At 41.7% G+C, this 144,179-nt stretch overlaps 3 protein-coding genes across 4 annotated transcripts; 1 reads left to right on the top strand and 2 right to left on the bottom strand.

The window, feature by feature from the left end:
- Positions 1-30,240: 30,240 nt before the first annotated feature.
- On the bottom strand, positions 30,241-34,221 carry polr2h (RNA polymerase II, I and III subunit H; the record flags this gene model as incomplete). 2 transcript variants are annotated; one of them, XM_080722618.1, is made up of 5 exons in its annotated part: positions 30,241-30,485; positions 31,608-31,691; positions 32,257-32,350; positions 32,854-32,937; positions 34,149-34,221. In XM_080722618.1, 5 exons carry the CDS (start codon positions 34,219-34,221, stop codon positions 30,368-30,370), a joined length of 453 nt encoding a protein of 150 aa, XP_080578744.1. In that variant the 3' UTR covers positions 30,241-30,367. The 2 variants fall into 2 exon arrangements, with proteins under 2 accessions (XP_080578744.1, XP_080578745.1); XM_080722619.1 differs by lacking the exon at positions 31,608-31,691.
- Positions 34,222-37,514: 3,293 nt separating this feature from the next.
- Positions 37,515-42,174, bottom strand: ccdc152 (coiled-coil domain containing 152; the record flags this gene model as incomplete). The annotated part of the gene is made up of 8 exons (XM_080729352.1): positions 37,515-37,643; positions 38,543-38,641; positions 39,391-39,518; positions 40,276-40,411; positions 40,664-40,728; positions 40,885-40,953; positions 41,660-41,765; positions 42,109-42,174. 8 exons carry the CDS (start codon positions 42,172-42,174, stop codon positions 37,515-37,517), a joined length of 798 nt encoding a protein of 265 aa, XP_080585478.1.
- Positions 42,175-43,834: 1,660 nt separating this feature from the next.
- On the top strand, positions 43,835-124,656 carry armc9 (armadillo repeat containing 9; the record flags this gene model as incomplete). Its single annotated transcript, XM_080729344.1, has 26 exons — positions 43,835-43,948; positions 44,267-44,442; positions 44,584-44,709; positions 46,135-46,305; positions 47,679-47,834; positions 48,821-48,913; positions 50,441-50,465; positions 50,592-50,749; positions 52,118-52,216; positions 54,372-54,407; positions 58,791-58,825; positions 59,208-59,316; positions 59,977-60,069; positions 61,835-61,925; positions 65,111-65,234; positions 73,319-73,458; positions 75,694-75,770; positions 77,580-77,654; positions 78,233-78,323; positions 79,139-79,194; positions 82,788-82,886; positions 87,928-88,037; positions 97,935-98,110; positions 100,007-100,094; positions 109,542-109,729; positions 124,541-124,656. The coding sequence occupies exons 2-26, from the start codon at positions 44,365-44,367 to the stop codon at positions 124,654-124,656; spliced, it is 2,610 nt and encodes an 869-aa protein (XP_080585470.1). The 5' UTR covers positions 43,835-43,948; positions 44,267-44,364.
- Between the last annotated feature and the right edge of the window lie 19,523 nt (positions 124,657-144,179).

Genomic DNA, 144,179 nt, shown 5'->3' with positions numbered 1-144,179 from the left:
TGACTTCCCTGCTTCTGTTTTGACAAGCCGCACCGCGCCAAAACTTTACGGCTTATGTTACAGCTGGCTTGTTCTACCGGTTCATTCCTTTATAGAGAGATAGAGAGAGAGAGAGAGAGAGAGAGAGAGAGAGGGGGGGGATGCAAACTTGTGTCCACCCTGGCAAATTAAAAAATGTCTTTCTCCCCGTGTAAAATAAAATAAAAATAACAGCTTTTTAAAAACTTTTCTTGTTAAGCCCCCTCCCCCCAACACACAAAAAGATGTCTCAGAACTCATCTCGGCCGGGTCACGAGGCTGTCGCTTTCTGACATCTACAACCCCACCCGACTCCACCTCCCACTTATCTAAAAATGATTCGGTAGTAAAATGTCATGGCTGTCGTTACCATTAAGGCCAGCGTGTTTGAGAGATGAGACACCCGACTCATCCTCTCTCTGCCTCGCGTACATGTTCCCTCTATTTTCTCCCACGCTTTGCCCTTCTCCTCCTGACTCCGTCTCGCTTCCGTAGCCCCTCATCTCTCTCTCTCTCTCCCCCCCTACCATCAATCCCCCAAACCAGCCTGCTTTAAGGGCCCATGAACAGACACTTGTCATCTAGATTTGGAGCAGATTGTCAGCTCAGGGCCTCCCTTTCCCTCACTCTATCTCTCTCTCCCTCTGTCCCCTCCCCTGTGATCTGTCTTCCCAGTTTGGCCGTGGTCCCTGTCTGTCCCTCCCTCCCTCCATCCTCCGGGTCAAACGTGACCTTATCAAAGAGCCACACTTCTCCTGGACCCCTTCCTCCTCCTGTCCACTCCAACACCGTCACTCAACTCACTTCTGTTCTGGGAGGAGCTGCCACTTCCCGGTTAATTGAGAATCACCTTCCTTTGATAATTGGATGACATTTAAGTTTAAGTTTATTAGGTAATGACGGCTCAAGTGGTTAAATATTGGAAAACACAAATTTACTTGAATCCAAAATACACTGATGATTGTGCTGTCAAACAATGAAACTATATGGAATCTATTAACAGACTGTGGGGGTCTCTCTCTCAACTAAGGCGTCCTTGGACTAAAAATGTTGAAGACCCCTGCCATATGACATATCCAATCTACAAGCTCTCAACGCGCTGCATTGAGCTTGTAGATCAGCTACTTTGAAAACATCTTGTGGGGAACGATCGATTATTTTTGTTAAAATCCATTCTTGATTTTCTTTTTTTGATACAGTTGATTTAATCGAGTGGTTTGATCAACTGCTGCTGTTCTTTTGTACTTTTGTCTACCGTATGTTAGCGGAATCCTCCGCAGCGAACACTGTGCTCTTGGAACCGACGCTTACTTCCAATCGGCCTCAAACTGTGTCTTTTCTCCTGTCTGATGTTTTAGATTGAGCCGCTTGAGTTGTTCCATTTCTATTTGTCTCGGTTCAGTGCCCACAAACTGTTCAAAGGCAGCTGGGGACAGATACCACACAAAAATAATTAGGATGGGATTGGATGGCGGTACCTTTAGTATTGGGGGAGGAGGGGGGTTCGATAAAGGAAAAAAGAAAACTCAGAGACAAAGCTACAAGGCTTCGATGGAAGCCAGCGACATGAAGACACGAAGCGACGCCTGAAGTTTGTAGCTGCTACAAAGCTACGATCCAATTTGAGCTGGCTTCAACTGCAGCTAAGCTACAAATTGTGTTCTTTAATCTTTTCCTCTCACCTTGTCTCTTGACAGATACGTTCAATTTGTATCTTTTGTAGCTGCCAGTGTGAAGGCAGCGCAGCATAAGAGTTTCTTCATTGGTCAGGTTGTGAAGGTGAAACCTCACTATAAAATAAATAATAATACAATACAACTAACCACTTGAACCGGGGGAACATTGCCCGAAAACAAGTTTGCAACGCCTTGTTGAGTTCGTAGATTCGTAGCTATTTTTGACAAAGTGGTTTCAATTGAATAATAGAGGGCATAGCAGTGGCGGACGTTTTCTGGTTCCACAATTCGAAACCCCATGGGCTACATTTTTATCCTAGAAAGTCCAGGCTCCTGCTGATTCATGACCATAAAACATTGTGATTCTGTGATTCTTTCATTATTATTAGAAAACACAAAACAAAGGTTAGGCTATTTATTAAGGCTATATTATTACTGTATAATATAATTAAATATATAAAAGAAAAAAGAATCTCACAGAATCAAATGTTTTATGGACATGATTGACGAGGAGCCGGGATGGCTTGATTCCAGGCTTAAGATAATTCATACAAATATTTTTGGAAACGTCTATGGGAAAAATGAATGGGTTTTCTAATTGTGGCACCACAAAATGGTATGGCACACGGTTATTCATTCATTCAAGATGTATTTATTCTCGAAATTACAACTGAGTCGTTAAACTCATTTACAGTGTCGTCGAGTAGTACATTACAGAAGCAATTCAACAACATCACTGTTGAAAACACACAAAACAGAAACAAAAAATGCCCTATAGGAGCTGTCTTCAAGTGCCTTTGTTTTGTGTTATTACATGGGGGGAGGACACGAAAGCTCCTGTGTGGACAGGAGTCACACAGAAGATGGGTGACGAACCAAACGCGCGGCCTTTTCTTAGTCACTCCCTCGGCGCTGGCTGTCATGCCCCATTAATCATTCAGCCACATTTTGACTCAGCGCCCCGCAGCATTGCTCTGCAGTGGCTTCTCCTTTGTCCTCGTAAACATCTCGGCGTTACCTTTTATGACGAGTAACCATTATGATTCAGCACTGTCGTGTCGTGTACTAATTACACACCCTCTCATGAGAAATGGGCGACGGTTCCCTTACGGGCAAACGAAAGCGAGAAAAAAAAAACACTTCCTTTTTAAAACCCTTGCCACATCATAGCGAAACGCCACATGGCTATCAATCTGGCTGCATGCATACGTACAGTAAGAGGTTTGTAGGCTGGGCCCCTTGCTGTGTCAAAAACCACTCTGCGTTGTTGGCCCTCAGTGCATTCTGCCTGTGGTGGAAGAAGTAGGCTACTTAAGTTCTTACTGTAAGTAACTACCACAATAACAAAATTATTGGCATACAGTACTTACTTTGAAATTAGCTAATGCGTTTGCACGCTTAAGTATAAAATAGTATCTTAACTGGTTGATATGTTTGTATTGTTGTATTCATAATGAAAATCTAATTGTAGTGGAATAAGTGATCGAGTAGGGCTAATTTACAAAAGAAAAGAGGTTCAAATATGGAGGTTTCTGCCCATCAACAACGTAATTATGCTTAGTTACCAGAGCCCAAGGATTTGAAATATTCAAAGACATTTTCACGTTTTTTCAAAAATAGCAGATCTAATCTACACGAGTGCCGCGCTGCGAGCTTGTATATCTGCTATTTTTCAGTAGTTGAAGCACAAAATGTGAGTGGATTTAGTGATGCGCGGATAGGCTTCTGAAGTCATCCGAATCCATCCGCGCAAATTCATTATCCGCCCATTATCCAACCGCATTAATTATATCATCCAATTTATAAATCCGCACCATCCTCATCCGCAACTTCAAAAGTATTATTATTATTATTATTACCCTTATTATTAGGCTAATATTATTTTCTGGTAGGCTATTCCCTGTTAGTTTTCTTAGTTGTGTGATCACAGAAATGCATTGATCTAGCCTACGGAATGTCTCCGTTCGTCTTTTTTTCTTTCTTTTTTTTTGTTTTTTTGGAGTCGGTGCTGCGCGTCGATGCAGACAGACATGCAGGCAGACAGTCAGACAGACACACGAGAGAAAGAGAGAGCGAGGGAGAGAGCGAAAGAGAGAGGAACAAACACAACTTAGTGGGAACTGGGAAGTTTAGCTTACCTACTGTACAGTACTTTACAATATGGACTATGGAGCTGAGAGAGATTCACTTTTTGCAGCGCGACCAGAGGTAATGAGTGCGACGATGCATGCCGTGATGCCGTTTAAGTGGACACAGCTGTTTAGTTTTATCGTGGACTGCACATTGCCTCATGAAAAATGATGGTTACTTTACAAATTATACAAAATAACACACACTAACACAGACACAAGCATACCTAGATTTCGCTTTTTATTGATAGATATATTAGGCCATAATTTATTTCCTGCATTATTTCATCCGCGGATATCCGAAATGAATTAATAATTATATTTGATTGATCCAAATCCGACTGCACCGCGGATCACCGCGGTCCACCGCGGCTAAAACCGCTATCCGCGCATCTCTAGAGTGGATCCTTGCACCCAGGGCACAGAATTTGGTGCGACACCCTTGTTTCCAGCAGTGCATTCTGCATGCACAGAATGTCTAGGGCCAACCTGCAGACGTTGCTTCGCTATACTGTAGCTCACATGCCGAACAAAAGCCAGGCAGGGTCAGACACCCAAGTGCTGCGTTCACTAAAACCTCACTGTGAGTCAGGAGTTTCAAGATGACTTCCAAACTGCCACTGGGAAGCGAAAACAAAATGTGTTTCCTCCTCCACTCCTCACCAGAGGACAAGACACACGTTTCAGTTTTTGTCTGTGGTAAAGATGACCAGATGCAAACGCAAACGGTCGCAGAAGCTAGAGAAAAGAAAAAACATCAGAACGTGTTTTTTCTTACAGTTTGCTGTGTTGCTAACTTGCTACACCGCAGTAACACTGGTGTAGACCAGTGGTTCTCAACCTTTTCAGGCTGCGACCCCCAAAATAATCATATTTTAACTGGGGACCCCCCATCCTGACAAGCACTAGGAGATGATGAATGACACATGGTTCTATTGTGAAAATAATGCTCCCAACGACTCGCATTGCGAGGCGTTGGGAGCATGTAGATTGGCTATTTTCTCAATTTTCTGAATTCACAATTTTCTTAATATTTGACAATTTGGACAATGTTTACTTGTCCAAGAGGTCATAGAGCTATTAAAAAGTCCTTAAATTGTCACTTTAGAAATGTGCAGATACCCTCTATACACTTAAACTTTATGTTGATTTGTTTACTGTTGACTGAGAAAACAACGTTGCACATTAAGTTAATCATCTGGGGGTCCCGAGTCCCTACCCACAGGTTGAGAACCACTAGTGTAGACAAATGAAACTCTTTTAATAATGAAAGTAATAAATCATTGACGGTGTTATTCAAAATTCACAGACATCGATATATATTTATATTCAGGTTTTGAACCCTGAAGTTACTCTAAGGAGGAGCTTTTTTCATTTCCCCTCTCAGGTACCAGTACGTGCATAAGAGGCCCGAAAAGACATTTACGCCCCTTTTTTTCTAAAAACACCTCCGCTCTTGGTCTGACTCAACTCAACCGATACCTGCAGGTGTTATGAAAAGCACTCCCCTCCCTGCAACAAAGGCTGATAACATTAAAGATTATAAAATATAAACCCACCATTATTACACCCTTTTCAAATGGAGATGGATATGATCTCATCATCGGTCAAAATGGACGTCTTGTCTGGTCAGAAACGGGGAGTGGTTCGGGAGGTAAGAAAATGCTCATCACTTTTTTAGTGCCTCTTTACGCTCAGATGGAGTAAAAAAGAAAAAAAGAAAAGATATGAGGACAAGAGCTAATGTGTGTGTGCGTGTGTGTGTGTGTGTGTGTGTGTGTGTGTGTGTGTGTGTGTGTGTGTGTGTGAAAGAGCGAAAGAGAGAAGCTTTTTCGCCTACGGAGAGATGCCTTCCCCCCCACCCCCCATGCCCTCCTCCCCTTCCCTCCCCTCCTCATCTCTAAGCAGACTGTCAGCCCGGCTCACCATCAGGTCCTTGCTCGCCCCGGTGAACATTCAACGCTGTCGGTGAGTTCTAGCTAAATTGAAAAAACCATCGACCGTTGATTGTACCCTGTGGCCAGCCCCTGTCACTCAAACGTCCTCGGAAAACAAACAACACTTCTACCGGACACGTGCACGCGCACACACACACACACACACACACACACACGGCGGAGACAAACTGATCTCCCTCCCACCCCGCCCAGAGCCGACCATGTGAAAAACAGCGCGTCCGTCCGTCCGTCCGTCCACAACATCTCTTTGCCCTTCCATCCTCTCCTCTGTCACGCCATCCTTCTGTCCCCGACTCCCCGCCCCACACACAGGAAAATAAAAGGTGCAGACTGGCAGCCCAAACTGGTTCTTCTTCGGAGTGATGCCACAGAACCCTTCATTCTAGATGCTTCTATAAAGAACGCCACCTCACCACTTAAGCCCATGGATATGCTGCGTCCAACAATGTCTCCCAGGGGTCTACTCCGAATCTCTTTGTCGAAGGTTATTTTCCTGCTAATTTTCGCCACTTATGTCTTAAGGCATGGCTTAAGCCTTAAGACATAAGTGGATGAAGGTGCCTCAAAGAACCAAAAAAAACATATGGTTCTCTAGAACCAGGAGTAACGTGAAGAACCATTCAGTAGGTGATGGCTCTTCATGGAACCATATAGCCTTTTCAAAGAACAATTTAACAACCGTTATTCTTCTGTGTGTGTGACCTGTGAGTATCCTTCAGTTTCCGGTGAACAAACAACCGCCTTCAAATGATGATAAAAATCTACGTCCTGCCTCCATAAAACAACAACAGCTAAAGGTCACAATCAACATTCATTGCTGTCGGTGGGTTTAGCTGTGTGGAGAGCTCACTGAACAATGAATGCCAACTGTGTCCCAGATTTCCACAGCCGACCGTCACAAGGAATAGCGTCCCGATATGCTGATGATGGTGTTATTTATTTCTCTGCCTTCCCCCCCTCCCCCACCTTTCCCAGAGAGACTTGTGCAGGGGATTTGAATTGACGGCCGGGTCAGAATGAGTCTCCATCACACTTGCTGGAGGGGCCTGATGTGACTATATAGGGGAAGAGGGGCTAATAAAGTGGGTTGGAGGAGACACTTTGTAATGGTACAAAACACAGTCTCATTGTATATCAGGGGCTATATAGACTGTCATAATTATTACATGATTGTGATTCTTTGAGATAATCACAATTCTTTTTTTCATAATTGTCAGTTTGAATTAATTTGTTGACATTGTTCAGAAAGAGCAGAAATGGCAAATCTGGAAGCTTGCATGGTATGAGATTGGCTATTTTTTTTTAAGCGTAATTTCATTGTATCATTTATTTTGATTATTGGTACTGTCATTGTCACCTATCTTTGTATATATTATAGTAAGTTATTTGTCATATCTGCCCAGTGCAATGTTTGTTTACAATCCCTGAAATACATTTATTTTTTATTGGTATGTTCCAATGTTCAATGCCAAAAACACAATTACATTGTTAAAAGCAATCATCTCTATAACAATTCATCATCTACAAAATGTCTTGATTGTGACAGCGAATGCTAGCCTGCTAAATTCATGTTTCATTTTCATTCAGCAGACAGGTCAGCTGACTGAAAATGAAATGTGAATTCCCGACCAGGAGGGTTTACCAGCTAGTATTGACTTCGAGATTTTGATCTTTCAAAATATAGAGCTGTTCTTAACTATTTTGTCAACAAGGGAATTGCATTATTATCTTGCTACAAACCATGTCCAGAGATTTCTTTTTTGTGATCAAGTCCATCAAGTAAAGATGCCACTGTTTATCAAATTGTAGATAATTATCTCACTTTGAAACAGAGCTCCTCATAATATTTTGAATGTATGCTCTCTCTCTCTCTTTTTGAATGGCCAGCTCTCCTGAACCAGGTAAGGACCATGAATTATGTCATCATAATAAAACATGATAATGCTGCAAGATGTCTCTGGTGTACTGTAACTTGATCTTTAAAATAAACTCAGTCAATCAAAGAAAAGCTGTGGTGTGATGGGTCTCTGTGTCACTTTCATCAAGAGGAGATTTGAGTGGGATGCAGTGTGCAGCAATAAGAGGTCAGAGTCTGCTCAGTTTAATCACGTTTGAAATATAAAATTAAAACAGCCGTGTAAAAGATTTCTGGAAAGCTGCAACATTTCTGTTCTCATCGAATGTCGTCTCTGTCAGGTGGAAACCTTGTATGTCCAAAACTGTTACTTTTACAGCAAAGGTAGAAGATCTACAAGCTCAAACGAGCTGGCAGATCTCCTACTTTTGATGCTTTTGTGCGACACTGTTGTATGATCAAGCAGGGCACTGGGCACTCATTTAAAGGGGAAGACCACCCATTTTCAACATTGAACTATGTCATTAATATACCTTAGAGGAGTTGTGTGGAAATTAAAAAAAAAAGTTCCCCCTCTTCTGTGTTGCCTAGAACTGGAGGATTGATTTGGGGGTTTGTATTGTAAAGTCAATCAATCCTCCAGTTCTAGGCAACACAGAAGAGGGGGGGACTTTTTTTTAATTTCCACACAACTCCTCTAAGGTATATTAATGACATAGTTCAATATTGAAAATGGGTGGTCTTCCCCTTTAAGAAATAATTCACAAAAAGTTAGAAAATAGAGATAAGAGGTTTCTGCCGACAGCAACGATACACTTTCTTTTTTTTATGAATCATTCTTTGTGAATTATGACTCACTTGCAGGCTTTCTTGGGAGTCATTTATTTTATGCCCATTTTCCTTTGAAGCGGTGAAAATAATGAATGTTGTTTCTTCTCAGAAACATGTTCCATTTGTCACCAAGTCAAGCACAGACTAATAAGGCCCTTTGTTACTGCCATCCCACTTTGATGCACTTTCTAAGGCAGTGGTTCTCAAAGTGGGGTCCGAGGACCCCTGGTGGTCATTAAAGGGGGTTTCAAGGGGTCCCTAAAAAAATGTGTTAATTCATTTAGCGTCAAAATCTGTTTAATCACTTAAACCCTATTTTTATACTTAACTATCAATAGCCAATCAACAATCTCAGAACATGTTGCATTGTGAGATTGTAGATCATCTTTTTAAAGGATTTAGAACTATCTTGGAAAATTGTGTAACATTTCAATCAATTTGAAGAAATGATAACACCACAAATCTTCTGGAAATTCCTGGCACACAGATGGGGATCCGTGGCCAAATATACATATCAATTTGGGGGTCCTTTGATGTGAAAATGTTTGAGAACCACTGATCTACAGTATGACTTTCTCATACAGACTACACATTCTCTCCAGAACTTTTGAAGCTTCTTATTAAACATTAAAATTGCAAAGTGTTATAAATAAATGATTTATATTAGAATGAAAGGCTCATGATAAGAGCCTTTAATGCTGGAGTCATAAAATGCACAACCCAGTTCTATGTTTGTTGTTGTTTTTTGTCTAGCAGACAAATTAAATATTAAAGAGTTGTGTGGTGAATTGTGTCTGCCAGTGAGTCAACAACTTATCACCTAAACAAGTCATTAGAATGTCTCCTGGCTTGGTAGTCAACACAAGTCCATATAATTCAGAATACATCTAGCAAAGCCACCAAGAGGTCACAACCAGGGCTGGTGAGCTTATAGATCGTCTATTTTCATTAGACTTTTTTTTTTTTTTTATCTAATGAAATTATCAAAGTATTTCCTGGGGTCCCTCAGATGATTAGCTTAATGTGCAACATTGTTTTCTCACTAAACAAACTAACATATAGTATAACAGTACTATACAGGGTATCTGCAATTTAAGGACTTAATCCTAATTGGCCAAAATATACCTAAAATAGAGGCAAATTTACTAACGAAAATAGATGACCTAAATAAGCTCAATGCCTCTGCATTGGGAGCTCATACATCAGCTACTTTCACAATATTTACAGTATCTTTGGAACAGAGTCAAACTAAAATATAATGTCTACAATTCCAAGTGCTTTTCAGAGTGGGGGTCCCCAGTTCAAACAGGACAATTCTGGGGGGTCGCAGCTTGAAAACATTGGGAACCCTTGATCTAATGAAGCCCAGACCTTCACTAATACTGTACTCAGATAGGCTTACTTTCTCTCTGAAGAGAAGACAGCTGCCTAAATCCATTGAATTAACAGCTCAGCTATGACAAAGAGTATACTGCATGAGAATACTGTACATCGACGGGGTTGAAGATTATGAACTCATAAAAATAATACTGTTTAATTGAGGACACCATATGCCCTAGAAGATGAATAATCTCCTTGATTAATACATTTATACTAATCGCAGGCTGTTTCATAGATGGTAAACTGATGCAATCTCAATGTAATAATTTGAATACATTTCTTATGAAGGCAATGAGTGTGTTAGTGTTTTACTACCCATTACAACTCACTAGTATAAAATGCTAAAAGGCAAAATAGACAGATCATGTGTTTTGGTTGAAAAGGATGAGAGGTTTACTCTGTCCACTAGAGGGCGGTAGAAGCCAGGAAATAAAAACTTGGCGATGCCAGTTCAGTTATCATCTGTATTTTATCAAAAGGCTATAAAATAGAAAACAAACATAGTACTGATTAAGAAATGCAAAGAGAAACATGGTTAACAGTGAGCATATAAGAAATCAACATTACAAAAATAATGAACCTAGAATTATTTAACTAGACATTGTTTTAACCTGCATGTTTACCAAGTGTTTGGCAATTAATGCTACAAACAATACAAGATATAAGAATGATTTTTCTACCCATCCACCATGACAGTATTACTAATAAAATCAGACAGAGATACATAACAAGCTATGATATTATATACAGACAAAAACAGCAGACATAATTCACTTAAGAACTTTGAGCAAAATGGGTCATTAACAATCTCCAATTATAGTCATATTAAAAAAAGACATGAATGCAGTCTTCTGCACAAAGAAAAATACAACAGAATGATTGTGGTGGTGGTGGAGTGTAGTTATGCAACTCAATTTCAATGTTTGCTTGTTTTTAATTGGGCTTTAGAGTGCACATTTCAAGTGATTGGCTTGTCTTTACTAAATCATGTTAATCCAAAATGTCATTACACTGTATTTGACATGCTTATGAAATACAACAAATCCATTATTATTATTTGTGGTCATCTGAGAATTTGTAGATTAAACTGCACCAACACTGTGTGATGGCAATGACCCAATGTTAAGTAGACCAATACATTTCAGACTCAAGACAAAAAAAACACCAACAATCAAAAAAATTGATAACAGATTATCTCACTATACAGTACACAACTATCAATGTGTCAATATTATCTACAACTATGTTAATGCTACAACAATACATCACCTTCTGCTACAGCACCTGACGTTCCTATTTTGTCAGAGGCAATGTTTAACAATTGTAAAAAATAATTTCATAAATCTTCACAATTATATAAAAATAAAACTTCTGAGCTTATAGATAGGTTTTCACTATAACAGACTTACAATGACGGACTAAATCAAAATGTGTTGGCAGGTACATAGGTGGGAAATTCACATCCTGGTTGTAATGCTAAAATCCTAAACATTTGATTACTACTGCGCCATCCTTTTTAGGTCATTATTTTTTTAACATGATTCTTCCACTGGTGGATGTTCTTTCAGGAGGGAGTTTTGTCATATTTATTTGTTGTTGACTTTGGATAAGAACGGTTATCCTTGACTGGAACATATGTATTTGGATTTAATTTAAAGGTAGGGTAAGCTATTTACAGGGTTCCCACACATCTTTACCAATTAATTTCCAAAACTTTTCCAGAATATTTAACCCGATTTCCAGGACTATATAACAATAATTCAGCTCAATAACGAGTCGCTTACTCCTATGTGCAATGCCCAAAGACAGGTAGTGTATGCCAGTGGTTCTCAACCTTTTCAGGCCGTGACCCCCGAAATAATCATATTGGGACCCCGGCACCCTGACGAGCACTAAGAGTAGAGGAATTTTGTATAACGCGGTTTTATTGTGAAAATAGCAGATCTACATGCTCACAACACGAGGCATTGTGAACATGTAGATCTGCCATTTTCAAAATCTCTGCCTCTAATATTTGACAATTTGGCCAATGTTGAATTTGTCATTTCAGAGGTATTAACAAAATCAATAACCAAAGACAATGCATAGCTATTTTTTCCAAGACCTTCCTTGATCAATTCCAAAACTTTTCCAGTACTGGATTTTTTTTTTCTAATTTCAAAATATTTCCAGGAATTTCATGACCGTGGGAACCCTGTATTTAGAATAGGTTTTAAATAGCTCTATATTCTGATAGTAATCATTGTAATAGTGTTTATTCAGTTACAGGAGTCTCCTTGACTCTCCAGCCTTTATTAATGAACAGAAAATGAATTTTCAGGTCAGGATACCGTTTTTATCCAATCAGGAGAGAGACCTCAAAGATTGGAGAGTATAAAGGAGGACAAAGATTAAAATTGGAAGTGATGACACAAATAAATAAGACAAAATTGGAACTGGAACCAAAAGAAAATGAACAAAAATTAAACTGATGAATGGGTACTCTCTTGATTGGCTGGTAACCTACCAGAAAATGTATTTTCTGTTTAATTAAAGAGTTGGAAAGATAGGGAGACACCTGTTACTGAACAAACACTCTAAAGCTAATGATTACTGTCAGAATATAAAGCTTTAACATTTTAACAAAAACCTTTTTTCCCCACTAAAACATCACTTACCCTACCTAAAACAAAGTAAACTTCTGTGGCACATTGTTCTTCTTACAGTCACACTGAAGTTAATAATAAAACTAATAAAGGGATAACAAACAGCTTAATTTCATATAGACATTTCATAAAGACAAAGGAGCTCTCTGTTCACGAAAGAAAAAGAAAACAATTGTTGTCATATATATATTTTTTGTGTTCATTCTGGTCTTTAAGCTTTACATTTCATGTGACGTGGAAGCCCTGTAATCCTAATCAGGTTCTTTGAACGAGGATGAATAAAAAACATAGATGTTTGATCTGGCCAGTCAGCACATGGTTTTGTAAAAGGATTATACGATGACTGCTTCCACTGATTTCTGTAATTATAAAAATAAAAAAAGATAGCTGCATCTTAACCCGTGGTTCCAAGTTAATTCTTGGACATTACTGCCACGTTTCTCTCTAGCAGAGATTACCAGTGTAAACTGTTCCAGGTGTAAACTAGTCCTTAGTCAAGAGGCTAGAATAAAAACAGCAGTACACTGTTGGTCCAGTGTGTCACTAATGTCCTCTCAAAGTCCATTTTAACCTCTTTCAACCTGGTATGCTGCATGCATGCATGCATGCATGCAGCATACAAGGCATGCATGCATGTACTCCGGTTTCAGGTATCTGTGGATGATGCCGTTGTTGTGGAGATACTCCACCGCACAAACCATCTGGTAAAAATAGAGTTTAGCTATTGGCTCCTCCAACAATTTATTTAACCTCACTCTGTCAAATAGCTCTCCACCCTCCATCAGTTGCAGTACTATGTAATAAGACTCCTCGGATTGATAAAAGTCCTCCGTTTTGATAAGACAAGGATGATCTATTTTTTGGAGAATGCGTATCTCTCTCTCTGCATGCTAAAACAGCAGGTGTTGCGATGCATTGTGAGCTTTTACTGTAGATAAGCCATTTTTGCTATTCGTCAACTGAATATATACTAGAGCTTAACAGCCCATACAGAATTTCTCACCATCTGTACACTTCAGTGATCAAGCTTAATTAGGGCTGCACAATTAGTCAAACATAATCGAAAATCATGATGTTATGTAATTCTAAAATGTGGCAATTAATTCAAACACCTTACCGGAGGCTGTTGTCCTCATCTCATCCTGACCAGTACACAGTGATTAATAAACAGAACATTGTATAAAACATAAAAAGATGAAATATGGAGTTTCTGCCTGACAGCAACGAAGCACACCGAGTAACAAAGACTTAAGGAAATGTTAGAAACATCTTTCTACCACTAAAATCATGATCAGCAACTGTGATTATATTAATAGTCATGATTACAATATGCAAATGATCTGGATTGACATTTTAGCCATAATCTTAATGCCCTGGTAAAATACTAATAACACTTTCACATATCAATGAAGTACCTGCTGTTCTTCCAAGTGATGAACGATCGTTCTCTATGGTGCCAGTCTGTTCTCCAACATTTGTCTAAAAGCATTTTCAAACATAAATTGTACTTTAACCAATTTGCAAGTCGGCGTGTCTGAACTTGCTCCAAGCAAACAGTTAAAAGTTCCCCGAGCACAAAATAAATTTAGCTTTTTAAACAAAAGCTGGAGAACAGAGAGAATGTTCTACAGGGCTGTTTCTCTACAGCCGTAACAAACAAACTGGGACCAGAACTAAATGCTGAGGAAACAGAAGCAAACATCACAAAAGTCTAAAGAATATAAAAAGTGGTATTTTCCTTTCCTCCCAAAGATGGGTTGTTCTGCGCTGTAGTTCCCGCTGGCCTCCAGCGGGGGTCGCTACTGTCTGATGTCGGCAGGCCGGAGCTGCCTCTCCCCCTCGGCCAGGAAGATCTGCATGGCTCTGTAGAGCAGGTGGACGCCCAGCTGCCGCCGCTGCCTGGCCGGCCAGGTGGACACCACGCCATAGAAGTCCCCTCGCTTCTGGTTGGTCAGCATCTTCAACCCTGTGGGGCCAAGCAACCCATCAAGACCTGAGGCCAAAACTATGACGAAAAATGTTTGTCGAATGCATTTTTCACTGACGAAAACTAAATAAAAACGAAATAAAAACTAAGCTGTGATGACTAAAACTAAGACTTACTATATATTGTCAATTTCGTCAACAAAATAAAAACTAGACTAAAACGTTAGGGAGGGACTAGTGGAGAAGAGAGTCATTTTATGTTTGGTTGGTCTCAGGTGTTGCGTGCTGAAAATAGCAGATCTACAAGCTCACAACGCGTCGCGCTTGTAGATCGGCTATTTTCAGCACACAACTAAGTGTAAAATCAGACATTACAATGTCATCAAGGCCTGCCAAAATACATGACAGTTGACTAAATCAACTGTAGATTTAGTCACCGAAAAATCTTTTCAGGTGACTAAATTATGACTAAAACTAAATGACATTTTATTCAAAAGACTATGACTAAAACTAAATCAAAATTTGCTGTAAAAAAAAACACTGCCTGAGGCCCATTCTAGAAATGTCTTCTAAATCCGGTTTTCTGAAAAAACCTGTTTCTTTATCGGTGGTGCTCAAACGTTTTAATGTCAAGGACCCGTACAATTATTATGGATTTGACCACGGACCCTCATCTCAAAATATGTTGTTCCGGGGACCCAGAGATCAGAAAGAGTTGAGTTACAAATGTTAAAAAGAGAATCTTAATGGGTTAACGCAGGAGGTCCAGGCTTTTAGATCAGTGGTTCTAAAACCCTTCTTGTTCATTTCAAGGACCCCCCTCAGTTTGATATGGTATTGCTGTGCGGGCAGAACCTCTTATCTCCATGTTTTAACTTTTTGTTTTTTCGTAAATTAATGGCCTACTTGATCATATCAGTGTTTGATAGACTCATCTTACTGTGAATTTTCAGACATTTAATAACCACTTAAACCGTCAATACTTAGTAAACTTGACCTTTGACTCTGTACTTGGTCTGCTCTTTTCCCCCCTCTACATCAATCCCCTTTGTTGAAAATAGCTGAGCTTGTAGAATGCTATTTTTGGCTAAAGTTCAACTATTTTCGGTGCGTATCATGCATTTAAAGAAGACAAGGCTTATGGAAGTATGGAATCTAAAAAGACATGACATCAGTTGTGGTGATTGAGGGATCCACGAGTGTTTGGGTAAATAAAATGGTTGGCAGAGCACTCACCCAGAGCGTCGACCATGCAGGCCTCTCGTGTGTATGCTTCCACTGGGATGACGTTCTGGAAGCAGTGCAGTGAGACGACTCCCTGTCCGCCGCTCCACACCTGCAGGATGTGCTGCACCTTGGAGCACAGTTTCTGGTCCATGGACAACAAGAGAGGTTTGTGTAAGAAACACTGTTAAACCCAATATACTTTGTAAAAGAGTCCCTCTAGTCCAGGGGTTGTCAAACCTTTTTAGGCTGTGACCCCCAAAATAAACATGTGAACTGGGGACCCCCACCCTGACAAGCACTTGGAATTGTAGGTATTACATTTAATGTGACTAGTCGGGGGCGTTAGGGAGATTACATGGTCATTTCGTGCTAGTTAGTCTAAAAGCGTAAGATTTTGCACAGATGTAGCCCAGGGCATGCTCTAATGATTTAGCAAGTCGGCGACATTCGGGGTCGCCACAGCGGCCAAATCAAGTTGGGCTCCCATCGACTTTCTATACAGGAGGAAAATACCCAGAAAAACACTTTTTTTCTGGGTATTTAAGTAGGATGTGAGGTGTCTAACTAGGGGTTTGTCATGATGCCGAATCCATTGCAAGCATTTGTTTTGCACAAAAAACATTCCTTGGGCTATAAATGAGTGAGATTCTTTTTTTTACATTAAGCTAATCATCTGGGGACCCCGCAAAATAATTTGGGGACCCCACTTGGGGTCCCGACCCCAAGTTTGAGAACCACTGCTCTAGTCCACATGCCAAATCTCTTTGCCAAAAATAGCCGATCTACAAGCTCACAACACATCGCTACGTTGTAGAGCTTTCATATGGGCTATTTTAGTCAATTCTTTAGATAATCAGAATTCACTAAAAATGTATTGATCAAATAATTTTGGCTGAAAAATGAAAACACATATCTGTATCTTTCATACCATATACTGTATATGTCAAAAGCAGCAGATCCACAAGTTCAAAACAATTCGAGCTTGTAGATCTGCTAATTTTGATACAGTTGTATGACACTGTGCGATCAAGTAGGGCGTTAATTTACGGGAAAAGAAAAAAAGAACACAAAAAGTTAACACGTGGAGATAAGAGGTGTCCGCCCCGACAGCAGGGACACCAGAGACGAATACTCCTCAGCTACATAGATTTCTTTGGAAGGCTTGCTTCATAGAGAACACACCTTGGATGTCTTGTCTCCTTTGTGGTATTCCAAGGCCTCGTACAGGTGGCTGTAGGGCCGAGAACGCTTGCCCTTCCCCACGTAGAAAATGGCCCCGATAAAAGTCTGGTAGCACTCCTGGGGTGTCATGTTCCGACTCCGGAACGGCAGGTTGTTAGTCACTCTGAAAGGGAAATATTTAACAACATGAACCCTAGCTATGTTTTCTGTTTAAAATAGTACATTTGAAGGTTTTTTATTTTGTACAGATATTGTAAATGGTATGAAAAAGAACAGATCCGAGCACTCTGCCCATGATGAAGACCAGCTTGGTCGAAACAGGTTGGCTTTTATTTTTTGTAATATACAGTATGATTAAAGTACATTGATTTCATGCCCTCCATTCTGTTCATTTTTTAGCGCTCAGATCTTATAGCAGATCTACAAGCTCGCAGCGCGGCACTCGGTGCCGCGCTGGGAGCTTGTATATCTGCTATTTTTGAGCAGTGGTCACGCCGCTCCTATACGTGGCCGTGTGTGTAGAGGTACGTGTATGTGGGTGCGTCCGTATGTAGCCTCAAGCCTGTGGTGTAGTACCTTTTCTGACCACACATGTTAAGGGAGGGGCGCTGTTTTCAGGCCAGGCCAGACCAGGCACACACACACACACACACGCACGCACGCACGCACACACACACACACACACACACACACACAGGGGGGAAGGGGGGAGGGGTTGGTGGGTAAACCACCGCTCAGTTCACACGGGTGTGATTTTTCAATATCTAAAGCATAAAATAATGATACACAATAATGTGTACCCGTTCTTTAATAGAGGTGCGGCCGCCGTACATACACAGGAATAAAGAACTGACCTGGGGTCAAGCAGCAGGTAGTTGAAGCTGGACTTTATGATGCCTTCCCTCCACTTCCTGTTGGGGTTGGGTTGGTCAAATTCCTGGCCCAGTGCCAGCTCATCAGCCTGGCAGTCAGGGAGCACGAACGTCCTCATCGCCCGGCACAGTTCTGCACTGTGATCCCCGACTATCCAGAGAAAACATAATGAGAGAACATCACTTGTGGCGTCAGTGGATAATATATTACTTGCTGTGTGGTTTCCACTCTTGGAATAATGGGGATTTTTTTGTTTGTTGATGAAACGCCATTTCAAAACTTGGCAGTGAATACAATTCATATTCCATAGATTATGATCTTCATCACCGAATACAGTAACAAAGTGGTTCTCAAAGTGGATTCCAGGGACTCTCTAGGTTCCTTCATGGGGGTCTAAATTGACCCATACAAGTCTGTAACTTTGACAGTATACAACAAACAGGGTTCCGTTTGTACGCTGTCAAAGTATAGGGGAGACCTTCAAATTCCAAAGTTTGAGAACCACTGCAGTAACAATCGACCACCATTGCTTAGCAACATGTGCATTACCTGTCTGTAGGGCTGTCACAATTATTACATATCGTCTAATCGCAATTATTTGACATAATCGCAAATATTTTGTCATAATCGTCATAATCGTGAATGTTGAAAAATGTTCATACATTTACAAACATTTTCAGAAATAGTGGAAATAGCAGATCTACAAGCTCACAACGCGTCGCATCGCGACACGTTGTGAGCTTGTAGATCGTCTATTTCCACTATCAATGTTATTTTTTTAAGTAGAAAGTTGTCTAATATGTCAGTCCTTTCTTTGTATATTTAGGTTATGTGTCATATCTGCCATGTGCAACTTCAAAGCCTAAAGGCCAAACAGAAATGTAATTATCAACGACAAATACACAATTAAATCGTTAATCGTAATTATTTGAGTGACAATTAATCGTCATGTAAAATGTCATAATCGTGACAGCCTATACCTGTCTGTGACTTGTCCAGCTGCTTCTCTGTCCTGGGCGACTGGGAGCAGGACTCCAGCAGCAGTCGGCCCAGCCTCCGGGTGTATGTGGGGCGCGTGCGGCTGGTGATGGGGCCCGGGCTCTCCCCCAGGTCCAGGAGCCTGCGTCTCAGCTCCTTGTCCGTCAGCCCTCTGGCCGCCACCGGCAACTCCTCTTCCTCGACCACCTTCAGCACTTCCTCCGGCCGCTGCACCGCCGCCACCTTCTGAGGTTGCCGGTTCTCCTTCCCTTTGCACCTCGCCACCACCTCGGCCTGCGTGGAGCGCCAGTCACAGTTATTACATTGCCTAATCGCAACTATTTTCCAAAAATAGCAGATCTGCAAGCTTACAACACGTCACTCGTTGTAAAATTGCAGATCAGCTTTTTTTTATTGTATAAAATTATACATTTGTCAGTAATTTCTTTTGCATTTAAGCCATTTGTCAAAACACAATTAAATCCTTTAAATCGATCAATTATTTGTGTGATAATTAAATCATCCATGTTGTTTTAATGGTGACAGCCAGACCTACCTGCATGGAGCGCCAGTCGTAGAGCACAGTGTCGTCACTGCTGGAGCATACGGAGGTGTTGGAGGAGGAGGGGATGTGGGTCTCGATGAGCTCCAGGCCTCGCTCACAGTCCGTGTAGAGGTACTCCACGGGCTCGTCCAGGTCCAGGAGGTGCGGTCGCCCTCCGGGGGTGTAAGACAGACTGGACAGGTTGTGCCGTGACCGGCGGCCGGTCGACAGCCGGCTCATGCTGTAGCGGGGCGTGCATCCTGTGCCGGGGGTGTAGGGTGGGTCGCTGTCCCCCCCGGACCTCCCCGGCGGGGAGAAGCAGCTGGAGCCGGACGATGAAGATGACGATGAATAGGATGACACAGACGCGGACTGAGAGCTGCCGGATGCCGATGCGGACTGAGAGCTGCCGCAGTCCTCGGTCATCCAGCCGTTTGTCCTTTGCAGGCTGCCGCCGGCTCGGTCCGATCCCGGTGAGCATTTTGCATCGTGGCTCGTAGATGCCTCGTCCGTGCTCGTCAGGTCATCGGTGAGAAAATCCCCGCCATTCACCTCAGCCCGCATAGCCAGGATAAGCTCTCTGTGGCGTTTTTCAGAGTCGTCTGTTGAGGAGCTCTCATCCTCATTCCGCATAGCTAGAATAAGCTCTTGGTGGTGTCTTTCATAGTCATCTGTTGAGGAGTTATTCTCTAGTACGACCGTGTCGGACAAAGTCAAAGTCTGTGTTTCATCGACCTTCTGGCTCCTGGAGATGATAAGAGTGTCACCTTGGCTATCGCCAACACTTGACCCTGCTCGCAGGGTGCTGCACTGCGTCTCCTCGTCGATGGGCAAACAGTCCCCATTCCCAGACAACTGCGGTGTGAAACGCCCGCCGGCGGGCGAGTTGTAAAAGACGTCGTCGCTGCTGCTCTGAGACCTGGGGGTGCGGCGGCTGGATCGTACCGGTGTGGGTAGAGTCTCCTCAAACAGACTCGTCGAGGATAAGAGACTCTCTGACGTTCTGCTGCTCCTCTGCGAGCAGCGGCTCTGTCTCGAGCGCGACCTTCCCGTTATGAAAGGACTAGGGGTGAATGTCATATCAAAGTCGTCCTCCAGCGCTGCAGGCACACTGGCCGAGGGAGTAGTACACGTGTCTTGACTTGCGGCGTGTACAGACGACACCTCTTGAGGGCAGCTTTGAGCAACGTCAGTTGACGCTGTTCGGTCAGATAAAACTAGGTTATTTATCATGTCTGATACCACCTCTTCTATTTTGGTTCTCATGTCGTCACGAGTAATGGTTCCTCCCTCAGTGTGTGGAAAGATGTTGGTCTCATCATCGTCAGATTCGATACCATCTCTCTCGTCCTCCTCAGTGCCTGCCGGTGGTGGTCTGGGGTTTTGGGGTCCCTCCAGGGCGCTGGTGTAATGGTCGCTTTCACAGCTGCTGTAGTGACTGCTACCACTGCTGCCAGAGCCGCTGTAGAGACTGATGACCGTCTTCTCCAAGTCCTCTTCCGAGTTCTCGCTGTTCTCATTGCAGAAGACGTAGACGTGATCCGGGGACGTGACGTCGATCCCCTGGCGCTGGGGTAAGACGGTGACCATGCGCTCAGAATCCAGGAAGCCAGAGTACTCGGACAGGTCAAAGGTGAAGTCGTGGGTGGGACCGTAGTCGGCCTCGGCCGGCTGTCGTTTTGGAGATTCAGGACTAGTAAAAACGGGGAAAAACTCATCTACGCCCCTGAAGCTCACGCTCTTGCGTGCCGCTGATGGACGGGAGAACCTCACATCAGTCATATCAGTCTCTGCTTTTTCCTCGGACGGTAATGCACTGATATCGTGAAACAGGGCGTCTTTCTGGCGCACTGACAGGGCGCTCTCTGCGTTTAACGCTGCAGACATACGAGTGCTGGACAGGATGGAGCGGGCATCATGATGCACCCGACCAGACTCTCTGCTCCACGGCGCTCCGTTAAAAGCAGACTGGTCAAACATGGAGGAACGTCTCGTGCTGCTCAGAGCGGCATCTCCAAAGTCACTTATGATGGATAAGCGGGAGCTCATACTGCAGTCAGACTCGGGATAGCTGCTAGTGTCCGTGCCAGAGTAAAGGGCTGTAGAGAACAAAGGGAACATTTGTTTTCAAGGTATTTTAATAAATTACATTTAATTTTGCTTTCTTGTGTCAAATATGACCCGTCTGTGACTATTCCATGATATGCGTCACAGTTTCAACGATCAACGTCTGATAATATACAGTTCCTTCAAATGCCACATGTATTAGTGAAATAGCTGCTGATTAGAATGTATTGTATTAGCTAGATAAATCTCATGTATTTTACTTATTGGAGGAATTATTATTATGATCATTATTATCATTTCTTTATTAATTTGCACCTATGAAGTCAAAGGTTATTCAAAGTAGAGGACTGCAACCGGATTGGGTTGGAGCTGGTTGTGGGGGGCCAGCATCATCATCATAGGATGACTGGGATGAGAGATCAATCATGATATTTAATAAATTGTGTTATTATTGGCCATAACCAAACATGTAAAAGCATCCATTTTCCTCCAGCAAACCGAAGGCATCCAAATCTGATCACCATAACGATTAGTCTCATTTCTGATAGTTAACTATGACATAAACAAGGCTCAGTTATTTATTTTGAATCTCACATTATAGGCTGGTTATAGTCAGCCAGACTTCCAGCAAGTCAAGTCCACATCTGGCGAGGAGAGATTAGGTGAGCACTGAGCAGCACAGGCTTGAGCACAGAATGGTCATAAGCACCTATTTATTGCTATGGATTTCAATTAGAAATTAGACATTGGATGGATACCATATAATGCATGTCTGTACAGTATATGTTTGGACTGAATTTGATTTCCCAACCCAACCTCTTTTAAACCCAGTTCTTTGGGTTTGTGGGATGGGAGAAGACACATCAATATTTTCAACCTGGCATTCCTATTTTTGACAAGTCATTATAGGTGTCAATGTTTAATATATTTCTAATCTTCTTTTAAGGGTTTTCAAGAATATACAGCATATAATATTATATACTGTATATTTTATGATACATAAGCATAAAATAGGGGCTTCTGTGGTGCAGCAGCAGAAGTGCTGAGGGACAACTAAAAAAATAAATACATACATTTGTGCACAGGTTTCTAACTGAAGGACTTACAGTATTGAAACTGAGGCATTTCCTCTTCCTCTGCGTCCGTTGAATTGGCCTGGTACTCACGAAGGAGCTGGGCACACTTCCTGTTGTCTGGTTTAAATTTCTGCCAGCTTTCTGCCAGCTGTCTGGGTGTATTTCCATCCTGCGTGGATATAATTTACAATTTAGGCATTTTCGTATGCAGAGCGACTTACAATAAGCACGGTGAACACATGGGATCATGGGACGATATTTCATAACACGATTATTGTGACAAAATAAATCGCGATTTACGATATTATCGCGATAATCAAAAATCCATTATCCTGGGCGGAACATTTGCCAAAAAATTGCTCACAACGCGTCGCAACGCATTTGATAGAGATTGAAAAAAAGACTTTATCAAGTACGTATTATGGTGGGTTTAAGTGGTACCGGATATGCAGCTCGGCAAATAAAAGGTGAATTGATCCCAGTGCATGACGGAGGACAATATCACGATAAATTAAATCTCCACGATACGATTATTGTAAGTGTTTTTAATCACGATAAAAGGTTATTTCGCTTATCGTCCCATCCCTAGTGAACACATGCATCAAAGGCAAGGAGACAGTGTAGTGGTAGGTTGAGGTTCACAGGTAAACAAGGGAACCAAGCATCAAAGATATAAACATAATGACATACGTTAACAGGGCAGAGTATCTGCAGGTATCAGCACTTTAAATGTAAAACCTTTTCCACAGAGAGGAAATATAAAGAACGGTCATAGCAATGCCAACGCAAGGTTGCCAACTTTAAGAGATGGGAGGGGGTTGTCATAGCTATTGTGTATGTAAACATAGGTTAAGCAGTTCATTCGTATGAGTCAGTGATGGTGGTTTTATTCTATATTAAGGCTTTTTTGCTTATATAAAAACCCTAAATACATTAATACCATCATTTACAGTTATCAAATATTATGTGAGTCACAATGTAATGATTTTAGACTGCATCTGTAAAATAAAATAAAATATTATAATGTGTCGTCGCTGTACCTGCTTCTGATCTCGTCTCTCTATTCTCACTGCATTTTTCCTGTCGCTCTTCTCAAAATGTAACATCTGCATCTCCATCAGTTGACTCCTGTTCTGCTTCTCAATCCATTCATCTTTCCCCTCTTATTTCTGCAGATCTTCAATAAGCTGCATCTTCTCTTTCATTTGTTTCTCCCTGTCATCTCCTAATCTCTGCCGTCTTTAACTATGATTACTGGCGATACTGTTACAATCTGACAAAAGCTATTTCTAGAGTTAATTAGAGCAATAGAGAATTAACAAAGATCTTATTTTCAAGTGGTATATTCAAGTAAGCTGTAACCTGCTGTTTTTGTTCTTCTGGCTACTTGATTAATGAGTAACAATTAAAAACAAAAGTCCCAGTAAGTTTCTTATATCATCAACTGTCACAGTTTGTGTCTACTATAATGTATGTATGATTGTGAAGGTCAATGTAACTCCTTTAGTAGTGCCAGTAGGCATATAAACATGGGTTTGAGCTTAAGACCAGTAATACCAAATGTAACCACTTGGTGTCACACTTGACACAGGAATATAATGAATGAGAGTGAGCGCAGAACCACAATTAGGACACAGTGAAAAAGCCACATGACATGTTTCTTATTTCTCACAAGAAACAAACATATATTTTCTTTTTATAAAGTTTGAAATACAAATAATAAATGAAAGAAGTATTTTTTCAGGTAGTGTTTACATGTTGCCTCATTATTTAGTCGCTGCCATGTCTCCTATTTTCAAAAACACATGAACTTTGATGTCCTTGTTACTGGAATCGGATCAACACTAAATTGTACATGGCTCATATACACACTACTCCATTTATAAACAAACAATATTGCGTTGGGGGGGCTAGCGGTCCAGACTCCAGGCACATACCACATACTAGGCTCTGATGCCTGACAGCATGTTGCAGGTTTGAATCCTGATCTCAACGACCTTTGCCATGTGTCACTCCCCATCTCTCTCCCCATTTTCTGTCAGTCTACTGCCTATCTAAAAGGGTCTAAAAGGCTCAATTCGCACCGGTGCGAAGTGAGCGGTGCAAAGTCTGCAAAAGATACAGTGCATGGAGGAATGCTACCGACCATGATGGCACAACATAAACACTCCGGCAAGGATGCATGTATTTCTGAAATAATGAGGTGGGTAAAGTGGTATGACCCCTCCGTTATGGTTTACCTTGAAAACAAACCAAACTGACCCTTCGCTAAGTCCCACTCACTCCACTCTGCCAGGCCAAGATCTGGCAACCTCTGCTTGTTGTAAGACAGCTTTTTCCCCATATAAATAATCTATCATTTCAGGAGCAAGAGCCTCAAAATCTCTCCTAAATCTAGTCAACAAGGCCTTCAGTAGGCTATGCACTGGAAAAAGTTGCATGACATTATTTCAATAACTAAAAACACAGGGAAATGTTAGAGGGAGAAAGAGTATCCAACTCAATCAACTTTAACGTCATTATCATTTATCACCGGTCCGGACAGTTTTCATGTACCGCACGGTAAGACTACATACAGCAGCAGTTAATAAAAAGGCAGACAAATGAATTTATATTACGGTCAGGTTACTAAATGTGCAGAATCCAAAACAAGCCAGCCCAGCAGCCGTCAACACAGATCACTGCAGATTTTTACATTTGTTTGTTTTTAATGATTTGTACCTTTGTTACGATTACGGCGTTTACTATTATTGCCATCACCTCTCTTTTGGAAGACAATTCATAAGAAACGGACACCTGAAACCCCACAAAATCAGTACCTGATCTTTAGCATTAGGGTTCCCTCCATTCATCAGCAGCAGTTTGAGGTTTTGGTAGCAGCCATAAAGTGCAGCAACATGGAGGGGAGTTAGACCGTCTTCAGATCTGAGAAAGAGCATCAATATTTCATACTGTACATCAGTCATACAGAAAGGCATATTTGAATATTACTTTGCCAACATGAATCCATTGTGAATTCTATACAGTGAGGAGGATGTGATAAACCTTCCCAATGCAATTCTGTGTGTTGACAGTGTGAAAATCACCGCACAAGTGCGTGACGCCAACAGCCACACACACATGATCTCATCTGGTACCACCCAAGTTTAGAAGAAACATTTGAAAGTTTTCGTTCTAATGCTCTGCCACCAAAATGTGGCATTTCCCAACACCATCCATTAAAGGATGTGTTACATTGGTTTCTTTCAAACCTGGCCTGAACGTAAAGCTGTACATTTCCCATCTCTTTTCTACATATAATGTTTGTATTCGTTGTTTATTGTGTTAATTTTGTATGCTAGGTTTCTGAATTGAATACATAGGAAGTTAGGAACACAATGGAAACAAGTCCACAGGACTTGTTTGTATGTTATCCTTTTAGCCTTAATGTCTTACTGTACCACGTGATGTTTACATTTCTGTATTCAACCAACAATCTATGATAAATACCAACAACAGTCCCCTTTAAAATGACACACGTCATTAAACAGAAGCTGTAACTTTACCTGACATTGGGGTCTGTTCCATGTTGCAGCATTAACTTTAGAGAGCGTGTGATCTTCTCTGTCTCTTTGCCTACAGCCAGGTGGATGGCAGCCACCCCGGTACTGTCAACAACATCTGCTCTGGCACCCTGAGAGAGAAGTGTCTGGACAGCTCTGTCAAAGAAATAGAAATCAGTTCATATTTAGGTTCACTTCACATCATTATTAAATATTATCATTGTTTTATATGTTTGCTATGCATTATCACAATTGAAAAACAGGGATGACATTTTGTCAGATTAATGTGATGGTAGATCTGGGGTGTATATGGTATTATAAAATAATTGTTTTCTCTGAACACTGCGGATTCATTCAACAGAAAAGCCACTATCCTGATTCTATTAACAAACTCATCAATATTACACCTCTACGGACAGCTTTGTCTTTTTCTTTCTTTTTTTTAAACACAATGCAGCCATGATTAATTTCTTTCAAAGTGTTTGTGTTTTGGGTGAGTGTTGGGTGATTTATAACTGTCCCCTCCCCCAAATAAACTTGGCTGTACAGAAGTAGCCTGGCACAGCTAAACAATACACCCATGTTGAAACAACGTGGGGATTTAACTACAAGAGTATATAGTCTGGCTACGCCAGGCTAGCACAGAAGGCTGCTCATAATAATAACATGGCAGCGCCGGATTTGTTAATCCAAACAATTAGATTAAACAAAGCCTTGACAGAGACAAAGAGGACAACCCTACCCAAACTGTCCTTAGATGAGCAATAGGAGTGTAAATCCCTAACTTCCTTTAAAACCGCTCTGAAAAGCCACTTACAGGAACTGGTAACAGTTTGATCTGTCTGTCACTCACTGTTATGAGTTTTTGAGCGGTGGTCACACCGTCTCCATAGCGTGGCCGTGTGTGTATCCGTCTATGTATGTGGGTGGGTGGGTGGGTCCGTATGTAGCCTAAGTAGCCCTGGTGACCAGAGAGGTGCTGTTGAGTCTAGTCTGCCCTGAGCATCAACTGCAATACCAGTGGTGGCCTGAGTGACATGGATGGATGGATGGCTCTCTCTCTCACACGCAAGCAAGCACCCCCCCCCCCCATATTATTATTATTATTATTATTATTTTAAATATTTTTTTTAAAATATTTATTTAATCTTTTTCATTATAATTATAATTATTATTATATATTTGTTTTGCTGTTGCGCAGCCTCCACGACCACCGCTCAGTTCACACGGGTGTGATTTTTAAAAAAAGCTCTTCCTCTGAAAAGGCTTTCCTGAGCATATCCTTTTAGTTGACCTAGTACCAGGCAACTGTACTGTCATGAAACGATACCTTTGCCTATGCAAACTTCTAATAAATACTTAAATCAGTCAATATTGGTGAGTTTATTAGTATGTCTATTATTATGTCACTTAATAGGTTTCTTATGTAAAACATTTTGTGTCAGGGAGGCCCCCATTTGTATTGTTAAAGTCTCAAGTGTTAAGAAAAACATGTTATATTAATTTAACTAATTTAGCTGTGGAACCCCAGGAACTTAACATTACATAATGGTGCATAGAACGTCAGATTGTAGCATAACTTGTGAGACGAGTGTTGATGAACAAACCCAATATGAATCATATCCAAGACAACACATAATAGCTCCTTTCAGAAGAAAACACAAAAACTAAAAATCTAAAGTCCTTGAAATTAAATTAAATCATTTCTATAAAATGAAATACTTGTTTCTAATTGGGTCCTGTCAGTGCAACCAAGCAGCACCAGTAGTCTACTAACTAGCCTTGAATCAAGGCTATCAATAGATTGATTTTTTGTATTTATTTTTTACATTAAAAAAAAAATTAAATAGTACTTCACCTGGTGTCTCCATCGTTTACTGCTTTACACAGCCGTGACTCCAGAGAATCCAGTCTGGTCCTGCTTCGAGGCATTCTCTTTCTCTCCCTCAAGTCATTTTAACAGTATTTATTTTATTTATGTGGAGTAGTCTCTGATAGCAGCAGCAGCCACAGCGTCGGGTCAGCTAGCGATTATGCTGCTAACTTGCTAACAATGTGGTGTTGCGTTGACAAGTGTATTTTGTAGCAATGTATCGCGACGTCAATCACGTTTGTTTGTTTGTTTTCTTCCTTCCTTCCGCATAATTATTCTTATTCTAGTTGGCTGGCGTATGTTTTAACTCCATTTGCAAAAGTTTTGTTTATAAGCTGGTTTAACATACACAATAATAATCTATTAATAATGCAGTCTTTGTTTACTACGCGAACTTAAACTTCCCTCCTCGCCTATGGGCCCCGCCCTTTTTTTGATACGGAACCGGATGTTGCCATACACCACCTTCTTTCTTTCCATGGGCGTTGCATTACCGCCATCTACTGGAGGGAGATATCTTACACTCGAAGTGAAAACTATACAATCTGTGAAGTCACTTTTTGGGACTTGCTTCTTAAAGTAGTTCACCCGCAAAATGCCTTTTATTCTATCGATTACTCACCCCATTTTTTGTTTTTGTCGACTCGCAGCCAATCATTTGAGGAGACTCTTTGTAGGCCGATTAATTCAATGGGGTTACATTTATTATAATCAAATTATTGGCTTAGGAATGCGACAAAAACATTTTTTTAAATTGAATTCAAGTCTCCATGGCCTACACGACACATGCACTCACCATACCTCTACTCCTGGAGAATATGATGAAGGATGACATATACTGTAACTTTATCCCCCCCACATCTCTGTAGACAAGTGCCTATGGATGGTTTCTGTTCAAACCGAATCCTCAAATGTGCATTTGAGGATATAAAATTGTTAAAACAATGTATAGAGAAAAATAGTGGGTATAGACGATTGTGTTCAAATATTTGTAGTATATACTTTTGTGCAACTAAGTAGGGCACACATTTACGAACAAACATCGAAAATTGAAATATGAATGAAAGGTTTCTGACCGACAGCAACAATATACTGTGCAATGTGTGCATACAAACAGATATGACATACCAGTAAGACACGCTTTATGGGCGGGAAGCGACCTCGCCCTTAACCTCCATATATGGGCATAAAAGGGACAAGGACAGAATTAATGTGCAAGTGTGACCTGCATCGCGACAACCACACTGGTTATCATGAGACTATTCTCGTGAGGCCAGACTGTTGCCTCCGTGATTTGGGCAAATGCTCCCGGCATACAGTCTGGCAAACGGAAATAGAAACGATGAGTGCGAGATAAAGCGGATGTGACGCAACCGCTCCCTTGGTGCAGTAGCAATAACATGTCCTACTGGAAGCGTTATGTCTCCTTTCAATATTTCTGGGGGCGTTATTTCATCTTTCTCTGGTGTTATTGGTGTACTTCCATGATGTTTTCAAACGTTTTCTTAAACTATACACCCATAACAAGAATAGGCCGCTCGAATGACTTTGTCTGAGCTATTGTGTTTCTGTTGTTTCCAATGGGACTACAGTTCAGTGCAGCACTGGCTACTTCCGATACTCGCCATTCGGGAGCTGCCGTTCCAGACTCTATATAGCATTCGGAGATTGTGGAATAGTTGTCTGGCTACGCGAGACTATCATGAGACTGACACAATATGTCTGTAAATGGACATACCCAGATATGGGCTTAATGTTGATCAGGGACATCAGGGATCTCCATTTATGGGCATAAAAGGTACAAGGAAGGAAAGAATTAATTTGCAAGTGTGGTTGCCGTGACGCGAGTCACACTTGCAAATTAATTCTGTCTTGGCCATATATGGAGCGTAACATGAGGCGTGACTGACGCACAAGCTGCAGGTTTTATAAGGAAACAGATCGTAACAACCAAACCAAACTCAATTATATATACATATATAAAAAAACATTTATTTACATGTTCTATGACAAACACATAGAGCTAAATGTTCCGTAATGTCACAGTCTTTAGCAAGTAGCACCATGTCATTAGAAGAACCCTTTTAAATGAATGAAACAAAACATTTCTATATCAAACACTACAGCCTCCAAACATATTTCTTATGAACATCCTTGGAAGATGGTGCTGCTCATGTGTCACTTTTGTCATCTTTTCCGTCACTTTTCAGTTCAGTGTGACAGCATGTGTTAAAGAGACAGGAACCATGATGAGGGCGAGGCACAGCTGAGAAATCACCGTTTCTCAAGGTCAGGTCCGGGGATCATCAGGCGGCCCAAACGGACCCTTACAGGTCTTTAACTCTGAGAGTGTACAAATGGAACCAAATGGACCCATAAGGGTCCATTTGGTTCCATTTGTACACTCCCAGAGTTACATTAACACTGCAGATTATACAGTGTAGATTGGGGCGTGCCCGACATAACCCATTGTACAATCCCAGGGATGCAGACCCGTAAAGGGTCCATTTGGACACCTGGTGGGCCTCCCCAGACCTGACGATGAGAACCAGTGAGAACCATGGTCGTACAGTATGTCGCTGAGACTTCAGAAGGCCAGTTTCTTCATCAGGAGATAAACCCTGGAGTCCACTTCAAAGCCGTGGAGATTGTTGGCGTCTCCCTGTAGCCTCATGAGGAGACCTCCGTAGGACACGTACGCAGCGCTGAAACAAGGATGCAGACGGTCAACCCAGACGCATGACATTAAAGACCATATCCCAGGAGTCTGGCATGTTTAGCCCGAGCGCCGTTCATTCAGTTATGTTCTGTAATCTTTTGTTTTTTGGCTTTAGAGAAATATAAAAAGACAGTTAACAGTGGCCATTAACAGCCAACAGACAGTGAGTCACGGGTTGGATTCCTGAGACAGATGGCCTTTCCTGCAGGTTCACTCCCCGTCTCTCTCTCCCCTTTTCCGGTCAATCTTTACTGTACTATCCAATAAAGGCAGAAAAGCCTAGCCTGGCGGGCAATCCCTCATATACTGCGTTCACTCATTCCTCCTTCCCACAGTATGAGGTCTGGACTTCGGCAGATAGGCACCGAGTATGAGAAGTTGGTCCCGATCATTTTCTGATCGGGGCCAATCAGTGACTGTGTTTCAACTGCTGTCCGCACAACAAGTGAAAAGCTTCCCCTGATTGGTCCATGTGTAGATGGTGAAGTAGCTGCTTGCTGCAGCATTTTCAAAACAACATGGCTGCCCTCGATGCAACAAGCGTAACAGTTAACATTGAAACAATAAAACAAGCAATAAGTGAAGTTATTTCAGAGTTGGAATCAATTACAACAATTAAAAAGGAACAGGCGTATGCGCTAGCGGAGTTCATCGGCCGAAAAGACGTGTTTGTTTGCCGTTCTTCCGATTGGCTGAGAGATGTTTTGCTACGCTGATTGGTTAGAGGAGTCTGTCTGTCAAGGCAATTACTCCCGCCCACTTTTCAAGCTGCCTATAGCCCAAAGTCCAGACTTAAATTGTGGGAAGGAACGAGTGAGTAAATGCACAGTATGAGGCTGGCTGGCCAGGCTAAGATAAGCCCTCCTTCCTCAAAAAGGTATTTTAACGTTATCTCTATAGTGACCCATTAACACATTTCCCACTGCCACTTTATCTAATTCAATTTCTGATATTAAACAATGAAAAGACCGATTGACGTTTTCGAGTCAATGGCGGCTAAATGTTAAACACAAAAATTACTGTAATATTATCCTACTCCCTTTAATACACATAGAATCCAATAAATCAGATCAGAATTTTACATAAAAAGCTAGGTTGTATAACTTACAGGCGTGTGGCAGCCTCTGTTGAAGTCTCGTCACCTTCGATCTTGTAGACCTTCCCGTACATCACATAGTCAAACTGGTCCGCCCTGAGAGAGCACAGAGAGATGAGCTATCACACATCCAAGTCATCAACATGGATTTAGATTACACATCTGACTTATGTACAGCTATGTTGAACTTTTTTAGAATCTGGGTTCGTATAACACTGTCTGATAGTTGAGATGTTGATTCCTCGAAGGCCAGCAGGCCAAAACGTCAAATCCAGGACAAACAAAAAATGCACATGGAGCCAGAGAGTGTGACTTTTTCCTCCTCTCTACAAGTTAAAATATTGTCAATCATCTGTGATCTGTCGGACTCGCTTCAGCAGCAGCACTACAGCAAGCTGAAGCCCTTCCAGTGATTCTCATATGCTGGAGCAATCTGGAGACGTCTAGAGTAAAAAGTAAGTAATCTTTCTTTACATGTTAGTTCTTAAATCTCACAATGATAGATAAAACACTGACTGTGTGCAACCACTGTGGAAACCGTGTGGATTATGCAGAGACATTACTTCCAATATCATGACCAATTTATGAAGACGTCACTCCAAGGAGGAAGGAGGGAAAAAAGAAGCAATAAACAACAAACAAACAATACTGTATTATATACCTTGACGGCCGGTCATCCTGAGGGTTATACTCTCCATCATCGGGCGTTCCATCCTCATATAATGTACTGGCGATAACCAAACGGAATTTATCACCTGGATAAGAGAGACACATGAATGTATGTTGGATTCATAAGACACCGTAATGGATGATCATGACATAGCTTTGTTTTGTCAAGCAACTTTGGGTCCTATGAAAAGTGCTATATAAGTCTGATGTATTAAAGTCACTATTTGATTAAAACTTTTAAAGTCGTACTTTTGTTCTGGTGGTCTTTCCTTTTTTTTTTTCTTTTTTAAAGGTATAGAAACTCAAGTTGTCATCTCAAATGTTTTTGAGAGACAATTTACAACCTAACAGCGTGCCACGATGCAAAGCACTGTGAGCTTGTATATCTGCTAAATTCATTGTATGGGGAAGTAGTATTAGTATAGGGCTAAAGTGGGCTCTTGGTAGCAATTTGAACTTTTGCTCATTAATCTTCGATAGATCATTTTCTTTTTATTTATATCAATCGGTTTTCATGACACTCCTACCTGTTAGTAATGTTGTTTTTTTCTCATCCATAACAAAATAAAGATGAAACATTGCTGCTTACCAAGATCCACAGGATAGATCTGAATGTTCACATCCAGGATGAGATCCATTTTGAAGGATTCACTTTCACAGTGCAGACGTGACACTAGCACAAAGAAAGAATCAAGACATGATATCATTAAACTGTTTTGGAAATAACGGAAGTCAGAATTAGAACTTTGTCACAGTGTAAAACAGTGGGTGAAATTCATTGTCAACAGAATAACAGAAGTCAGAATTTGAACTTTGTCACAAAGCAGTGGGTGAAATTCATTGTCAACAACAGACTATACCCCGAAGTAGGACGTAATTTACACATCATACCTGGGTCTTGTTTTTTCCCTCATTGAGAATTGTCATACATTTTGTTTTAAACAAAAAGACAAAGACAATATCGCTGAGACAGATGCTGAGATGATTTTTTTTAATCTACAATTACTGTTATTGTCTCCATAGAGAAAAACATACGCGACCCAGGGGATGAAGGAATGACGTCAGGACTTCGGTACCAGGGGTCATCAATATGTCTGTACACGGACATATGTGTCCGTGTCCGTGGCAAAGACTTGGTCTTAGCAAATGTTCGATTTTCTTTTTTATACACCATTATTTATAATGTTCTTATTTTGATCATAATACCCAATTGCTGAATGTCAAGTCTCCTGGTTTTCTTCATAATATGAATGACACTTATTTAGTGGTTCTAGTTATGGTCATTCGGGGGCTAGCTCTTTGTGTGTATCTGGTAATAATATTGTCCACTCATTTTGTACTACCGTATGTCTGTGGTGAAAATTTGATTTTGACAAAATTACCACCAAAAGCCAGCATGGTGATGACCCCAATCAAGGGGGAACACCTGCTGTAGTTGCTGGATTACACATTTACACAAACTATAATAATCTCTTCGTCTGATGGTAAATCTTTTCTCTGAATAATGTTGGCTTGGTTACGGATATTTGCCCATCCTTACCTCACCTTTTCCACTGTTAATATTTTTATTTTGTATCCTTTTTTTCTCTTCTTAACTGCTTCTTTATTTTTTTGTTACTGATGACATCCTATGCATAGTACTGTATTATATCTGTCTGTCTTTCAATGTTATATGAGATACATAAAGGGATCCTGTGTAAATAAGCCATAAAGCTTACTAGGATCTCCTTTTAGTTGACCTTGTACCGGTGAACTGTCATGAAACTGTACTTTTTCCTATACAACCTTCTAATAAAATCTTCAATCAATCTTCAATGGTGCCAGCCAGGTGTTGATGTTTCCTTCCCCTGATTCATGTTATTTTCAAGTCAGATTATAACTCACCTCTGTCAAACTTTTTGCCATCTGGATCAATGTCTTTCACGTCAAAAATATCTTCAAACAATATTCCAGCCATTTGTGTCCAGTGTTATGATCCTTCAGGGGAACACAGGAAAACAAGTGATTAATTTGGATAAGAGGAGAACTGGGCACTTCTATTATTAAGTGGCCACAGAAGACCTGGGCACGTTTATGAAGTGCACACCCACTGCAGAACTGGGCACTGGGTATATTAACATGTATGCCTGTTTTTAGTGTTCATGAAATCATGATCGAGTGATTATTAGAAATGGTTTGGGGTTAAACAGGTACATGTTGGAACCTAGCCGCAAATTGCAACACTAGATTTTTTTTATAATCGGATGAATCTAGGGTTGCAATACCTCCCATAGGGATCCAATGCATGAAAACAGTTTTTTGCTATCTGATTGTATTAAACGACTTCAAACTCACCAATATTGTGGCTCTATGGAAAGCTTGGCATTTACTCTTGCTATCTGCAAAGTGTTTGTTTCTGAAAAATCCACCGTAGAATTGTTATGATTTATTTTCTGTCAAGAAATCCGAGCAGACATGGTTTATTTTCTAAGTATTGAACTTCGGAAGCGCTCGGTCTTCTATTACGCAGCGTCCCGCTGCCTCCTGCATTATGTGACATTCAGAACCAGCTGGTACACAGGACTGCTGATTGACTTCCCACAAGCGCTTCCAAACTCCAGCACTTAGAAAAAATAATCACCTGAAGCCAATTTCTTGATAGAAAGTAGCTCCTAACATTTCTACGGTGGATATTTCAGAAACAAACACTTTGCAGATAGCAAGAGTAAATTCCAAGCTTTCCATAGAGCCACAATATTGGTGAGTTTGAAGTCGTTTAATACAATCAGATAGCAAAAAACTGTTTTCATGCATTGGATCCCTATGGGAGGTATTGCAACCCTAGATTCATCCGATTATAAAAAAATCTAGTGTTGCAATTTGCGGCTAGTTGGAACCAGTGAGTTCCCCACAAAAACATAGTGCCCAGTTCTCCCAAAAACACCCCAGGACCAGTTCTCTCAAAATGTCCAGTTCTGGTCAGAAAAGGGACCCACATTCTACTCTCCAAATGGAAATATCGACTGGCTAGAATAGTAAACACACGACAAGTAGCCCTCGGCAGAGTCAAAAGTTAAATTACTGTTAAACATCGGCATTAACTATAAATAGTCTACACACATTTAGAGAATGTAGAACAATTGTTATTTTGATCAACGTCTGCCTGTTATCTCTCCTATGGCACTACATCAATACAGCATGGAATTGTGGAAAGGGTCATATTATCCAGCAATCAACCCTGACAAAATATTCTAAGTTTTGGGTCTGAGAGGCTAAATCACCAAATAGTGGTCCGTGACTCAAAGGCTGAATAAATAATGGACCTTGATATGAAAAGGGTTGAAAACCACTGATCTGTTGCAAACTTTACTGTTAGCATTAGCATCATCTTGTAAGGGTTCTTTTCAACACAACTTACCTCAGATCAAATGAAGTCGACACCTTTTATGCTCACTAGGACTGTTCACTGCTGCTCTCTGTCAAAGATCAACTCTGCCTGCTGACAATCTATATGAGCCACGTTTTCATACATTCATTCATAATATGAATCATTCATTCATGTCAAATCACACACTGTACCGCGCGAATGGACAATGTGGTCAAAAATATTTTATGGAACTGCACAATTTCTTCCTGTTCCGGTTGAAGGCAAGGTTTTCTTTGGGAAACCAGTTCAGTCAGTGCACTACCGCCACCAACTGGGCTGGAATGTCGACCAAGAGATTATCCAGAGTCCAGACTAGCACTGGTTCCCAAACAGTGGGTTTGTAGGTAGCGGACACATTTGTATGGGTCCCTTAATTTTTTGTTTCCTACATTTTGTTTTTAGTTTTCAAAAAACATTCCTAAAAAACATTTAATGATTTAATGATTTTTTCAGTAATTTCATTATAAATAAAAGAAAGAAATTCCATAAATTAGAAAACAAATGTTTAAGAAGTAGTGAAAATAGCCAATCTACAAGCTCACAACGCGGTGCGAAGCGACTTCAAAAGTTTTCAAATGTATAAACATCTTTTGGAAATAGCTAATCTACAAGCTCACAATGCGTCACAGATCATTGTGAGCTTGTAGATCGACAATTTTCAAATGGCCGAAATATATAGGGCTGAAGTGGTAAATGTATGTTTTGTAATAATAATAACGCTGTAGTGGAGTAGAAATAAACATAGGCCCTATTGAAAATTGGAAATACTCCACTCCAGTAAAGTAAAAAATACCTCAAAACTGTACTTAAGTACAGTACCTGAGTGAATGTACTTAGTTACTTTCCACCACTGCTTACAGATGGCTAGACTCCGTCTGTAATTGTTAATTTATATCCTTGAGCTGAAGGATATTGCAAGTGGGCTCCCAAATAATTGGTAGAACACATTCATATTAAAAAAGTAACAAATCTTGATGAAATATGAAGGTAAAGTATACTGATCAAAGTTGGAACACAATCAATTGATTGGTCAATAAAATGACATGCTCTGAAAATGCACAGGGCCCTCCCATGTGACCCCTTAACACGTCAGCCGAATGGCTGCTGTGTTAAGTAGGTCGTCAAACAAACGCCTGCTCAAGGTTCCCAAAACGAAGCTAAAAACTAAAGGGGATCGAGCGTTTACAGTAGTAGCTCCTACTCTCTGGAATGGCTTAGCACTGTCATTAAAAAATGCAGAGTCAGTAGATGCTTTTAAAAAGACTGTTAAAAACCCACTTATTTAGGAATCACTTTGGTGTGCAATATTGTTTATTAACATGTACTTACTGTTTATTCATATGTATTGTTTTATTTTTCTGTGATGTTTTTGTTATATTTCATTGTGTCTACTGTACAGCACCTTGTAACTTTTGTTTTGAAAGGCGCTTTACAAATAAATTACCTTACCTTAAGTGGTGTGTTAAGCGGACAGGTGGGTGAGCCCTGATTCAGAAATGGCTGAGAATCACGGTTGTACCCAGCCTTAGACACTTTTCTAGTAATATTTTTTTATTCAATGAATTGTTTGTTTCTGTAATGAAATACAAACTGACATTGTAACTGTCTCTGGAAAGAGGCTTAACAGGGTTAAAGGTTCAGCGAAACAATTAGGCTTGTTTCATATTATGACAAACAGACAACAACAAAATCAACATATTCACAAACGAAAAATGTGTGGACTGGACACAGCATTTTGTTTTCTTTCACAATCTATTCTGTACGACATGGGCGTTCAATTAAGTAGTAAATTAATTGGCCCTAAGACTGACATGGCTACTATGACACAGTAACTAAATGTAAAGCTAAGTCTTCATCCTCTTCAGGCGGTTGTCAGTGAACGCACTGGCACGCTGGTGAGCCTCCAGCTCCTTGATTCTCTGACGCAGAGCCTCAATCTCCCTGTTCTTCTCCTCTTGTAAGGACTGCAGCTTCTGAGGACAGTAAGGACACATAGGCAGTTAACACAACACACACACACACACACACACACACACACACACACACACACACACACACACACACACAGGAGATAAAGACAGGGGCAACATTGGCTCGGGAGGTAGAGCAGCCGCTTCGGAACAATTCGATCCCGGGCTCCCCCAGAGTTGGTGTCAAGTTGTCCTTGAGCAAGACACTGAACCCCTGATTGCTCCCGATGAGCACGTTGGTGCCTTGCATGTTTTCCTCTACCATCGGTGTATGAATGTGTGTGTGAATGTAATAGACAATGTAAAGCGCCTAGGATAATGGCGCTATTTAAATGCACATTTACCAATTATAAAAACTAAATACGTCATACTTTTCACATAAAACTGTGAGCAGCAAGTGATTGTGGGGGATTAATATCTCAATCGTGAATTTTGAAGCTGCGTAGTTAAAAATGTCGTAAAACACAAAAAAGTGTGTCGAATTGTGAGGATTATCTCGTTGAACAAAACATTTTAATATCAAACGCCCCCGTTTGCAAATGGAGCTTCTTTTCGTAATTTATCTAAAACTAAAATGTGGGGTGCTCTGGAAATCCATGGCAGGAAAAACTTCTATAGCTGGGCATCTTCGCAACGTTTTGGTCAAGGACCTTATTCAGGCATCCCAAAGACATGAAGTGGGATCTTGAGTCTTGACCAAAACATTGCGATGAAATGTTATTTTCTTTATTGGGCAAGTGAAGACAGATGGTTGATGCGAAGCCTGCGGAGCTAGTTCAGGCAGGCAACTCAAAGGAGCGCCAATTCCTGATCAGCTGGTCAGGAATAATTGCGAGATGATTATGTAATAATTGTGGCAGGTCTGCAAGTGGAAGTGATGTGGTAACTGGTAAACTGCTCACCCTCTTGAACATGTTCTGTGGAAACACACTGGTGGAGCACTGTTGTTTCTCCTGACACCGTTGTGCTGTATTCTGCATCTTACTGAGCTTGGTCCCAAACTGCCAAAACAGAGGGGTTAACAACTTAAGCCCTATTTAAAATGTTTGTTTGTCCTTTAAAAAAAAGGAAAAGAAAAGAAAAACGTTATAGCCTATAACAACATGCCCAAAACAGCTACGCCAGGTTTAAAGTGATTAATTAAAGGTAATGAATGTACTCTCTTGACAATCAAAAGACAGGCCTATGTATGCTGTAAGAGACAGACAGATGGTCAAACAGTATCTGTCTCTCTCCCACCACCAGTTTACCAATGCACCAGATTTTATCACAGATTTCACCCTCCATTGAATTCATATACAGTAGATGTGACTTGATCCTGAGGTGTGAGATGCTCTCAGCAGAAATATGTGGCCTTGGCATGTATTCTTTATTATGAATAGCGTTCAAAGACATAATTCTTGATTTGAAAAATATTACAGAGTCACTTTGTAATTAAGACAACACTTCACAGCCTGTGAGCACTGAAAGATGTCACGCCAAGGATAGACGCCTGGGGGACCCCACCCAACGAGGAGGTATAGGGTTTAAGATTTAAAGTGGTTAAATGTTGAACTTTGCATTGCTCATTTGCTTGTTTGCTGCAATGTCTCAGGCTGCTTCTGCCTTCCTAGGAATTACTGTCCTCATAATTAACTATATTAATATGATGAATATAAATGACTTGTGACGTGAATCTCTTCGCATAATAAAATAATATTAATACAATTAATAATAATATTAGTAGTAGTACATGTTTTGTTCTCTTTACCTCCAGCTGTAGTTTAAGAAGTTCACTCTGACGCTCCTTCTCCTGAGTTCGTAACTTGTTGTTCAGCTCCTCCATGTCAGCCACTTTAATGTCCAACACCTTCTTTAGCTCTGCATCCTTAACCGCCACTGCAAGGAAAGAACAGCAGCAGCATAACTTCAGGATGAAATGGCATTTCGATTTCCAGAGTATCTAATGACTGTATTGTGACGCATTTCACAATACACAGGATAGGACACTTCTGTACAGTATGTGACAGATTTCAGTGTATCCCAACATGAAGTATTTATAGATAGAATAGAAATTCAAACTTTATTTAAACCTTTTCTTAACTGACTGTGAGTCAGTCAATGGACTAAACATGACCAACCTTTTCCCATCGTTCATACTTTTGTCCAATCTGTACAGTAGAGCATGTTAAAAAAATATAACTTATACAATTGTGGTGATTGTATTTTGTCTCCCTACTCTTCTATCGAGACATTTAGATTGTGTCAAAGGTCATGTCTCACCTATAGACACATGATCGGATACAAAGTTTGACCTAATGCCAGGTCGAGCTCCCAAACCAAACCGACTGGCAGACCGCGAGGGGGAGCTCGCCCTCTCTCCCTAATGATCAACATTCAATGTATCCCCTGAGCAAGCAGGCAGGCTCTGTTAGCTCAATGGTAGAAATGTCAGCACTTGCGCAGAAAACTGGGTTCAAATCTGGGGTATAAGAGGAAAGTTACAAAGTGCAGCTTTAAGTATACCAGTTAATTTTGTAGCGTAATAGGCCTACAGTATATGCTCTATACATCTGAATTTGCCTGATTGACTTGATATACAGTTCAGTAGCTGTGGATCATCAATCTGATGCATTTCCTACGACTGAGGCCTTACACTGATGGAGGAAATCCCTACGGCTTTCTTCAATCTGAGCCTTGCACTGCTGTCTGAGAGCCTCCAGCTCCCCCTTGTGTCTCTCTTCCTCTGCTCTCATCTCAGCAACCAGCATCTGCATCTTAGCCTCTTGCAACTTGCGACATAGGAGACCACAGAACAAAGTCATATAGCATCCACATTGAATCTAATGTCAATAAAGTTACAGTTTTGGTATTGTAATCAATTTGAAGGTATCAATGGTTTCTCATGACATGGGTAATCAATCAATCAATCAATCAATCAATCAATCAAGTTTGAACTGTCAGCAGGTCCGTGGCAACAGGAAGGTTGAGAACCCTGTTATACGTACAGTAGATGAAAGCCAAACATTCATTTAAATCCTGACCTCTGTTGTCTGCTTATTCTGTTCTTTTATGTCAGCCATAGTGTCCTTCAGCTTCTCATTCTCGTCTGCAATATAAACACAATTTCAAATGTTAAGAGTTCATTCAGAATAAAGTATCCACAAGATGGAATTGAAGACAATGCAGATCCTGGAATTTTCCCTGGAGTTTTTTTTTGTTTTTTTTAAAGATATTTTATGTACAATATAGATGACACACATACCTCTGAGTTTACACTGCTGCGTGACAGTGTTCTGGAGTCCTGTCACCAGACCTAGCATATCCTGATTGTCTGCAACACAGCCAACAACGTAATTGAAATATGAAGTGACAGGGCCTGGACGGCTGGCGTAGCCGTCTGGGCACCTAAGCTGCTAATGCTCGACTCACGATCCCAATGACTTTTGCTGCGTGTCTCTCCCCATTTCTCTATAAAAGATTTAAAGGTAGGGCAAGTGATTTTCTTTTAAAATAAGTGTTGACTAGCTCTATTTTCTGATAGTACTCATTGCTATATAGAGTGTTTGTTCATAAACAGGAGTCTCTGTGTCTCTACATCTTTTTAAACAGAACATGGCAATGAATGATTACTATCAGAATTGATAGTGCTTTGCTTCAACCTTCTAAAAAACACTTTTTGTTTTAACCAAAGAAATATCACTTATACCCTACCTTTAACTAGACTTGGTTAATAAATTACCTATGAATCCCATATCGTTTATTAGTTATAGATGAAGAAGCTTGTGATTTATAAGCCAAAGCCCTACTGTATTGGTTTCAACTTCCAATCACCCATCATTAATGTGACACAGTGTATAGTAATGTAACACAGTCAGTCAAACGTGACCACAAGAGGGCGTCCAAGACCCAGATATTATCTGTTTAAATCATCCTCTCAACAACTTGAATAGAAGAATACATACAGATTATAACTCATCCTCAATTTAAGCAGGATACATAATACATAATAGGCTATGTAATGTCATGAGTAAATTCACCCTGAGTTAAACTGTTCTCTTTAGAGAGGGAGAGTCTCAGAGCTCTGTCTGTGTCATCCAGCTTCATGTCCAGAAGGATGTTGCAGCCATTCACTTCTATTATTTTCTATTTGAAAACAACAAGAGAAGGAAAACAGAAGAATTTAATGAAATTATCAAATTGTGCCTTGAACATTTTATCATTTCAATATTGATTGAAGACTTTATTGGAGTTTGCATAGGAAAAGGTAGAGTTCACTGGTACAAGGTCAACTAAAAGGATTCCTCAATAAAAGCTTTTTGTCTTGTTTCACTTACTTATTTTTTTTTTTTTTTTTTTTTTTTTTTAAACTAATATAACAATACTCATACTCATATATGAATCGTGTGTAAAAAAAATAAGATTCGACGACATTAAAATTGTTTGTATTTGTGTGAATTAATTAGCACAGTAGGCCTACTTGACTCACCTTTTCTAACTTCACGAACTGATCGGTGAGCTTGTCCACATCAACCCACGAGGAGTTTAACGTCATGCTTGGTTTCAGTTGGTCTGACAGATGAACAATGACTGTCAATAAAGGAGATTGATAATATTATTGATGAGCTGCTACACCTACAAGTGTGTGGTTTCAAATTCAGCAGGGCGTACGTGCTACTCCGTGGCGGTACGGCAGGCCTCGTAGTACGACGGTGTCAAAACTAACAAAAGTTATATAATTGTTCTTGTCTTATTTTGGTTACTTTTAGCTTATTGTTGTTATTCATTTAAAATGATGAGTATCGTCTTGTTTTGACTGCAGTTCCTCCTCCATATCAGTAGATGGCGGCAATGTGCCCGGAAGTTGAGATGGCGGAGCGGATGGATTCGGAGACGGAGGACTCAGTCCGCGAATTTCAAAGCGATGAAGATAAAAGGGGATACGAGAACAAAAGAAAGAGGACATCTGATACTCCGGCTATATCAGAAAGTGAAAGGATTGTGGTTGGAATGAGAGCGTTGACCAAAAAGAATGGAATATTTAGTGATGCACATGCGGTTGGAAGGTACATAACAGGAAAAGTAGGGAAAATCAGGAACATAAGAGTAACAAGGAGTGGAACGGTAATCGTAGAATGTTTGTCAAAGCAGCAGAGGAACAAGATGGTGAAGATTGACGAGTATGAGGATGGGAGTGAGATTGTTTGGTTTAAACTGAACGGAAAGCCAAGGAGGAAAGGAGTGATCAGTGGCGTGCCACTGTCGATTGACATGGACACAATTATGGACAATGTAGGCGAAGCATACGAGGCCAGGCGTATGAAACGATTCCGAGAAGGGAAGAAGGAGTCAAGCAAATCGGTGTGTATAACTTTCGAAGAGGACCTGCCAGACAGAGTGTACATTGAGTATGTGTGCTACAGAGTAAGGCCGTATGAGGAAGCCCCACTCAGGTGCTTCTGTTGCCAGGATTTCGGGCATGTGGCTGCGGTCTGCAGAGGAGAACGTAAATGTGGGAGATGTGGGAACAAAGACTGTTGGAAGAGGCAGTGTGAAGAAAACCAAGTACCGGCTAGATGCAGTAACTGTGCAGGAAATCATCATGCAGGAGCAGCACAATGTCCTAAACGACATATGGAAGAGAAGGTGAAAAAGATCAGAAAAGAAGAGAAAGTGTCATATGCGGAAGCGCTGAAGAAACTGGAGGAGGGGAAGGATAATGTGACAGGAGAAAGCAGCAAACCAGAAGGAAAAGTGAACGACAACAACACTGATCAGAATATCTGCCTCGACAAAAAGAGATTCCTGGCTTTCATCGCCATGGTGATAAACTGTGCTGTTGAAATACAAAGCAAAACGGAGAGAATCAAAATGATTCTGGATGCAGCTACAAGATTCCTGGGTATCGTGGATATAAGTGGTGACGACCTGAATGACACCTTGAGAGGCGGGTTTGCCCCAACTCAGACCGAAGTGTCTGAGTAGAACAGGAAAAAAAAGAAAGAAAGGGACATATTGGGTGGGACACTGTATATATTGTGCACAGAGACTAACATAAAACAGTGAAGTAGTAAATATAACTTCATACAGTAGGTGGCGGAATACACCCTAGTGGTTGTAATAGCCATAAAAACCAAAGAAGAAGAAGAAGAAGTGCCCGGAAGTTACTAAGAGACCGGTTGCTAGGTGTTTTGTTGTGGCGTCCTGTTGCTAGCCATGTACCAGTTTATGAACAGCACCATGGATCTTATGCTTACACATTACTTATCATTACCAACACACGCTCATATGAACTAACATCCACCAGCAAAGTGATGTTAGCGTAAAAGGTGAGACAATTGTACGTTCTTAACATTTTATTGTCTATTATAGCAGCAGCAGACACTAGCCTATCTATGTAGCTATCTACTTAACATCTGTTTGCCACCTACGTACGTAGTTTAATGCTAGTTGACATGTACTTACCAATTACACTTAATTAAAACGTTTATCACTAACGCCAGCAAATGGTTAATAGTACACAAACTCAACCAAACGTCGTCAAGCAAGCCTACAGGCTAGTCATAAAATAACCTGCTTGTTGTCATTCAACTATTATTCAGAATAAATGAACAACAAACTTAAATTCTCATGCATTTCTTCTGCAGGTTTTGAGGAGTGGTCATCAATCAGTCTGTTATTATGGAAGCTGTTTTATGACTGGCCTACAGTAACTGCACTACCTGTAGGTGTTGTTGGTGTTCACATGAGTTCCAGGGAGGGAGGCGAGAAGATGGGGGACATCTTGGCCAATGAAGCTGACCTTCTTACTATGATCAAGGAGGTATGAGACATGAACACTGCTGTTTTAGAAGCATTGCAGTGCGTAAAAATAGACTAATGTATGGAACACTGAGCAGTGGTTGCAAAACATTCAGTTTTATGCTCTGTATTTTAATTTATTTTTCTTTCTTTTTTTCACCAGTACCTAAAGTATGAGAAATTTGACGACACAGTCTACAGCTTTGACAAGGAGTGCAAAAACAAAGGCAAGCTTGTGTCCAAGCCTCAAGGAGACACACTTAAAGACTCAAAGAATATTATCGTTCAGGTAAAACATATGTCCTCCTAATATTGTCCTATCTAGTAGTCTACACACATTCCTGGTTAAGTTGTGATTGTGGGGTGGGTAAAGCACACTAATGAAAGCCATCTGGGCAGAAAAATATGACCAGTCTATTCTCTGCTAGAATTGTCGAACTTGTAACTTATTCTGGATATGAGCTGCTAAATGCATAAATTGTAATTGAGTGATGTTAAGAATGCTTGCCCCAAAATACGTTCGTCCCGTGTCAAATCCGGTGACCTCGGAACGATATCCACTAGGTATTCTTACAGTTAATTTAACCTCAGAAAAACAATGCCTATAAACCTGGCCTGAACAGCTAGGGTTTGCGGTCGGGGCACCTATAGGCTGACAGCGTGTCAAGGTTTCGACTCCCAACGACCTTTGCTGCGTTTCACTCCCCTTCTCTCTCTCTCTCAGTCTACTCTCATCTATCAATTAAAGCAAAAAATAATAATTTTACAAGGGATGGACATCGGTATCGGCCAATATAAAAAATCGGCAGGTATTATATCAAACCGGCCGAATCGGTGATCGGCAGGTCACTGACATAAAACCGGTTTTATGCCAATTGTGTCTATGGCACTGCACAGCATGATGCTCAGGTCCTGTGACTAAAGTAAACATTAGCAAGTAGCAGCCAGTCTACTTAGTGGCAGCCTACAGAATACAGATGGTGCTGATTACTGCAATGTAAGGATATATTCCATAATCCTGTGTCAATGTCGTCTCCAAAAAGAAGGAGAAAAAAAAACAGACGGTCATATTAGACTGGATATTGTCTGTGTTTTTGGATATTGTACTATTGTGATTGATTTGGCATAAGTGTTCTTCTAGCTTATTGGTACTCAAATTGAAGTACAGTATTTTCTGGAGCACCTGACTATAAGGCGCACTGTCAATGAATGGTCTATTTTCAAACTGTTTTCATATAAGGCGCACCTGACTATAAGGCGCACATAATATACGCTACCGTTGCGTTATGCATCAAACAGATGGAGCTGTGCTAAAGGGAATGTCAATGTCAATGAATGATCCATATATAAGGCGCACTGGACTATAAGGCGCACTGTAGTTTTTTGAGAAAATTAAAGGCTTTTAAGTGCGCCTTATAGTCCGGAAAATACGGTATGTCTTTTGGCCTACTTGGCCTGAAAAAAGGGTATTTGAGCAACCCTATTTTCTAGTTCTTAGCTAAAGAAATCGGTATCGGAAAAATCGATTTTGGCAGGTCAGACCTTCATAAAACCGGAGGATCGGTATCGGCCAAGAATTTTGCAATCGGTCCATCTCTTTACCATCATGTAGATCAGCCAGACAGCCACAGATAGATCTGGTGTAGATGGCAACTATTGATAAAATGGACATTATTATAGAATCCTAAACTTGAACGTAACGGTCCCACTGCAGAGAGACCTCCTCAGCTCCTTTGATGACGGGGACCACAAGGTGTTCTTTGAGCTGTGGACGGAGAACGTCCCTGCTGACCTCAGGGACATGGACACCCAGGCTCAGAGGCTGGAGTTCTACCTTCAGATCCACTTCACCATCTACCCCCTGAGGAGCCACCTGGGCAGGCCTGTATGTACTGTACACTGTATATCGTCACTGTCCGGCAGAAACCTCGTGAAACTCCAAGTTTCGCGTTTTTAAGTTTTTTTGTAAAGTAAAGCCCTACTTAATCAGACAATCGCGTCGCACAAAATAGTGAAGCACACAACGCCTCGCACGCGAGGCGTTACATACAAGGTTTCCACTCGACAACAACAATATAGTACACTAGGCCTGTCACAATTTATGATGTAATCGCCTAATGGCAACTATTTGAGATGATCGTTTCCATGTGGAAAAATGTTCATATGTTTTCAACCATTTTCAAAAATGTCCACTTTCAGAATCAGAATCATCTTTATTGTCACATCACAGATTTACAGGCGTGAAATAGTGGGTGAAATTTGTTGTTGTGCAACCAGAACGCACAAGTACTTTCTGGTTGAATGAAGGTTATACTATATATCTTTTTCCACAACTCAACACTATGCCATCAAGACTATATTATAAGCATCTCACGAATGCATTAGAATCAGGATGATCAGAATAGGATGTATTATTACTATATACAATAATTCAATGTAATAGTTCATACTTCTAAGTGTTTAAATACTGCATGTCCGGTGTAGTCTCATAACAATCTCCTAACACATACCGCATCCTTTCAAAATAATATTTCATAGCACAGTTTTACATACTGTAACACATTCGGCATGCATACTTTTAGTAAACCAAATCATGCATATGCATTGCTTCAGTATCAAAATGGTAGTATGACATCAGTCAAACAAAGCACTTCAAATGACCCTTGGCCAATAGATGTCCTCGTTGCTCTATGGTAGCATTCATCCATTTATCAACAATACAGTGAGTACACCATTGAGCAGATTGATTTGATGATGTGCTAGGTAAAGGGGAGGTGAGCAAGTTGGTTATTTGTGAAAACAAACATTAAATAATACACATATAATTAAGAGGAACAGAACTCAAATGATTTGCCTTGAAATTGAACTCTTTGCATGAAGGTTTGGAACAGAGCCCAAATGAATAGTCCCTGAAAGTAGTTTCGGACAATAGAAATTATATTTGGTTAATCTGAATCTGGTCTAGACTAGGCACTATGGTTCATCTATATGCCTTGTTTGTTTGCACACTTTTGATTCAATCAACTTAACAGAAACGATATGTTCTCAGGCAAAGATGAAAATATCTCCAAAATGATCATCACTTTTTGACTCAGAGCATCGATGTAAGAAATTATTCTGATTCTGATTATTCTGAGTGATATCATCACTTCTTGTCCTGACACTTCCGTCTTACATCATTACTCTAGAATCACAGGATTGTTCTAGGTCGGGGCTTATAACATCAGACATCACCTGTCTCCTCTACCTCCCTCCCAGGACCAGGCTGCGTTCGAGGAGAGGATCCCTCGCTTCAAGCAGTACCTGGAGACGCGAGGGGCAGCACTGAGTCAAACCACCGAGTTCCTGCCTTACTACGCCCTGCCGTTTGTTCCAAACCCAACCATCCACCCCTCCTTCAGGGAGCTCTTCCAGGTGCCTGGCACAGTTCCTCTCTGAGCACATTCCTTCTGAGTAGCTTGATACGCCCCAGAGTGTGTTGTTGCCGATGATCAGTGCAGTTGGTTTCCCTCGGGGACGTCGTGCCCCTATAGACTAGATTTTTGGCAGCAGTTATACTGCTTGTGGTAAGAATAGAAGTAGTAGTACCACTCACAGGAGCAGCAGCGGGCATTGTTGTTTTACAGCGGAAGCACCAGTACCAATTTGTACCAGTCACAATGGAAGCAGTAGTGGCAATAAAAGTTAGTTTGTAGTAGTATCCTAAAGGCTAAAATGTAATTTCGACATCAAATTCCAGGTCATGTGTAGACCTGGCATCCTATAGTGTGCATAGTTTCAACGTACAGATAGATTGTTTTATATTCTTCTGTTTAGACTGATGATAGGTTCTTGGTTTACCTAGGATCCTACTGTAGATTGCTATTTCTATACATTTAATGTATTACCTTGTGTTTTCTTTACCTACTGTAAATCACTCTGGATTAAGAGCGTCTGCTAAATTGTAATTGTAAATTGTAGTTTATTTCTGAACTCACAAAATCGTTTACTACTAAATCGATAGTGACTAAATTGACCAATGGTTAATTGAATAAAGTATACTGGTGCTTCCATGGAAATTTAACAGTACAGAAGTACTGTGACACATTTGGGCTAAAAGGATAACACAAAAAAGCCCTGGTTTCCATTGTGGTCTTACATATTCAATTAATCAACAGTGCATAAAGTATTATCACTTTAATACATGCCACAAACAAGCAAATACATAGAACATTGTGTAACTACGGCACAGCTCTCACAAGCAGAACAGAATATTGTTCTTTTACACAGCAACGCAGATCTTAAAATGTCAACAGTTACAGATGGACAGTCAGTATTCCATGGCACCTCCCTCCCCCACCTCGAATGTAAACAGCTGTATTTATTCAGGAGCCCTTTGCTAATAAGTCATGTTTGTTTAGGATGCCTGGATACCACAATTAAAGGGGCGGCTGGAGCCGTTTATCTCGGCGACACTGAGGGCGTCCAACACTCCGAGGCTGCTTAGTTTATATGTATCCTTTTGTCTGGTCACTGGTGTGTGGCCAAAAGGTTGTCATGTTTGGAAAGTGAGTGACGACAGCACAGCAGTGCCAAAAGAAATGTGAGAGACGAGGAAGGACTTGTGTGACTGGAAGGTGGGTTGTTCTGGGAAAGAGTAAATCTTCTCTGTCGGGTGGAAACCTCATTACGTCCAAAACTGGCACTTTTCTTTCAAATTCAAAAGCAGATCTACAAGCTCAAAACGTGTCGCTTTGTGCCGCATTTCGAGCTTGTAGATCTGTTACTTTTGAGGCTTTTGTGTGACTTTGTACTGTAGTATGATCATGTAGGGTGTTCATTTACGAAATTTTATGGAGATAAGAGGTTTCTACACGACAGCAAAGTAATGAGTAACACAGATCATTTCTGTGGAGGTGCACTTGAGCAAGGCACTCGACCCCGAAGCTCAACAGCGGAACGCTACGTTGTTACTGCTGGGCAGCTCCCGGCTGCAGCTGCGTGCGTGCGTGTAAAGCAGGGAGCTTAAAGAGAAGAGCGAGTGTGTTCAGTCAACCATTCTAATGGAACATGAAGATGCAGCAGTGCAATAAGGAGGTCTAGACATTTTGGAGTAATGTTTGTTCAAGGTTTCCTTTATTCACCAGGGTGTAATATCAGTAGAAAGTACCTCTGTCAAACACTGAGCTGCAAACAAAGCGCAGAGATCAACTTTTCACATTAGCGCTGTATTGTGCCCCATGGCGACGTGTTTGTGTGTGACTGACTGTGATCCTGCCAAATGGCCAGCGGTCAAAACTCACTCTGAGACTCTGACACTTCACAGAGTCGCCTCACCAAACAACAGCCTTCACATTAAGTACAAGTTTTTGAGGCCCCCGTAGGCAGAGAAAGACATTTTAAATAATAAATCATCCAGTGAAGAGAAGTCACTTCAAGTACAGACTGGCTGCCAATATCGCCTTCTCCTGGCTGACAAGCAGATCTGAACTGGCAAAAAAAATGGATCCAAACCTTCTTCCAGGCAGCTAAGGAGGTCGTTAGCATGCACACAGGTCACCCGAGGCTGGACGTTTCATAATCCATAACCGCCCTCTCAGATTGCTTTTCATTGTATTTTTTGTTTACTAAATTGCTACGTTCGAATGCTGCAGCATCCGATCTCGCCATGACTCACCATGACTCACTCAAACTCACGTTGCGTTTTAAGGTCAATTGAGGAAAAGATAGGCATTACCTGGAGACAATTGTTACAGTGGATCAGCTTCCTCAAGCTGGAAAATTCTATCCCGCTCTGGCAGATTAACATTACAGTAATGTTATAATCTACCAAAGAAATTGTTAGTTAGTGGTTATAACTGCTGAATCATTCAAGGTGTCCTGTGCCAAAGATCAGTTGGCAGAATGCTGAAACCGAATCTGTTCACTTATTGGAAATCGTTTTGGATGAGTACACCATATGTCTACAATATCAACAATTTAATTTGAGCCATTGTCTGTTAATTGTTTGGTGTATATTTCCTTAAACACACTTTGTATAGAAGGATGGTGGGAGGACTACCAAAGGTACTGTATCCGTCATGAAGAGTGAATATGTAGGCCCTATGGATGCAATCTTTGATTTGGATGAAATACAGTGAAAAGATACTGGACAGAATTATGTGTTAGTGTATAATGTGTCTCCACACACAGAGGCCATGCAGCAGTTGCAGCTGCAGCTCATTGAGTCTGACCGGCGGGCCGCCAGCTACCTGCGGCGCTTCAACACCATCAAGGCCGACTACCACAACCTGATAGGAGTGGCAGCCGAGCTGGTGGATTCACTGGAGGCCACTGTCAGCGGAAAAACGGTGAGACACACACCACCTAATATGCACTGCACACAAGGGCAAGCTCATGTGCACGTTGTCACAGTCAGTTGCCACTTGCCATATGCAATGCCAGTTGTTCTTTTGCTGTTCTTCCCAGTGTACGATATATGTGACATCACTTCCACTATCCGCTTCTTAAGCCGTGGCATAATTTTGTAGTCAGAGTCAGACCCCCGCCACTTCCGGTGGGGCCAAGCAGTTGTATTGTTAATATGCGCAGTACTGTGTACCTCGCTATTTCAACGGATCCAAGACAAAAATAACGACTAAAGTATAATTCGACCACTTTCCTGTCAACAAGAAAGAGAAGAGGAAACGCTGCAATTTTTCCAGTGGTGGAAAAAAGCGTGGAAAACGCTAGCCCTTTCTGGTTCTCCAGCGCATTGGTGTGTAAAGTAACTAAGTACATTTACTCAAGTACTGTACTTAAGTACACTTTTGAGGTATTTGTACTTTACTTGAGTGTTTCCAATTTCCAATACTTTTAGCCTACTTGTACTCCACTACATCTCGGATCCAAATATTGTACTTTTACTCCACTGCATTTACCTAAGTAAAACAATTGAGTACTTTTTCCACCACTGTGAGAGCAGGGCAGGAGACACAGACAGACAGCCTCTGTCTTCCATGCTGAGAATAACACAGCGTTTTTTAAACTATTCATTTCATCAATATACTGTATATATCCTCCTTCAAATCACTACTTACCCCAACATCGTCCATAAGAAGTTGTTTTTGTTATCATTATATATTGAAACTTTAACGCTACGGCGCTGTTCTCATTTAGCTCTGGTCCGTAGTGTTAGAATGAGTTCTCCTTGAGGCTATGTCACCGATGAGCCCTTGCGAGGCAGGAAAGGCTGCGCACACTCGTCTGTAGTGTGTTGTTGCGCAGAGTAAAGGCAGGTAGGTATGTTACTGTTATTGATTAAATATATCGTTGCCATGAGAGATGTTTACATTATTGTCTGCTAAATAAACCAGCTGTGTTGACGTTATATCCATGGTCTGTCAGTTACCTGGACTATAACTGTTGGACCAGATAGACCTGGTCTTCTACTCCTGTTCCAAACACATTCACACGCAGTTACACTCTCACACAACTCGGAAGGGAACACAGACAGAGACGCATGCATAATAGCTAAAAGATAACATAAAGAATAAACACAAATAAAAAGCACCTGTTACATATCCTTCACAGAAATGACAATGAACCTCAGTCTCCACTTCCAAATTCATTCTTTATTAACACAGACATAAACATAGTTGCCCGCCGGCCTGCCTAGTGCCTCCGCACGCACACACGGCACACTGTGAACACTCAAGAGGCCTGGTGTGTTTTTGCAGATCTCCCTGGAGTACCTGCAGAGTGTGTGCGTTCGCCTGTTCAGCGGCCAGATGAGGCAGAGTGCGTCACAGAGTGTCGACTTCACCAGGCCTGGCACCGTGAGTGAGAACCCACTGCGCTCTCTCTCTGTCTGTCTCTCTTTGCCTCTCTATCTCTCTCTCTCTCCCCCTCTCTCTCTCCTTCTCTGTCCTCTCTCTCACCCTCCATCTCTCCCTCATTTTCACACCTCACAGAGAGGACAACAACACACTTAATTCCCACAGGCGTTCAGGTCAAGGTGTTGCTACAAAACAACCGTGTGAAATGAAGTACAACTGCATATCCTCAACACTCAGTATTATTAATAGCGGGGAGCAATTGCTTCAGGTTGGGTTGAAGCACAGTCAATCGTTTTTGCACGAAAAACCACAGAAATATGCAGATTAGATCTTTGGGTGAATATTAAAGTGAAGTGGGAAATGGAGTTATTAATACATTTTAAAAGGGACTCAAGTAGCTGTATTTACTATAAACCTGCTAAATACCATAGGCTCACTAATACAGAACTTGTAGTCATGCGATTAGATAACAGCGTCTTTTGTACAGACTAATGGCAGTGTATACACAACAGTATGAGGATGATATATGTACAGTGTCAGCCAGCCTACCTTGTATGTAGATATACTGTAGCAGCAGCGTATAATGAGAAATATGCCATTGGTCAGCACCTACTGTACGTCAGCTGGCAATTGTCCTGTATGTCCATAAAGTACTTGGTACATTTCTACATCCCTTGTTTCTTTTTGTAGTGACCTTTGTACTTCACATACATCATACAATCATCCAAGGGTAATTTGTTTCTGTGAGAACATTGACTAAAAACTGACAAGCTTAGCATAAACTGTTCAAATTAACAAAATAACATAATTTAAATGCCTCTCCTTTAGCTTTGAGTTGAGATAATCAGATTAGTGCCAGACAGTCCTTAGCATTCTGCATCCTGTTTTAAGTAACAAAGTGCAACAGTTTCAATAGAAAGTATTGTCATTTGAGATGTTCTTAGAGTTCACTTGTGAGTCCACAAAAACTGTGCTTTTAAGCCCAAAGGCGTTTTACAAACATACTAGCAGCACCAGGTCAGGAAACTCTTTCATTCACTGTCTGAGGTTTTCCACAGTTATGAAACAGTTACGTGCCACTGTCTGGTGGAATAGAGCAGTGGTTCTCAACCTTTTCAAGCCGTGACCCCCCATAATAATCATTTTTAATCCGCCGGGGACCCCCACACCTTGACGAGCACTTGGAATTGTAGGAGTTGAGGCATTACATTTAGTTTGACTCTGTTCCACAGATAAATATTGTGAAAATGGCAGCTGTACAAGCTCAAAACACCTCTTTCTTAGATTATTTGACAATTTGGCCAATGTTTGACCAGTTGACCAGTATAGTTTGTTGATTACCTTTGATGCAGTAATCGTCTTTTTTCTTTTTCTTTTTTTTTTTAAGTCTTAAAAGTCCTTAAATTGTCACTTCACTGTCATCCAAATCATGTGTGGACCCCCCTGGGGGTCCCGACCCACAGGTTGAGAACCACTGGAATACAGTAGGGCTGATTATGGTGTTCTGCCACAAAACTGATAATTTTCAATCACCAGTTGAACAGTGGGGGATATGAATGATGATGTGCTTCTGCATTTTTCTCACTGTCACACAATAGCAATATTCCAGAATCACCATCACGCAATAGCAATTCTCCAGAATCACCGTCACACAATACCAATCCTTCAGAATCAGAAAAACTTAAAGCTGCACTCTGTAACTTTCAGGTCCTACTGGGGGAGTTGAACTCTGAGTCCGCCTCATGCAAGAAAGTGCCGCAATGTTTACCACTGAGCTAATGGAGCATGCCTGCTTGCTCAGGGGAGAAAATGAATTCTGCCCCTTGGGCAGTAACATTCCAAACTGTATTGGTCCTCCTACCCAGACCACAGGATCTAAACGCCTCAATAGAAGAGCAGGGAGAACATTACCATCATTAAAAAAGAAAAAAGTTACATTGTGCAGCTTTAATACCATATCAATCTTTACCATCTATAATGGTGGAGAACCTTTGACATTCAAATCTGCTGTAATTGCATCTGTGTCACTATATATACTCTGTTTCATGTCATTATAACTCAAAAACTCCTTTCTTTGTGTGTGCGTTTCTGCTTTTGTGTGTGTATCCTTGCGTGTGTGGTGTGTGTGTGTTTGTGTGATGCTCTACCCATAAAGGGATATTACTCTATGAGTCCCTATGATGACGGCTATGTAAGTTTTATAGAATTTCATCTTTACATACTAACCCCACCCCAATTGTCTTGCCTCATTTTCCCGCCGCTCTCTTTATCTCTCTCTCTCTCCACATCTCTTGGTTCTTTACCACTCCTATATCTTTCTTCATCTGCCTTTGTGCTGCTTGCCCTACATTTCGCTCCATTTCCCTAGAGTTGGAGACTTTAGATTGCCCTAGTTTAATGCAATGTATGCCCTTGTTCCTGGTAAGAATGGGCCCTATTATCCAAGCCGCTTCTTCCAACAAAGACAAGGGCTTCCCTCTGTGAACGTCGCTGACATTAAACGTGCCCTAGTCCCTGAGCGCTGTCGTCATTGTCTCCCCTCCGCCCGTCCATTCAGTTCTAATGCTTACAGTACCTGGTCATTTCAGTTCCACTAAAGAGCAGGGGGGTCAACGTCCGTCCAACACTTGCATCCCAAACATATCGTTGCTGTCGGGGAAGAAACCGCTTTATCTTCATATTTGAACATTTTTTTATTGTCATAAATTAGCGGCCCTATTTGATCATACTGCAGCCTCACACAGAAATATCAAACGTGGTTCGATTGAGACTTTGGATGACCCCATGACCTTTACTGTAACATCACCCTTTGGCCAAAATGAGCATTTTGCGCACAGCACAAGATACTGTATCTCACAATAGAATGGGCCGACAATTAACAATTTGTGTGACTCCCATTACCTTTCGTCTAGTGCCAGTGTGAGTTTGCACACAAGATAAAGTAGGCATGTTGCAGGATGAACCCCACTGATTTCAGGTGGCACCATGACCTTTCATTTTATTTCACTTGAATCATTCGGTTGATATGCAATACTGCCACTGAGAATCATTTGTTATTGTTAACTTATTTATTTAATGGTGAGAGCACAGGGCTCTTATGGATGACCATGGCGATCTGTTCAATGAATCTGGTTGGGTGTAATAAGCAGCACAGCCTCCAAGGGCTGCTAGTGGGGAATTTAAAAAGTCCTTAAAAATTCCTGTAGAGTAGGTGTTAAGCGACATGCGCGTGACGTGACGTCATTAAATGAGCATCCACCCAAACACTGAATCACCAATACAACACTGCTGGACATCCAACGGATGGCGGTTCCTTAGCATGACTGTCTCCACTGTCGGTGTGAATGTTTCTGAGTGGGTGAATCTGATCGCTTTGGATAAAGGCGCTTCAGAAATAACAGACCGTGTGGGTGTGTCAGTCAGCTGACAATGTGCAATTTGGTTAATAATGAATCGTTGATGCAAGCGTGCATTATATAACCCAGATGGTTCTCAATGGAAGGGGTCATTACTTAAGGCTGAATGCATAAGGAGTGCCGTGGAGGACTCAGCATGCATTAACCTGAATGATATACGACTAATCATTTGCAGTTGAATACTTCCAAGTTCCAATAATGTCATATTTGCTCGGAGACCGTTGCTTTACACTTGAGTCAGATAGATACACTATATGCTGAATTCACAAGACGCTATTTGAGAGCCTACAGTAACAGAGTAGACCTGCCTAAAGCCTAGTTGTTTTACTGTGTAAGATACTGTAAGCTATATGCTTCATGGCTCATAGTTCTGGGCATTTATACTCAATAGGTCGGGCTCATTGACAAGCGTGACAGGCATTCCCCAATTACGCCATGGATGAGCCAAAAATAATCTGGCTCTCAGGGGTTGTCTTACACCATGTAAACGAGGCTTAATATTTCTCTTGGCCAAGTGACATACGCCTTTGGCTGTGCAGTCTTTCAACCCAGCCGGCCATGAGCGATGGCTGCTCACCTACGTAGAAGAGTCAGGTTCAGCTAAGTCTCTCGATGACAGACGAGACTTCTACTCTGCAGAAGTGAAAAGAGGACCGAACTTTTCTTTGACGATGACTAGCCAGATTGGGTTCAGCTTGATGTTTCTTCCCGTTAAAGTAGCGTTTGGGGGGTTTCTGTAGAGCAGTGAGGACCCTCTGTCTGATATGCATTATGCTATTATGCCTGCTCTTCATGTAAAGTGTCTTGAGACAGTGTGTTATGTATGATTTAGCACTATATAAATCAAATTCATTGGTTCATCGATTGATTGACGTTTGGTTTCCCATGTGGGTTTGAATCAAGGTAGTTGCGTAATAACTAACCTTGACAAAGGTCTACAACAGAGGTCTTCAAGGTTTTTCAGGCCAAGGACCACTTAGCTGAGAGAAAGATGAAGCAGAGACCCCTCCCCCTACATACTGTACAGTATGCAATTGTGTTGCAGATGAAACCTTTTCATAGATAAATTCATAATCATGTTGGAATCATGTTAATGTGTATTTTCAGACATTTAACCACTTAAACCATCAATACTTAGTAAACTTGACCTTTCACACTGTACTTGCCTCTGCACCAAACCTAGACGAAAAATAGCAGATCTACTATATACAGTAGTTCTGCTATTATTTTTGGCTAATCTCCTCAGAATAGGGATGCTACGGCTCAAGTGGTAATAAAAAATAAAATCACACCTAGTATGAAGTAAGCAGTGCTTTTTATGAGTTTCATTTCATTAAGTGTCTCACGAAGCTTGGTCAATGTGATCCGCACAGCAGACATTGGACAAAGCCAGATGTTTGAGCTTAGCTCCCTCCAGGCGCACCCCTCAAAAGTTCCTATCACAAAGATCTGGCGGCCCCCCTGTAGTAACTCTGAGGGCCCACCTAGGGGTCCCGGACCCCCCCGTTGAAGAAGACCCCCTGGTCTAGAAAGAGCAGATGAGCAAACGCAAGTCAACAGGAAGCCCTAAACTCTAACCCACATGTCTTGAATCTTTAACATTAGATATCTCTCTCTCCCCTCTGCTCCACAACCTTAAAAATCCACGGCTACACTTCTCAGAATTCAGGATCAGGTTTGTACTGGCATAAAGACTGATTGTTCCCCGTATCGCAACACAACACCATAATTGAGGTGCAATTATAACCCCCCCGCCCCACCACCACCACCACCACCTCCTCCAGAAAACAAGCATGTGTCTCACACATTTGTTTTTCCATTTATCACTATCTCCCTGTGTTTACTTGGCTAGAGGGAGAAACCAAAACTTTCACAGCTTAATCCTGCCTGATCCCATTGAAACGACAATAACACCAACAATGGGTGACTACTTACTCATGCATATTGTATTGTACTAGTTAAACATCAGTACAATTATATGGAAAAGTTATTGAGTTCCCTTCCCATTGTATGTATGGCTGAATGAATAACTTGTACATGAGTACAGTGGGGAGTGAGAGGACAGAGAGCGGGGAATGGCAAACAGGTCTAGAGCTGGGCTTGAACTCAAGCCGTTGCACTTATGTGGTCCGCGCATCCACTGGTTGAGTAACTAGAGTTCTCTGGCGAAATATAATGCCAGTTTGAGTCCTTACAGCTATAGGAGAAGGGGAAGACCTGAAAACGGGTTTCTTTCAGCTGTTGTCCTCACTCCTCAACACACCTGTGTTGACCCTGTCACACCTAAGGTCACAGTGTAGTGTACCTGCATGGCCCGGGTCCTCTCGCTGGTCAGATGTCACAGTGAAACATGCTTTAGGGAAGCAGGGTCTGAGGTATCTGGCTTCAGCCCCGGGATCACCCAATCCCTCCAACGCTACGCCAGGGTCCTTCTCCATCACCTGTTCCTTCCTCAGGGAAAAGGTCATAAAACCTTTCTGTCTACAGGTTACATTTCAGGGCCAAAAGAAGTCCCCTTTCTTTCAGGCGTAAGAAACACTTACTTTGGAAATCCCCTATGCTATAGAGCCCATAGGGAGAAGTGCCATGATCCCTCAAAATGGAATGAGATGCCAACTCACTAAACCCCCACCTTCCCTCGTCTCTTTCTCTCATACGATTGGTCGTTGGTGTCCCTGTCACTCATTTTGCATGGGCAATATTGCCATATAACGTAGATTACAATTGGGTATTCAGCGAGCATGTTCCAGTAGCTCACGCATGATGCACTCACTCACGGCCAAACCCCTAAGAAAACCTTCCAGTACAGAAACTAACATCATTCTATACTAAGTATGGTAAGTATTTATCCTTGATACATACAAGACAGTCACATCAATATGACCGATGATGACCATCTTGATCCAAGGCTAGTAAGTAAGTGGCAGTAAGCGATGCATGACGGAATGTGGTTGTAGGATTTAGGATGCATGGAACGATGCCTGTTTATCTAGTGACATATTTTATTGTAAATATAGAAGGTGGTCACAATGAAGTCTGAGAGTTAGAAATATTGTGTTATAAAAGAAGTGTTTTCAACCTCATGTGTGTCTCTTTATCTCTCTGTTTTATTTCTGCTGTATCTCTCTCTCTCTCTCTCTATCTATGTCACTTACTAGGCCTCCTCAATGCTACGAGCAGCCTTCGCACCACAGTAAGTCTTCTACTTAAGCTGGCATACTTAGAGTTCCATCGACTTAAACACAGAATACCCAGCCTATATATTTGCCCAGTGGGGGCGAGGGGGTGACAAAAGGATTGAGAGGGTGATAAGCCATATCGGCCCTCGGGCAATTCACAGAATGGCTGCATAGTGCATAACAATCAAGCACCTGCTGTGTTCTCAGCCAACTCCCTCCCCACGCCAGTGGGGGAATCCTGTTGTGTTCAACGGGGGGCAGTTCCTCATTGACAGTAATGCTAATCTGCAATATATATTAATGTACAGTGTTGATCAAATGCTATTTTCTCATTGTCTCTTTGTGAATAAATAAGGCTATGACTATCTGATGAACTACATTATTATATTATGACAGAACCAAAGAGGTGCCCCTGCTGCCCTCTCTGGACTATGACAAGCTGAGGAAGGACCTTCTAGGAGGCACCGACAGACTAAGGGCCTTGCTGCTTCAGGCCTTGCGCTGGGTGAGATATCCCCCTATGAGATATTTGCTTGTCCACAGATGCCAAGTATGTTATTTAGATATGTTGTTTAGACAGATGCTTGGTTTGGTATTTACTTGCTAACCCAGTTACTTACTTAAACGCTTAATTCTTTTCTTGGCACTTACCCTACAGTCTGTATAGTATACACCCCTTGTTGTTGGTTGACTAGGGTCCTTGACATTCAATCTGATCTTGCACTTTGCAGTTGTGCAGTCTCACTGCATAAGAGCATCTGATCTGATAACTGCTTAAATTGTAATTAGACGTAGAATTAGACATAGAATGTAATTCAGCTACAGTCTGCTTTAGAATACATTTCTGTTCAGATTTTAAGGCAGAGATTCTCCAGAAGAGCTGGTATCACCTCAGCCATACCTACAGTATATTGTGTGTACAATATGCCAAGTGCTGATTCTTTGATACAAATGTAACTACTGAGTACTGACACATTTTACGTTCTAAAAAACGCTCCACCTCCAACCTTTGCTCTTTGACACACAGACAGACAACGGTTTTGTCTCATTGGGAATGTTTGATCCAAACTGACTTCTTGTACATGCACTGAAGTGAAAGTGTTAATGCCGTATAAAGCACAGTTTTTAGGCCTCCTTGAATGTTGTTGTTGTTGTTTTTTTTTAGAGGTTAACCCGCTCCCACCATGGTGAACAGAGAGACACGGTGCTACAGGCGTACATCAGTAATGACCTGCTGGACCGCTACAACACCAGACAGGTGTGCTGCTCATCGCTTCATCTCACTAGATGTGTGAATGAGTAAATGTAATAGGGGTGGGCGATACGGTGATAATTATCGTTGAGACGATACAATGTCTCCACGATATGCCTTTTCAGAGGTATCGTATATATCGTGATACAATTGATGGAGCCTTGTAAAAAATCCTGTTTAATCGTTAATACAGAGATTCATTCCAGAATTCAATTTAAACCTGCATTTTGGTCTAAATCAGTAGTTCTAAAACTTTAAAATGTCAAGGTCTCCACTTAACTCTGACAGTATACAAATGAAACCAAATGGACCGTTAAGGGTCCATTTGGTTTCATTTGTATACTGTCGGAGTTACATACTTGTAAAGTTCAATTTAGACCTCCCAAAAGGAACCCAGAGAGTCTTGTTTTTGTCAAGTAACTTGAAAAATAACCATAAAAACCAACGTGAAAAAGAATCGTGATAAAATCGTCTATCGTAATACAGCTTGGAAAAATATTGTGATATTGTTTTTTTCCATATCGCCCACCCCTAAATGTATAGTACATTGTACAAGTGCGCTGTGGTCTACAGTAGTTAGAAATGTGATATACATATGCTATACATATGCAAAGTTTGTACTTTGGAGGAGGCATTAAAACAATTATGTTGCATGTGTACAGTGGTCTCCCTCCTCAATTGTTTTTGCAGTAGAGAATAGAAGAACATCCATCTGAGGTCAACTCTCAAAGCACCGCCCCCATAATAGAACCGTTTCTTCTGAAATGACCTCAACCTATGTTTTGAGTGGCAATAGCACAGTTCTTTAGTTCTTGAGTAACTGCCCTCGTTAATATTTGAATGGTCCCAATGCAAAACATTCCTCATATCATGTTCCCAACCTTTCAACCTGCTCAAGAAGTTCGTCAGAGGGCTGAACTGAAGGACTGACTTTCCTTTTATCTGACTCTTGTCCTTTATTGTGTTTTGTTTTAGTTTAGTTTGAGGTTTCTTTTCCCCCGCTTTGTGCAGCCGTGAGCCACGCCAACAACTCCCATTCATCTAACCTATAGCCCCAGGCTATATGTTTAAGAGCTTTGCCTTGTGTGTGTAAATCTTCCTCACCTCAACCTTTTGTCTGCGAAGATGCGATCCCATGAGGCTGTGAGGCCTCATGGGACGCTGAAGTCAACCTTAGAGTTTACACTGCTTTATGCTGCCTGACAATAGCAGCGGGGCGTACATTATCATATCATCAAACCCCAAACATAAACTGGCTGTTTGTTGGGCAGGACTTGACCTCGCCTATGTCATGTGGCTCGTGCCTTTGTGGTGTGTTGGTTTGTGGCTCCTAAGTGGTTAAAGATGGAAATTTCCCGAGGAAATAGTTGACCGCCACAAGTTGAGTGTCCTTGTGAGTGGTCAGATCAATTATTGACACGCTTAGTTGAAAATCCCCCTGATAACATTTCCTGTTGGGACAAGCGATACCATTTTGTCAACTTCACGATGGAGCTCTTCAAAGCATGCTCTACAGCTGGAAAACCAATTTTAGATAAATATGCATGTTCTTCATCTGTGCAATTTTAGCTTGTCAAATGCATTCCATTCCTCCTCATTTCCTGGTATGATGAGCAGAATACAGTACATATCATTGTGTCACAATCAACAAACAAAACAGCTTTAAAAAGCATGCTTTACAACTGGAAAACCAATTCTAGCCAAACACGCTTGTTCTTAAATCGAAGCATCCTCCATGCACTCATGCCTAAATGTTGTGTCCCCATTGCAGAAAACTGTGATTCATCTGATGAGGTCCAGAGATGAGGTTGTCCGTCAGTACGTGGCTCGCCTCATCCATGCGTTTGCCTCCCTTGCAGAGGGTAAGTGCTCCAGTATACACCATTAGGTTGGTTAAGTATTCAGTATATTGTTGCTGTTGGGCAGAAACCTCCTATCTCCATATTTTAACTTTTCTGTTTTCTTTCGTAAATTAACGCCCTACTTGATCATGCTACAGCGTCACACAAAATGAACAAAAATAGCGATTTTTAGAAGTTTGAAACGTAAAGCGATGCGTTTTGAGCTTGTAGATCTGTTACTTTAGCTGTTTTTTTTATTTGAATCCTGACAATTAACGGTCTAATATGAGCTTTCCACCCGACAGAGGCAATATGTAGTAGTTGCATGGGCCTATTCTAATATAATTGGTTCCAACAGCAGATGTTTCTCTTTCAGTGTAGGAGCCATATAAACCCTTTATCTCTTTAAGTGAAAGATATTGAATGAATATTGATTTAATATAGTGGTCAGAGAGACTTGCAAATATATTCCATAGCAGTGTGCCATTAGCTACAACATGGCTACGAAGGGTATTTACTTCTTAAATTTGTTTTGCAATAGCTTTCATCTCCCAGACACAATACCTAACCCGTCATGCAGAAAGTGGTTGTGGTTAAACTTCACTTATCCAATTATCTTTTCATCAGAGGAGGGGAAAGAGAGACAATTTGCAACCCTTCCTGACTCCCAACCTCATCCATGAGAAGAACGATTTGTTAATTCGGAAACAATATTCTATTCCTGTTTAACACTATAAATAATTGAATTATTATGTCAAACGAGTACTGAGACGGGTAATTATGGCTTTGGTCAGAATGTATTGAGAGGAGAGCCCCTTAAGATGCAGCATCTCATTTTAGAGGGGCACACACACACACACACACACACACACACACACACACACACACACACACACACACACACACACACACACACACACAATACAGTTCGCTTGCTCACCCTCTCCCATCCTCAGTGGTGTGATATGGATTTTAGAAGTGTGGGTCCTCTAAATTCATGATGTCATGCGTGCACGCTGTTTTTATTGTTAATTAGTGTGCATATGAGGCGCGCGTGCGTGCAGCAAAATAAGTGTGGGCTCGCCGAGCCCACGGCATCTCACCCCTGCCCATCCTCACCCCCAGCCCTCAACAAATGTTCAACAAAAACATGGACAATACAATACAATGACCTGAATCAAAGTCAGATAGTACAAACCATTGAACTGGTTGTTTTGAGATGTGAATAAGGAAGTCCTGAAGTGGCCAAGAGAAGTAACAGATCTGAGAGAAAGAGGAAGATTGTTCCAGTCAAATGGAGCTTTGTAATGGAATAAACTCTAGGCAAATCTTTAGGGCTGACTGTCCACACTGATGTTTATTAAGCAAAAGTTTTGAAAACAGCCAATCTACATGGTCACGCCTCTGCGTTGTGAGCATGTAGATCATCTATTTTCACAATATTTATCTGTGGAAAGTAACGACGACTGGAAACGAATGTAATGCCCCAACTCCTACAGTTCCAAGTGATTGTCAGGGTCGGGCATCCCCACCCAGTTCAAATATGATTATTTGGGGGTCAGCCTGAAAAGGTTTAGAACCTAGTATAGCAATGCCATATTAAGGCTCAGTCCTCTTCCCCAGGGCTTGAATCCCACCCTAGACTCTTGGCTGCATGTCCTTCCCCATGTCTGTCTCTCTCTCTCTCTCTCTCTCTCTCTCTCTCTCTCTCTCTCTCTCTCTCTCTCTCTCTCTCTCTCTCTCTCTCTCTCTCTCTCTCTCTCCACTGTCACTATTGAATAAAGACTTGAAAATTCCCCTCCAAAAAAATAAATTCAGTTTATTGTTTTCTGACAAACACATTATAGAGGAAAAAGTTACCCCCGAGTCACCATGTAAACTGATTGCTAAGCTAATCTCATCAAACCTATTTGGCAAAGCTACTCTAGCCAACAATCTATAGCTTGGGGGGGATAGAGGTTGTTATTAGTTTCAAGCCCACAAAGCTGAATTTACTGTCATGCGGTGGCAAATTGATGAGCTATTCCTCTACATATGACACCAGGCCTGGAGCATGGCAGGGCAAGTCCATTTATCCCATGAAGCGAGCTTATTAGTTGTCTCAGGGTTTCTCAAAGTGGCTGCTGTGGCACCCTAGGGTGCCGTGACGCAAGTCCTGTGGAGCCGCAGACCACTTTGATAATAATATTATCAAAGTGTTCTGGAATGTATCAATACCACTTCAGTTTAACCACCCTCTTTGTAAGACGTACCACCAAACCTCCGTGTCTGAAATAGCCAATCCACGACCACAAGCTCACACCTGGTGAATGTTATTTTCAGTCTGTTGTATGGAAACCACTGAATTCTTTCAAGGTTTGCTCGTGACACACACTTTATCTTAAGGGGAAGTATTTACATATTTGCGTAGTGTAATATGGCATAAACGTAAAGTCGTATATAGCAGTGGTTCTCAACCTGTGGGTCAGGTATTTGGGGGGGGGGGGGGGTTAAAATATGATTATTTTGGGGGTCGCAGCCTGAAAAGGTTGAGAACCACTGGTATATTGCACTGCACGGCACGGCACGGCACAGCACTGGACTGGACTGCACTGCACTGCACTGCACTGCACTGCGGTAACCAAGTGTTGTATCTCAGCTTTGTGTGGTCTTCTTCTGTCCCCAAATGCTTGTTACATTACCTGCCCAGAGTGAGGGATGCTCACAGGTACTCAACCAGGGGAAGTTCATAGGATTTTGTTCCCACCCCAGTTTCGGGACGCTGAAGGGGGATTTTTATTTATTTATTACGCAGCCACTACTCAGTGGAATGCCCTCCCTTCAGCCCTGAAATCCCTATATTCCCTAGCAAGATTTAAGAATGACCTCAAATCATGGCTAACATGACTAATCATGGCTAATCATGGTTAACACTAACAGGTCATAGTTAGATCCCCATCCCGGATAGCCACTCTGCATTGGATTCTTCTCTTGGGGTACCTCTTGTCCTATATGTATTGCTCACAACTTTATATATATTAGGATTTATTTTGAAACTTTGTTTCATCATGGTTGTTTGTAGGGTTTGTTGCGTGTTCTATGTTTCAAGGCACCAATGGAATGCAATGGAAACAACTTGGGCTTTTTTGTGTATAATCCACGCTGACGTTTTCCTAAATAGTGCCTTTGTTTAAACTGCCAATAAAGTAATGTGTTGCTGTTTCCAGGTCGTGTGTATCTCTCCCAGATCCCCTTTCTGCTGAAACTCCTGACAGAGACCCTGAGGAGGGAGGAGAAAGACTCGGTAGGCCGAGAGAACATCCTAGTAGCCATGCAGAAACTCAGCCTCAGGTATTACTTGATGTACCAATCTTGAAAACATTTAAAACAATACAATGGCTATTATATTTCCTTCTATTGTTTTTGTAATGATGTTCACAATGATCTTTGGACGGTATTGTATCCTTAAATTCCAATTTTGAACATTCTGTGCCACAGGCACAGAAGGGGCCAGCTATATAGGGCTACTTGTGTGCACGTGCAGAATTTTGAACCTTCTGTACCATACACAGGTGTGGCACAGAAGGGGCCAGCTATATAGGGCTACTTGTGTGCACGTGCACACACAAGTAGACCAACACACAGTGCCGCCGCTACCATGACGCACAGCACACACTGTGCGTCGGGCACCACACTGTCAAAGGGCACCAAAGAAATTGCAAAAAAAGAAGAGCCAAGCCGATCCTCATCATAATAACTAATATGTATTTGCTCCACCTAAACAATAATCACGGGCCACGGCATGCATGCGATGATATGAGCGTGCATGATGCGATGCCTGATCATCCCTGGCCCCATATATCCTGCTCAATGGTTTCATCCATTTGAGCAGCCTGAGACTCACTCACTCACACTCACTCACACACTGACTAGCTCACTATATTTAGATGCTCGTTTCATCCGTGTGCTTTTTTGTTTGGTTTTGTTTGCTAGTTTGTTTTATCTTTGCTAATAATAAGTTGGAGTTATATTAATTATTGTATATCAAACATTCAGATGTTTTGATAAAAGAAAGTTCTTTCATAACGTCATAATGTCCAAAACTGTTACCTTTCGGGATTCAAAAAAAGCAGCAGAAGCAGATCTGCAAGCTCAAAGCGCGTTTCGAGCTTGCGGATCTGCTACTTTTGATACTTTTGTATGTTTACAGTTTACAGTTTACAGTTTAGGCATTTAGCAGACGCGTTTAATCCAAAGCGATTTACAATAAGCAAATAAACATCACAATAATAAACAAGATTAAGTGTCAGTACATCAACAGCAATATAACAAATGTAAATGAATATCTATCTAGAAAAAAAAAAACGATATAATCCGTAAAAAAAAGGTTTCTAAAAACCTAAAAACAAATGCTAACTAGCTTCATGTATGGTCATTGATTTTTCCAGTAGTGCTAAGGGTTTAGGTGGAGTCTGAAAAGGTGAGTCTTCAGTCCTCAGCGAAAGCTAGCGAGTGAGTCCGTTGTTCTAAGTGCGACAGGGAGTTTATTCCACAACTTGGGGGCCAGGAGGGCAAACTGTCTCGGACAAGTGGATTTTTGCCCTGGGGTTTTTAGCGAGGGTTCTGTCAACATCCCTGTGTTGGTTGATGGGTGTGCATGGGTGGGGGTGCAGGGGTTGATCAGGTTTTGGAGGTATGGAGGAGCCATACCTTTGGCTGCTTTGAAGGTCAGCATCAGAGTTTTGTATTCCGTGCGGGACGCAACCGGATGCTGTAGTAGTGTGAAGTAGGGCGTTAATTTGCAAAAAAAAACACAAAAAGTTCAAATATGGAGATCAGAAGTTTCTGCCTGACAGCAACGATAAACATTTTGCAGCCCCCTTTAGTAACTCCGAGGACCCCCTAGGGCAATGGTTCTCAACCTGTGGGTCGGGACCCTCAGAGGGGTCCCCAAATTATTTTGGGGGGTCCCCAGATGTTTAGCTAAATGTTAACATTGTTTTCCTACGCACCAGTAAACAGACCAACATACAGTATAAATGTATCTGCATATTTCTTAAGTGACAATTTCAGCAAGAGCCGTTGGCCGCCGCGTCCACGTCCATGGACGCGGCCGTGGACGCGTCCATGGACGCGGCCGCGAAAAAAACGTCCGTGGACGCGAGGCCGCGTCCACGGACGCAAACGGCCGGCCGTCCCGGCCGTGGACGCGGCCGTGGACGCAGACGGCCGGGGACGCGGCCGTGGACGCGGCCGTGGACGAGGCCGCGGCCGTGGACGCAAACGGCCGGCCGTGGACGCAAACGGCCGGCCGTGGACGGGTCCATGGACGAGGCCGCGAAAAAAAGGCAGCGAAAAAGAAAAAAAAAGGTGGCTATTGTATGTATTTTTTGATGGAGATTTCAAATATGACCTTCTTTTTTGCATAGGACAACTCTAACCTGCATCAATTGGTATTTTATAATTGCCAATTGTACCCCATCCATCTAAAAAACAAATTGGATGTCTATTGTATGTATTTTTTGATGGAGAATTCAAATATTAATTTCTTTTTGGGATAGGACAACTCTAACCTGCATCAATTGGTATTTTATAATTGCCAATTGTACCCTATCCATCTCAAAAACAAATTGGATGTCTATTGTATGTATTTTTTGATGGGGAATTCAAATGTTACCTTCTTTTTTAGATATGACAACTCTAACCTAAATCAATTGGTGCATCAACCTACTTACTATCTATCTATCTATCTGTCTATCTATCTATCTATCTATCTATCTATCTATCTATCTATCTATCTATCTATCTATCTATCTATCTATACTTCACCTTTAGTCCAGAAGAGAGTTCAGCCTCAGGAACTTGCACACATGGAACTGTGTCATGACTGTGTCATGGAGCTAAAACAGAGCTATGTTAAATACTCACAATGACTCTGATGGACCAATCAGGGTGGTGGTGGGGGGAGGGATCAACAATAGACAGAAACTGGATAATGCTTTGTTAACTGTCCCACCTAAGTCCCTGCTAGTCTGAACAAACATCACCTTCCCTCTCATAACACTACTACTACTACATTTATATAAAGCTGCTCTTGCATTTGAATTCAAGTCTGACACAAGTTAAGGTTAACTTAGGTAGTATTTCATTTCGCTGGCTTTTAGGGTCTGTGTGAGTGTGTAGGCTCACAAATTATTATAATTGTCATTAAGTGACTCTGAGATCTATCCATCCATCCATCCATCCATCCATCCATCTATTTATTTATACTTACTGTTTACATTTTCTATAAATATTTATTTCTATATAAAACTCAGTTGTGTGGAGTTATTGTGTGCCCTTTCTTGTTGCTAAAGAGTCCATTTGTTCACTAGACATTAAGTCAAGGTTACTATTTTGAGTTGAAGCTAAGTGTTTTATTGCTTTGTGGTTTAACATGATTTAAAAGGCAAATTCATTGTTATGGTTACTTTAGAAGACTGCTTTTGCATTCATGAGTTAAGAGAGCCAAGCTAATTCAAAGAGTTAGGTTAAAGGAACACAAAACATGACCTAACTCACAGCTGCCATTGGACAGACAGTTACAACATACTCTTATCTTTCACAGAACAGACAATTATCATTTATTTTATCTACTTGAGACTATGTAGCTGCTCTAGGGGAAATAGAGCATTATATCAGCCTATTCAATTGATAATGACCAATGGGTGCCAGTTTCTAAGTAGTTAAAGCATATTAACATAACAATATATGTGGCCTAGACATGGATATTGCCCAATCAACTCGTAATCTACAGAAATGTCCACCACATCACACAGTATAAAACCTAGTAGGCTTAGTGGATTACCTATGTTAAATCATGTCAGGTTAGTTTGGTTCAAGATTCAAGTATAATAATTTATGAGCCAAAAATGTGCACAAATGTACAATCACATCTAGGCTAGAATGATAACATAAAGTCCTGACTACTCCTTGTTATTGTGGTCCTAAATACTACAATGATTAGTTTGGATGCATTGCTTCTATCATGTCCAATTAAAAATAAATACATTACATATACAGAAATCTGCCTTCTCCTGTATTGTATTAGTGACATTCATTATAAATAGTAAAATAACAGGACAGAGCAAAAAAGGCCTCTGCAAAAAAGGCCTCTGCAACTAACCTAACCTAACACACACTATGTGTTAATGTTGATCAATATAATAATGTAAAAATACAAAGTTAAGTAGACCTAAGTAAGAAATAGTAAATACATTGTAATAATACATTGAAGGGGAAATGTAGGAAAACAAATGCAACTCAGCATTGAATTTATGGCAAACATTTTGCTACTCAACCCTTTCCAAATAATATACAATTAAGAAGTGGGATGTTCCACTTAGTAAGAGAAAGAATTAATGACATATATTTTTTTTAAAAGCTAGAAGACTCACCTATTATAGTAACCATGTGAATTGCTAATAATGTTATGGGCCAGATGTGTAAAGATCTATCACATTGTATTGTTCTTTTCAGACTCAACAATAATAATGATGATGTTACTTAAATGCTGATCAATGTGTGAATCTGGCTCTTATCAGGTGTGTGTTTTCTCTCCCTGTCCTGTGCTGTCCTCAGTTAAACCAAGACAGTACTGTTGTGACCAATGTGGAAAAAGCCTTCAGCTCAATTTATTATCTCAAAGTAGACCAGAGAATTCATACCGGAGTGAAGCCATTCAGCTGTGAACAATGTGGGAAGTATTTTGCTCGTCTGGACAATTAAAAGATCATAAGCGTTCACATACTGGAGAGAAACCTTATTGTTGTGACCAGTGTGGGAAAAGATTTGTTCAAAAGGGGATTTTAAAAGAACACCAGAGAATTCACACTAGAGAGAAGCCCTATTGCTGTGACCAGTGTGGGAAAAGCTTTACTCGATTGTCTTATCTCAAAATACATGAACGAATTCACACAGGAGAGAAACCGTACAGCTGTGTCCAATGTGGGGAAAAGTTCAGTTTAACGGCTGCTCTGAAAGTACACCAGAGATTTCACACCGAAGAAAAGCCTTACTGCTGTGAACACTGTGGCAAACGTTTCACTGTAAAATCTAGCCTCGTACAACACAAGAAGATTCACACTTGAGAGAGACCTTACTGCTGTCACCAATGTGGGAAAAGGTTCACTCTGAAGACGGCTCTGAAAAGACACCTGAAAATCCACACTGGTGAGAAGCCATATACTGCTGTGTCCAGTGTGAGAAAAGGTTCAGTGATATTCATCATCTCAAAGCACACCAGAAAAATCACACTGGAAAGAAACCTTATTGCTGTGACCAGTGTGGAAAGAGCTTTCCTAGACTGGAACATATCAAAATACACCAACAAATTCACACCGGAGAGAAACCTTATATCTGTAACCAATGTGGGGAAAACTCTGTCAGGTACATGTCTACCGTTAGAGGCCACTGGCATGAGTGCCTTTTTAGCTCTGTTGGGGCTTGGTGAATGTACTCTGTTGTTGTTTTTTTAATTATTATCTTTGTAATGTATGGTCTTCTTACCCTGTGGGCCTTGAGCCTGTAATAAAGTATTGCTGTGCAGTGTGAGTGTCTGATTGCATGTGATCAGATAAAGACACAACAGAGGCCTTTTTTGCTCTGTCCTGTTATTTTACTATTTATAATGAATGTCACTAATACAATACAGGAGAAGGCAGATTTCTGTATGTATGTAATGTATTTATTTTTAATTGGACATGATAGAAGCAATGCATCCAAACTAATCATTGTAGTATTTAGGACCACAATAACAAGGAGTAGTCAGGACTTTATGTTATCATTCTAGCCTAGATGTGATTGTACATTTGTGCTGTTTACATTTTTGTCTCATAAATTATTATACTTGAATCTTGAACCAAACTAACCTGACATGATTTAACATAGGTAATCCACTAAGCCTACTAGGTTTTATACTGTGTGATGTGGTGGACATTTCTGTAGATTACGAGTTGATTGGGCAATGTCCATGTCTAGGCCACATATATTGTTATGTTAATATGCTTTAACTACTTAGAAACTGGCACCCATTGGTCATTATCAATTGAATAGGCTGATATAATGCTCTATTTCCGCTAGAGCAGCTACATAGTCTCAAATAGATCAAATAAATGATAATTTTCTGTTCTGTGAAAGATAAGAGTATGTTGTAACTGTCTGTCCAATGGCAGCTGTGAGTTAGGTCATGTTTTGTGTTCCTTTAACCTAACTCTTTGAATTAGCTTGGCTCTCTTAACTCATGAATGCAAAAGCAGTCTTCTAAAGTAACCATAACAATGAATTTGCCTTTTAAATCATGTTAAACCACAAAGCAATAAAACACTTAGCTTCAACTCAAAATAGTAACCTTGACTTAATGTCTAGTGAACAAATGGACTCTTTAGCAACAAGAAAAGGCACACAATAAAGTTTTATATAGAAATAAATATTTATAGAAAATGTAAACAGTAAGTATAAATAAATGGATGGATGGATGGATGGATGGATGGATGGATGGATGGATAGATCTCAGAGTCACTTAATGACAATTATAATAATTTGTGAGCCTACACACTCACACAGACCCTAAAAGCCAGCAAAATGAAATACTACCTAAGTTAACCTTAACTTGTGTCAGACTTGAATTCAAATGCAAGAGCAGCTTTATATAAATGTAGTAGTAGTAGTGTTATGAGAGGGAAGGTGATGTTTGTTCAGACTAGCAGGGACTTAGGTGGGACAGTTAACAAAGCATTATCCAGTTTCTGTCTATTGTTGATCCCTCCCCCCACCACCACCCTGATTGGTCCATCAGAGTCATTGTGAGTATTTAACATGGCTCTGTTTTAGCTCCATGACACAGTCATGACACAGTTCCATGTGTGCAAGTTCCTGAGGCTGAACTCTCTTCTGGACTAAAGGTGAAGTATAAATAAATAGATGGATAGATAGATGGATAGATGGATAGATAGATAGATAGATAGATAGATAGATAGATAGATAGATAGATAGATAGATAGTAAGTAGGTTGATGCACCAATTGATGCATGTCAGAGTTGTCATATCTAAAAAAGAAGGTAACATTTGAATTCCCCATCAAAAAATACATACAATAGACATCCAATTTGTTTTTGAGATGGATAGGGTACAATTGGCAATTATAAAATACCAATTGATGCAGGTTAGAGTTGTCCTATCCCAAAAAGAAGGTAATATTTGAATTCTCCATCAAAAAATACATACAATAGACATCCAATTTGTTTTTTAGATGGATAGGGTACAATTGGCAATTATAAAATACCAATTGATGCAGGTTAGAGTTGTCCTATGCAAAAAAGAAGGTCATATTTGAATTCTCCATCAAAAAATACATACAATAGACACCTTTTTTTTTCTTTTTCGCTGCCTTTTTTTCGCGACCTCGTCCATGGACCCGTCCACGGCCGGCCGTTTGCGTCCACGGCCGCGGCCTCGTCCACGGCCGCGTCCACGGCCGCGTCCCCGGCCGTCTGCGTCCACGGCCGCGTCCACGGTCGCGTCCACGGCCGGGACGGCCGGCCGTTTGCGTCCGTGGACGCGGCCTCGCGTCCACGGACGTTTTTTTCGCGGCCGCGTCCATGGACGCGTCCACGGTCGCGTCCATGGACGTGGACGCGGCGGCCAGCGGCTGTCTCTCGACAATTTAAGGACTTTAAAGACCTTTTTAGTACTTCTGGTCAAACATTGGTCAAACTGTCAAATATTAGAGGCAGAAATTGTGAAAATAGCAGATCTACATGCTCACAACGCCTCGAATAGATCGAGTCAAACTAAATGTAATGCCAACTCCTACAATTCCAAGTGCTCCTGCAGGGTGGGGGGTCCTCAGTTAAAATATGATTATTTTGGGGGTCACGGCCTGAAAAGGTTGAGAACCACTGCCCTAGGGGACCCGGATCCCTTGTTGAAGACCCCTGGTGCAGGAATTGGAGGTGATGACATTTTCAATCAAAACAGAGGCGATAGAATCGCACGTCTGTGCCGCATGCCGCACAGACGTGGAGGGGTGAAGTCGAAAAGACACAGGGTCCCTAGGTAATACTATTCCCGTGCGAATAGGGCTCTCCAGTCTTTTGGGCGACCGTAATTTGTTTTTTCTCAGGTGAGGTGGAGAGCTGCTTTGTTTTGAACCACAATGGCTTGTTATCGTAATTCCCCCATGTTTATTGTGGCCGCACGTCGCACAATGGAACTTTAATTTCGCTTCTTGGCAGAGGGACACAATTTACACAGTGCCGTATGTATCAGATGTCTTTGTATATTCATGATAAATCTATGGGTAAACAGAACAAAGCCCGCCTCAGGCTTAGAACAACAAGGGCGACGTGTTGCCTCACCTATTTATCCCCTCGCTAATTACTGTCACGTTTTGCTAGGCGGAGCCAACAGACGGCCATGATTGCGGACGATATGATTGGCTGGCTCGTGGACGAGCTCCAGGACTCGGACTGCCTGAATGACTACACTCTGGTGTACTCGGTGGCTCTCCTCATGAACCTGTGCCTCAGAACACAAGGTACACCTTCTGCCTCAACACCAGCTGAACACAGGACACACACAGTCAGTAACCACAAGTAAATAAGGCCATGGGTACGTTGAAAATTATTCATTCGTTATCGTTGCCGGAGGTTGTAAGCCGGCCTTTGTTGAACAAAATATAAAAAATTTAAGATGATGGCCGGGTTTCCCAAAGCGATTTTAGCCCATCGTAAGCCCAACGTAGCTCACGCATGGTCGTAGAGACCAAGTCCCGATCGCCATGTTCCTGTTTTCATATGGTTTCGGGCAGAGCGACTTATTTAGCCCCCTACAACTACACCATCATTCAGATTTCACAAGCAAAGTGCTTAATAAAGTCTGACACCTGTCTAAATACGGTGCGGCTTTCTATAATTACCCGTATCCTCCGTTTTCTTTAATAAGAAGCCTTTTTATCCGATCACGGCCTGTTTATCTCAATGGGGTTGGTGCGCATGGGGAATGCCAGGAAATACATGGGGAAAACAGAACGCGATCGGATAAAAAGGCTTCTTATTAAAGAACACAGAGGATGTCTCTTGTCAGGTGGAAAACTCATGATTTTGAATTTTAATCCTGAAAAGTATTCAAATTAAAAAATATCAAAAGTAGCAGATCTACAAGCTCTGCTCGTTTTGAGCTTGCAGATCTGCTACTTATTTTTGTGTAACGTATGATCAAGTGGGGCGTTAATTTCCCGAAAAAAACACAAAAATCGTTCTGGTTTCATATCATTCTGCCTGACTGCAATGATATGAAACTTTGAATCCTTTTTGCTCTTGTGTTAAAGAACTAACCAACAATAAATGGAAAATCAATGCAAATCAAATTATCCTTTTTAAACGCAGTGCTCTGTGTTTGCCCTGTCAAATGCACGTCACGTAAGAGGTTCGTGACCTCATGGTCGTAACTGTCATATAGATCAAAACGATAACGCATCGTTCTGGGGAGGAAATCCGTTAAAAGGCTATGATGTCAACTTACTGTTATCCTCTGCAAGGCTTCTGTCCAGCATTATTTTTGATGGATAATTGCATTAAAGGCACAGCGTGGGCCCATTATGATTTAGCCCTGAAGAACAAAACCGCCAATCAAATTGGCTCTGTCTGCTGCGGTCTGTCTGAAAATGGTGTCTTAAGAATGCCCTGTTCTTCCCTCATGCAGGGGCGTTACAGGGGGGGGGGGGGGGGGGGGGGTGGGACTGAGTTACAAGGGCCCAAGGTGTAGGGGCCTTAACCCATTTAGGCCTAACCTATAGAATAGGGCTAAATCAGAAATTAGCCTACAAAACAAATATGTTGCTACATACTGTACATGTACTGTAAGCCCCTCCCAAACAGCAAAATGTGTTCCCGGCCTGATATATACTTTAGCTATTGAGAAATATCAGATATACAAACTCACAGCGCGGCACTCATGTGCTGCCCTCATGCGTCATATATACATGTATCGTCTCTGTCAGGTGGAAACCTCATTATGTCCAAAACGTTTACTTTTCAGGATTCAAATTCAAAAACGGCAAAAGTAGCAGATCGACGAGATCAAAACGCGCTTCGAGCTTGTGGATCTGCTACATTTGATGCTGTAGTGTGATGCTGTATTGTGATCAAGTAGAGCATTGATTTATGAAAACACACAAAAAAGTTAGAATGTGGAGATAAGAGGTTTCTGTCCAATAGCAACGATATCTAGAGTTTATCTGACTTAAATTCACACTGTGAACACCCTCTGTCTCTCTGTCTGTCTCTCTCTCTCTCTCTCTCTCTCTGTCTCTCTCTGTATTTGTCTGCGTCTTGTGTATTTGCCCCAGGCTTCTTTTATATATAATTTCTCAATCTAATACTGGAGGTCCTTTGATGTAATAAAAAACGCAGTAAATCAAATCTAAACTGAGTAAGAGTTAAGTTCCAAGAAAAACGAAAGAAAAATATCGTGACGGTTTCAGTGCGGGAGGGAAAAAAACAACAGCAACCTCAAAGGCCTCATTCTCGTTTTCCAAGAAGACGAAATTATGCAAAACGAGCAGGAATGCAGACAGAGACTTAATAACATTTAATGCATCGTAGAGGAATTTAATGTAAAGCTGTGTGTGTGTGTGTGTGTGTGTGTGTGTGTGTGTGTGTGTGTGTGTGTGTGTGTGTGTGTGTGTGTGTGTGTGTGTGTGTGTGTGTGTGTGTGTGTGTGTGTGTGTGTTTGTGTGCGTGTGTGTGCGTACACGTGCGTGTGTGTACAGGAAAGAGGAAGTGTGCAGAGAATGCTAAACACGTGTTGAAAGTCCTAACGGACCTCTTGGGGCATGAGAATCATGAGGTACAGTATGCACACACACACACACACACACACACACACACACACACATGCTTGTATTACTTACTTATACTTGCGAGGACATGAACGTTTTACCGCAAAGTTACGAATGTTCTAAATCCGCAATTTGGGGGTTTAGCATTGCGCAAGGGGCCTTCCTGTGCAAAGGTTTCTTTTTTTTGGGACACCTGCCTTATCCCTAAAACACCTGTGCTACCCGTTACATTATGTATAGGTGTGGTTTGGGCGTTACCCCAATCAAACCAATCACGTGAATGTTATATAGAGAATGTTGTATTATTGTAACCCATTCATTATTTCATCCAGCATGACGCCCGCCGGTATCATCTTATACAAACACAATTGACACAAGGAATTGACAACTCTCACTTCTGCTGATTATAAGAAAATTACAACAAATTTGGCATAGCGGGTGGTTTTAGATTGGGTGGTTTTAGATTCCGTGCTTTCGCAAACGTGCGTGGCCAAAATAGCAATTTTAGGCGAAGCGCCACAGTCACGGCCACGGCCATACCTCTAGGCACAAATAACGGACTCGGCATAATGTATTGTGGCCCCAAGATACTGTTTAGAGACAGTGCCAGCTGCCTTGCCTGGTTTCATTCATGGGTAGAGGGTAACTGGCAAAAATAAGGCCCATAACCCCTAAACCCAACCTCTAAATGTAGAATCCCAACTCTAACCCCCAACCTGAATCTTTTCCTAATTGTAAACCTAACTAAAAAGGTTTAACCAAAAGGTTTAACCATAAAAATAGTCTTTTCTAAAGAGAGGCACAGTTAAATTGTCCTCAGAATTTCTACTGTATTTCTCAAATTCTGCTGTACTTGTGGGGACACTTGGCCCTGACAAGTATAGTAATACAGTACAACGCACGCACACATGCTCACATGCACTCACTCACATGCACAACAACAGCAACAACACGTAGCGTACAGTCTTTGGCATCGTTGTCTTGCTCAAGGACACTCAAGGTCAACTCAACATGTGGCAGTTAAAACATGGAGACTCACCAAAAGAGAGGAGAATAAAAAAGTCAGGCTGTGTTTTCATAGTTGAAAACATTTATACAAAAACAACAAACAGAAGCTGTGAATCTTTGGTACAGCTGTTACAGTCTGTTTATCGTTGCAATGGTTGCATCATGCAGTTTAGTGTCATGATATATAACAGTTATTAAGCTGTTACCTTGTGTAAACACGAGTATGTCTGAGGTTTCAATGGTCACCTGACAGCCAAATAAATGTTTTCTGTTGATATGTATTTCCCATGGGTAGATGGATGGGTAGGGGAAGTGAAAACAAGGTCTAGGAAAACAAGCCCAAAAGAAGTGACTATAGGCCACATGAGCACAAACACTAACTTGCATGGCTAGCAAGTAGCAGGACGCTTATTCCATAGTGTCTATAGCTGATATTGTACTGTAAACTACAGGGAGGATTAGCCTCATATTTCTTGTGCTATCTGGCAGCAAGTTAAGGACCAAGATTCTTGAATATTGATCAAACCGGTCAACAAAATCGTTGTCATTTTGTTTCCCCTTTAATAATCGCAGATCAATCATCCCTCCAGGACAGATAGCACACACACACAGCAGGGTCGAATGCATAATCTCCTGAAACTAAATAGTTACATTTACTGACTCTGTAAATGTCATGCTCTCTTTGCTTAGCTGCGTTTGATGAGATGACAAAAAGTGTGTGTGTGTGTGTGTGTGTGTGTGTGTGTGTGTGTGTGTGTGTGTGTGTGTGTGTGTGTGCGTGTGCGTGTGCGTGTGTGTGCGTACTACAGATCCGTCCGTATGTGAATGGAGCCCTATACAGCATCCTGTCTGTTCCCTCAGTGCGAGAGGAAGCCAGGGAGATGGTGAGTTGTGATTAAAGCACTTTCAACCTGGACCCTCTATTTTGGCTGTCATTATAGGAGAAAAACAAAAGCAAAAAGGTCTTCAAATGATTTTCTTTAACAGCGGAACTACAAGGACACTTTGTGAGCTTGTGGATCTGCTATTTTTACTATTTCTGAAAATATTGCATTGATATTCAGAACATTTTAAAATAACTGATTAACTCCATAAGTCCAAATATATGTTGCATTTGCACCCCTAGTTGGCATATTGATGGTGAGGTTTGTGTATTCACAGTCTTCCATAATTATGCAAATAGCAGGTGTTCATAATCAAACAATATGTCCAAAACTGTTACTTCTCAGGATTGAAATTCAAAAACAGCAAAAAGTAACAGATCTTCACGTTTGCATATCTGCTACTTTTGATGCTTTTGTGTGACGCTGTAGTATGATCAAGTAGGGGTGTTAATTAACGAAAAAACACAAAATGTTTAAATGCAGGAGTAAAAGGGTTTCTGCCTGACTGCAACGGTATGTGCGAAGTAAGTCTAAATGAATGTAACTCACTGGTATGTGTTTGTGTCACACTCATGCAGAGTGTGGAGGAGATATTGTGCTGCTACAGAAAAGAAGAGAACCCAGTTCTCAACAGGCAGATAGAGTTTATCATCAAGCAACTCAACTCAGGTCAGTATCCAATCCATCCATCGTTATCAGCTTTTATCCTCAGGAAGGAGCTTTAGGTTCCCACAAATGCAAAGAGGAATGCATTTGATTTGTTCTGCAATCCATTTTCATTGGGAATTGGCAATGACTAAATTGGGGATACATTTTATTTTTCTTTAAGAAATAAGAAAAAAAAGACATGTAGACCAGTTGTGTATTAACACATCTGGTGCCAACCCCGAGTTTCCCGAGTTTGAAAAGGTACTACCGCTGTGCCAACCCCAAGTTTCCCGAGTTTGGGCCTTTTTTTTTTTTTTTCTTTTTTTTTCATTTTTTTTTTTTTTTCAAAAATATTTTTTGGACCTCCAGAAATGTATTAGGCATGATCGCGATCGCGAAATTGCATGTTTAACCCCCATACCAACCCATTCTTTCAAACATGGCAGCCATGTTTGTTTACATCTGAAGAAAGTCCGCTTTCCAAGCGGACTTTTTTGTTTGAAAGCTGTGAACAGTGTGCACACACGTGGTGCATCATCTAGGCATGGGCGTGCACTTTTTACACAATTGCGCAATTACATGGAAGTCTATTGGTAACCATGGCAACGAGTGACATTGAAGAGAAAAAATCATAGCAACATAATAGATTTCTGCAAATTAAGATGTATACAAAAAAAATGGAAGGGAATATGGTTGCCGTATATTTTGGGCAGAAAATGTTTTTATATGGTGTGTGTATATGAATCATGTGTATGTGTTTACTTGTACCTTGTATCTAATGTTTCTGTCAGTCCGTGCATTTGATTGTGTACTTTGTTGTGTTTCTGTGTACAAAGCAGCTGAAGAAGAGGGGCCCGAGTCCGACGATGAGGAGGAAGAGGAGGATGATGATGTAAGGCCATGTTTTACCAACATGTTATTTACCCATCTACACAGTACACACACCATCACAATGGCCCTGTTTTAGTTGTCTACTCTACAACATATGAGTACGGTTTTCTACAGAAGATCTGCATATGACTTGGCTATTGATTGATTGATTGATTGATTGATTGATTGATTAATTAATACATTTAGTCCCCATTAGTTGTTGTTGGAGTATTTGTGCATTAGCGCATGTGTTAGCCCACTATTACAGTAAAGTATAAAATAGGGCTTATGTTTAAAACCCAGTGGCGTAATTCCCTAAGGGTGCGTGCATTATGTGAAAACTAAAAATATGTTTTTAATTGCGACTCTGAAAAACCGTGTCGCTTGAGTGTCCTTCCTTCCTTCCTTCCGTAACCTCTGTGATGTCAGTGTGATGTCAGCGAGTTGTGACATCACTTCCTGTACGGGGCGGCTACACGAAATGTGGATAACACTATATATGGAGATAGTCCAGTCCATCATGTCATATGGGACTACCGTCATAGACAGTAGCCAAAAGAGAAGGATACACAAGACTAAGAAAGACAAAAAAAGGAGGAGGAGGATAAAGATACCAAAAGGAGAGAGAAGAAAGGGTGGATGAGGTACAATGTGTCTCAGAAAAGAAAAGGAGGTGGCAACGGGGGCGGCTAGATAAAGTTATTAGGCCTGGATCCGACTTTAAGTCGACGTACAGGATTCCAGAAGTGTAGCGCTTATTCGCTCTTGTATCAAACTGGTACTCGAAACGTTCTTAGAATTTAATATATATTTTCTAAAGTAAATATGGGGGCGGCTGTGAAAAAAAGAGAAGAATAAAAAAGAAAAAAAGGAGGAGGAGGATAAAGATACCAAAAGGAGAGAGAAGAAAGGGTGGATGAGGTACAATGTGCGGTATCCTCCTTGTCAAGCTCGACGTTGGTCATTTGGACCTATACATGGAGAAATGGAGCGAACCTGTTTGGCCTAAACATGGAGATGTGGTACAGAATGACTCATATATGGGGGCCTTTCTGTGTGGAGTTTGCATGTTCTCCCCGTGTCTCCTAGGGTTGATACCCTCACAAAAACATGAACAAACTCCCCCCAGAATGATAACAACTAGAATCGTCAGAGAAACGCTGTGGTTGGCCAGATAGTCAAGAATTGGCGCATGTCACCCTGAGGTCGCATTCCACCCTCAGGTGTCTTACTAGTAATAATAGCCTCATATACATATCGTTGCTGTCGAGCGGAAACCTCTTATCTCCATTCTCTAACCTTTTTTTAATGCCCTACTTGATCATACTACAGCATCACACAAAAACATAAAAAGTATGCCAATCCGCAATCTCGAAACACGTCGCTTTGCACACTGTTTCGAGCTTGCAGATCTGCTGCTTTTTAATTTGAATCCTGAAAAGTACGTTTTAGACATATGAGGTTTCCACCCGACAGAGACGATTGTCTCTCAAAAGATATGAAATGGTATTATGCAATTTGTGACATTTCATTCTTAAACTATAGGTCAACCCTTTTCAATTAGTTGCTTAAAGGAGCGGTGACTTCAACACATTTCCTTTTCAAATCTTTGTGTAGAAGTAGATGTGTCCTATAACTTTTTTCCCCCCTTTTGTTTCCCTCTCCTTGCAACTGCACTCGGCATAGAAAACATTTTCCCAAATGACTAGATTTATTTGTGGGCGTCCCCGGCTATTAGTAGTGGAAGGGGACTGGAGAGATACTCCCATATGGCCCCTGGGTGCGATGGCATATCAAGTTGCTTTATTGTCATTTTTATTGTGTAATTATTAGCATTGGGACGGTGTTACGAGGATGTCTTATGGGAATGTATGTGTTATGTTAACCATGTCATCCATTTTCTCATTGAAGTTGCCTATTATGACTGATGCAAGTATGTAGGTGTGGTATTTGCAAGCTTTCCCATGTCATTGTCACGGCTGCTTCTTCCAAAGATTAAGCCAAGAGCACAATTTGGGTAGGGTACAAATTAATTTTAAAACTATATTGAATAAATATGAATACAACTTTAAACAGGGGCCCCTTTTATTCATACATAACCCACAGGAATAAAAGTCAATCTGGAGCACAGGGGTAAAAGGGGTCAAAGTCGAGGTCTAAGAGTAAGTGGTTAAATCACGACCCGTCGGCTGCATAAGGGTTCTAGTAGTACACACATCCACAGACACACAAACACATACCCACTCACATCTGGGTGACCCCCTGCACGATCCCCCCTCTAACACGCTACCGTGTGCCTTATCTAACTAACCCACTTTCCCAGTGAATTCAATCTGCCAGGCTTATCGCTGACGCACACATACACACACTCACTCACACACACACACGCACACACTCACACACACACACACACACACACACAGGTGGCAGGTGGAGACACCCAATATCTGTGTCACGTTCAGATTGCCATCTACATGTTTGGGAAATGTGTCAAAAGTGGGGTGGGTTTTTATTGTTTGTTTGTGTTTCCACTTACCCACCTCCCCTCCCCCCTCGTTCTTCCACTTGTCACCTCATACATTATTTATGGATCTACGTATATGGATGGTTATATCGGTCAGTCGGTCACTAAATAAATAAGCCAATAAATGGCTAATGTCACTAAAAGGTCACTCAGTCCAACCGTCCGTCCAGTACTTTTTTTCTTTTTACTTTCTTTTTTTAACAAACAATTACAACTACTGGCTGGTCTTAAGCACTTAAAACCAATTAACTTCAATTGAATCGAGGTCCCACATGGGGTCTATACTTGGTCCCCTGACTCCCCTCCTATTTTCCCTCTACACCACATCTCTTTGCCTGAAAATAGGAGCTTAGATCGTCTATTTTCGCCAAGAACAGGGACATGTGCCAGGTTAATGCTTTTATAACAAGGTTGCCAGCACTTAACAGCAAGAGTCATCCAGAATATTACATACGTTTGTTGCTAACCAAAACCTAGTGTACATACCAGTGAGAACTTCAGTGCGTGCCAAGGGGGAGTTTCAATTTGACTAACTTATAAATAGATATGTTTTTAGGCTTGTGTCTCTCAAACATCTGAAACTGTGCTAATTTATTCCCAAGCCTCACACTGACTACACCCAGAAAGCACATGGTGTACAATGTATAATACAGTTTTAATTGCCAAAGGATGTGGTAGTTGGTCTTTTGTATAATATACTCTTCTCATAATTATATGCTCCTACAATACTCAGGTACACAATGGACTGCTAGGCTTGGTTTATACCTAGTTTGCCCGCGGGTGTCGTGCACCAAAAATAGCCGATCTGCAAGCTCACAACGCGGAGCAGCGCAAGGTGTTTGTAGATCTGTTATTTGCACTGCATGACGACACCTGCCTGTCACTTCCCGGGGGTCTGTACTTGTTCTCCTCCCTTGTTTCCTCCTCTACATCACTCTTAAGGACCACAATGGAAACAAGCTTTTTGTGTTATCCTTTTAGCATAGCATTTGCCTGTACTACCTGTACTGTTAATAAGCATGTTAATGAGGTTTGTGTTTTCTCTCTTATCAAGTTTTTTTCTTTGTGGCTGTTGTCCTTTTTAATGACAGGAAGATTTGATGGAGTCGGATTTGGATAAAGAAGAGGAACTGCAACCGCAGCCCGGAGAGCTGTGTGGGGAGAGCCTGCTCACCACAGAGTACCTGGGAGTAAGTGTAGTTTCCATGTACACGTTCTTTATTTGGGGATATTATACTGTTAACTTTAGGCTGATGATAGGTTCTTGGTTTACCTATTACTATGCATTTGATGTACTGTAGTTGCCTTGTGTTTACTCTGCTTACTGTAAATGGCTCTGGATTAAGAGCGTCTGCTAAATGCCTAAACGTTGTAAATTGAGGCAGGATAGAATTGATTTTCACATCAATTGCATACCGGCAGAGAAAGACGAGCGCATGCTAGGCCTCAAGGAAGGCAAGCCTACTTACTGTAGCCCGACAGATTACACTTTACATCATATATAATTGCCACGTCTCGTCTGTGGAAAATCTCTATGTGATTCTGAACACAGACGCAGTACGTACTTCCCTTCACACTATTGTAAACTGATCAAAGAACATCGTAAACTGTCACTTCCCTACATGGGCCAGTGGCCTACATACCTCCTACTGTCAGCCTACTGTCACACTGTCTCTCTCACACACACACACACACACACACACACATACACACCAGTGATTTATGACTTATAGCACAACACCCCCATTGTCAGCTCAGCTGCAATTTCTACCTTTGTGCGTGTGTGCGTGTGGGATTTGATGTCAGTGTGTCCCTGTTCTTTAAACTGACCGGTTTAAGAGACATACTATATCCATCAGAGGTGTGAACCAGACAGATATCAGTGTGTTTGTTCCCCTTTATCACTTTGAACTGCTCTGACTGATGTACCGACAAGAGCAGTTGTGTTAAACTGGGACACTTTGTTATGGATTCTGCGTAGCGCTGCAACTATCCATTATCTTCTTAATGAATGTATCTATCCATGAATGTTTTTTTTAGGATCAACTAAATTGATTAGTCTGAATAACTAACTTAAAGTGGCACTATGTAACTTTCTTTTATGAATAAATTTATATTTTGTCCAATCTGTATGGTAGAATATTTAATACAGTGTAACTTATTGTTACTATCAGTTACTATCAAAACGCTGTCTGTCACGCCACGTCACGTCGCGTCACACTTTTCCCCTACTCATATCTTCGCCACCGTTGCCCCATCCATGCCAAACTTTGCACACACACTCCTTGCCTGCCAAACCACACCCTCCACCCCTCGTGTCTCACATACCCCTCTTCTAGCGCCACCATGAGGCCGATTCTTGCAAAACACATTTTTGGACACTGCTCCTACAGATTTTTCCCTAAAATCACGCAAATCGTTACACAGTATCTCTACAGTCATGTCAGCAACATCATGTATCGGTCCCATCTAGCATGATTTTATAGTAACCTGACCAATCATGGACATTGGCCCACTTATAGTCTGGTCAAAGTGTCTTGTGAAGCCACCAATCCTCAAGCTTCTTTTATTTTGGTAAGGCAATTCTACTTTTGATGTGCGTTCGAAGTCATTGCTGCCACTTATGTGTTCGGCGGCACAAACGTCCCACAAGGTTTGACCAATCCTCAAGATTTTTGGACATGGCCGTTTATGCCCATTGGATTGGCTACGGGCATAGATCCCTATATATGGCCTGGGACGTGAACTGGGTGACGTCATCACCCAATTTATGACGTCACTCTGTGTCTGTGGGTTTTCCCATTGGATGACATCATCATGTGTTTTCTCAAGGTTTTTCCCATTGGATGACGTCAGTGCAGACACGCAGATGTAGATTTCCCTAGATATCCATATACATATATGGACTTAATATTAAAGGTGTTACACCATGCCTCCCCCCAAAAAAAAAAATAATAATAAAAAATATACGGTATAGAACAGTGAAGTCATGATGTGACTCGCTCATCCCCCGGTTCCACGGAAGTAATTCTCTATGGAGAATAACATTGGGTCATCTTAAATCATCTCATATAAGCATTGTGATCCAAAAATAAACAAACAGTCTTTGCGATATTGTCGGCAAGGTGGCTCTGTATAGTTTAGCTAGTCAGTCAATCATAAGTGATAAAGCCTGTTTCTAGCGAAAATGAAACTAATTCGGCGACAGTAACATTTGCGTTTTTTCACCATCAGTTGATTCTTCATATCCATATGAGTCAAACCGCTGACATAATTTGTTTATAATTGGAACACAGTTCTTATATGACGCCATATTTTTTCATATGGCGTCATATAAGAACTGTGTTCCAATTATAAACAAATTATGTCAAATTACTTCGCAATAATACAATACAATAATACAAACACTACAGGTCCTACACCTGAATTAGGCTACAGTATTATACCTACTGTAACATGAAACATGATTGTAGGCTAATCCTAAAGGAAATATGATCTATAATAAGCCTCTTCATATTTCTCATTGTTCCATATAGAATGTTATTGGTAAGGGTAAGCAGGGCTAGCAGAATCACTGATGATAAGATAAGATGTTTATGGTCACTGTACAATAGCAGGGTTATCACGATACACGGTGTTTTCGGTGCGAGCACAACGCCGAGTACGATACCTGCACACAGTGCACAGCACTGCATGCACAACGATAGAAGACGCTGCCCCGTCGGCAGTAGAGATGAGAGAGATTCGGTTCTCTTGAACGGCTCTTTTAAATGAACGATGCAATCCGGTTCGCAGTCGCGAGACACAGAGTACTGACTGAGTAGTGAGTCAGTGTCGCGAACAGATTCAACATCAACAGATCATCCACTTGGGGAGGCACAGCTCATGCACGATCCAGCTAGTAGCAGTGTGAACATGGAAGCGTTGCGTCAACAGACAAACACAGCGCACAAACGGCATGGATTACACAAACACACTTGAACAATTCAGAAGCACCTAATTAGAAAATATAACTAGTACACTTGTGAATGTTAATCTGACATTAGTAGATTGTTTACTTCTTGGACATGCATTTGTGGCAGGTTATTTAATATGGGATTTTGACAGCTTGCTTCTTCTGGTTTGGACCTGAAGGGCGGGGAGGCAAATGCAAGTAGAGTGCCGTCGCTGACATCAGCGACGGCAGCAATTCAGGACAGCCTGTTCTGAGAACCCGTGGAAAGCTTTAAACCTCTGCCTTCCCAAAAACAGAGAAAGACACAATGGTCAGAAATGGGACTTTGTGAGGATAGAAGGTGCTATTGGGACCCCAAAAAAAGGTTTTAAAATAGGAAAAGTGAAAATTCATGGTGTATCACCTTTAACATTTTCGGGGAAGGTAGGATGGAAATCAGAGTAAAGCAGGCTCTTGGGCCAGTTAAGGGCCTGGGATTGATGATCAGAAATCTCCATATATGGGCATAAAAGGGATTTTGTTTCTGGGAATGCCCATTGCCCATATATGGACTTTTTATTACATTTTATCCTTTATTAATAATATGTAATAATACATACAATATATTTTATGCCCATATATAAAGATACCTATCTGAACCAGCCACACAGATATGGACCATGCCTTTGCCATTTGGCCAGTGTTATATATCAATCTTCATATGGGCATAAAAGGGATACACATATATGGACTTTTACATAGGTGATGTCACCTGTGATATCACCTGTGATGTCACAGTGACAAGGGAACCAACCCATAGACTGTAAAAATGTGTACTGACTGACTGACTGACTGACTGACTGACACAGAGACCAGCTGCGACATTTCTCATAGTCGCACAGCAGAGCCAGTGTTTTGCGCGCTGGGACTCCCTTTTTTGCAGGTCTTTCAGTCCGCGCGTATCAAAAAAGCACCTCAGTTAAGGCCGCCGAAGCTTGTGGCTGTGCGGAGCTGCCGAAATGACTAACCGGATGAAGAATGACTATTCTGGCCGTGTGTATAAAACAACGTCTAGGTCAGTTAAGACCGCATTCTGGCTCCCTAGTTTACAGCTTCTAATGGTGCTAGACACTGAACCCCTAGTTGCTCCCGGTGAGCAGTTTGGTGCCTTGCATGGTTTCTTCCGCCATCGGTGTATGAATGTGTGTGTGAATGGGTGAATGTAATGCACAATGTAAAGCGCCTTGGATAAAGGCGCTATACAAATGCACCATTTACCATTTATGTCCCTCCTTTCCAAGGATGTTCACGATCATAACACCAGAGGCAGCTCCACTAATCATCATCAGCGTAGATTTAACACTAAACAAGGCGCTAACTCGTTCTCCTGCTATACCATCAACATGTGGAACGCCCTTCCACAAGCCCTAAAGGAGAGCAAATCCCTAGCCTCCTTCAAAATTGGTATGAAAAGTCACCTTCAGACAGCAACTACCCGTGACTTGTAAATAGACTAAGCCCCCATGCTCCCCCCCCCTTTTTCTTTGTATTCTGCCTTTTGTATTTGATGTTATGCTTTTGAAACTGATATTATCCTAGATAAAGTACTATGTTCTATCCGTCTGTCTTTCAATGTTATATGAGATACTTAAAGTGTGGTTCCTGTGGAAATAAGCCTCGGCTTTCTAGGATCTCCTTTTAGTTGACCTTGTACCAGTGATTTGTACTGTCATGAAACTGTACTTTTTTCTATTGCAAACTTCTAATAAATTCTTCAATCAATCAATCAATCTGGACCGTTTCCGTAGGAACTGCGTCACCATAAGGAAGTTTTAAATCCATCGACTAAAACTAAGACAAAAGACAACCTTTTTTCACTGGCGAAAACTAAATAAAAACTGAGCTATGATGACTAAAACTAAGACTTAATATATTCTAAATTTCGTCAACAAATAAAAACTAGACTAACATGTTAGGGATGGACTAGTGAAGAAGAGATATAGTGAAATTAAAGACACGTCACTTTAAGTTTGATTGTGCTCAGGTGTTCTGAAAATAGCAGATCTACAGAGCTTGTAGATCGGCTATTAAAATCAGGCATTACGGCGCCATCAAGGCCGGCCAAAATACATTTTTGTAGACAAAATTAACTGTAGACTGAATCTTACGATATTTAATCGACTAATACTAGACTAAAACTAAAACATTATAAGATGACTATATAAAATATGACTAAATCAAATCTTGCTGTCAAATTGAACGCTGGTGTGTACTGTGTGTACTGTGTGTACGCGTAGATCATGACCAACATGGCGAGGAGGAAGCCCGCACCTGGGCCTCAGCAGAGTGTAGACGAGCCTCTTCAACGGCCTGTCACCCCGAGTGCTCACCGCAACACCCACGCCACGTGAGTACAGGACACACACACACACACACACACACACACACACACACACACACACACACACACACACACACACACACACACAGTTACTGTACAGTCCGCAGGGAGAACACGTGCTGCCCACCATTTCATAACGACCTCTCATAACCATGTCATTCATGACTATAGGCTTACCTTGCTCCTCACCTTTCATGGTTCTGCATCAGGTAGGAGGATTGTACGTAGGGCTGTCACAATTATGACATTTTACACGAAGATTCAAAGTCACTCAAATAATTGCAATTAACGATTTAATAATTGCGATTACGTCACGTTATTGTGATTAGAAGATTATGTAATAATTGTGACAGGCCTAATTGTACGGTATATGCCAGTGGTTTAGTTGGAGACCCAAAAAAAGATATTCTACCACTTTTTGTCGTCACATGTTCAGATACTGGATTCTGATTGGCTTAAAACAGTGGTAAATCAGTCAACAACCTTGAGTTGGCTCATGAACCCCGCCCACTGAAACAATTAATGATTGTGATTAAATAACCTTGCAAGTTACAACTGTGTTTTCTTTCATTTATATGGTAGAAGTGGTAGAAAAGCAATTTACAATTCGAGGGTCGTGGGTTGTTGGCTGATTTACCATTGGTAAATAAGCCAATTGGTAAATGGCTTACTTTGATAATTATCCCTGGGTACCCAAACTAGTGAAAATGGCAGATCTACAAGCTCCAAAACGCGTTGTTCCTGTGAGCTTGTAGATCGCCTATTTTAACTTCTTCTTAACACATTCCCCGCCATTTAACAATACCTTCGTACTCTATGGTGCCTCTGGTCTCCATAGACTTCCATGTAATTCATAGTGCACGGATCATGCACACCCATGCCTAGATAATGCACCACGTGTGTCCACATTGCTCACAGCTTTCAAACAAAAAAATCCGAATGGAAATCCGTTCAGGCATTCATGAGATACAAGCCATTATGTTTTCCTAAAATGTAAACAAAGATGGCTGCCATGTTTGATAGATGGGGTTGCTATGGGGGTTAAACATGCAATTTCGCGATTTCTATCATGCCTACTAAATTTTTTTGGGGTCCAAATTTTTTTTTTTTTTTTTCAAAATGGCGGAAATTCTCGGGACTATCGGGCCTGACAGGGAAAGACATTGAAATAATCTCGGGACTATCGGGCCTGGCATGCAATGAGTTAATAGTTACATTTTGTGAAAGTTCTTTTAATTTGTTTTATTTTATTAAAGAATTTGTTTTGTAAAATGTTTGAATAATTTTTGAGCGGTGGTAGCCGCTCCTGTGATTCGCTTTCAAGATGTTACTGGCCGTGTATGTCTGTCGCCTGCCGTGTATGTCTGTCGCCGGCCATACCTCTCCTGACCACACACACAGACCACACACACACACACGTTAAAGGAGGGGCGCTATTGAGCAGGGCAGGCAGACAACACACTCTCTCTCTCTCCCTCTCTCTCTCTCTCTCTCTCTCTCTCTCTCTCACACACACACACACACACACACACACACACACACACACACACACACACACACACACACACACACACACACACACAGCGCAACGGTGGGGGCTTGAGTGTGGGGACCCGGGAACACGCACCACTGAGGCAGACAACACACTCTCTCTCTCTCTCTCTCTCTCTCTCTCTCTCTCACGCGTTGGTCAGGGACCGCGTTGGTCAGGGACGTGCAGAGAATGTTAAGAGAGGCAGGGGCTGACATTTCTAAAAGGGCCCTTTGGTGGACAATTCTCTCTTAAAAGGGCAGGGGCTCAAGCCCCGTTTGATGTCTGTGTGCACGTGCCTGACGACTGGCGTTGGTAAAAGCAAGAGCAGTATCATCGCATCGTCTATGCGAAGCGTGGAACAACCACGATGTGAAACGAGCAATTATAATCACACCAATGGATTATGTTTTCGTTTGAACCAAATTAGGTAGTCTACAGAGGGACGGAGGGAGTTTTACCGTGAACGTGGCTGCGTGCAGGCAGACTCGTGAGAGAAGAAATCCATGCTTTACACAGTGTTTTCGGTGGAGAAGTCTCGTAAACAGTCTGCCTTCCCGTCCCTACCAAATGAGTCGCCCGTTTCAGCTTGACTCGTTATCATTCTGAATCAATTAAAGTTACATTGTGTGAAACGTGAGCACGTTTAACTCAAGAGGCAAAGCACTGTCTGCTAGGTGGAGGACGGTCAGTGTAGGGAAAGTTCAGTAGCTGGAGGTTTATTCTTCGCTGTATGTCGGTGTCGCTAAACAAGCACCCTTTTAATTAATCTACAAGCCCACAACCTATTGGATCAGTGACGCATTGTGGACTTGTAGATCAGCCCACTTTTGCAGCGGCGAATGGAGACTTCTGCCTCGCGAGACCAGCCACATTTTAACGTTACACGCGAGAAGTGCTGCAGATTTGTTGTTTTAATTAAATATAAATTAATTCGAAGCTCTAGGGGTTGGTGGGTAAACCACCGATCAGTTCACACGGGTGTGATTTTATTTAATATATGTATGTTTTTTGTGTGTTTAATAATAATAATATTTTAAAAGAAACTTAAAAAAAGGGAGATACTACTCTCAAACCCTCGAAATCGACCGACAAATGGGAAACAGTGGTGTACCGTTAAGGAAGAATTATATTATGCAATTATGTTTGATTTATATGTAACCAGTAACCACTGTAGGTCCCAGTACATTATGGTGTTCATCTTTGTGCCCTACATACGTATATCAATGGTTCCCAAACTTTTCAGGTCGAGACCCAAAAGAGAGATTAGATGTTTGCCCGGAACCCAAACTAGTGAAAACAGCACTAGCACTATTTTTCACTAACATTTGTTTTCTAATTTAGATTCTTCTATTATTCATTCATTAAATTACTTGGAAAAATCATTATTCATGAAATCTTAGATTTTGGGGGAATGTTTTTAGAAAATGTTTTGACAAAATGTAGGAAACAAAAAATTAAGGGACCCATAAAAATGTGTCCGCGACCAACAAATGGGTCCCGACTCAGTGTTTGAGAACCAGTGCCCTATATGTTACGTGATATTGTACATGGCGTAAGAGCCCACCTGTGTCTGTCTCTTAGTCCTGAAAGCTGTTGTTCATGTTACTGTACAGCTTGTCCTATGTAACATGACAGTGCAACTACAGTATATGTCTGATGCTGGAGGCAAAACGACTGTACCACAGGCCTGTGAATGAATGAATGAATGAATGAATAAATGACATTTTTATTTCCGTGTCATGCCACATGGGATTATATGACACATTAGTCATAAAAGGATACAACTGATATCAACAGTCCTTCCGGCGTTCACACTACACCCTTGTTATAAATTAACAAATTCATAAACATGAGAACAATACATCATGAACAAAATAAGCTCACATAAAACAATGCTATTTTACATATATAAAGAAAAAATATCATATTGAAACAGTCGTTTCAACTTCTCTGAGTCATCACACCACACTAATTCATAATTTGGATCTACATTATTAAAAAAGTCTCTGCCTAATAGAATTGTAGAATGGGCAATAGAAAACAAAATGCATTTAATTTTCAATTTCATTAAGCTCACACAGACCACATAACCTATCCTCCTCAGCTGTGCCTACATATCTACCCGTCTCGATATGAAGACCAAGTATACCAGCCCTGATTTGAGCACATAAGGATCGTTTCTTTTTTGAAATGTTATACTATACAGTACATAGTTTTCTGGACCATAGACATGTTTTATCTCACAATATGTGCGGAGCTTTGGTTTACACCATATATCTAGTGCCCATTTGTCCTTTACGTTTTGAAAAATAATTTATTTTATTACCATACTCTGTACGTTTTCTTTATTATAATAATGGTCTTCATACCCAGCTCTCTGTGTACCCACTGTCTCCCCAGCCCTGTTCACCCATGTATTAAAGCAATGGATCCCAAACTGGGGGTCCCCAGATGATTTTAGGGGGGTCCCCAGATGATTAGCTTAATGTGCATCATTGTTTTCTCACTTAACAGTAAACACGCCGACATACAGTCTATACAAGTGTATACAGGTTTTAATGGGTTATATGCACGTTTCTAAAGAGACAATTTAAGGACTTTTAAGACCTTTTGAATACCTCTAAAATAAAATAAATAACTAATAATAAGACCATTGCTACGTTAAAAGTAACCAACAAACTATACTTGAAACTAGAAACAATTTACAATTTAAGCAAGGTAATTGATGTTGATGTACTGATGTTTGATACTGATATTGATCAACATCAATACATCAAATGGAAAGAAATAGTAGGCTAATCTAAGAAAATGGGTTGACCACGCACCTGTTCAGTAAAAACGTAATAAAAATTATATCATAAACATTTAAAAATGCTATCTAAATTACATGTATGGTGATTGAGGGTACAGTAGGCAAGGTTGCCGTCACGGGAGTCACACTTGCAAATTAATTCCTTCTTACCATTTGAATTTCCCCATTCAAGTCAATGGGGAAAATTAATTCACTAATAAATAAATGGCCATATATGGAGATCTCTGTGTCATTCCTTGTCCCTTTTATGCCCATATATGGAGATCAGTGTTGTCATCAATATTAAGCCCATATCTTGGAATGCCCATATATGGCCTCATGTGGCCTGTGATGTCAGCCGTCTATGATGTCAGTCATCTCCATATTTGGGAAAAGTTACATTTTTAATTAAAGTCAATGGAGAAAATTAATTCACAAATACATGTATATAAATTAAACTATATAACATATTTCTTAGCAAAATCAGCTGCGTCTAAACCTGAAGCTATTTCTTCTATTCTAGTCGCTTCTATCGATTCATCGTTCGAACCCAGATTAGCGTGGCAAAAACTAGTTTTTCTGGAAAGATGGATGGATGGACATTATTGCAAATGTGTCGCAACGCAACACGTTGTGAGCTTGTCTTTTTTCACAATAATCGTGACATGAAATGTTCATATCGTCCCATCCCTAACCACAGGCCTGTGTGTACACACTGTCTCCCCTGCCCTGTTCACCCATGGATTCCATTATCCTGGGGCAGAACATTTGGCAAAAAATAGCAGATCTACAAACTGTGTGTGAGCTTGTAGATCGACTACTTTTTGGCAAAGACATTTGATAGAGAGTGAAAGAAAGACTGTATCAAGTCCTACTATAAGTACCTTGGATATGCAGCTCGGCAAATAAAAGGTGAATTGATTCCAGTGCATGACGGAGGACGATATCGCGATAAATTAAATCTCCACGATACGATTATCGTGATTTTTTTTTTTTTATCACGATAAACAATAATATCGCTAATCGTCCCATTCCTACCTGTGGTACAGTCGTTCTGCCTCCAGCACAAGGAATCAGAAATATAGTTGCACTGTCATGTTACATAGGACAAGCTGTACCATGAACAACAGCTTTCAGGACTAAGCGACAGAGACATGTGGGCTCTTACGCCATGTACAATATCATGTATCATACGTATATCATATCATATGATACAATTTCAGTATTTAGTATAATTCCAGGTCTAAATGGGTTAACCCATTTAGACCTGGAATTATAACCTGGCAAAATAGCAGATATACAAGCTCACAGTGCGGCAAAAATAAGTTTTTTTCTGGAAAGATGGATGGATGGAAGGAATAAAGTTGGACAAGTACTATAGTGTGGTTGCCCTGCATGGCTAACTACACTAAACATTGTCTAACATTGGCCAGATTTGCCTCTTTCTTAACTAAGAGAAATTGGGAAAATGGCCGATCTATAACTTGTACAACAATATTTATATGTGGAACCGAGTCAAACTAAATGTAATGCCTCAATTCTGGGTGGGAGGTCCCAGTTCAAATAGGATTACTTTGAGGGGTTACGGCCTGAAAAGTTTGGGAACCCTTGTGTTAAAGCACCACCACCTTCTCAGTAGTGCCTCTGACCCCGTTCATTTCCAATTACTGATTACTGACCATGAATTTTACCACACTGTCTACAGTATGATTGAATGATTTTTCTTTATTAAATTATCATGCTTCCAATTAAGGGAGCCCCACCCACATGGACTTACAGGACACTATTACATCTCATTTGACATAGACAATGAACCGACATGACAATTCACAAAAAATGATCAGACGAATAACCAACTAAAACAGGCAAGCTTCATACTGTACACGGCAGATTACAGATTACATAAATACAACAATAAATACAACATTGGTCCTGTTACTTCACATTTTAGCAGGAAACCTGTTGAAATGTATGTCTGTATACTTTAATATAGGGTGTGTATACATCTGTATACTTTATTCATTGTTTGAGGTTGTCTTTATTGGTAACTTATTCTTCTGTACCTACTGTACTTCTTTGCCCAGTATCTGTAACCTTTACTGCTGTGCTGTCTTTCTCCATCAGGATCAATAAAGTATTATCTATCCATCTATCTATTTACAGTTTTAGACATTTAGCCAAAGCTCTCATCCAGAACAACGAACAATGAATGACACCTTAGTCAAGATAATGTATATGGATAGATAGACCTTTAGCGATTCTGCAGGGCACACTTGTGGCGTTACGACATCAACAGTGATATCACTGATATCAAATACAGTGTCAACAGTTTTATCAGTACAATAACGAACCGCACCCTACGGTGTTATTTAGAAATACTGTAGATGGTATTACATTCTCCGTGTCAGAGTCGGTGTCCATGCGCCCGTGCGGTCATTGTTCTGGTGTTTCTACAAAGAACAACTTCAATTGGACACCTGGCCATTCATGGACACAATTCAATCAGAGCTGTCACGTTACACTTATATGACCGTCATTCTAGCCACTAGGCTAACAGGCTGTTGTCCTCAAGTTGTCCTATAATGTATATACTGTTGTGTCACATCTGCAGACAGACACCTATAGCCTCTTTTATCTCCAAACCTAGTCACTGAAAACGCAAACGCTTGTGTGTCAAAAGGAGCAATGCTCGTAATGCACCTTTTTGTACCGTGCTGGCATACAATCAAAAAAGTAGGTTGTTTTGTCATCAACCGCTTTTCATTGTCTCGCTAAGTCGAGGTAGATCGATAGAATGCTCGCACGTCCTTATGAAAACTAGTACAGTAGGGCAACGTCGATGTAAAGAATGTAAGGATACACTAAAAGGAAGCATGCCTAGTTTATCTAGGTTGGTAAATGAACACCGGCCACCTGTTTAGCTGCGGCAGGTAAAGTTACTCCATACGACTTCCACAACAACATGTCATTTGAAGGGGTCTAATTTTACTGTCTTTAGCCCCAAACTGTGTTCCCGAGGCACACTAATGGGTCGTGACACAAGTCCAGGATGTCTGCATTGGGATTTTGTGACAACCACACATTATTGCGGCAATATTATACAACTATACCAAAGTTGGCTGTGTTCGAGGGGGAGGGAGGCTGTGATGGGCGGGAGATCTGCAGAGGCGCCGCAGACGGCCGCATATCTGAAAATCACTTATGCCAATGACCCCCAGAAGAGAAGATTTGAGTTAAAACAATTTAAATTATTCAAACGCTTTCAAGATTTTGTCAAATAGTAAAAAAAATTGCAGATGTACAAGTTTGCAGCGCGGCACAAAGTGAAGCACTGTGATCTTGTATATCTGCTATTTTTGAATAGCCAACGTATAAAATATGCACAACGTGGTTAAAATGGCCACCTGGAACCCCCTCAAGGACCCCTGGGGGTCCCCAGACCCCACTTTGAGAACCAATGCATTACAGCCATGCAAATGTATCCTAATATAAATCAAAATCATCTAAGCAAATATATAGCTCGCTGCTTAGCGGAAATAAAATGTAAAGCTATTTTAAAATATTTTCGTGAACGGAAATGCCAGCTTCATGACATGATTTCAGGAGGTGTAGTTCCAGTAGCATTTGGAGATTGTGGAATAGTTGTCTGGCTACGCGAGACTACAATCTCCCCAACATAGCTTTCGTGCAACACTTCCGACTTTAAAATATTTTCGTGAACGGAAATGCCAGCTTCATGACATGATTTCAGGAGGTGTAGTTCCAGTAGCATTTGGAGATTGTGTAATAGTTGTCTGGCTACGCGAGACTACAATCTCCCCAACATAGCTTTCGTGCAACACTTCCGACTCTCCGTGAATCATGTTGTCCCACCTCATCAGGCATGGCTTGTTCTCCTGCACACCAATCTCATGACTAATCATCAATACTGCATTCTATTGCATTGGAAATGTCAAAATGATAATCAACCGGCCAATACTCCTTAAGTTTAGTGATATGGTCAGTTTATGCATTGTTTTACTGAGGTTAAGTTTAGCGATATGGTCAGGTTAGGCTTAGTTTTACTGAGGTTACGTCCAGGAATACCTGTGTTCTTGTATTCTTCAAAAATAGTTTACTTTGTTTTTATTTTAGATTGTACACATTAAACAGAAATGATAAGACACTCCAAGGCAGAAGATATTTTCAGATGGGGGGCCACAGCCAAATGCATCCTGCAGATTCTTAAACATTTCTTAAAATGTCAGGAATTGTATACGTGGGAATATTACATTTAATCTGGGGAAGAAATAATAAACATTTCACAAACATAAACATGTCGCAAACAGACAGGTTGCTTTTCACTCAGTTGTTTTGTTTCTGACTTCAGCAGACATAGGGTCTGTAGGCCCACATGACAAACAATGTAATGTAATGATTCCAGAGGGTACATTCCACTTCAGTAGGTAGTAGCAGTACACCTTGTGTGGAATATAGCCTATATGCCAATGCCAGCCAATAACACATTTGCCACTGTTTTATACGGAGACGGTGCCAAATGAAGGTCACCCCTCTGTTTCTCTGCATGTTACGGGTTGTTGTTGACAGCCAGTGGGTAGGAGCGTGCGCGTGTGATGAATGAGCATACACTCCTTGACATAAAAATGTCCGGGAACCAATCGCCAGCATTGCAGGTTTGCAGTCATGCGACCTGGGCGTGCGGCCGGGTGGGTCTAAACAAACCTCGGCTCTGGTGAACGGGTCGGCGTAATCCTCAGCCCTCTGAACGAGGTCACCCCGCACGGCTGCCCTGGAAACCAGACAAAAGGCTTCGCCGGGCGGGCGGGCAGGATGTGTCACTACACGTCCCTCTAGTGCCCTGGGAGCTCAGGTTCACCCCTCTGCATTGTCCCACCTGTGTCCCCCCCCTCTCCTTCTGTCTCTCTCCCTGCCACTGGGGCCATTGTCTTCGGTCTCCTGAGTGCTTATGTTTCCCAGGACAGTGCAGAGTCCTTAAAACGCCCCCTGCAGGTGTGACGGAGAAGACACGGGTGCCCCTTTTTCCTCCAAAAGAAACTTTGGTTCCAGAACTGGTTCCGTTCTGGATCCATTGGAACCATGGTGCTTTTACGGAACCGGCCACGGAGTTCCACCAGTTTTCAGCAGAACCAATGTAATTGTGGTTAGAGAGCCCGCCTGCGCCTGGGGAGCTGGACTCCCCAGTTGCCCCATGTTAGATTCCAGGCCTGGACAGCAATGTGTTGAATATGACCAGTCGAAGTGCAATCATCAAGGCAGTTACAATTTCCCTTTTGTTTTGTTTATATCAGATCTGCTGCATCTGCATCTTCCAGCCTGTAGAATAGTGACACAGGACAAGATAAAACAAGTATCTTTTGGTTCCAGTTCCTGGATTTTGAAGGTTGCGTAGCGGCCTGAATTTCTTTTTTTTTCCTGAAACACCATTGGGGTGTCATGGGTCCCTGCCACAAAATATTCTCAGATGTGGCGCCATGGCTAACATACATGGAAAAAATTGAGAACTGTCCCAGCACGTGCGTGCGTGCGTGAGTGTTTACATCTGCCTCCTGTGTTGCAGGGACTTCCGGGCGGCGGGTGGCGGTATGGAAGGCGAGGGTGGCAGAGACAGAGAGCGCCCACTGAGCAGGCAGAGGAGTGAAGGCAGCCTGCCTCCGTCGCGCTACGGCTCGCGGCCCCCGACGCGCTCGGGCAGCCGACCCAGCAGCACTGGCAGCTCCCTGCATCACAGCATCAGTGGGTGACCCCTGGAATGTGTGTGTGTGTTTGTGTGTGTGTGTGTGTGTGTGTGTGTGTGTGTGTGTGTGTGTGGGTGTGTGTGTGTGTGCGTGTGCGTGTGCGTTAGGGCATTCACCAAATATTCGAATATCAAAGTCACTATTCGATGTTGTTCACCAAAGTCGAATATATATATATATATATATATATATATTCTCTCTTTAAAAAAGATGTAGTTTATAAAGCTTGGCGAGATAGGAAGTCATAAGAATGAGTTGTCAATGCCCTGGCTGGTGGATGAATTTGTTAATGCTCTATACCAGGGGTTCTCAAACCTTTTTAGGCCGTGACCCCCAAAATAAACATATTTGAACTGGGGACCCTCACCCTGACAAGCACTTGGAATTGTAGGTATTACATTTAATGTGACTCGCTTCCACAGATAAATATTGTGGAAATAATATGTGAATATTTTCACAATGTTCGCCTCTTGCTTACTTAATATTTGACAATTTGGACAGTCCTATCGAATATTCGACTATTCGAATACTTTGAGGTCGAATAATTCGAATACTAAAAATCACTATTCGTGAATGCGTGCGTGCGTGTGTGCGTGCGTGCGTGCGTGCGTGCGTGCATGCGTGTGTAGGAGTTATCAAACAAAGTACTGAGGGCGCAAAGTACTGAGGTTAAAGGAGCTATAGTCAACTTTTTCATTGTAGGGCCGACACTTTGTTTACATCCTAGTCTATAGACTAGAATGTAAACAAAGTGTCGGTCTGACATTGGCCAAAATGATTATTTTATCATTATTTTACACTTTTTTTGAATTTTTATTTTAGCATCCGTTTTTCAAGAAAAAGTTGTCTATAGCTCCTTTAAGTATATGAAGGTGAATTTAGAGAAGAAACGCAATGTTTCGACCTGGTCTTCTTCAGGGGACTAACTGAAGAAGACCTTACCAGGCCCAGTTCTTCTCTGTAAATAAATTCTGCATCGTGGCTACGAGTGTGCTACCTTTTTCTTCACTTTCATAAGTTTAGAGTTATGCCTGATTTATACAGATCTACAAGCTCACAACACATCGCAAGCTTACATGTTAAGCTATTTTCGGCTTCAGGGCTACGGTTAAAAAAGGCAACAACAAAATGATGTCATTTATAAAATTGCCATTGAAAAATGTTGGTGTGTGTGCGTGTGTGTGTGTGTTTGCCGTGTCCATACAATGTGTTTTTGTTTGTGACACCTATGACCTGTGCACTGTGCACAAGTCTGCCACATATTTGTGGTACAGTTTAATTTCCCTTTGGCCTGTTATGATTTATTAGATCATATGCTCTTTCTTTGATGTTAAAAAGTCCTGCAAAAACATTCAGAAGAACAAAGTGGTTGAGAGATGACAGGGATGTGGAATATCAATAAGCTTTGGTCTACTTTTTGAAGACATGTTGAAAATGAAATGTCCTGCAGACTTCATACCTCGTACTGTTTATTTTTCCATTCTTTTGTACTTTATTGCCTTATTTTACCGTCATTGTATGATTTAAAATTGATCACAGAGATTTACAAGAATAATCTGAAGATGAATCAACAGATTAGTGTGAATGTTAGGCGCAAGGTGGTTCATGTATTGGGACGTAACGGAATGTCTAAAGGAGGGCCGTAGTTGGTCAAATCAATTATTTATTTTTAGATTTATTTATATTTATTTTGGTGTTATTGGGTAGTCTTCAGCCACTTTTACCAATAGATGTTCCCCAGATGTTTGATATCTACTGTACCTAACTGTCTGGTTACTGCAAGAATGTGTGTGACATGAATTTACCAATCTCTATGTCTATTTGTCTCTCTGTCCGTCTATCTCTCTCTCTCTTTCACACACACACACACACACACACACACACACACACACAGCGTCAGAGTGTGGCCGGGCGTCCCAGGATTCAGAGCTGGACAGACCATATGAGGGGACAGTCAGAGGAGACAACGGAGATACTGTCAGGTAAACTAAACATCCCAGCATGCACGACCAGCACACATACAGTACGTACATGAACAGCATCCACATGTAGCCTGTAGTAAACGGACTCCTCCTGCCTTCTGATTAAGGAGAGTCTGGATTACGAGGCTAATCCACATGCACATATTGTGTGTAACACACGCACATACTGTATGGGGCGGCGGTGGCTCAGAGAGTGGCCGCTTAGCAACCGGAAGGTTCCCAGTTCGATCCCGGGCTCCCCCAGAGTTAGTGTCGAAGTGTCCTTGAGCAAGGCTCTGAACCCCTAAGACACTGAGCCCAGCTCTGTCAGCAGGGAGAGCTGGGGAGAGGAGTAGGACGAAGGGCTATACTTAAGGTGTGTGTGTGCGTGCGTGCGTCACTCGTTACCTATCGTGTGGCACGTCACTGATTGCCCACAGCTTCTGTGTGCGCTCTCTGTGTGTGTGTCTGTGTGTGCGTCACTCGTTACCTATCGTGTGGCGACCTGACAGTCGCTGTTAGTGTATACAGGGTACACATTTCTAAAGTGTCAATTTAAGGACCTTTTAAGACCTTTTTAATACCTGTTAATTAATTAATTAATGACTGCGTCGAAAGTAATCAACACACTACCATACAAAATTGTCAAACATTGGCCAAATTGTAATATTACCAAAAAAAGAGCTACATTTTGTGAAAGTGGCATCACAACTGGGTGTTTTGAGTTTGTAGACACAGCTATTTATCTGTGAAAATTGTATTGCCTCAACTCCTACAACTCCAAGTGCCTCGCTGTCCGTTTAGGGGGTCCCACCAGAGTTCAAATTTGATCACTATTGGGGGGGGGGGTGTAGACAGTCTGAGAGCACGGCGGACACAATCTTATCTGTCCACTCCTCATGTCTCCTGTTTGTCTGTCCCTCTACTCTACCCTCTCTGTGGCTCTAATCTCAGCCTAGCTGACCTCAGCACTAACTACAAGCACTGAGAGGTAGGGAGGAAACCGAGGGGGGGCGGGGGGGGGGGGGGTACGGAGACAAAGAGAGCAGGTTCAATTTGGCACCAGGAACACCGGGGGAGCATAAACATGAAGGCTGTTTTGAACAGGGAACCGTGGCTGGTAAAATACGACATGAGTCGGCAGCATCCACGTGTGCACGTGTGTGCGCGTTTGTGTGTGCGCGTGCGCTAATAAACACATGTTTATTACTGTTCTTGTGAGGGCCCAAAGATGTCCCCACACAAGTATAGTAGAATCAGAGACAAAAACATTGTTACACATTGTCGTGCACCGAAAATAGCAAATCTACAAGCATGTAGATCTGCTATTTTCATCTAGAGCGTTAAAAACTGTAAAAATGGCATTCATGAAATTGCCTTCCCAACATGATGATAAGTATAGCATCCAAGAACACTTTGGGAGGTGTGCGTGCGTGCGTGCGTGCGTGTGTGTGGTCGGCGGTGCGCAGTGGGATTCCTCAGCAGTGCGATGGGTGACTCAGCACCTCCTCTCCTCTGTGACATGCGTTTTAAACGATCTGCCACCACAAAGGGGTCCTTTCAATCCCTGGCTCTCTCCCTCTCTCTCTCTCCCTCTCCTACTCCCTTCCTTGTCCTCCCCCTCTTCTTTCTCCCCCTTCTTCTTCCCCCCTCACCACATCCCAGAGGAGCTTGACTCCTGAAATGGTCCCCAGACTGTAATGAGTCCCCAGGCAAGCACAGCCAAGTCCCCCCTGGATCACAGTTGGTTCTTTAACAAAACACTCCTCTGGCTGGCTCTGACTGTGGGTTGCCTCAGTTCACCCCGGGTGTGTTTAGACTAGAGCTGCTAGTTCTCAGACTTTTTCGTGCCCCCAAAGGACCCCCACATTTGAACCTGTCAGAGGACACGATAAAAAAAAGAAAAGAAAGATTTAAGATTTAAAAGAAAAGAACATTTATTCGATGAATTGAATACAAAGGACCCCAATGGAACGCAAGACATAGGCATTCTTGGGTTTAAAATCCCCTTTTAAACCCACCTTGAACTGTACTTTCCTGTATTTCGCAAACCGCTAATAAAGTAATCAATCAATCAACACTTTCAACAATTTCCAAAACATGTTGTGCCGCACTGCGTGGATGTACATCTGCTTTTTATATTTATATATATATATATATATATATATATATATATAGGCCTATATATATAGCCAACATATAAAATATGAATAAAGGGGTTAAAATGATTGTGATGCTGTATTATAACACATTTTGCTGGGGACCCCCTGGAACCCCCTCAAGGACCCCCCACCACTGGGCTAGAGCAAACAACAATAAAATAAGCTACCTAAATCACCCTGGAACCACTACACTGTTTGAAGTGTTTTTGCCAGGGAGGAGAGGCTGGCAGGGTGAGGTCAGTCATGTCCATTCAGGTCACGTCACCACAAGGCCGTTTGGCAAATATTTAATTAAATTAAATTCAAATGAGCTTTATTTGCATGAAAACACATACATTTACATTGCCAAAGAAAGTGTCAAAAGAAAACAATAAAAACAATGTAAGAAAACAAATGGGGAACTTTGTACAGTTGGAGAGGGGTAAATAAAGAGCAGAGGTCAGCAACCTTTTTGAAATGAAGTGCCATGTTTTTATTTTCTAGTTGGTCAGTGTGCCATGTCAACATACATTTTAATGACGCACCATCAAACATTCTGACATATTTTCATTGTCAGGATATTGTTATAACAAACATTAGACTCTAATATCCCACCCATCTCCCCGACTCCCTCCCTAAAGTTTAGAATTTTAATGAATGTAGAATTATGTGCAGGATGTAAATTGCTGCAAATTAGGTGACATAATTTAAAGCTATACTGTGTAAGTTGCTCAACTAGTGGTCAGAGCTGTATAGCAAACCGCGGTCGCGTCCGCGTCTTTCGGCCGTTTTTCGCCGCGGACCGGGCCTCTCGCCACCGCGTCCGCCTGCAGCTCGCCGAGATCTATCTTTAGAGGGGTCCCTGGTTCCTGTGCGTTCAGGCATTCCGGAGAAACGGACTCCTTCACCCGAGTATGTTGTTGTTATGTTGAGGCAAGCTACTTCCTGAGAAGTCAGCAAGATGCGCCTGTGATTGGCCGGTAGTGTACCATGTGTTTATCATCGGCGATATGATTGGCCAACGTATACACATGATGCAGATGACGTCATTTTGCCGCGAAATTCTCCCCCCCTCACGGCTCATAGAAAACATATAAAGAGAAGGCTTTAGAAGCTGAAATTAACGGAGTGGGGGTTCTAAAACTTTAGCGATTTAACAGTTAGGACAATTTTAAGATTTGTTTTATAAAAAAAGTTACATGGTATAACTTTAATTGACCGCGTTTAAAAATTTGATTTTAAACATTTTAATCCTCTCGCTCAAACATAAGCCAGTGTGTCAGTGATCACCCTCCGCTGTGCCATTGTTTGCACCCATACCTACTGTATGGTACCCCTGATATGTCACATTGCAACATTGTATACTGTGTATATACACACGTTGGCAAGGGTATAAAGCTTTTAAAAGCAAATGGCAGCAATATTGTCCTAAACATTTCAATATTTCAAGATAGTGTTTCAAGGTATCAGCTTTGTTTTGTATTTGCAGTAGAGTTCCACTCGGTACAGATAGTGTTTATATGTGCAGTAGGTCTCTGTCCAGATGCAGGAAACGCAATGGTTAGTAGTCCTTGGGGTGGTTGTAATTCCATTGGCAAACCTTCTCTTATCGCAACAGTTCACAAATCTTGCTGCTGTTTACCCGTGTTTACTTAAACCCTTCATCGACAGAAGAGACTGACTTCCTTTTACCGGCAGCTCTTGGCTTCATACTCTTTCAATGACACATGTTCACACCTACCAAGTGTTTGTTTGGCTTTTCATTGGGGCTTCAAAGTGCCCAAGCGACACAAGATTGTAGCCATGTGAACTTGTCTCTTATATGGAGTTGTTTACTTGTCTAAAACGGCAGACTCGGCCCTCATCGTTCAGCCCTATTCAGCGGTGTTGTCAGGTCCTCCTATAACTCAAGTGAAGTAGCAACCAGTAAAACATTTCATTTGGCAGAACAAACATGACGGTGGCCCAAAGCGCTGGGACACAGAGACAACACAATCATTAGAGTCTCCAGCCCATGACACGTCTGGCTCCCATGCCAATCCCCATTTTGGAGAGTCCTCTTAGACCAAGGGTCTTTTCAGGCCACGAGCCCGCGATCCCCCAAAATAATCACATTTGTATTTGGGACCGCCTCAAATAATCATATTTGAACTGGGGACTTCTCATAGTATAGTTTGTTGGTTACTTTTAACGTAGTAATGGTCTTATTATTAGTTTAGTTTGTATTTATTATTATCATTTATTCATCTTAGAGGTATTAAAAAGGTATTGAAAGTCATTAAATTGTCACTGATATCCTGTATACACTTATACTATATGTTGTTTGATTACTGTTGAGTGAGAAAACAATGTTGCACATTAAACAAAGGACATACAGTACGACTACCTTGCAGTCTTATATAAAGGTTAGAATGTAATGAATGCTACGTTCATTTGTTGACTTGGCATCCTATAGTTTCAATGTACATATTATTATATATATTTTTTTTATATTTTAGACTGATGATGGGTTCTTGCTTTACCTAAGATCCTAGATTGCTGAGGCACTACGCTGTCTCTATTCATTTGATGTATTACCTTGTGTTACCTTGCTTACTGTAAATCGAGCTGGATTCAGAGCATCTACTAAATGCCTAAATTGTACATTTATTCCAGTTTCGTCAAGATAGTCAAATAATGGCTCATGTTAGCCAGACTGATATACTTTATAGGTCTGGCTACAATGATACTACATAGTGGAACAACCAAGACTTGTGCAGTAGCAGTAACTTTATCAGGACCTACTGTATGCAATCAGTGTTTACAATTATGTAGCTGCATATTGTAACATCTACAGGTCAACATTACAGTATCTTAACTTGAGACAAACAGCGTTCAAGTGCAGAGCAGAAGGGCTGTTTGAAGGCAGTTATCAGAAACGATTAGTGTTTTCAAACAGTGTGGCTCAATTTAAAATCATGTAACACGATTGATTACCATGACAACCACAGCCTGTTTTTAAACATATTTAGACCTGAAAGCAACTGCGCCACATTAGATTTTAACCACTTTAACCATTATTTTACACTTAAGCTACATATTCAAAAGTTGCAGATCTACAAGCTCATAGCGTGGCACCGAGTGCTGTGCGATGAGCTTGTAGATCTGCCATTTTTGAAAAATCATGAAAATGTTTGCAAATATATATGTTTTAAAGTGAACATTTGTAACTAAAATCTTTGCTTCTGGGGGTCCCTGGGACAAAATATTTTAAGATGGGGGTCCGCCGCCAATTGCATATAATTCTGGGGGTCCTTGATCGACCATAAGTCGCATTTACTCTGAAAACCTGCAGTTCATGTGCGTCAGTCAGTCAGTCACGCCTCATGTCACGCTCCATATATGGCCAAGACAGAATTATTTTGGAAATGTGACTTGCGTCACGGCAACCACGCTTGCAAATTAATTGTCCCTTTTATGCCCATATATGGAGATTTGGGCATATATGTCATCAATATGAAGCCCATATCTGGGAATGCCAATGCCATGATTCTTGCAAAACACATTTTTGGACACTGCTCCTACCGATTTTGCCCTAAAATCATGCAAAGCGGTACACAGTATGTATGTCTAGAGTCATGTCATCAACATGGATCTGTCCCATTTAGTGCCACCATCAGGGCGATTTTTGCAAAACACATTTTTGGACACTGCTCCTACAGATTTTGCCCTAAAATCACGCAAAGCGGTACACGGTATCTCTAAAGTCATGTCATCAACATGGATCCGTCCTATTTCCCATATTCCCTCCTGATTGGCTACGACTGCCTTCTAAAGTTTGTGTATGCGACGTGACGGTCCACTGTAGACTAAATTGTTTCAGACCCAAGCCATGTGGTACAGAATTGCTCTGTGGGAAGTGGGACAGGACATTGGCATTTGGCAGAACGTGTTCTTAGGAGTGAGGGATTGGTGGCAGAGGTGCCTCGTCCTCCTCCCCGCAATCCAACACAGCCCGGGTTGTGTGTCTGCGGCAGTGTATTTAGTTTTAGTCATATTTTAGTCATCTGAATAGATTAGTCTAATTTTAATCGACTAAATATCATAAGATTTTAGTCGACTAAATCTACAGTTAATTATTTTGGCAGGCCTTGATGCCGTCTAATGCATACTATTACACATGGTTGCATGCTGAAAATAGCCGATCTACAAGCTCATGTTTGCTATTTTCAGAGCGGAGCACCACCAAACATAAGATCACTTGTCTTAGTTCTACTGGATCTCTTCTCCACTCGTCCCTCCCTAACATTTTAGTCTAGTTTTCATTTGTTGACAAAATTGTCATTATATTTAGTCTTATAGTTTTTTAGTTTTCGTCAGTGGAAAAAAAGGTAGTCAACGAAGAATTTTCGTCATAGTTTTAGTCGACAAAACGAACACTGGTCTGCGGCTGCCCCTTAAAACAAAGTTAGTAGAACTGCTAAGTCTGCAGTTTTTGTAATGTCTTTTTTGGTCATCTTGCTCACGGCGACCGATACCTAATATTCATATTTTAAAAATATCCATGTTCTAATAACTGGATATGCCTGCGACAGGCTCTAGGGAATACAGAGTGACTGGGAAGTATTGATGACATGCGTGTGCGCCTGGGTATTGTATCCCCAGAAATGGACCATATCAGCTGAAAAGGAGTGAGACGGCTGCTATCAGATGTTGGGGCTGAGAAGTCCGTTCAAGGTTAATGTAATCTCCTTGCACACACAGAGAAATAAAAGGTGCCAGCCAACTGGAACCCAAACGGGTTCTTCGTTGATGCTTTACAGATAGAACACATTTTCTTTTTTAATGGTTCCATAAAGAACCCTTCTTAAGCACTTAATCCACAATTTCTGCCTCTAATATTAGACAATTTGGCCAATGTTTAATTTGTCATTTTAGATGTATTAAAAAGTCCTTAAATTGTCACTTTAGAAATGTGCATATACCCTCTATATACTTAAACTTTATGTTGGTTTGTTTACTGTTGAGTGAGAAAACAATGTTGCACATTAAGATAATCATCTGGGGACCCTACAAATTAATTTGGAGATCCCCTTGGGGGTTCCAACCCACAGGTTGAGAACCCCTGCTTTAACCCCCCCCCCCCCCCCCCCCCCCCTCTACCCAAAATCTCTTTGTCGAAAATAGCTGTTCTACAAGGTGTAGCGTTGTGAGCTTGTAGACGTGCTATTTTCAGCAAATGTTTACACCTATTAAGACATGGTTTAAGTGGTTAAAGGTGGCCCCCAAACAACAGTTTGTCGCTCCTCAAATAACGTTGATGAAGAAAAGGTTCTCTGGAACCATACGAGGAACATGAGCCATTCTGCCCTGCTGTTCAATGTGTCTTTTCAAATGAGAGTGGGATGTCCAGTCTCCCAGAGGAGCTGAGATGGAGACGGTGTTCAGGAGACGAACTGACAGAGTGCTATCCTATAGGATCCATGCAGGGCTGCATGGATCCAGAGAGATAATAATCCTGTTTCAGGCAATGATTTTCTCTCTCCGGGTTGTAAACCATACAGGACCGCCTGTAATCTGTAATCAAATACAATTCAGATAATAATATGAATAAGTATAATACATTTTATTTATATTGCACATTACATTTGAAACAAATCTCAAAGTGCTAAAATCATCAGAATCATGGGTTTCACTGACCTGGGATGCAGTGTCGGAATCTTTTTAAACAACACTGTAGTGACGTTTTGATCATCAGCCATTTCAACCTGTGGGCCCCCAAATAATTTGTGAAGCAGTAGCATTTTATTGATAATATAACATGAATATAAAAATAATAAAAAGACCAAACCTTGAAAAATTATCCAGATAAAGGTTGGGAATCGCTGGTGTGCAAATCTAAAGTAAAGTGATCATAGCTCCATGCCTCTACATCAGTGGTTCTCAAACCAGAAATGGTAAATGGTGCATTTATATAGCGCTTTTAATCCAAAGCGCTTTACATAGATTGTGCATTACATTCACCCATTCACAGCACACACACATTCATACACCGGTGGCGGAGGAAGCCATGCAAGGCACCAACCTACTCACCGGAGGCAATTAGGGGTTCAGAGTCTTGCCCAAGGACCCTTCGACATTAACTCAGGGGGAGCCCGGATTCGAACTGGGAACCCTTCGGGATTTATACCCTTCGTGCTCTAATACCAGTTTCTCTACCCCTGAGCTATGCCGCCCAGAAGATTTGAGTTGAAAAAGTTTGCTTTAAAAATACATATATTCAAAGAAAAGTGAAAGTCTCTTTATGCTGCTGGGGGCCTGGGGCCGTCCGGGTACACGTAACAAGCGACGTTCTGCGGAAGCAACATGTACCGGCGCTGCTAAAGTACACCTGTGTCTGCCAGCCCTAATATGCAACCCCCATGGGACAGCGGTGTTGTTCGGTAGTACTAGTAAGGTCCAAATGATAAAGCGCTTGGATCAGATTTCCTCTGAATAACACATTATGTCAGTGTCTACCATCTGTAGATGGAGAGACTTTCACCATTATGCCCTACTGCCGTAATTGTACAATTAGTATTACATAATATGCATGTCTGTTTACCTTTTGTTTGTTTTGAAGTTCACCTGAAGTTCACCTACTACCCCAACCACAATCTGTACTTCCCTTTTCCTTACCGAACTTCCAGCCCTCGTTGCCAGAATAAGTGCAGTCTTTTGTATGCGTAAACAAAAGCGCTGGTAACATAAAGGACGGTATTGAATGGATTATCAGTGACGTTTTGATCATCAGCCATTTCAACCTGTGGGCCCCCAAATAATTTGTGAAGCAGTAGCATTTTATTGATAATATAACATGAATATAAAAATAATAAAAAGACCAAACCTTGAAAAATTATCCAGATAAAGGTTGGGAATCGCTGGTGTGCAAATCTAAAGTAAAGTGCTCACAGCAAAGTGATCATAGCTCCATGCCTCTACATCAGTGGTTCTCAAACCAGAAGATTTGAGTTGAAAATGTGTGCTTTAAAAATACATATATTCAAAGATTTGCACAAATTTTCCCAAGATTTTTTCGTGGGCAGATCTACAAGCTCATAGCATGGACCAAAGTTGCATGTTTAAAGTGGTTAAACTGTTTGTGACACTATATTAACTACTTTTTCTGGGGACCCCCAGACGCCACTTTGTGATGTATGTACAGTGCCCCGGTGAAGTGGAATGCAGATCATTGCATTGTGATTTATGCGGCTCCTTCGCTCTCAAACTGCACGCAGTATGACTTACAATCGACACTCTCACTATTAAAAAAATTATAATAATCTTCTCCTTTCTATTTCTCATATAGAGAAATAGAAAGGCGTCCAAAGATCTCACGAACGCCGGAGCCCAACGACGCGGCAGTGGAGCAGCAGAACGGCGGACAGAGCAGCAGCGCTCGGAGGGGTCGATGCCCACCACTCGCCCCCCAGTTCTCCCACAGTGAACCGCAGCACACCAGCCGGCCCGCCTCCGTGAACTCTACCAGAGGACAAAGTGAGTCTAAAAAATGTTTCCTAACCAGTCACACAAAGGTATCCTTAAAGTTGCAGATCCACAAGCTACTGAGCTTGTAAGATCAGCTGCTTTAGCAATTTTTTAAAATTTGAATCCTGGAAATTAACAGTTTTGGACGTGTAACATTTCCACCCGACACACAGACGAAAAGTAATACAGTACGCCTTTTTATGCTGCTGAGGCTGTGTACATGTAACAAGGACTTTAGTCCAAGCTGCCCAAATATTTAAGTAACATAATTCTTACAAAAAATGCGTATCAGGCCCTGATGAAGACCTTTTAGGTCGATTCACATTGTTCATATTGTTTGCTTGCACAAAATAAATCCTTGGATTTGTTTTCTTTGCAAGTCTGCAGTACACACCATTTGGGAGTTTAGCAGTACTTCTTTGAAAAAACCTTTTTGTTCATATCTTCCTACCTGTATCGCCAAAGAGTTTTCTCATAAAAAAAAGTTAAGCTGTTCTTACCCTAATTGTAACTCCACTACTACTGGAAGTAGGTCATTTTAGCCTCTTTTTTGAGACGGCAACTAAATCCTGGCAAAGTTTGGCTGGGGTTACATACTCACTTAGCCACGTTGGCGATAATCCCTTAAAAAGCTAGATTGCCAACCACGATTCAGAAGCAGTTTTATATTCTAAAACCGTAGTAGTCTATTGAAACCTGCTCGAGTGGATTGTGAATTCTGAGATCGCCCGCTGCTTTGGCCAGCAAACAAACAAAAGCCAGTTCACAGCCCTGCGTCTGTAGCATTGTCTGGTGTCTGTCAGGCTGCTTTTCACACCACCCGTTTCTATCTTTGTCTGGCGTGTTTCTTGTTTTCTGTCTACAATTCATTCCAACTTCTCCTCTTTTCACCCCAATGGAATATCAGTTGACGTTCAGCTGAAGCAAAATGTCCTACTGGCGCTGCTAGTGTCTGCCAGCACTGCAACCCCATGGGACAGAAGTGTTGTTCAATTGTAGTAGTAAGGTCCAAATAAAGCTCTGGATCACATTTCCTCAGATTGTTTTGTAAAATTAATGCCCTACTTGATCATACTGTAATATGTAATCATCACACAAAGGCATCCACGCGAGCTTGTGGATCTGCTACCTTTGCTATTTCTGAACCCTGAACAGCAACAGTTTTGGACATAATGAGGTTTCACTTTCCACCCAACGGAGATGAAAAGTGAAAGTCTCTTTATGCTGCTGGGGGCCTGGGGCTGTCCGGGTAGGGCTGTCACGATATGACATTTTACATGACGATTAATTGTCACTCAAATAATTGCCGATTAACGATTTAATTGTGTTTTTGTCATTGATAATTACATTTCTGTTTGGCTTTTAGGCTTTGAAGTTGTACATGGTAGATATGACACATAACCTAAATATACAAATAAATTACTGACATATTTGACAACTTACTACTTAAAAAATAACTTTGATAGTGGAAATAGCCGATCTACAAGCTCACAACGCGTCGCATCGGACATTTTTCAACATTCACGATTATGACAAAATAATTGCGATAATGTCAAATAATCACGATTAGACGATTATGTAATAATTGTGACAGCCCTACGTCCGGGTACACGTAACAAGCGACGGTCGGCGGAAGCAACATGTACCGGCGCTGCTAAAGTACACCTGTGTCTGCCAGCCCTAATATGCAACCCCCATGGGACAGCGGTGTTGTTCGGTAGTACTAGTAAGGTCCAAATGATAAAGCGCTTGGATCAGATTTCCTCTGAATAACACACTCTGTCAGTGTCTACCATCTGTAGATGGAGAGACTTTCACCATTATGCCCTACTGCCGTAATTGTACAATTAGTATTATGTAATATGCATGTCTGTTTACCTTTTGTTTGTTTTGAAGTTCACCTGAAGTTCACCTACTACCCCATTATACCTTTATCTCTGTCTGTCTCTCTCTCATTCTCTCTCTCTCTCTCTCTCAACCACAATCTGTACTTCCCTTTTCCTTGCCGATCTTCCAGCCCTCGTTGCCAGAATAAGTGCAGTCTTTTGTATGTGGAAACAAAAGGCGCTGGTAACATAAAGGACGGTATTGAATGGATTATCTGTCTAATAGTGATTAATCGTGTTGTCTAACAGGTTACAACATGATTCTGTTGTTTTGAGGAACAAATGCTGCACTAGTTTTGCCCTGCGGCGGTCCTAGCTTGTAAGGCGCCCTGGCCCTTTAAGTGTGATGATGCACAACCGGATTTCCCATTCTTTTATATTATGTCTCCCACCATCGACAGAGAGAGAATTCCACTCACTGAGATGTTCTCCTCCATCTCGTCGGTTACTTTCCTGTATCGGGGAAATTGTCACGTATGATCAATTACTGAATAATCCTCGGATAAAGTGTGTGTGCGACCGTCCGTCCGAAGATATTCTCGCACACCGATCAGCAACAAAGTTTGTATGCATGCAGCCAGTGTTGTAGGTCACTGAAGTACCTCTGATCCACACATAGTTTTTACTTTTTGAAATATCAAACATTTATAATGGACGTCAATGGAACTGTGTTCGCGCTAAAAAACAGACATTTCATAGGTGTTAATGGAAGCAATTCAATTCAAAGGAGCTTTATTGGCGTGAGAAAACACACGTTTACATTGCCAAAGCAAGTGTTACAAGTAAAATAACAGTTGAAAATGGGGAGCATATATACAGTTTGAGGGGGTACAGCATTGTGTAAACAGAGCTATGTCGACTGAGCTATGTCGCATTGTGACATTTTATATATATATATACACAGGGTACTCTTTTGGAACATAGCAGCTTTATTTTTTTCTCAAAAGGCATTTAAAGGTAGCAGCTCTGTTTCATACTGAATGTGCAGTATGTCTAGATGTCAATCCATGGTTTGTAGTCCTACTAGAAGGTCGGCCGGCTACGCCGGCCTCCCCTCTAGAGCCCCGTTTTCACTGAGCAAAACTTCTGGGAGTTTTTTCAAAAATGACGGCAATTTTGAAATTCACGCCATGTGAAAACGGCCACTTATTTTGTGTCCCGGCAGTTTTGGGGGCCGAAATTTGACGGGAAAATACCTAGTAATTTTTGCTTAAAGTACCGTGACAATACAAATTTTCCTCAAGTGAAAACGCATGCCGTGAATTTGCCGTTTTTTTGACAACCAGGTGCATGAAAGGAGCCAGTTAACAGTTTAAAACATTGTATCTGGGATTGAAAACGACCTGAATGTAAAGGAATATATAGAAATAAAGTAGGTCTACAGCTTCACCTTGAATAGGGGATTAATTATTTAGGCTAGAATCGCATTGACAAACACAGCATAAGTCTATTTCTTTCGTTCTCTGGTCATCCATCGTTTATGGTGTCGTGTGAAGAAGAAAAAAAACACAGCTAATAATCTACAAGCCCACAAGTGCAACACGTTGCATCATGCAGCGATCCTTTCTGAACCTTCTGAGCTTGCTCATGGTTCAAACTTATTTGTATTCTATAGCCTATTTTTAATTAAACTGTGTGGGTTTTGATACAAGTCCGGTCTGGAGAACGTGATAGGGGATGCGATGCGCTCGTAATGTTGTGATGAAAGCTGGAATCTTTACCAACTCAAAGAGCTGCATCATTAGTTAATAGTTTCTCCTCGTTGCATGATTAAAAGTGTTTTACAGAGCAGCGAGCATCGAGTCTGCATGGTCATCCATCGTTTACAGTGACGCGTGAAAAAAAGCTAAATCTACAAGCCCACAAGCCACAAGTGCATGGGGGGAGCGTTTCGCTGATAAGAGCGAGATTTCCCCCAACAGGTTGCATAACGCATGAGCGATCCTTTCTGAACCTTGTGTTGTTGCATGAAGAATATTTTGTTTTTTTTGTTATCAATTATTTTTATTTTCCATAACATGAAATTAGAGACATACATATGAATAGAACAAGAAAAAGTAAAACATTAATCAAAAGAAAAATGCAATTAACAGACAAACAACACAAACAATAGCAAAACAAGAAAAGGAAAAGAAAACCCACCCACCCCCTTTCCCCGGACCAACACGGAATGTACAATAGTGCATGCCTGTGCTAGGCTGTTACCACTATATAGTGATTTCTTGAATCATAGCCTTAAGCTTATCTGCAATGTCCGACCACATATTAATGTTTTCTTCTTTTGCTCCGTGTAACCTTGCTATCGACTGCTCTAAATATACTATATCTAGAAAGGTCAAGGCCCACTGGCGAAACGTTAACGTATGAGGAGGTTTCCACCGCGTAGCTACCATCTTCTTCGCCGCCGTTAATCCAGCAAAGAAGATGCGCTTGCGTATATTGTTTAGTTGCAACTGTGAGACGTCATTTAATAAAAATAAAGAAGGAGAAGATATGATATTAATACTAAAAATAGTTGAAAGTTTGGAGGCAACCATATTCCAGAATGACGACACATTTGGGCATTCCCAAACCATGTGAAGGAAGGTACCAATACTATTTGAGGCGCAGAGAGTGCAGTTGGGATTATTCAAAATCCTCATAGCACATAGTCTGCGGGGAGTTAAATAAGTCCGATGAACAAAATTTAAATGAATTTGTTGATGGTCTGGATTTCTAGAAGATAGCCTAATGTTAGACCATACTGTGTCCCAACAAAAGTCAGGGTCCAAATTTGGTACATCATTCCTCCAAACAGTATCAACAGATAGGGGCCCATAACTACAGTCTAATAAAAAACCATAGAGGGTGGAAACCAAACCTCTTGTTCTGTTACCATCACAGATAAACTCATGGAAGGGGTGCAATCTAAGGGGAGCTTGCCATGGGACCCCGTAGGTCCTCATGGACGTTCTCAGTTGGAAGTAGAAAAAAAGGGTATTTCCAGGCAGATTGAAGATGTCACACAAATCTCGAAAAGGTCGTAAACCATTTCTATCAAATAAGTCCCCTAATGTACGAATCCCCTTAGCCCTCCACCTTGGAAAGCGAATGGGGCGATCCTCGATTAAAAGTCTTTGATTATTGAACACTGGGGAAAATAAGTTCCATTTACAATCAATCTTACACATCTTTTCAGCTGCCCTCCATACTGCCACTAAATGAGAAATGATAGGTCCAAAGCGAACTTTGCATTGATGTGTAGTTATGTTTGAATAGATAAGATCTCTCAATTCAACAGGCTGCACTAAACTCTCCTCAAGCTCTCTCCAAGAAACCTTATTTGCTGGGTTAAACCAATTTAAAAGGGGGCGGAGCGTGAAGGCCCAATAATAAAATTTAAAGTTGGGCAATGAAAGGCCGCCATCATCTCTAGCACGTTGTAATAGAGAAAGTTTAAGACGAGGGCGTTTCCCTTTCCACACAAATTTAGATATCGAAGAGTGAAGCTTATTCCAGTATTGCGGCGGTGGTGGCAAAGGGAGCATAGAGCTTACAAAGTTAACCCTAGGAAGAACATTCATCTTTATGATTGAAACTCGAGCTTGGAGAGAGTTGGGCAAAGATGACCATCTATCTAAATCAAGACAAATCTTATTTAGAGTGTCACCATAGTTGTTCTTAACAATAGCCTGAAGAGAGGGGAAAATATCTATGCCAAGATATTTGAATTGGCTTACTACTGGGATTATGGGCGGCAGGATAGCAGATCTCATCTGATCATTTAGAGGTAGAAGGGCTGACTTCGTCCAATTAATTTTGTAGCCGGAAATGGAACTGAACTGATCAAAAATTTGAAGGACGTGAGTAATTGACTGTGGTGCATTCTCAATGAACAGTAGAATATCATCAGCATATAGGGAAATGCGATGCTGTGTGTTGTTAATCGAAACAGGAGTAATATCTGCAGACTGACGCACTGTCTGAGCCAAGGGTTCGAGTGAAAGTGCGAAAAGGAGAGGACTAAGGGGACAACCCTGCCTTGAAGATCTGCCAATCGTGAATAGCGGCGAACAGATCTTACCGGTTAGGACCATCGCTGACGGATTAGAATAAAGTACTTTAACAAAATGTATGAATGAAGCACCAAATCCCATTTTATCTAGTACAGCCCACAGGTAAGACCATTCCAGACGATCAAATGCTTTCAACGCATCGAGCGACAACACTGCGGCGGGGGTCCTCAGCTCCTTAGCCCTATCGATGATATGCAATAGTCGTCTAGCATTATCAGAGGCTAGTCTAGTTCCTATGAAACCTGTCTGATCACAGTGTACTAAGGTGGTCATAAAACCCTGCAAGCGACGCGCAAGCACCTTAGCAAAAACTTTTAGATCAGAATTCAAAAGTGAAAGCGGTCTATAGCTTGCGCAATCTGTGGGATCCTTGTTCTTCTTCAACAATAATGATATAATAGCTACATTCACATCCCTGGAGAAAGAGCCACTTTCAATTGCATATCGAAACATGTCTAGCATCAGCTGACCTAGATCTTCCCAAAAGATGGCATAAAGTTCAGGGGGTATCCCATCCAAACCAGGCGACTTGCCCCTACGCATTGCGAGCACAGCTTCCTGTAATTCCGCCAGATGGAGCGGTCTATCTAAGGCTTCCGCATCCGCCTCGCTAAGGGTTGGTAACTGTATGTTGGATAAAAAATCATTGCATACTGCATCATCGTGAATGACCTCGGAGGTGTAGAGCTCATCATAAAAAGCACGAAACGTGGCATTGACCTCTTTGGGTTCTGTAACCATGGCTCCCGTTGTTGATTTGACACTAACAATATCAGCAAAATGCTCATTGGATCTAAGACGTAAAGCCAGTAAGTGACTGGGTCTTGCACTATTAAAATAGTAGTTTTGCCTTGTGCGTTTCATTTGAAATTCTGAGCGGCGCTTGAGAATGGAGTTAATTTCTTTCTTAACTAGCTCTCTCTGGGTTGCTGTACTAACATCAAAGTTATTTTGGAGAGAATTATCCAAAGTAGAAAACCGAGATTCCAATTCCACCAGTTTGGCTGACCTTAATTTTCTCTGAGTGGACGCATAGAGGGTTGTATTACTCCTGATAAAGCCTTTAATTGCATCCCAAAGAATTCTGGGATCCTCAACTGAGCCTGTATTGATATTTATAAATTCGCGCAAACCAGTTTGAAACTGAGCTACAAATGCCGCATCGCGCAGCAGTGTGGTGTTAAACCGCCATCTAGGAGCTCTATCTATAACCTGTTTCAGTGAAGCAACACACAGCACCGCCTTGTGATCCGAGAGTGACATTGGGAGCAACTCTACCTTGGCAATTTTATGAAACAAGCTAACAGGGGCAAAAACGTAATCGATCCTAGAGAATGAAGCATGCCTACCCGACAGAAAAGAAAAATCTCTAACCGTTGGGTTCATTAAACGCCAGATGTCGAGTAAGCCAGTTGAGTTTGCCCAAGCACGTAGTTCTGCAGACGCTAGTGCTTGTTCTCTGCTTTCTACCCCAGTGGATCTATCTAGGTTATGTTGCCATGTTGCATTGAAGTCAGCACCAACAATGATTTTGAAATCCGTCAGTTCCAATAAGGTTTTAGTTAGTAATTTGTAAAACTCTTTGTCTAAAACATTTGGAGCATACACAGAGACTAGTGCTAGCATTTTACCCTCCAAGCGGATTTTAGCAACAGCTATCCTCCCGTCACTGTCAGACCAATCACCCAAAAAATCCAACCTAAGGTTACGTCTAGCCAATATGGCTACTCCCTTGGTTTTGGAAGAAGCAGCTGAAAAGGCTAAAACACGATAATGTTTATTAGCCAATCGGTTGGAATGCTCTTTTAAAAGATGAGACTCCTGTATAAATGCAAAGTCAATTGATTTAGATCGCAAAACCCCCAAAATGCTGGTTCGCTTATGCGGTATATTCGCTCCCCTTACATTGAAACTTAGAAATTTATATTCTGTCATAATTGTGGTTCAAACCATACGCACAGCAAGCACAGTAGAACATTTTAGAATTTCCTAGTTGGTCCCTCACAACAAACCTTCCCCACAGAAAAACAAAACAACCCCAAAAGGAACAGAAAGGAAAAAGCAACATCAAACGAACATAAAAAAACACATAACATTGAAGCTTGAGGGGGAAAACCCCATTAGCATCAGAGTGCACAAAAACAGTTCCCCACCCCATCAACCTATTAGTCAACCTTCATTTCACTCTGTCAGAGAGTGCAAACAAGTAACTGCCCAAAAGTAACCATACATTGCCCTCTGGTGATTATGTAAATATATAACAGATCACCAAAGTAAAAACAACAACAACAAAAAAGTGCCTTCTTGTGGCTGAATAGCTCTCAAACATTCCATCCGCTCAAATTATGATCAATCTCCCCACTTCATATCACTTAAATAAATGAGAATGGTATGTTAACATTTCTAGTAAAGAAGGGGGAGAGAGAAAAGAAAAGAATAAAGGGAAAAAAAAAAAATGAGGGGACTATAACAACTGTAATAATAATAATCAGTCCAGCATTAGGCCCACCTCGAATGTGATAAAGCCCTATAAGCCACGTTAATGCAAATAACCAAACACTTGTGACAGATAAGTGGAAATAAGGCTGTCACCACGACAAGGCACTAATATAATATTAATAATAAAAATAAATAAAAAGGAAATCAGTGTATATGATATAAAAAATATATGCACTTATATATGTAGTTAGAAATAGAAATTAAAAGCACATCCGGGGGGCCATATGCAGCAAAGCACACACAGTGTTAATGCATACTGCGCCACATACAGCCCCCCCCATGCATCCATGTATACAAACCACAATTACTAATTAGAAGGGGGAAAAAAGAAAGAAAAGAAAAGTCTGTATACATAAGTATTTACATAAAACACAGTTATGTATGATCAGGAAACCATATACAACACAGCACACATAATGCATACTGCGCCATATACAGCTCCCTGTACATGCCCAAAAGGCCAGTGCAAACTTAGATAAATGTCGATCATATTAGTTAAGTCTGTTTCCGTCTTAAACAGTAAACTACCATACTTCAAACAGTGAACCTACCCAATCACGACTACAAAATAAATATCCCAATACAGAGCTCCCCCCCCCCAGACAGCGGATCCACAAGCACGTAGAGCCAACGCGCCACGAGATCGTACATCCGCCAGCTATTGAGATTAGAAAAAAAAGGAAAAAAAAGAACGAGTCAATGAGCCAGGGAGAGAGAGAGAGAGAGAGGAGAAGCAGAGATAGGTAGAGAGACATAGAGAAAGGGCGGGAGAGCGAGTGGTCTCTGGAACCGCGGAGCCTTCACAATTTAGACCATATTATTTATATCTGTTTCACCTTAAACAGTAGGCTACATTACTCAATACAAAGGCCAAAGCCCAGTCTCGCCCTCCTACCCGAGAAAGTAGCGTTTTAGGAGGCATAAACGAACCATAAACTAACAACCAACATAGCCGCCATTACCTAACAGAAAGAGAGAGAGAGAGAGAGAGAGAGAGAGACACACACACACACACACAGCGAGAGAGAGAGCCATAGAGAGAGAGAGAGAGAGAGAGAGAGAGAGAGAGAGAGAGAGAGAGAGAGAGAGGAAAGCCGAGATAGATAGAGAGACATAGAGGGAAGAAGGCGAGAGAGAGAGCAGGCTCCGTCTGAACCGCGACACGGAACCCGTTAGACAAAGCTTAACAGAGAGAGATAAAACTCTCTAGACCTATATAGTAAGCAGCACAACGCTCAATAAGAGCAAAGAAAAGGAATACAATAATAACAAGAACAATGTCCATTATATTCAAACAAAAAAGACAGTGAATTATGCTTATAGCTTTAGCAGCCCTAAATCCTCTCTCCTTGCGGTAACCTAAATTAAAACGAGTAACACCCATCTGCTTACAGATCTTGTTAAAAAATAAAATATATCTTATTCTTCGATACAAATAAAATAGGTATTATGAAACGAAACACTTGAAAACACAACGTCAAGTCAGATGATGAGTCCAAAACAATAAGTAGGCTTACATTAACAACTCACCCTTTGGGGAGGAGGAGGAGGAGAGAGTGAGGAAAGAAAGACGCTGCGTAAAAGTCATCTCCAAAGTCCCAGCCAGCTTACCAACAGTCCATTAAAGGCAAAAGGATATCACATCGGCAGAATGTGTTTGAAAGCACGCGATCACGAAAGCAAAAGTGTCCCTGGTAAAAGTTAGTTCTCTGTAACTGTCGTCTCATCATCCTGCGTAGCTAGAGTCTCGTCCGCAGCACCTGGAGTCTTGAACTTATCCTTGCAAAAGGCCAGAGCTTCCTTGGGTGAGTTGAAAGTAGAAGTCGCCTCATCCACGGTTATCCAGAATTTGCTCGGGTGCCTTATTCCGTATTTCACTCCTTCCGCGGTGATGGAACGTAGGAATTCCTTTACTGGCCCGAAAGCTGCCCTTCTCTTTGATGTTTCAGCAGACCAGTCGGGGAAAATATACACCTTTTTGCCATTGTATGTCAGTTGGCCTGCTTTCCTGGAGAGCTGGAGTATGCGTTCCTTTACCCGGAAAAAATGGATCCTTGCCAGGAAAGCCCTTGGCTTATCAGAACGTGGATTGCCGGTCCGATGAGCACGATCCACCTCCGGGGGGGAGTCGGGAAACTCGTCGGGGAATGTTTTCTGCAAAAAAGACTGGATAAAGGCCACTGGGTCAGCCTTTTCTAGCCCAGGAGAGATCCCAATCACTCTTATGTTGTTCCTACGACTCCGGTCTTCTGCTATGACGAGCTTCTCCTCCAGATTAGCACATCTTCTCTCCAATTCAGTGATACACATCTGCAAACTGTCCATGGAGGAACCAAAGTTCTCAATGGCCTCCCCATGTTCAGCCACGGTCGTGTTCAGCGTGGCGACTGCAGGACGCAGCTCCTTTCCGAAGTCATCAATCTTCTTCAGTAATTTCTTCTCCAAGCCAAGCATCATGGGTTGAATAAAACCATCCATAAACTCTTTCAGTGATTCCTTGAGGACCTCGCGCAGCATGCTCTTTGTAACCGGAGCGTCAGCGTCGCCCTGCATTGCGCCGGCCATGTTGTCAGCGTTTGCGGTCGGAGACCTGGTACTCCTCGACCTCGTGTTAATCGTATTCGGCATGAAACACGAAACAACTGCAAAAACAGACGCTCACCAGTGTTTTGGGCGTTTAAAGTCTCAAAAGAACTATAAAGGCAGTAAAAAATGGGCTTAAAAAATGTGAAAACTATGCACCTCCACAGAGCTCAACAAACGCGTCCTACTCGGTCGCCATCTTGTCGGAACTCCCCCAAGAATATTTTGTTAAATCCATTTGTAGCGTTCAGGGTGAGAGAAGAGACGCACCAAACCGAACTGGGGAGACTGTTTTTTGCAGGTCTTTCAGCCCGCGTGTGTTTTTTGCAGGTCTTTCAGTCCGTGTGTTGCCATGTCTGCTAATTATAAGCGACTCTGGGCTTGATTTCCGTAAAGTTGCTTGTATGTATTGATAGTGGCTGGTTGCGGTTTATTTGTTGTGAGCTTGTAGATTGGCAATTTTCAAGTAGCTGATGCGGCGATGCGTATAGTTTTAAAGTGCTCGTGTGGCTAGATAATATCACTTTTTGGGGCTTATTTTTGTACACCTGGTTGCTTATTTCTCTCGCAAAATCTGGCAACACTGGTTTTCATGCCGTCACAATCGCTTGGTGAAAACGAGCGATACCAGTATTTTTGCTGCCGATGAGGGCATGTGAAAACACCCAAAAAACTAAACTCCCGGCAAGTTATGCTAATTATAATTATTTATTTTGCCGGGAAAATTCCGGAACTGCAATGAAAACATGCCTTAGGTCGTCGCGTTGCGTCTATAGGAGTAAATATTCGTCGAAAACAAATCCCTGAGGTACAGGGTGGCCACGATCTGATGGTTTTTTTGAGAAAAAAAGTTTTTTGAGGAAAAAAAGTTTTTTGAGAAGAAAAAAGTTTTTTGAGAAAAAAAAAAATTTGAGAAAAAAAAAATTTTTGAGAAAAAAAAAATTTTGAGAAAAAAGAATTTGAGAAAAAAATAAATTTGAGAAAAAAATAAATTTGAGAAAAAAAAATTTATCAAAAAAAGATTTTAGAGAAAAAACTTTTGAGAAAAAAAAAAATTTTTGAGAAAAAAAAATTTGAGAAAAAAAAATTTTTGAGAAAAAAAAATTTGAGGAAAAAAAAAGTTTTTTGAGAAAAAAAAATTTGAGAAAAAAAAATTTGAGAAAAAAAAATTGTTTGAGAAAAAAAAATGTTCTCAAAAAAAAATTTTAGAGAAAAAACTATTTTGAGAAAAAAAAATGTTTGAGAAAAAAAAATTGGAAAAAAATAAATAATAATAAATAAAACGTATTGGTGATGCGATGACGTGGTGTATACGGATGTTACTGCGATTGAGGTGAAAGAGAAAAGTGGAAAGTTGTGAGCTAACTATTAGCTATTTGTGTGTGTGTGTGTGTGTGTGTGTGTGTGTGTGTGTGTGTGTGTGTGTGTGTGTGTGTGTGTGTGTGTGTGTTCTGGCTACGCCCCCCTCGGTTGAAATTGGATCCGCCGGTCCCATAGCTGGGAATACGAGCCAATGGACGGCGGTCACCATGGCAACGGGGGGCCAATGATAGAGTTATGGGCGGTTTTATTCCCTACGCTCTACCGACATCTGCTCTAGCTATGAGTTGAAGTGGAGGCGAAATGGGCGTGTATGGGCTTGGAAGTGGGATGCGGCTCTAAGAAAAATGTAATAGTAGATAGGGTGGTTGTGTTTCTAGCCTTCTTTTGGCGCAACAGTTCACAAATCTTGCTGCTGTGTTCGCGCATTGTCCCAGTAGGTATGGGAGTTTTTCATGATTGGTCATGTTTTCAAACTCACTTCGGGTGTGTGTAATCTGTGGGAAGTATGTGTCTCTGATGTCTTGGTATAGTGGGCAGGAAATGTAGCTCTGTTTCTGTGGCGGCCTTTCTCTATTGCAAGGCTGTGTTCGCGGAGTCTGTACCTAGTCAAGGCTTTCCTAAGTTTTGGGTCATTTACTGTGCTCAGATATTCTTCTAATCTATATTCTCTTTTTAGTGCCAGATAGCATTCCATTTTGCTTTGGTTTTGGGTTGTCTCAGGTAGCTTTCTTTTTGTTTTCTTATAATCTGGTTTGGTCCAGAGTGTTTTCCGTTTGGTAGTTGTGCTTCTGTTTGTGCACAGAGTCCCTGGGTCAGCTGGCTGAGGGGGCAACCCTGAAGGTTTTCACTATGGTTGAGGGCTATATTATGGAGCGTGTCTGGATTGCTTTCTTTTAGGTGATTATAGAATTTAAGAGATACAAACATAGTTAGTGTATGGGGACAAATACCAATAGTCCACCTACACAAGCTTATAGATTGGCTATTTTCAAACATTTGGAGAATTTTGTCAATTTGCATCTATAATGTTATAAAGAGGATAGCCAGGTTGAAAGTGGTTAACCCCTCAATGCTCCCCCGTGCTCAGCACACTGCTGGGTCAAATGCAAGCCATTTCCTCCTTAGAGGCCGTAATCCTTTCCCTGTTCTTTGCCAGAAAGGTGCAGTTCCTTACCAACATGTGTACCTTCTTACCAGAAAGGTGTGCAGTCTTTTGTACTGAAAAGAAAAGCAGCAGCCACTGTAACATAAGGGACAGTATCAAATGCATTCATGAGATGAGATGAGATGAGATATACTTTATTAATCCCCGAGAGGAAATTGAAGCGTAACAGCAGCATAGTGTGACAATACATGAATAACTACTAGACAACATTAGCACAATAGACACCATGGACACAAACACACAAGGCCCCGATCGACAATACTGTACATGAGGGAGAAAGTTCTTATATAAGTCATCATTGTACAGTCTGATGGCAGTTGGCAAGAAAGAGAGTCTGTATCTCTCCGTATGCATTTTCGGAGGGAGGGTGAGCCTCTGGCTGAAGGTGCTCATGTAGTTTCCCACATGATTCACTCGCTTTTGGGTTACAAAATAGTGGCATTTTACAAAACATAAAGCATTAAAAAAGGCTGGGACAGACATCCATCAGTCAGGCTCTAAGACCCTTACATTTAACTGGATATCAGTCTGTTGTACGCATCACTCACTGGAGCTTTCTTTTGATTGTTGATGATGTAACATCTTAAACCTAGAACTTGTGAGTGCTGGCTATAATGGTTCGATTGCACAGCCTGGTCCTCTTAGCAGGAAGATATCATCTGCTCTCTCTCTCTCTCTCTCTCTCTCTCTCTCCCTCCATAAGTCTTAATTGCATTTGATGGGTGATTACCTCCGGCCGCTCTGCTAGGCTGACTGGACTGGAAAGCCTGTTATGTTATGTTATGAGGCCTAATGGCTGCCTGAAGCCCCTGCATCCTGCTGGGGTTTTTTCTTTATCCGTCTGGCGTCTTTACAGTTTTAAGATGGAGTCATAACTATTGCAGGAAGTTGTGTCATTGTGGCGCTGTGGTTCTTAAACATTTTCACGTCAAGGACCCTCAATTTGTCCCCACATATGAATAGATTTGTTCTTGCCAGGGAGAGTCCCCAAGAGGGCAAGATGTGTTTTCAAGCAAAATTCTAAATTATTCCAAAATCTCCCCTTTTTTTTTATCAAGATTTTAGAGAGCTTGTACAGTAGATCGGCTGCTATATAGAGTAGCCAAATAAAATGTGGTTGTCACAGACTCACAGCTGATTGTGTGAACCCGCATGCACATCAAACTTCGGGTCCTTGGAAAGAAAGATGTTGAGAATCACTGCTCTTCCACCCTCAGTGGTCCCTGTTCTGTTTTGGTAAATAGACCCTCAGAGATGAAGCATAGGGTGTTGTGAATGTGAAGTGAACTGCTCTCGACCACCCACCCAGAAGCCAAGAGAAGAGAGCTGGTGGAATGCTGGTGTGATGACAGAGAGTGTTATCCACCCAGCTCCCTCTGGGCTCTGTGCGTCTTCCATAGCGATGACAGACAGATCCCCTTGTGATGTGTTCACCTGAGCGTCTAGAGGAATGCTGGAGGAATAGTGACTGGAGGGGGGGTTGTGTCACTGTGGCGAGTGTGGAGTTGTCATCGGTTCTGAGTAACTAGTAACTAAAGTTTTCAAATAAATGTAGTGGAGTAAAAGTACAGAAAATTGGAAATACTTGATTAGTACAAATATACAAATATCTCAGAATTGTACTGTACAGTACTTGAATAAATGTGCTTAGTCACTTTACACCCCTGAAAATGGTGACGCCCCCCCCCCCCTTGGTTTAGGACGCAGTAGTGCGCGGGGTCACTCATGAGAAATAACATAAAGAACTAGAAGCAGTGCTCTTCCGAGCACAGGTCTCCACCAGGCCGTGTGTCCTGGTGGTGCTACTGTATAATAGGCCAATGTAAAAAGGGTGGCATATGTTCTTCACCATAGATCTTTCATGGAAATCGGACGCTGCATGCATGATTTGAAGCATTGTGTTCCAAAAATGTGTTTTGCTAAACTCTACCTGCTGGTGGCGCTATAACAGGCCAATGTGAAAAAAGGTAGCATTTGTTCCTTGACCTAGTGGGAATATGTGTGGCAAATTTCACGGTAATCGCAAGCTGCGTTGATGATTTGAAGCATTTTGTTCAAAAACGGAGCAATCCTGCAAACTTTGGAAGCTAATATTAGCCAATCAGGATGGAATATGAAATATCAGACCGATCGGACTTGATCACATGACTATAGAGATACTGTGTACCGATTTGCGTGATTTTTGGATAAAATCTCAAGGAGTAATATGCAAAAATGTGTTTTACATAAGTCGGCCCAAAGGTGGCGCTATAAAAGGCTGAAGTGAAAAATGCTTACAAAGTTTGAAACTGATCGGTGGAGTTATAGGTAAAACCACAAATCGGCCTGTTTAAAAAAAATTAAGTGGCATTTCTTCCTCGGCCTAGTGGGAACGTGTGTGCGCGATTTCATGATAATTGCACTTTGCGTTTGGGATTTGAGGCATTTTGTTCAAAACGGCTCAATCCTACAAACTTTGGAAGCCAATCTTAGCCAATCAGGAAGGAATATGCAAAATCGGACAGATCTGTGTCGATCACATGACTGTCGAGATACTGCCTACCGATTTGTAGGATTTTTGGACAAAATCTGTAAGTGTAGTGCACTGCACAGAAATGTGTTTTGCGAACATCGGCCACTAGGTGGCGCTAGAAAAGGCCCATTTGAAAACTTTAGGGCAGAGGTTCTAGATTGGCATCCAGGGAATGTGTGTGCTCACTTTGGCAGCGACCGGGCCAACGGCGACTGAGATTAGCTGCACACAAACTGCGAGGACACACGGACGGACTGACGGACGCACGGACGGACGGACGCACGGACGCACACACGGACGGACGAAGGGGAAAACATACTCTCCCCCAAGCCTTCGGCTGGTGGAGACAATTAAACACTCCTTGGTATAATGGCGTTACCATTTTATTCAAACCCAATGAGAACTCCACACGTCACTGTGTAACCATCACCATTATGCTATGATGACGATAAGGGGGTCTGATGGGGGTTTAGTTGTTTTGGTTCTCTCTCCCCCTCTCTCTCTCTCTCTCTCTCTCTCTCTCTCTCTCTCTCTCTCTCTCTCTCTCTCTCTCTCTCTCTCTCTCTCTCTCTCTCTCTCTCTCTCTCTCTCTCTCTCTCTCTCTCTCTCTCTTCCTCGTGTCTCGTCTCTCTGTTCCTCCTGAGGTGTTACTTCATGCAGTGGGTTTAATTCGTTAAGCCCTCTGGCCGCAGATTTCTCTCCCTTTTGTCATGTATTTAGGGCAGCTCTCAGCCAGGGTTATCTCACACCCTCGGGGCTAAGATCTCACTGATAAGACACATTCCTCCCTCAAACCGATGAATTCCTTCCACCTCCCGCTGTTCCAGGTGGTTTAGTCCTTTTTTTTTTTTTTTTTTTTTTTTTTTGTTGCCAAATTAACGTTTTGTTACACTGTGTGTTGTAGAGATGGAATGCACTGTGATATAGTGGCAGCTAATGTCTATAGGTTGACAGGTTGTATACTTTCGCCTGCCCTACATTATTGATGTCTGATTGTTCCTGTGACTGTATGTGTCTCACAGTACTTCTCTCTGTATCTGTACCATAACTGCTGTGCTGCCTCTGGTACCTGAATGTCCCCCGTGGGATCAATAAAATCTATCTAGTATATTTTCTGCTGGGGGGAAACCTCATACAGTATGTTCACAGTTACTTTTAAGGATTCAAATAAAAAAAAAGCGAAAATAGCAGATCGACAAGTGTGACGCTTTGCGGCCGCATTTCGAGCTTGCGGATCTGCTACTTTTGATGCTTTTGCGTGACACTGTAGTGTGATCAAGTAGGGTGTTAAGAAACACAAAAACATTAAGATAAGCAGATAAGCGAACATGGAGATAAGCAGTTTCTGTGCCGACAGCAACGATATACAAGCACGTACAGTACAGTACAGTATGCATCAGTACATACTGTACATAGGGAGCACCGGGCGAGTAGCAAGTTTCAGTCATTCCATGCAATCATTTGATGGAAATCTAAATTGTGTCACCTTCTCTCTCTCTCTTCCTAACCCGATATGCAACCACCCCCCCTCCCTTTACCCAAATCTCTTCCAGACAGCCAGTCACAGAGGAAGTGAAGAGGAGTGGGCTGTCACCACACGGCGGAACGTATCTCGCTCCGAAGCTTCCTGAAACTCCATCCTCTCTTCCAGTTTAGTGATCAGGGTCAGGGGCAGACGAGAGAGAGATAGATGCATGGTAGGGACACCAGAGAGGAGTGAGGAGTGGAGGGGGAACAATGCGACGGATTGTGGCTCCAAGTGTGCCCCCAGTCACACACACACACACACACACACACACACACACACAGGCGTTTGGTATTACTATACTTGCGAGAACGTCGATACTTTAGGAGGATGATTTTATGAATGGCTTTTACTTATTTATTTTACCCATCATAGGGTGACCATTATGTTCAGCCTCTCAAACAGGGACACTGAAATCAATGCAGACGGCCATCATGCATGCACGTGCACACAGATACCAACCATAACGACTTGATTGACAAACATCAGCCTCTGCGATGAATTCATTCTGCATCTGTTTGTGTTTTCTGATTTGGTCAGGTGAGCAGGTTTACTTGAATGGAACACGACAAACGTCTATCTATGAAACCACTGCAGTTCGGGACTGGTCACCCTATAACCTATAACACCAACACCCAAAATATCCAATCTACAGGCTCGCAACAACTCATCGCACTGTGAGCTTGTAGACCGGCTATTTTCGGTGTGCAACACCCGCCACAGACAACTAAAGGCATATCTCCAACCGCTAAACCTGACTTCTACTTTAATCTAGTATCCTATTCCTAATCCCAATCCGGCTGAATCTTTCCCCAAAAGAAAAGATTCCTCACAATATCTAGTTTCTCTAATTCTACTATACTTGTGGGGACATTTAGTCCTCAATAGAGATACTTCTCGCTCACAAGTATAGTAATGCAAATACAAACACACATACACACACACACACACACACACACACACTCCCCTCCCCCCTTGCACTCAATCCTTTTCAACGTCAACGCAAGAGTTTTTCTTTTTCTGTAATACAACACGGCTAGGCCAATAAGCAACAACAACCACCCAAACCCACCCCCCGTTGTCTTTCTTCTGTCCTTCTCTATCGATGACATGTCAATTCTCAATTTACGATCACAATAGTCTCGAACAGACCTATTGAGAGAGTTGGACGACACTCCCAGAGACTTTTGTTTGCAAACAAAGAATGTTCATATTATATCGCCTCTGTTGGCTGGAAACCACGTTATGTCCAAAACTGTTACTTTTCAGTGTTCAGTGTCATAGAAAAAGTAGCAGATCTACAAGCTCAAAGCGATCGCTTCGATGTATATCTGGTACTTCAAGCACACAACGCCTCGCACCGCGAGGCGTTGTGTGCTTGTAGATCTGCTGTTTTCACTACTTTTGTGCGACGGCCTTGGACAATGAAGCAGGGCTTTACTTTGCAAAAGAACATACACATTTGAAACTTGGAGATACGAGGTTTCCACCCTTCAACGACGATATGTATGTTGCGATACATGAACCATGTAGTACCGGTGCTGTAACTCTCTTTCAATGGGTCTGGTCTTTTCTTGAATGGTTAGCATTCAACAAAAGGATTTTTTGACAGTTAAGCGATGCTGAAGGTAATATTTCTGTGCGCCACAGTAACACCTACATGAAATCACACTCAAACGTAACTTTATTACTTTCAGCTGTTTACCTGTCAAAGGTAATAGAGGCCAGTGTACATCACACATGTCGGGTGATAAATAAGCATCATTCTCATGGTAATGGCTTCCTCATAATTATATACGAGGAAAAGGGCAAGAACAGATTTTTTACTACCATTAGAAGATGATTTTACCCAGAGTTCAACAGTAATAGGTTTTGGTTTCTAGTCTAGATCACTAGCATTAGAATGAATGTATACAGAGTAAGGACTGCAATTATCACTTGGTACATGAGCCATAATCCTAATTGATACTCTGTAGTACAACAGTGTCGCTTAAAACTGATTCTCACTACCATTTAGAAAATAGGTTTTGGTTTCTAGTCTAGATCACTAGCATTAGAACTTATACAGAGTAAGGACTGAAATTATCACTTGGTACATGAGCCACATTCCTAATTTATACTCCAATGTACAGTGTCGCTCCAGAACTGTCGATCCAACTGATACGGATGACATTATGGGATCTCTGTGTATGGGCAAAAAGGGACAAGACACCGTCATGTGATGGAGTATAAATTATGCTATTTTACTTAATTTATTTTTTCTGCTTACAGTATTTTTGAGCGATGCTAAACGCTCCTATGTCTGGCTTTGTGTGTCCTTATGTCCGTGTCCTTATGTCTGTAGTACGAGACTAACGTCATAGAAAGTACTTAGAGACCGACATCACCACAGCTGATGTCACGGACAGAACGGCCCATACAAGGAGATATGCACAATTGCACATGTGTCGTGTTCGATACCATGCGAAGTGAGCACCACTGCTGCGATTTTTGATTTGAGAGAGAGGGAGAGAGGAGAGAGGGGTGGGGGGGATGATGACGTGTGGCAAAGAGTCTCAAGCAGGGTTCATCGCCATGCCAGGGTGTGGACATTTTTGTCATAATTCTATTTTTGCCATGGACTTGCACATATTACCAGAAACAGAGCTATAGCCATGAATCTATCCTACTAGTGCTGTGGTACTCAAACGTTGGTTCAGGGTTTGCTTGAAGGTGTCCAAATAGACCATTACAGATCTGTAACTAAGTGTACAAATAGAACCAAATTAACCTGTAGGGTTAATTTGGGGGTCCTTCAAAATAAAAGTCTTGCCACGGACACATTTGTCCGTGTATGTATGGATATATCGATGACCCCTGGTCTCACGTCAAGTCAAATTCTAAAGGACTAAATAGCCTTATCGTCGATGTCGGGTGAAAACCTTGTATGTCCAAAACCGTTCGTTTTGCATTTATCATTTTAAAAATGATTTAAACGTGCGAGGCGTTGTGTGCTTGTAGATCGGCTGTTTTCACTACTTTTGTGCGACGGCCGTGTATGATGAAGCAGGGCTTTACTTTGCAAAAGAACATACAAATTTGAAACTTGGAGATACAAGGTTTTCACCCGACAACAACGTTATGTTGTCGGGTGAAAAGCAGCATGTGCTCTTACATTGGTAGCCTATATTTGTAGCAAAATAATGTCCTTAACACTACCACCTTATCTTCTCTGCTGGACAGAACATTGGCAGGTATCAGGACTGGCTTGAACTCCAGATTCCTAAAATGAACTCTGCGCTACCCCACATAAATATAGCAAAATGCTTTGGGAAAATACATTATTTATTGTCGTTTAGCCAATTTAAGAACTTGACTTGTTGTGTTGCAGCGATTTTTTTGTTTTGTTTTGTTTAGTTTTTTTTTAGGAATGCTTTTATAATGTTTAAATAAAGGTCGTATGGATTAATTGTTTCATTTTGGGATTGTTCTAAAAGGGAAGGTGATTGATAGATCCATTTATTCTCTGAAAGATTCTGGACATTTCGTATTCGTAACGTATTGTCGGATAATATGTCATGTGCAATGATCGTGGTACTGGTGGACAGTCCGTATTGCCATAGCATATAAAACAAGAATGTGTGGTGTACTAAGCACATTTTCAAAAACATTTCTATTCTAGCCAAGCTATGTACCAGCCTCGGGTCTTGAGTTTCTAATGATATCATTGAACAAGATACGTTTGGTACAAAAACAATTACTGAATAGCTGTCATTTGGAAGCTTCTCCTTTGTCCCTTTGTTACGTAGGTATATGTGTGACACAATAAAAGAAAAACACAATACCCTCACATTTATTTGATCTCACAAGGTTCCTGTTACAGCAGTTAACATAATAGTGATGGGGCAGAGCTTACAGACCTTACTGTACCGTTATTTAACACAAGCATTGATCTTCTTCACATAATTTACAAAATGGTCCCCTTCTTCACACCTGTTTCTGGAAGATAATCTTTAACCACTCAAACACAAGCATCTCTATTCAGGGGGGAGAAAATTGAAAACAAAAAAGAAAAATGTCTATCTACATACTGGCTTGTAGATGGGACTATTTTTAGTTTAGAGCGAAAACATGAGGGGGCCCAGTTGGGTATTATAGACTCATGGGTTACTGTCAGGCTTTGATCAGTTCAGTTTCAGTACATTGAAAACCGTCCTTTATTTTCGTCTTTTGTACAGACAATGAAAAACTGTAAATTAAGAACTATTTTTGAGTCACTGATCCATGAATTTAGTCTCTTAATAAAAACGATATATATACTATATGATTCTGGAAAACAACTTCTAATAAAATTAAAAATGTACCAGCATTTTCTTCATCTCAAACGTGTTTGATTTGTACTCTTCAAGGAAAGTGTAGGATCTTAAGCATTTGAAGCTGCCGCCAGGCTGTTGCATAATGCATAACATAATGTATATAATTCTCAGGATGGTTAATTATCTACCAATTCATTGTGGATTTAATTGCATAGCTCAATTGCAATTGCATGCAGTGGTTTGATTTCACAGTTGCTATACTCTTATTTATGTTGTGCTACGTTTTTGTGCTAAAGGTTCTGACAGACAGCAATGAAGTGTAATATTTTTGTAATATGTTGTAAAATAAACTTGTGACCTCGTTGTATGACCTTGTGCCTTCAGCATCCTTTATTTGCCCTTTTGGTGAGGCACCACACAATAATACACAAATTAATTTGAAGTTATATTGAGTGCTTGTATTCCATTATGTACATAATAGCTCAAGTCGAGAATGTCCAAAGCTCCACACTGAGGGATAGGCCTACGCTTATCAAGTTAGTAGGTTCCTCTGTTATGGACACCAGTGGAATTGTATAGAAATGCATGTAATCACATAAAACTTTATTGCCATCACATTACATGTAAGAATGGTGAAATTCTGGACTCATGGCCCATCATAAGCAACACGCCCCAGCATTAATAATTACAGCCGGCATAACAAGCAGTGAGCATATCTTTGCCCACTCTGTGCCGTGTGGTTGTGGGTTGTGGTGGTGGGTTTGAGGGAACTGTGCTCCCCACAGAGGAGCCCTTTGTGCGCATGCAGTAAAACTGTCACGCTCCGGTAGGAACGCTGTGCTCATGTCCTGCTGGACGCTGGTTGCACGGACGCCACGGACACGGCATGCCCTTCGCCAAGCTCGTATATCTGCCAGCTGCACTGTCATGCACATCTGCAGTGCAGGGCCACCGTACCAACGCTGAGGAGCCACACTCATGTAGGCTGCCACCATCACATGCACAAACAATGAGGGAACAGAATAGAGTAGAATCGATCGAATAGAACAGTAGAAAACTGTATAAAACACAATATAAATGTACTTATTCAGAATGGAAGGTTGCCTTTAGTGCATGTATCCAAAGCAGATATACAAGCTCACAGCGCGGCACCGAGTGCCGCGCTGTGAGCTTGTAGATCTGCTAAAATAATGTGTATTACTTTCCCCCATTATGTGCACATTCATTCACACCGACGGTGGAGGAAACCATGCAAGGCAGCAACCTGCTTAGGAGCAGTTCGTTTAGGGGTTCAGTGTCTTGCTCAAGGACACTTTGACACTAATCTAGGGGGAACCGAGGATCAAACCGGGAATCCTCCCTTTCCAAAGTGGCCGCTCTACCTCCTGAGCTTCTTGTAGGCCTATATTAGGCCTATCTATACTATAATTTTGCGAATGTCTGAGTGTCTGTCTGAGTGAGTGTCTGTCTGTCTCAGCGTTTCTCCTCGGTGGCTGGAGCAATTGATCTGAAATCGCATCACCATCAGCATATGAACACACCTGACATAACTGTGAAGCCCGTTTGTCACTTTCACGAATCGTATGCTGTATAATAGCATTTTTATGGTGTATCTATATCTATTTACAGTACCTTTTGTGACCACACATGTTAAGGGAGGGGCGCTGTTGTTCAGGCCATGCACAATCACACACAAACCCACACACAAACACACACACACACACGCACACACACACACACACACACACACACACACACACGGGGGGGGGGGGGGGGGGAGTGTGTGTGTGCAGGCGGGCGGGCGGGGGGGGGGGGGGTTCTGGCCCTGTTACAGATGTTGTCCAAAATCATGCAGATCGGTACACAGTATCTCTGTAGCCGTTAAATGGAACGGGTATTTACATTGATGCTCCTACATATTAGCATGCAAGCACCAGTTAAAGTTACTTTCCATCCCTCATATATTGTGTGCACAGTGCACATCCCATAATCCACACACTGCACATCATTTCGGAGCTCATATCTTTGAACGGGTAAGGGCTAGTATACTCAAAAAGGGTAGGCATTATAAGCTACGGCTTCAGCCTACACCTTTTTGGCCCAATTATTGTTTTGGTATTGTCTGACTAACTCTGTACTCTACTTAAACCATTCATTCATTCAAAAGCTACTGCTGCCCCCTCTACTGTGATGGAATAAAAAACCCATACAAAGATATACGTATGTTCGGGATGTCTGCAGAGAATTACGTGAACTAGTTGGCTGGTATTTGTTTGTCCATTTATTCTCTTTTGATTTGGTGTCATTCACGGTGGTGGTGTTGTTCTACATAGATGCGCTCTTGAGGGACTTACTGTAGATAATTAGATAATATGACCTTCATCATTTTCAGGTTCTATGCGTGCGCGTGTTGTTGTGTGTTTTTGTATGTATGTCAGCCGAGTGGAAATTCACTATCCTCTCTGCACGGTGCCTCAGAGGGCTCTTGGTTGAGAGGACAGGACGATGATGATGATGATGGCACCGCTAGGTTAAGATCTGCCGTTCCAACTAAGCTCTGCATTTAGCCAGCCCAGGGGAGGGTATATTTCGCCATCAATGTCATGCTTTTTAGCCAGCAGGGCTGCGGCAGCACAATGTGAGGAAACAGGCACAGCACATGACAGTGTGACGCACGCACACGCAGGTGGCCGTATAACTCTGTTGGGGGGCTGATATCCTCTTAGCAGCCATCAGGACTGAGAGGAAGCCACTGCGTCCCAAGCTAAACACAGAAAGTGTCCAGTCTTCAGAGAGTGAGAGAATTAAGCTTACGGACATGGAAAAGTTTGAGAAAAACATTCGTATAAACATAGAGGGCTTTCACTCTGTATGCTGAAGACCCATTTTCATCGCTTTTATTTCTTTAACCACTTGGACCCTATAACGTCCCTTTTCTGGGACGATAATTCTGAGATCTTTCAAGCTCGCAACTTGTCGCCACGCGACACTATAGTAAACGTTTTATCTTAGCCTGTATATCATAATGGAAGTCAATACGACCTTGCCCAAATTTGGCTGATATGTCATAGATATAAATCATGACTTAACTCATGAAGTCTGAGATCCAAATTGGAGCCACACCGTTTCTATTTGGATTCCGAGGGCCACATGTACGTTGTTAGTTGAAATAGGGCTACCTGATTCACTAATAATGTAACATTTGGATCCTGAGGAGACACCACATTTATCTTGAGATGAAAACATTTGGGGACTTCGGTTCAGGGAAAGATTAGGACCCAAGGACTCAATTATTTTAGCCCCTGCCCCACCCAGACCCCCAATAGCTACCTTAAGCAGGATAGCTGCTTGGGTAGGGTCAGCACACAAACATACTTCTACTACTTGAGCTGTAGGGCATGTGTGGGTCAAGAAATCACCTGTAGACATTGAAACTTACCAGATCTATGTTCTATACTCTATGCTATAACCTACAGCAGGGTTCCCAAATTAGTTTTCCCCAAGGGCCAAATTATGTCTAGGGTAACAAGCCAAGGGCCACGACATTGCTGCCGGCGACGGCGGCATTCCTGCTACTCCAGCGACATTTCAGATAGTGTTGTTGCTGCTCTTATACCACCATTATTATGAGTCACGCAAGGAGAAAATGCACTCCTTAAAGTTGAAACAAAATAAGTTAAGAACAGCTTGAAAAGTATGCATCTGTATAACAGCAGCCAGTGCTGGCCAACCTAACCGCTGGTAAACGCCCTGAAGAAGGTGTTTGCCGAAACGCGTTGGTGTATTTTAATGTTCTAGCCCATAAAGGCCTTTTATTTCTAAATCCACCTGAGTGCCTGGACCTGACCTGTGGCACATTTTGTCCTCTTTTGTTCTATATTTAATGTCTTTTTAAAGTAATTATAATACATATGGCCCCCAGGGGCCACTGGCTAGGTCACTGGCTATGTTGGCCCTGTCCTTAATCCGTCCATGCCCTTGTTCGGTATTGAATACATTATACATACATATACAACAATACATTTACTACATTTCAATCAATTATCAGTAAAGCTACTCATCCAAAGTTGCATCCAAAGCTCTTGATCCCCCTGATCCCGAACCTGAAAGAGTTTGACCGAGTTGGACCGAGTTTTGACCCACTTCCGTCTCTGAAAAGTACATTGACAATAATCTATAGAAGATCTATAGAATAATTTGCCCTTAACTAATCCCCCTCATTAAATGATATAAAATCCTCATGGGAGGAAGTGGGTTAGGAATGTTTTCGTGAACTATGGGAAGGAGGCATTCAGAAGGGAACAACACACCGCTCCTATTTGCTCTCAGCATGGTCTATTGAATATAAACTTATTACATGTAAACTCAACTGTAATTATGTAAGATATTGGTGTTAAATCATGTATACACATGCTCTGGTGTTGCCAATCTGTTGTTGGCTTCAAAACAGGGACAGGAGGTTGAAAGTGGTTACGACTGAAGTATGTGATACGAATCGATGGAATGTGCCGTGAATTAAGCACAAAAGCAGATCAAGTGACAAGTGTGTGTGTGTGCGTGTGTGTGTGTGTGTGTGTGTGTGTGTGTGTGTGTGTGTGTGTGTGTGTGTGTGTGTGTGTGTGTGTGTGTGTGTGTGGGTGTGTGGGTGTGGGTGGGTGGGTGGGTGTGAATGGGGAACAAGTAGTTCTGTGGAAGTGGCTACAGTCACAGTTGAGCAACCAACCAAACCCATATTTATAACAAATAACCCACTTAATCTGGCTCATGATCAAATAATTGACACGAAATATTCGTATAGATTTGTGTAATCGACTAAATCGATTAGTACGATTAACCACTCAACCCTGTACTACTTGTACAATGGTGGCGTACAAAAATACTGAAAATAGCAGATCTTCTTGGCTCACAAGATCTTGTATATCTTCATATTTATTCTTTCTTTATACATTGTCTTGAGCTGAAATATATTTATATAATCATTTTAAATCATTATATGTACCGAATTCCATAATAAGTGGAAAGATTACTGTAGACAAATCTGTGTTCTTGTCATGCAGTGAAGAGAGGCTCCAGAGTTAAACTGTCTGAAGGGAAACTCAATTACTTTGTAAGGCTTGCACTGCACTGCAAAATCCTGAGTCTGGACATTGGTTTTAATGTAATGAGACCCAGCAATTCATGTTTGTGCACTGTAGTGCAGTACGTGCACATCAGTTTTTTTTTCTTAATTCCTCTAATACTACCTGTAAATGTGTTTACCTTTCTTACTGTAAATAGCTCTGGATTAAGAGCTAAATGCCTAAATTGTAAATTGTACATGTACTACATGTGTACAATTTTTACCATTCATTTTTACCACTATACAACCTAGGATGCCAGGTCAAAAAATGAACCTATCTGGCATCTGTCTAAATAGCATGCTATCTAAATTACATTTAAAACTTGCATAAGACTGCATGGTCACTGCATGTGACTAAATTGAGTCCATGATGTTCCTTACAGAGGAGGACAATAGCTTTCCAATGATCTATATCATGTGTGGGTGTGTGGCCAATATGCCAACTAATGTTACAACATTAGTGCACTGTAGACTGTGGCGCACATTTTCCAAAGGACAGATAAAGGCTAGTTTGCATGGCCACACCCACACACCAGTAGTAGCCATACAGTACTGTACGTTCTCCTGGTGGGGGCTCCTCATTGGCACGTGAGCCAGTAGGATACAACTGTAGTGAAAACCAGGCCTGGAATTTCATCATTTTAGGGGCAAGGCCACTTGGCCTTTGGTGTATTCCATTTTTTTAGGGCACAAAGGCCAAATGCCAGTGCAGGAAGGCCATCAAATAAAACAAGATTTAGTCCATTGAAAGAATTTGTTGAATTTAAGGGTTAGGGATGATAACCTAATCTGCAGTGATATGGATAAATTATGGTATTTACAATCTGATCCATGCTCAGCCCAGCACCAATCAAAATCACTGGATTGGTTTAAAGATGGGGAATCGAGGGAGTTATGATTTCATAATCTCAACAAAAGACACTGGTGTCTACATGACAAGAACAAGACAGAGGAGAAAGTGGTACAGTCAGCTGGGGCATTAAGGCCACTGTGGCCTCATGCCATTGGTTTGAGGGGCACAAGGCCAAACTGAGGGGCAACGACGGCCATGGCCTTCATGGCCTCCATGAAATTCCTGCCCTGGTGAAAACACACAAAAATGTGTGTGGAGGACTTAATTGGCATAAGAACTAAATTGTGGAGAAGAAAGTGGTAAAAAGAATACTAATAATAAAAAAGAAACAGCAGAGTTTTCTGTTTAATGCAGTAGGTTTTCCAGTCTGATATTACGGAATGTAGAAGAGATCGATTAGGAATAGGGTTTGGAATTGGGTTGGGAATAGCATGACAACAATGGGGCTGGTAGTGAACAGTTACAGTTGCTGACTGCCCATTACAGCAGTGACAATAAATATACCACGGCCGCATTTAACCCTAGCCTCAGAAAGCCCCCCCCCCCCCCCCCCCCCATGCACCCCACCTCCCCCAGCCCCCAACCCGAGGAAAGAACAACAACACGTTCCCCTCGATGCTTCAAAACAGGAATGTTTCAATCTGAACACAGCTGTGATCCAAAATCTCCCCCTTCCTTTTCTTCTCTCTCCATTTCCTGCATCCAACCAGTCATCCTTCTACGGGCCATGTGCATCCTGTCACTGGTCTGGCTTATTTGTTCCCGTCCGTCTCCCCAGCCCCCTGCCTACCCCAGCCCGCTGCCTCCCCCATTCCCCACACCAGTGGTCGTGTGTATGCCGAGATGAACAACTATACATCACTTTTTTCAGGGACCCTAACTCTGAGAGTGTCAGACTTATGGGGGTCCATTTGGGAATGTTTCTACAACAAACAGTAATTTTTAGGGTTAGGGTTTTAGGGCATTTGTGCACATTACACTTATGTGTGGAAGTAAAAATGCTTTTGGCTCTGTGTTGCTTAAATGCACCAATGTGTGATTCAAATTTGGGGAAGATTATAGATCAGTTGGTGATTTGTGATAGTAGATATGATTTGTGATAGTAGATATGATTTGTGATGGTGATATGATTTGTGATAGTAGATATGATTTGTGCATGATGGTAGATATGATTTGTGATAGTAGATATGATTTGTGATAGTAGAGTGATCAGGTGTGCATACCACCACATGGGCATTTCTTCTTGTATGGCATACATGGGCAACTGGTGGCCCGAGGGCTACATTCAGCCCCCACCTTCACTTAATCCGGCCTGCAGGTTGGAATTCTGATATATTATTGATTTCAGCTGTTCCAATTCCAAGTATAAGGTCGCGGGTGCAAGCGGCCGAAATGGGTTTCCTCAGACAGGTGGCTGGTATCTCCCTTAGAGATAGGGTGAGAAGTTCAGTCACCCGAGAGAGACTTGGAGTAGAACCGCTGCTCCTACACTTGGAAAGGAGTCAGCTTAGATGGTTCGGGCATCTAGTACGGATGCCCCCCGAGCGCCTTCCTAGGAAGGTCCTCGATCCACTGGGAGGAGACCCCGTGGCAGACCAAAGACCAGATGGAGGGATTATATCTCCAAACTGGCTTGGGAAAGCCTCGGTATACTCCCTGAGGGAGTGGAGGAAGTTGCTCAGGATAAGGAAATCTGGAGGTCTCAGTTGGAACTGTTACCCCCGCGACCCTATTCCGGATAAGCGGTTGAAGATGGATGGATGGAAACATAACCCACTTTAATTACTTCAGTCTATATTAGTAGTTTAATGACTGATATTAAACTTGATGTCTGAAATATTTGTACTAAAGTTCATGAAGTTAACATACTGTAAGTATAACTAAATGCAATAGCCGGACTACAAGTGTGTTTTTTTTTCTTTTGCACCTGTAGTCCAGCTATTTATTGGGTTTTCTTTTTGCTTGGCAGTAGAATGATGGATTGGGACATAATAATTACAAAATAAGTTACGTTTAAGATATGGAGATAAGAGGTTTCTGTCGACAGCAACAACATGCAATGTGGCCCCCTGGAGTGAGTGTGGAAATATAGTGGCCCTCTCCAGGGCAGGAATTTCATGGAGGCCATGAAGGCCATGGCCGCCGTTGCCCCTCAGTTTGGCCTTGTGCCCCTCAAACCAATGGCATCACCTGAGGGCACAGTGGCCTTAATGCCCCAGCTGACTGTACCACTTTCTCCTCTGTCTCTTTATTGTTATGTAGACAGTAGACACTGGTCTCTTTCACACCAGTGTTTTTTGTTGAGATTCTGAAATCTTAATTCCACAGAGTCCTCATCTTTAAACCAATCCAGTGACTTTGGTGCAGGGCCGAGCATGGATCAGATTGTAAATACCATAATTGATCTATTTCACTGCCGATTAGGTTATCATCCCTATCCCTTAAATTTAACAGTTTCTTTCAATGGTCTAAAATCTTGTTTTATTTGATGGCCTTCCTGCCCTGGCATTTGGCCTTTGTGCCCTCAAAAAATAAACAACACCAAAGGCCTAGTGGCCTTGCCCCTAAAATGACGAAATTCCTGGCCTGGCCCTCTCCATCATTAAAGTTGCCCACTCCTGTTGTATGGTATTATCACAGTCTTAATCAGTGGTGTGATCAACAACTTATTAGGAGGAAAAGATTATGAAGCACAATGATTAGGGTTCCAGGTTAGACGTATGTGCTAGCTACAAGGTGTGCCACCTGTTGCTGAATAAGACCAGTGTGTTTCTTGGAAACGGGATTTATGAAACTGTTTCCCTGTATACAGGTGAGGCCCCTCAGCTCTCTTTGTTCCATCTACAGCACATGTCACACAGGTGACTCAACCAAAGTCACGACCCCTTGACGTGTCATATATATAAGCTAATTATAGGTGCGTCTCACTTTCACTAATGCCTTGTTCTGCTTGCTGTGTGTGTGTGTGTGTGTGTGTGTGTGTGTGTGTGTGTGTGTGTGTGTGTGTGTGTGTGTGTGTGTGTGTGTGTGTGTGTGTGTGTGTGTGTGTGTGTGTGTGTGTGTGTGAATGAGGAAGCTCAGGCATGCAGGTTGGGATGGCGGTGGATCATGGTCGTCTGGGGGTGGGAGGGATTGGGTGTCAAAAACTACACCGTTAATAAGAAGTGGAAAACCTCGCTGGTAACCTCTGGCCCGAAGGAAGTCTGTGCTAATCCTTTGTAGGCTTTTCTTTGGCACACCTGGGGCGACTTGGGGGTAGGATTACCTCTGGTAGGTTTGTACCCCTCCCCGCCTCCCCTGCCTCCATCCACCCTTGGATATGCAAGAGGCCCATGGCCTCCTCAGTCACTGAACAAGAATGTACTGCTGGTGTTTGGCTGATGGAATAAAGCAAGGCCCTTCACCCAGGTTGTGTTGTGAACATCCCTGTCAACTGTAGCTTTGCGTAAGCCCACCACCCCTAATTGCCCCTGACAGCTTAGGAGGAAAAAAATGCTCTGAAGTTGCCAGAGGCACCTAAAAGAGAGCAATGTGGCGTTTACAGTTGCACAGTTTTACAAGTTGTTTGTTGTGCACATAGACCAATTGTTTGAACAATTTGACGATGTTTCATCATGTTCCCATTCCATATCTGTGCGGCGGGAGACACAAATTGACCGTGTGACCTTCAGATAACTTTTAAACGCAGTGAGTCACAGGTTTGTGAGAGTATCAATGATTTACAGCAGTGTACTTTCTCTTAACTGTTCCTAACCGCTAATTTCCTGAACTTGCGTCAAAACGATCCTTTGGTGGAAACGTGTGTGTGTGTGTGTGTGTGTGTGTGTGTGTGTGCGCGCTCGCGCGCAACTTGACGCGTGTTGTGGTCCACAAGTGAGACGTCACACAGGGGCTGCACAGGAAGGCCCACAGGAAGGTGAACCAGCATGTTTTTTTTTTCCTTCTTTTTCTCTTTGGATTGATGCAGGCCGAGCAGTGACGGAGGATGATTAAACTTTTATCTCCTTCCTGTCTGTGGGTGAAGCCACCATGCAGCCTTAGGTCAACATTGACCCACCATGGCCCTACAAACACACTGACCCACAGCTCTGTACTGTACATACAGTCGTATACAAGCAAGGCTTTGGGGAGGCAAGTTAACGGCGCACATTCCCGAGAAGGTCAAAAAATGCATAAAGAAAAAGAGTGAATTCCAAATAAGCTTGCAAACGTTTGCGTGGTTTGTAGTGACATAACGCGCTGGCTGGTCTCTCGGGTGGCACCTCGTGAAAAGGAGATGTTAAGGATCGCCATGGACAACCTCTCTCGTGTCGGATTGTTCCCTCTTTTGTTGAGATGGATGGGACATAAATCAATCTCAAAAGGAGGACACATAGTCCCCCCGCTTTCTTAAAATGTTTGCAGAGAAGAGGCTGGTTGTTGTGAAAAGGGGTCCAGTTGTGGAGAGCTGTTTTCAAAGCAGTTTCTTGCGAGTGAGAGAGAGAGGGAAACAGGAGATGGAGAGGCGAAGAAGCGGCCTCTCATGGCATGGCGTCTGCTTTTATCAGCTGAGCACATGGCTGTCTACTGATAAACATGGCTGACAGGGTGCCAGCAATATGCCTGATTTATACTTAGACACACAATGGTGTGGCATGCCGAAAATGGCAGATCTGCAAGTTCACGACGTGTCACATCCGCGACACGTCACGAGCTTGTAGATCTGACATTTCCAGTGCGTGACTCTGTTGTGCGACAAAATATAAATCTCCACTTGAGGATGTGCCCTGAGTGTGGCATCCCCCACCTCCAACTGTCTGTCCCATCACAGTGGCCCGGAGCAGACCTTGTTCTTACGACTGAATAAACTAAGTGGAATGGTTTGGAACTTAAGTGTGGAACTATGGAATTGTGTTATTTTTCAGTGTAAAGAAATTACTTTGTTACAAGTAAAAGACCTGGACTCAAAATCTAAGTCAAAGAACAAAAGTATTATACTTGCGTCTAATCTCATGTAGGTATCGTTTCTGTCCAAGTTTTCATTTTTCAGGATTCAAATTCAAAAACAGCAAAAGTAGAAGATCTACGAGCTCGAGCTTGTGGATCTGCTACTTTTTAAACGTTGTGTGATGCTCTCTAGTATGATCACATATAGAGCATTCATTTGAGGTTTCTGCCCGACAGTGACGATGTACTGCTATGTGGACCAACTGTTACTAGCCTCGCAGAGCCAGACAATATCACACTGCTGCCTTGTGGTAGCAATGGCAGATAGAGTCTATCTAAGCTAGGCTATACCGTTATCACTTTATCTGCTGGTTTTATGTTATGAGTATAGGCCATGTATGTAGATCTAATTTCTGTTCTGCCCCAGACACAGAGTCACTGAGTGATAAGCTCAGAGATGGGTGTGTAGGCAGGGACCAATATTTTAAACAATGCACAACATGTACATAATGACCCTCAATGTTCTCTTTTACTGTTTTATTTTCCTCTTTGCTCTCCCTCTCTTCCTGTCTCCCCAACCATCCATTTTCTTCTACTCTCTACAACAACAATTATGGAGCATGTGATTGTGCAATGATTGAGCTCCATAAACCCCCCCCCCCCCCATGTACTGTTTATAGGCCTATTATATGTACACCATGTACTTTTTTTTTTTTTTTTTTTCATTTTAAAATACAAGACACCCAAGGGAGACAGTAGTCTACAAAAAAAAAAGCTTTTAGTATTGTATATTTGTCTGTCATTAAATGTTTCAATGAATTGAATACACAGGACCCCCATGGAAAAAAGCAAGGTGATTTCTTGGGTTAAAATCCTTTTAATATACTTTTGTTTAGAATTGTACTGTTCTGTGCTTGTTTTGCAATCTGTTAATAAAGTATTCAATCGATCAAACAATCAATCAATCAATCAATCAATCAATCAATCAATTTCATAAACAGAAAATACATTTTCAGGTACTATAGGTGATACAATTTCAGCCAAAATCAGGGGAGAGTAGGCCCTACCCATTTATCAGCTTCATTTTATAGTGTTCCAGTGACAAATTTGATGAACTTGTGATCATCTAAATTGGCAAAAAAGTAAATACATGTAGTCGAGTACAAGATTTTCCTCCGAAATGACAGTAGATAAGTAATTAATAATAGCCTACACAAGTAAAGTAGCCTGTGCAGCTCTGAAGTGCATAGCCTAACCTACAGTCCTGCTTGAGTTAAATGCATTGCATTCCACCACCACCATGCGTAGCCTACTTATAACACAGTTAGATGTTGCGATAACACCTGGGAGGATGGATGATGCTGGGCTGGGCGGACCAGAGGCCATCCCAGCATCAGATCAGACAGGACAGCCCCCAGTCAGCAGCCTCAGCAACGCCCACCGCGCCTTGAAAAGCTCCAGCGACCCTGAACAGAGCGTTTAGTAACGCAGAGCCCAGCCCGGTGCGGTGCGCAAAGTTCGATCCTTGCCTTTTGATCGCCCCCACAGCGCGCTCTTATCCTTCTCTTTCCATGGAACGGAATAGGAATAACTTGGCAAACAGTTGAAACGGACAATATAGCTAAAACATTTTTCTTCCTTGGGCTTTCTCAACAAACAAGCGATTTTGTGTTGACTTGCAACAATCACAAATTGCTCTCTGTAGCGCACGAGAAAAT

This window comes from Nannobrachium achirus (assembly GCF_963921795.1).
Source record: "Nannobrachium achirus genome assembly, chromosome: 1".
NCBI lineage: Eukaryota > Metazoa > Chordata > Actinopteri > Myctophiformes > Myctophidae > Nannobrachium > Nannobrachium achirus.
Note: the sequence above shows the minus strand (reverse complement) of the source record. Positions and strands in the feature narration are given on the sequence as shown.